Below are 144,179 nucleotides of genomic sequence, written 5' to 3' on the forward strand. Positions count from 1 at the left end.
GGCTCCCACAGCAGAGAACTGTGAAGAAGGGTTCTGGCATCTCCCCTCGGCTACCACGTCTCCCCTCCATGGGGAATGGCTCTGTCAGGTGGGCAGTAGCTGGGAATTCCTTGCTGTAGTTAAAGGCTGTGGCAACAGGGAGCAGCTGAAACTTTCTCCTGCTGTCTCCTCACTGCTAGGGTGTGTCTAGACTACATGGCTCCGTCGATGGAGGCATGTAGATTAGACAGATCGGCAAAGGGAAATGAAGCCGCGATTTAAATAATCGCGGCTTCATTTAAATTGACATGGCTGCCGTGCTGAGCCGACAAACAGCTGATCAGCTGTTTGTCGGCTCAGCGCGGCAGCCATGTCAATTTAAATGAAGCCGCGATTATTTAAATCGCGGCTTCATTTCCCTTTGCCAAAAAAACAAATCCACATGGCTCTGTCGACGGAGCCATGTAGTTGAGACGTACCCCTAGAGCCTTTCATGGACCAATGTAGCTACACAGCAGTGAATGCAGCAGGCTTTTCACCGCAGTGTGTGTACATGTACCTATATACAGACATCAGCAGAGTGTAGTGTATAGGTAGCCAGTGACCAATGTTCCCTCTAATCTTTTCCAGCCATGTGTGTATTTTTTCCAGCCATGTGTGAAATAAATTATGTGCACTGAGGTACGTGTGAATGTGCACCACCAGTAGAATTTAAAAAAACCTAGCTGTGGGTGCTCTGCAAAACATCTGGGCAGCACTGAAATCTCCCCTGGGCATCCACACAAGCACACAGCTTACAGGGACCACTGCCACTGATTCTCCACTACAGACCCAACACTCAGTAGGCATCCTACCCTTTAAGTCTAAAGCCCAGTCCTGGGAGAAGGTGGGTCGTAAAGCCCACAGCTGAGGCTGATATTGCCCATTAGGGCCCAACTATGGGTTATATAAATAAGGGCTTGGGGGAAGCAAACAGACACACTCTTGCTTTAATTAAGGAGTAGGAGGGACCCGGCTGTCAGGGAAGCTGGAGGCTTCCTGAGACTGAGCAGTGCTGGGAAAAGGCAGGCAGAGCTGGGGAGCCCTGGCCTGACTTCACTGCCAGGCTGCAGAGCCTGAGACAATGCCTGAGTATACTGGGCTGCAGGGAGACAGCCAGGCTAGAAAGAGGCAGCAGGTCCATACCCCCTTGCTAATGATGAGTGGCCATTTCAGACTGCAGTTTGCCTCCGTGGCAGGAGCTAGGTGAAGACTAGCAGTGGGTCACTGAGGCAAGGAGGGTATGGGGCACTGGGGGTTCCCTGGGATGCAGAAACTGATATCGCCCTTTCCTGGAAGGGGGCCGAGATAAACCCAAGCAGTGGGTGGCAAAGCGTCCTTCACCTCCTGAAGTACACGCCGGGGCGTATGTAGGGTGAAGAGCCCCGTGCACTGAGTGAGGGCACGAGGATGCACCCAGTCTCCCCGGTCGTAGTCCAGGAGCTATCCGATCCTTGTGACTTCTGCCAGGACCAGACTCTGGCACACCGATGGGGACTCTGCCGCCTGCACACGTTCCAAAACAGACCCCTGCGGAACCCCACTTGTTATGCCTTTCCAGCAGGATTGTGAACCATTAATAACTACTCTCTGAGTACGGTTATCTAGCCAGTTATGCACCCACCTCATGGTAGCCCCATCTAAGTTGTATTTGCCTAGTTTATTGATAAGAATATCATGCAAGAACGTATCAAACGCCTTACTAAAGTCTAGGTATACCACATCCACCGCTTCTCCCTTATCCACAAGACTCATTATCCTATTAAATAGTGATAGAAATGTAGCCGTGTTAGTCTGGTGTAGCAGTAACAAAAAACAGAACTATGTAGCACTTTAAAGACTAACAAGATGGTTTATTAGGTGATGAGCTTTCTGGCTATCAGATAGGTTTGACATGATTTTTTTCTTTACAAATCCATGCTAGCTATTCCCTATCACCTTGCCACTTTCCAAGTGTTTACAGATGATTTCCTTAATTACTTGCTCCATTATCTTCCCTGGCACAGAAGTTAAACTAACTGGTCTGTAGTTTCCTGGGTTGTTCTTATTTCCTTTTTTATAGATGGGAACTATATTTGCCCTTTTCCAGTCCTCTGGAATCTCTCCTGTCTCCCATGATTTTCCAAAGAAGATAGCTAGAGACTCAGATACCTCCTCTATCAGCTCCTTGAGAATTCTAGGATGCATTTTATCAGGCCCTGATGACTTGCAGGCATCTAACTTTTCTAGGTGATTTTTAACTTGTTCTTTTTTTATTTTACCTTCTAAAACTACCCCCTTCCCACTAGCATTCACTATGTTAGGCATTCCTTCAGACTTCTTGGTGAAGACCGAAACAAAGAAGTCATTGAGTATCGCTGCCATTTCCAAGTTTCCTGTTACTGTTTCTCCCTCCTCACTGACCAGTGGGCCAACCCTGTCCTTGGTCTTCCTCTTGCTTCTAATGTATTTATAAAACGTCTTCTTGTTTCCCTTTATTCCCATAGCTAGTGTTACACCTTGGTTCGGTGATGTGGTGGGAGCCTCAAGGGTTAAAGCCGACTACCCAGTGAAAACTATTGGATGATGGTGAAACACATAATTTTTTATTAAATGGAATGATTCTTTTATCAAAACCAAATAACTTGCAAATGATTTTAAAAAACAAGCAATTACCTAATGCTTATACAGGGTAGAAAAACCTAAACTTAGCTATACTTAACTAATTACAAACTTCTTTGATTACAATTCAACTATACCAAATGACGGTTTCTAATTCTCTTAAGGAAGCGCAGCATGCAAGCAAAAAATACAAAAACAAAGCCAATATAATGATAATAAAAACTTCGTTCACAGCCAGCCCCTCTATGGTTATTTTAGGCAGCTGGTGGAGTTAGTTATTAATCTACCTCTACAAATTAACAACTCATGGGTTACTATTTCTAACACTTATACTTAGCCTAAATACAACACTAGTACACAACACTAGATTATGCAATTTACACAGTGTGGTTAATAGAACTCAGTTACACTTTACAAAATTACACAGTGAAATTAGCACGATTCAACTGTTAACTAAACCAATAACTAAGGGTATGTCTACACTACCACCCTAGTTCGAACTAGGGTGGCTAATGTAGGCATTTGAACTTGCAAATGAAGCCCGGGATTTAAATATCCCAGGCTTCATTTGCATGTTCCTGGGTGCCGCCATTTTTAAATGCCCCGTAGTTCGAACTACCTGCCCGTGGCTACATGCGTCACGGACTAGGTAGTTCAAATTAAAGCTCCTAATTCGAACTACCGCTAAACCTAACGGTAGTTTGAATTAGGAGCTTTAATTCAAACTACCTAGTCCGTACCTCATGTAGCCGCGGGCAGGTAGTTCGAACTACGGGGCATTTAAAAATGGCGGTGCCCGGAAACATGCAAATGAAGCCCGGGATATTTAAATCCCGGGCTTCATTTGCAAATTCGAATGCCTACATTAGCCACCCTAGTTCGAATTAGGGTGGCAGTGTAGACGTACCCTAATATATTTAAGCAATACTTACAAATCCAGAAACCATAACAACATGAAGACACACAAAAACTTGGAGCATGGTCAGGATTCGTACGCCCCTATCTTTGACTCGAAGGGTGGGGAGGCAGCCTCAGAGTGATCAATCCTTCAGCCGGGCAAAAAAAAGACATGTGCCCTCAACACTCGGTACCTCGCTGAACAAAGGGGTCGAGGGTCTTTTATAACATAACCTGATATCCGATACCTTATTAGGATTTGTTCCCTGGCTGGGCCTGATAGGCTGGTGTGAGGGGGTTCACTCACCACCGTGACCCCCCTGCCGTCTGTCCTCAGGAATTGGCTCCCTCGGCGGGTAGGGTGCCTTCTCTGGGGTGGTGTCTCCCCTCTTTACTCCCGGCTGCGGCGTCCTCTTCGCCACACTGCCCTCCGGCAGTGCCCAAGTCTGTCTCTGAGCCCCCCTTCCGGGGGTTGATGTTCCTCCAGCGGGCCTTCTTTCAAGCCCTGCAGTCTGGGGATTTGCGGGCCAGAGCTCCCCTAGCCCTGCCTGGCCTCCCCAGCCCTGCCCTAGCTCCAGGGAGCCTCCTCCTCCCTCAGCAGCCAGGTTCTCACTGCTTCCCTCCACAGCAGCAGCCCATCCTCTATTATAGCGCCCAGCTAGGCCCTAATGGGCTAGTACAGCCTCAGCCGGGCTAAATTCCCCGGCCCTGGTTCAGGCCGGGGTCTGCCCTTAAAGGGCCAGTGCAGGGCGAGCGCCCTGTCACAGCTGGTAATGAGGTAATGTGAAATATTGCCCTATAGGATTTTTCATGATGCCCGCCTGACGGCCCCGTGGACAGTGACGGGTGTGAGCATGGTCAGTGTGCATGGCAGTTGTGTCTTATCTCCCTATGCCTACCTCCCTTCCTTCAAGGACAGGTCAAGAGAGTCTTATTTATCTCTTGCAGCTGTGTTCTATCTTTTCATGCTCACCTCCCTATTTTTCAGAGCCTGTAAGTCCCAGGATGCCTGTAAGGGTAAATTCAGTTTACAGAAAGCTGCATTGTGCTTCCCATGCTCCTCTGAGTATTTCACGGTCTGGTTTCATTGAGGGGCCAAGTGTGGCAGGATGGGCTATACGCGAAGGCCATGGTCAGTAAAAGCCTGCTTTACAACAGCTAGTTTGAGCTCATTCTGTGCCTTTGCCTTTCTAATCTTGCCCCTGCATTCCTATGCTGTTTGCCTATATTCATTCTTTGTAATTCGTCCTACTTTCCATTTTTTATATGACTCCTTTTTTATTTTTAGATCATGCAAGATCTTGTGGTTAAGCCAAGGTGGTCTTTTGCCATATTTTCTATCTTTCCGACACATCGGAATAGTTTGCTTTTGGACCCTTAACAATGTCCCTTTGAAAAACTGCCAACTCTTCTCAGTTGTTTTTCCCCTCAGTCTCAATTCCCATGGAACCTTACCTATCAGCTCTCTGAGCTTACCAAAAATCTGCTTTCCTGAAATCCATTGTCTCTATTTTGCTGTTCTCCCTTCTACTCTTCCTCAGAATTGTGAACTCTGTGATTTCATGATCACTTTCACCCATGCTGCCTTCCACTTTCAAATTCTCAACCAGTTCCTCCCTATTTGTTAGGATCAAATCTAGAACAGCTTCCCCCCTGGTAGCTTTTTCAGCCTTCTGAAATAAAAAGTTGTCTCCAATGCAGTCCAAGAACTTATTGGATAGTCTGTGCTCTGCAGTGTTATTTTCCCAACATATATTTGGATAGTTGAAGTCCCCCATCACCACCAAATCTTGGGCTTTGGATGATTTTGTTAGTTGTTTAAAAAAAGCCTCATCCACTTCTTCCACCTGGGTAGGTGGCCTGTAGTAGACTCCTAGCATGACATCACCTTTGTTTTTAATCCCTTTTAACCTAACCCAGAGACTCTCAACACTTCCGTCTCCTATGTCCATCTCTACCTCACTCCAAGTGTGTTCATTTTTAATGTATAAAGCAACACCTCCTCTCTTTTTCCCTGTCTATCCGCTGTACCCTTCTATACAAACATTCTAATCATGTGTATTATCCCACCAAGTCTCTGTGATGCCAGCAATGTCATAATTGTACTTATTTATTAGCACTTCCAGTTCTTCCTGCTTATTTCCCATATTTGTCGCATTTGTATATAGGCATCAAAGATCCTGATTTGACCTTGCCTCCCAGTTTTGCCCTGACCTTCCTTTCTCTCTGCCATTGTAGCCCACGCTCCCTCCCATTTGCAACCCATTTCCCAGGTCCCCATGTTCTCCATTTACCTGTAGGCTTTGCTCTCCTGTCCCCGTTGAACCTAGTTTAAAGCCCTCCTCACTAGGTTAGCCATTCTCTGTCCAAATAGGGTCTTCCCCCTCCTCAAAAGGTGGATGCCATCCCTGCATAGCAGTCCTTCCTTGAATAGCATCCCATGGTCAAGGAAGCCAAAACCTCCTGGAGACACCATCTTCGCAGCCAGGCATTCACCTCCAGGATTCACCTGTCTCTGCCTGGGCCCCTACCTTCGACAGGAAGGATCGAAGAGAATACCACCTGCGCTCCAAACTCCTTTACCCATACTCCCAGATCCCTGCAGTCACTCTTGATCTGCTCAGTGTCACACCTTGCAGTATCATTAGTGCCCACATGAGTAGTATGGGGTAGTAGTCAGAGGGCCGGATAATCCTCGACAATGCCTCTGTAACATCTCGGATACGGGCCCCCAGCAGACAGCATACCTCCTGAGATGAAATATCAGGGCAACATATGGGTGCCTCCATCCCCCTCAGAAGACAGTCTCTGACCACCATTGCCCTACTTTTCCTATTCACAGTGGTGGCAACAGCCCCCCCCCCCCCCCAGCCTTGAGGGCACAGGGCTTCTCCTCCTCCAGTGTAGGGGGTGATTGCTTATCTCCTGGATAAAGAAGAGCATAACGTTTTCCTAGTACCACGGCGGGAGGGTTCGGAGCAGGGGTGGAGCAGTGCCTGCTGCCAGAAGTAACCAGCTGCCACTGTCCACCCTGAGCCATCTCCTCCTCCACCAGTGGTGTGTCCACAGTCCTGTGTACCGGGACAGCTACCTCAGCTGTCTCCTCATGATCACTGTCCAGGAATTTCTCATGGATGTGGGTGCTCCTCAACCTGGCCACCTCCTCCTGTAGCTCTGCCACTTGCTGCCTGAGAGATTCCACCAGCAGGCACCTTTTGCATTGGATGATCTCCCCAGCCTGGATATCAATAAGTGGGAATTGCAATCCACAGTCCCAGCAAAACCACACCAGGATCTGGGTAGAGGCATCCATGCTCAGGTGCTCTGTCTGGCTACAGGCGCCGGTGGAGAAGACAGAAGCAGTGCTGGCACAGGTGTTGCGGGTCTTCCTGACCATCGTAGGCCTCCCTCTGCCAAACTCCCTCTCAAACTCCTCTGTCTGCAGCTCCTGTCCGCTGAATGTGTGAGTTATAGTCATCCAATGAGGTGTCAACAGAAGTGAACTTAAAATTCACTTTCTATGAAGATTCTGCAATATTTAATATTTGCTTCAAAACTCCTTCTGTTGTGAATATTCCTGCCAGTAAACTCATTCACAGTGAATACGAAAGATGGGAGAGGTATCTCCAGCCATGGGTCTGTGTGGACACCAGGTAGCTTCAAACTCTGCTACCATGAGTTTTTCAGGTGCATAGGGTGCAAATAAATATCACTTGAAAAAGTTGATTGGTGTAGGATAAATGAACATGGGTCTGTAGCTAGTGAAATAGCATCTCTGGAGGCTTCCTTGATTCTCCGCTGCATGCATCTCATCATTCTCATGGCAAAGGAGGTCAGGATTGAACAACAAACTTCTCAGTTTGGCTGAGAAGGCCAAGAGGATGGTTGGATGCATGAAGTCATGTAGCACAGTGATCAGCAAGCATGCTGGGAATTTGGCATATGTAAGCGGGGGAATGGTCCCGCTATTGTGGGGAACTTTCCTGGTTTCTATACTACCCTGGTGAAATGGACCAGTGAAAGGATCTGAGTCCCTGCTCCCATTTCTTTTACCCAAAGGCCTCCCTGACTCTGAGGGCTCCCTGTCCACCCTCCTGAGTAGCAGAGACCTCAAAATCCCAACAAGGCTGGGCCCAGGTTTTCTGGGGCTTAATCCCCGACCTTGTAGTCACTTAGGAAAGGGGCTAGGGTGTCCCCACCCTGGGGTGCTCTCTTCAAATCACGTGCTTTCTTGACCCAGTGATCATTTCATACAGTTCAAAGTGAATACAATTTATTAAACAGCAACTGATTAAAAAGAAAAGAATAAGGAAAAATGAGAAAGGTTAAATGAAAACACGGGGACATCACAAACAGCAGTTTGCAGAGTGTGAGGACAGTTCACAGTCTGTTCCTTATGGGTCCCAGGGCTCTCTCTCAGGCCCTGTCTGTGCTACAGGGGGGCTGCAGGTTGGACATGCTTGCTCTGGCAGTGACCACACGACTTCAGGCTTTAGGTGGCAGGAACCCTCTCCCAGTTGAGTTACAATCCCTCTCCAAGTCTGGCCTGCAGGGCCTCTTGGCTGGTGGTGTGTCCCTACCCAGAGCCTCTCCCTGCACTTTGCTGGTCCCAGCTGCTCACCACACCCAGCTGCAGACTGTGCTGCTTTGCCAGCCTCCAACTCCTTGCATTGCTTTTCTGACCCCTTTGGCTCTCTGGTCACTACAGGTCTGCTGCTCACCACAGGTTCTGTGCTACTTGGGCTGTGTGTGCCTGGCTCCGTTGCTGCAGGACTGCCCTTCAGCACAGCTTGCACTCCTTGAGCTGTGTGTGTCTGGCTCTGACACTGCAGGTCTGCTTCTTAGCACAGGGTCTGCTCTCTGTGGGCTGTATGGGCCTTTGGCTCTGTCACTGCAGGACTGCCCCTCAGTACAGCTTGCTTTTCTTAGCTCTCTCCCCTTTTCTCAGAGAGACCCAGAAAATCCTAGCTCAGGATTGGGACCTGGCCTCCTAATTTCCTCATTTGCCTGTCCAATCTGTCAATCAGGCTGAGCTGGTGTGTTGGCCTCTTTCCATTGTCCCTGGGGTCTGTCAGTCTCAGGGCCCTGGTTTCTCATGGATCCTTCTCCTTTTGGTACTGGGAGATGGCCAGACAAAAACTCCCACTGAGTTTTAGTAAGGGGCTAACAGTCCCCTTACACATAGTTGTGTCCTGCAAGGGACTTGTGCACATTAGAACTTGAAACTGTGACTGAAAGTTTTCAAACAAATTTACAGTCAAACACAATTGTAAGATAGTTTGAGTCCCCTGCACGGCAGTTAGTGAAATGCTTAAACAGTGTTAAAAATTCTTGCAACGTACAATTAATATAGCAAATTGGATATAGGAGGTGGGATCCACAAAGGGATGTAGATATTGCAGTGATAACAACCCTCATGAACTCTCTCCCTAGTGCAAGATTGCCTTAAAGAAATGCTCTTTCCCAGCACGTGTTTCAGGTTCTAACCTTTTATATCTGTGAGCCTGAAGTGGCCATTTTGTAACTGGTTGCTGCTTACTGAATTCTTTCTCCCTGCTAGCAAGTCTGATACATTCAATCTCTTTGTACCTTTAATGACTGCAAGGCAAGAGACCCCAGGGCTTAAAACAATTCTCTCCAGCAGAACTGCCAACAGCCCTAGTTTGGTTCTGACCGTGTCAGTTTTTGAAAAGTCACATCATAAACTGCTATGCTAGTCAAGTTCCTGGGACAGACAGGCAACCCAGCTGTTCAGCATCCCACTCCTCTTGTCCTGTCATCCTGCTTTCTTACCTTTAGGCAGCTGGCTCCATCTCAAGTCTACCTCTCTACCAGACTCAGCAAGATGCTTCCATGGAATCTGAAAGCAGAGGTCAGTCTTTTAGGGGAAACCATAAGTAGGAGTAGATGGGCCATCAGAGGCACGTCTACACTAGGAAATTCAAAATAAGTGAAATTGAAATAACATTGAGATAGCACATCCAGACTGATTGGATCCAGACTGCCTCAGACTTTCAGCCCCCAGAAGCACTCTATAGAGGGCACGAGGAGGGCAGATACTTCCTGTGGCCAGGGACGGATATAGAGCGGGGCAGCCGCCCTGGGCCCCGTGCTTCAAGAAGCCCCACGCATGCGCGGTGGCAAAGGGGGGCCCTGCGAAATTGTGCTGCCCTGGGCCCCGCAAAATGTTCATCTGCCCCTGCCGGTGGCTGTTTGGTCAGGCAAGCTGAGACATGCTTTTAGGGCTTCCTCTCCATGGGCATGTCTCACACATCACTTCTCCACTGCCTCCCCCTCGCAGGGTTCCACACTGATGCAATGTGCTCTAGTTGCCCTTGTGGATGCCACAGCACTAACATCATGGAGCAGGAGCAGCTGCAAAGTAGTGCCATGCTCATGGGCCTTGTGCCATGAGAGTAGTGCCATGCTCATGGGCCTCGTGGTACAGTTCATCCACACTGCCCACATGCTGCTCCAGCAGCCCGAACCAGAGGATCCTTCACTCAGGCCCTGGTGCTCCTACTGCTGGAGATTTCCCTAAACCCACTGGAATCCATGTAATGCCGCTTCTGTCAGAGTGAGACCAGTTCCAACTGCTGGCAGTGCATCATTCTGCAGTGATGGGATGACTAGCAGTGTCTCCAGAACTTCTGCATGTGGAAGGCCATCTTGCTAGAGCTCTGTGAATGGATCATCCTTGCCCTCAGGTGACAGGACACCCAACTGGACCTGTCATGCCTCTGCAGAAGCATGTTGCCATCACCCTGTGGCAGCTCACCACACCGGCCAGCTACTTCTCCATCAGGAGCCAGTATGGCATGGAGAAATCCACAGTCAGGACTGTACTCCTACAAGTAGCCAAGGCCATCAACAATGTGCTGCTACAGAGGGTTGTCACTCTGGGGAATGTCAACGCCATTGTGGGTGGCTTTACTGCCATGGGCTTTTCCAACTGTGTGTAGAGGGGGCATTGTTGGCATGCACATCTTCATCCTGGTCCCTGACCACCATGCCTTGGACTATATAAATGGGAAGGGGAACTTCTCGATGGTGCTGCAGGCCTGGTGGACCACAAGGGCCAGTTCATGGACATCAAACTTGGGTGGTGGGGGAACTCACATGATGCCTGCATCTTCCAGAACTCCTGCCTGTTCCAGAAGATGCACGCTGACACTTTTTCCCCCAATCACACCATCAGGGTCAGGGGTGTGGACATGCCCATCTGCATGCTGAGTGATGCAGCCTAGCCCTTGCTCTCCTGGCTGATGAAACCCTACCTGGGAAGCCGATACTCACCAGGGAAAATTTCAATGCCAGGTGAGCCACGTAGTGGTGGAGCATTCATTTGGCTACTTGAAGGGGAGGTTTAGGAGTCTCCTCACCTGCCTGGACCTCAGCGAACACAACATCCCCTTTGTGGTGGTGGCCTGCTGTGTGCTCCACAACCTTTGCAAGAGCAAGGGGAAGACTTTTCTGCCAGGCTGGGAGGTAGGTGGTGATGGTGGTGGTGGGTAGGCAGAGGCTAACCAGGGCTTATAAGCAGCTGGATACCATTGCAATTCAATGAGCACATCAAAGAGCCTTGCTCATCTGGAAGGCCTTGAGGGAGAGTTTCGGTGCCTTTCCTCCATTCCCCTGCCCTGCCTTCCTAGCTCCCCCTCCTCCCGCAGAACAAATAAAAAAGCCTTTTAAAAAACAAACAAGCCTCTTTATTTGGGGGATATAAAGCAGGGGCGGGACTGGGGAAAGAACCTTGAAGGGGGAGACTCCAGGATGAGGCTGAGACTGGACCCTGCCTCAGTCAGCTCTGAAGGCTTTGGCTGCCCTTGAGGTCCCACCGCCCCATGTTTGGGGGCTCCGGTGGCCCCTGGGGGTATGTCTACACTACCACCCTAGTTCAAACTAGGGTGGTAATGTAGGCAACCGGAGTTGCAAATGAAGCCCGGGATTTGAATTTCATGAGGAGTAACGGTAGTTTGGAATAGGAAGCCTAGTCTGAACTACCTAGTCCGTGCCGCGTGTAGCCGCGCGGCACGGAGTCCACACTAGTGGACATTTAAAAATGGCGGCGCCTGGCAAGATGCAAATGAAGCCCGGGAAATTCAAATCCCGGGCTTCATTTGCAACTCCGGTTGCCTACATTACCACCCTAGTTTGAACTAGGGTGGTAGTGTAGACATACCCTGGTAGGGCTAGGAGGGGAAGCCACTGGGTGGGAGTGGACAGGTGACTGATGGCCCACTCTATGCACAAGTCCATGAACTCCATCTCTGAGATGATGGAGGAGCAGGTGGCCTCATGCTGGCTCTCCAGCTAATCCCAGGCTGTCTTCTGCTGCTCCCAGTCAACCTGGCGCTCCTCCTGGTCAGTGGTCTGCTCCTGGCACTTGTCATCAAGTCCCTGGATGAGGGACTGGAGGGAGGCCATCTACTCCTGCAGCAGGTCTTCCAGGGTTTGTTTTCTCTGGTGGATCCCGCAAAGTTGGGATGATGGCATAGGACAGTGGTCTCCAACCTTTTTACACCCAAGATCACTTTTTAAATGACAGACCAAGCCAAGATCTACCGCCCCGCCCCTTTTGTGAAGCCCCGCCCCTTCCTTGAAGCCCCGCCCTCTCTATTCTCCTCCTCTCCATCACTTGCTATCCCCAATCCTTATACTGCTGCTTATTTTTTTTTATTATTATTATTCTGTAGGAAGAGGTTTTTCCAACATTTGGCCTGTCTACACTGGACCAAATGTCAGAAAAAAACCCTTCTTTTGGAAGCCACCTTATTCCTTGTGGAAAGAGGAATATAGGGGTGACCAAAAGAGCCTGTTTGCTCTTCCACTAAAAAAGCGGAAGAACAAACGCAACCCTGGATGCAGAAGAGTTTTTCTGGGATATCTCCAGAATCCTGAAAAACTCCTGCAGTCTAGCTGGACCCTTGCTGTGTTGAGACAGGATGTGTAGGCTCTGGGGTGGGAATGAGGGATTTGGGTGTGGGAAGGGGTGAGAGATGCAAGCTCTGGAAGGAAATCTGGATGCAGGAGGAGGTGGAGAAGGGGACACTGGCTCGGGGAGGAGGCTCCAGGCTGCGCAGTGTTGGGATACTAAGCAAGCCACAGTCTTGCGGATGTGAGGGTGCAGGAATTTGGGTTGGGGTATGTGAGGGGCTGAGGGCATGAGGTTTCAGTGTTTGATAGGCTCAGATCTAGGGTCTGGGGAAGGGGGAGTGCAGGAGTGGTTGTGGCCAGATGGAGGCTTGGCCCCAATTGGGGGTTTGTTGGCCAGGCTTCATTTTTAAATAAAATACTATATTAAACACAAAAAGTTTCTGCATTGTCTTTATTTATGAGAATGGCAGGGAACCTGCCTTGAGTCAGGGGTCACTGACCCATAGAAAAGTCATTTGGGAGCAGGGGACACAGTACTGGGGATGGGTCCTAGTGGGTTCTGGAGCAGGGAACAGGATGCCAGTGGAGGCAGGAGAGAGAGGGCAGGGTGCCAGGACAGGTTTCTGCAGCAGGGGACAGGGTGCTGGGGGGGGGGGGAGACAGGTTTCTGCAGAGGGAAGCAGGGGGACAGGTTTCTGTAGTAGGAGACAGGGTGCCAGAAGGAACTGGTTTCTGCAGGGGGGGCAGGGTGCCGGGGGACAAGTTTCTGCAGGGGGGGGCAGGTTTCTGCAGCGGGGTCGGGGGGGCAAGGGAAAGGGAACAGGGAGCCAGGAGGGCGGGGGACAAGTTTGGGGCAGAGGAGAGGGAACAAGGTTGGGGGCAGGGAGTTCCCTACACCAGCCACGGAGGGAAGCCTCCAACCTGTGCTCCCTCCGGATTGACTGCAGGGCAGCCGGGCTGGAGTGAAGAAAAGTGGCTGCCCAGCCAGCTGGCCATGGTGCTCAGCCAGGGTGCACCAAGCTCCACGTGGGCAGGCACAGAGGGGAAGCCGCCCGATCAGCTGGAGCTGAGTGCCATGGCCAGCTGCCCAGGCAGCTGCTTCTCTTTCCTCCAGCCCGGCTGCCCTGCGCTCAGCCCAGGGAGGCTGCGCCTAGCTCCAGCTGTGAAAGCCACAGTCAGCTGGCTGGGGTGTTTCAGCCCTCCCGACCTCCCAGCTCCCACCATTCCTCGCAGCTACTCACCTGTGTTGTTGCTCGGTGAGTAGCTGCTCCTCAAATGAGGAAATCTATGTAAATGTACTGCGCAGACGCGCAGTTCAGAGAGGGCTCAAGAGCTACTCTTAGAGCCCCTGAGATCTACCGGTAGCTCACGATCTACTGGTTGGTGACCACGGGCATAGGAGGTAGTGGAAGCGCCATGCTCACAGCTGGCCCAGCTGTGAAGCAAAGTTACAAGGGGAGACATCCCAGGAGACTCTGTGCATGAAGCCTAGTTCTACTCTCTGAGCCAACCCCAAAGGTCTTGATTCAGAGGATGGTGATGTGCTTCAAGCAAGGCCATTTGTTGCCTAGACAGGGGGCACTTTCCTGAAGGGGCACAGACATCCCAGGGGTGCATTGCTACCCTCATGGCCTGGGGACAAATAGGCATGGGAAGGTTCCAGCCAGGCCAGGAACCTCAGGCAAGAGGAGAAGACAGGGTGGCTTGGCCTCCCTCTGTATCCCGCGCATGATGGGTCTGGCATTGGTGGCAGAAGAAGAACTTCTATCCCTGCCCACTGGAGAAGGAGGGGTGTGTTGGGATAGGTGTGAGCGGCACAGCTCACTTGCCAGAGAAAGTGCTACTGGGGTCCCCTCCTTTTCTTCCCCCTGGCAAGTTCCCATGCAGGGTATTAGTCTCCTCTGTATCTCTGTGTTTGACTGGGAGTGGATGGTGCCTGAGTGCAGGCATGAGTCTGGGCCATGTGTGGCACTGTGTGTGGTTCCATGACCCCAGCCTCCTTCGTTGTGGCTTGTCATGGGAAGGAGTTCTACCGCGGAGTCTGGAGTAAGGCAGGCATCTTCAGGAACCTTGTGAGAAGGATTGAGCGGCTCCTATGTGAGAGCCGCATAGAGCTGAGTGCTCCGGAGTGGCACTCCATGTGCACCCAAGTGCACAGGCTGTTGTGTGACCTCCAAGCCAAATAGGACTTGACAATGATGGGGGTGGGGGGAAGGTGACCAGTCATCCTTCCAGGGTGGCCTCAAGCTAGTCATAGTACCGGCACATGTGCAGTGCTGCCCTAGAGTGTCCACTCTGCTCCCTGGCCTTATTGTACTCCTGTTGGAGTTCCTTTATCTTCATGCGGATCTGGTCAAGGGTCTGCATGTATCCCTTCTCGGCCAGGCTGGTGGCCATCCACCATAGACATCAGCATTGCGCCTTCTGATGCAGAGGTTCTGGAGGTTGGCCTCCTTGCCCCGGAGCTCAATGAGATCCAGGATCTTCACACCAGTCCAGGCTGGTGCTCTCTTGAATCCCTGGCCACTTGCAGCTGAGGGTGCTGTGGGAGTGCTGGCCATGGCGTGGAGCTAAGAGGGAGCACTGGGGCTGGCCATGGCCACTGTGCTTGTGGTGTGGCACAGGACTGGCAAGGCTGCCCTCATGCCACAAGCCCTTCTCCTGCAGCCTGCTGCTTTAAAGCTCCATAGGAGAAGGACAGTAGTGGAGCTGGCAGGTGTGGCCAGCCTCAAGTGCAGCTGAGAGAAGCCTCTGGAGGCCAATTATTTCAATATAGGAGCAGCTGAGCATCCACACTAATGCTATTTTGAAATAAGCATTATTCCTTGTAGAAAGCAGGAGTACAGGTTTCGAAATAACTACCCAGTTTTTTCGAAATAATGGTCTTGGTAGTGTGGATGCTCCACTTGGTATTTTGAAATAAGGGGAGTTATTTTGAAAGAACTCCCTAGTATAGTTCATGGCTATGGGAGGAGGAAGGAGGAAATGGAGAGGGGAAAGAGAGGAACTAGGAGTCATGGGGGAGCTGTGAGGAAACAGCAGCAAAATGCTTTCAAGGGACAACTTTTCAAATAAACCAGATGTCTGGGGACTGCTGAAGGCTTCACTTCCACTCTAGTGAATTTGTGATTTCTCTCTTCTCCCCTTCTTGCCCAAAATAACTGGAAAGACAGCAGAATGTGGCAAAAAATGAAGGGCCAAATCCTACAAACATTACTCCTGCTTAAATTTACTGACATGGGTAGCCCCATTGAAATTAATTGAACTGCTTGTGCTTAAAGTTGAGCACTTGTAAATTTGAAGGACTGGGGCCAGAGTGACTCCCCAGCCCATTCAATCATTTTTAAAAGGGGAAAAGTTGTATTTTGCCAATCATACCTTTATTTTTACAAGAAGCATTTTGTTTGTGGCCAGCACGTTATTTTTATTTGAGAATTTTAATAACAATAAAATCTGCCTTTTGTTCTGTTAAAAGGTTCTGTATATCTCAAAGGACTTTATGAAGAAGGTCAATATTATTATTCCCATTTTATAGATAAGGAAACAGGTACAGGGAGGTAAAGTGATTTTGCCCAGAAGGAAGTAGTAGAGTCAGAAATAAAATCAGGTGTCCTGAAACCCACTCCAATGCACTATTTTCCAGGTCATGCTAACTCCCTCGTTGCTTCTTTTCTGATTGCTTTGTGGTTTAGTCACAATTTTATTTATGCTATTAAAAAAAGGAAATATTTATAACTAGCCTGTTTTTTCAAGTATAAATTGAAAGCTTGTTTAGTGTAATTGGTACTTGTTTGATTTTACTTTTAAAAGGAAAAACCATAGCATGGCAGAATAATTTATCATTTTAAAAATGAAATGTTTTCCCCATGAACATGGATTTTCAATAGAAAACCGAGAAAAACAATTGGTTCAAACTAAGTTGGCTTTTTTTTTAAAGGGGGAATTTTATAGTCTGACAGCATGGAATTACTGGTTGTTATTATTTGTGTGAAGCATTAGGTCGCTTTCGTAAATACGCAGCTATCGTGAATAGTATTTTACATGACAATTAAATATTTGTTATATCTGTTGCATATCCCTCTTATGCAAAATCCAGACCCTCTGCTGCACTCACATCTATACAATACAGGATGTTGCTTATAGAGTGATACTCCTGACTGGAGCTGAGTGAAATGGAGGAAAAGTAATTCACATACAGTCTTGTGAATTCTGAATTACTTTTTAACATAAGCCTGTTTTATAGCCTCTTTTACTTACTGTTTCACAAACATTGCAACAAACAGAGAAATAGCTAATCTTCTCGTGAATTACCTATATTCACATCTAACCAAGACCATTTATATGTGAATATGGGGATTCTCTATTTGCTGTTTATTTGTAAAGTTTCAATTTGGAAGCTGAAGTATATTCCCTGTGATTTAGGTCACTGGGTTTTCAAACTATGGGCTGCGACCCCATACTGGGTTGCGGAATGTCAGGCACTGGGTCTCCTTGCTGCAGGGAGGGTCCCAGGGCTGGCCTTACCATGAGGTGAACTGAGGTGGCTGCCTCAGGTGCCAGACTGTGAGGGCGGGCGGGCGGGCGGGCGCCACTAGGACCCAGTGTGTAGAAAATTGTGTTTGCTGCTGGGGCATATGTATTCTCTCTGGTCTAGATGCACAGAGATGGTGGAGTGCCATGAGAGGAGGAGAACAGGAAGAAGGCAGAATTGAGACCTTTCAAAGTTTTGGCCCAGGCGAGGGGGCATGGAGGCATCATTTGAGCTCCCCGCCTCAGGTGTTAAAATGTTGTGGGCTGGCTCTGGGGGGTCAGGTGACCAGTAGGGGTGTGAAGGCAGATTACCTGCCTGTCCTGGCACCTAGATTGTGTGGGGGCCCAGAAGCACTTGGGAGAAGGCACTGCCCCTGCCTTGAGCACTAGTTCCACACGCCCATCTGCAGGGAGCCTGCTGCTGGATGCTTGTGGGGCACAGCATGGTCTGCAGTGCTAGGAGAGGCAGGAAGCCTGCATTAGCACCCCCTGCATTATCATCCCCCGCTGCACCTCTGACTGGGAGCTGCTCAAGGTAAACCCTCCTGCCTCAGCCCTGACTGCCCTCAAAGCTGGAGCCCCCTCCTACAGCCCAAAGCTCTGATCCTCAGCCTCACCTGGGGCCTATACTTTAGTCCAGTGGTCTCCAACCTTTTTAAGCACAAGATCACTTTTTGAATTTAAGTGCAACCCAGGATCTACCTAAGACCCAACTGCCCCACCTCCTTTGTGCCTCTTCTCCAAGGTCCTGCCCCTGCTCACTCCATCCTCCCTCCCTCCCTCCCCCATCCTCACTCAGTTTCACCAGGCAGGGGCAGCAGGTCGGGGTGCAGGCTCTGGTCTTGGATTAAGGGATATGGAGTGCGAGAGGGGCTCTGAGAGGAGCCTGGGGCAGGCAGTTGGGGTGTCAGAGGGGGTTCTAGGTGCAGGCTCTGGGAAGGCGTTTGGATGCAGGGGTGCTCGGGGCTGCGGCAGGGGTTTGGGGTGCAGGAGGGGGTTCATGACTGGGATAGGAGTTTGGGATGTGGGCTCCAGCTGGGCACTGCTTACCTCAGGTGGCTCCTGGGTGGTGGTGCAGTGGGGCTAAGGCAGGCTCACCCCTGCCCAGGCCCTGCACCACTCCCAAAAGTAGCCAGCAAACTCCATCCCAAGTCCTGCTGTGCCCCCTCTCTGTTCTGTGGAGACAGGACAGAGGGTGGGAGAGGGGGCACCTTGGCATGAGCACCCATTACCCCCTTGCCCTGCACAGAAAGCTGGAGACTCCTGAGGGGACAGCTCCAAGGCAAAGGGCAGGAGATGCGCAGCAATGGGGGAAGGGGCAGCTGAAGTGCTGTGCTTGGTAGCCTCTTGGCCAAACCAGTCAGGTTCAACTGTCAGAGGCTCCAAGATCTACCAGTAGATCCCAATCTACTGGTTGGTGACCACTGCTCTAGTCAAATTATGTTGTGTCACAGGTGTCAACAATTTTCAACTGGGTCATGAGAAAAAGTTAGAAAACCATAGATTTAGGTGACCAGTTCCCCCCCCAAGAATAACAAACGGCTGCACTATAAAGAATGGTGTTAATATATTGTGGTAGGCAATGTAATGAGACAGTTCAGTCCAGTATAAGTGGTGGTCATGTGACTACTGATCAGTTTGAGACCATCTCTTAGGCTGGGATGTATTTTGCATAAAGTATTCATCAGCCAATTACAAATATCTCATGCAGCTAGAAGGAACAGATATTACCTTTGGAGAATTGCAACCAGACATATGATTACAGGGAGCCCTCACCATTCATGAGGGATACATTCTTGAGATCACTATGATTGGTGAAACATATGAATAATGAGGAACGCAGGTGGGGGGTGTTTCCAAGACAAAACCACACTTTTTCACCTACTTCTAATTTCTGTCAGTAACCACATACAATAGTGGTGAGCTGTGATTCTCGTGATATTTATATCTAGGATTATGTGTCACAGTATCATATTCCCAGTGAAATTTCCTGGTATTCTATGGCTCTGTTAAACACACTGAAAAAGTGTCATTGTGCTGCGTCATGTGCTTGGGCTGGTGCGGTGCAGAGCACTGCAAATATGCAAAACTGCGAATGGCAAAACTGCAAATGGCAAGGGTTTCCTGTAAATTAATCACGTAACTCAACCCTACCTCCCACCCTGACAGTGATTTTGAGAATTCACTGGGCAGTTCAAAGAAGTGGTTGATCAGATTCCTGGAAAAGACATTGACCATTTATGATTTGGATCCATGGTGCAAAAGATGTGTGTCCTGTTGTTGTAATTGCCCACAATTCTTTTATTGATTCCTAGTTCAGTAGTTGTGCTAGACACTGAAAAATCCAGCAGGGGAAAGGAGTAGCTTCCACGAACCCAGCCTTACTTTTCTTAGCACATCAGCAGATTCTTCATGTACCTCTGTCTACATAGGGAGCCATGAGAGAGTCTCCTTGCATGGGCTCCTCAAATCTTGACTACCTACTGAGCAGTGAAACTGCACTATTTTTGCAGCCACAGAGGAGAGGGTCAAACTTGTCCCTTACAGAACACACTTATCTGTTTCCCGTGTGGTTTTCAAAGATGGATGATTTGCAGTGTCTACAGCTCAATCCAAGTTAAAACTGAAGGAGCCAGTTTTTGATTCTCAGCGGGAGTTACTGTCTAACCAAAAACTTTGGCAGATTTCTGTGCAATGTTTTCTGATTCCCATTTCTCTGTCTGTGAGGAATTTGGGAGGTTAATGTTGAATTTGCAGATTCTCTTTGATAAACATTAAAATATTGTTAAAAAAAAGTTGTATTATCAGAAAAACATAGTGGGACTGAAATCCTGCCTCACTTCTGTGGTTGTGCAGACTGTTTTGCCTGTTTTTCTCGTACATACTTTGGATTGCTCAGTTCTGTGTTTGCAGCTTTGCCAGCTTTATTCACCCAGAATGCAGCACTAAGGATGATTCTGGTGGTATCTATAGGAATAAGCATTTTTTTTCATGTCACACTTTGTCATCCCTGCAAGCTATGATCTGGTTCTCCTTATGACTTCTGTGCCTTCTGGGCATAGGATCTAGGTTCCAGACTGTGGGGCTCAAAGCTTCAATCTTTTAGTTTATAATCTGTGTTTTCCCCTCCCTCTCACACTCTAAGTATCTAAGGGTATGTCTACACAGAACACTTATTTCAAAATAAGCTATTTCGGAATTGTTTTTCCAAAATAGCTTATTTCAAAATAGCATGTCTACACTACAGGGAAGCCTCAAAATTAGTCTGAGGCAGGTTTCCCTAATATGAATGTGCTGCTTCGAATTAGAGCCCGAAGAGGGCTTCTGTGTAGACATGCCCTAATAATGTTGCCTGTAAGAACCGCTGGCTGCAACAGGGCACACCACAATTGTCAGCCACATATTGTCCATGTGTCATTGGTCAGTAATAGTGCAAAAACATATCTGTTCTTTTCAAAATAGCTACGGATGGAGATTTAAAACAACAACTAGCACTTGTGCAGGCCAGACCTATCTTGTTCAGCAAAATTTTTCATTTGAGGAGTGAAACAGGAGGGTATTTTTAAAGCAACGTATTTAGCCAACAACATAATTTGAGTCACTACACTTATATTGCAAAGCTTGACATAAATATCCTGAAACAAAAACTATCACAATCCAGATATGCACTGGAAGAAACTCTTGTAGAAGATCATGACTTTTTAGATCTTGTCTATAGCAGTTTCTTTGCTTTTAATATTGATTGATATTAATGTAAAAAACAAATTGGACAGATATCAAACAAGTGATTGCTAGAATTTAAAGTTACACATCTTTCTTCTTTTTAACAGAGAGTCTTTTTGAACCCTACAAGCAAACACTTTAAGCAAGCAGGGCCACTGCAGCATGAAACTGGCATGTTTCAGAAGAAATATTTACTGTGTAATGCAGAAATCAGGCTTCAATCATAAGTCACTAAGATCAAGCAAAGCAAATGTTTTCTGCTGGTCCTATTCTATTTGGTTTTACATTTATCTGAGAATCCAAGTTAAACTATTTTCATCTTACTGAAGTTTTGGTTAAAGCTAGTGAAACAATCGTTGAAGTGTTGCCTCTAAATAGATGGGTTCTTTGTCGCAAAGGGAGGATTATTTGTACAATGGTCATTTTACAGTTAGGATGTGACTAATATTAATCATTTTTAATCTGGAATAAGATTTGTATTGATCTGCAATGTTTGAGATAAGAAATATGCTACCATAGGCTGCCTATACACCTGGGTTACAGAATAAAGCAGCTGTGTTTTTTATTAAAGTAATTTGGTTTCAGACTGTGTAGTCTTATTCTGAAAATTCAGTCATGAAAAGGATTAATTAAAAATAATTGCTTGCTACAATTTTAACATTAATCCACTTTCCAGAACCATTCATTTCATTGCAGGCCTTCATGTGACCACCCTAAACAGATTAAATAAGGTAATCCTAGACATAGGCTGAAAGTATGTTGTTGTAATCAGTTTCCAGAAACACAGTGAGCATATAGTATATAAAGTTATCATACAACCATAACAAAGAAGGTTGAGATTTTCTGTTTTTTTTTTTTTAACAAAGGGGGGGGGGGGGGGGAAGCTGGAGATGGCTATTGAAAAACTAAATACTCAAAACATGAAAACTAAAATCCCAAAACTTTTGCTGAAAATGTTGAACAAAAATAAAGAGGAGTCTTGTGAAACCTTAAAAACTAACAGATTTCTTTGGGCATAAGCTTTCATGGGCAAAGACCCACTTCATCAGATGCATAGCATAGAAACATTAGCTCACTACAGAAGCAATTTTTCCTCTCTTGGTATTCACACCTCATCAACTGTTAGGAGTCGGCCACATCCCCTTTGACTTAATTAGCTTAGTTAGTACTGGTCCTCCACTTGGTAAGGTTCCCATTTTTCTCATGTGCTGGTATATTTGTCTGCTTCTATAATTTCCACTCCATGCATCTGACTAAATGGGTCTTTATCCATGAAAGCTTATGCATGAAGAAATCTGTTACGGTTCATCTAAACTACGCACTATTTTCGAAAGAGGATATGCAAATTCTGTGGGAATTTGAATATCTTCTTCCAATCTCACTTTTGAAAGCTCCACTTTCAAAAGTGAAAGTAGTCTGGATGTGTTTTTTTCAGGAAAAACCCAGTTTTCGAAAAAACCGCGTAAACCTCATTTTTTAAGGAAGAGCATTTTTTTCGAAAAAGGTTTTTTTAAAAAAAAAAAAAAAACCCGCGACCAGACTACTTTCACTTTCGAAAGCTCTGCTTTCAAAAGTGAGATCGGAAGAAGAACATGGAATTTGCATATCCGTTTTCGAAAATAGAGCGTAGACTAGACATAGCCTTAGTCTCTGGTCTTGGATTAAGGGATTAAGATTAGGTCTAAACTACATCCCTCTTTTGAAAGAGGGATGTAAATTAGACAAATCGAAATTGCAAATGAAGCCAGGATTTGAATTTCCCATGCTTTATTTGCATAATGGTGGCCACGCGTTCTTTCGAAATCAGGTATTTCGAATGTGAAACCTCCGTCTAGACACAGTTCTTTAAAAAAAAAACCTTTTTCGAAAGATTCTGTAAACCTCATTTTTTGAGGAGTACAGGATCTTTTAGAAAAGAGGGCTTTTTTCGAAAGAACCGCATATAGATGGCGGTTTCACTTTTGAAATACTCGTTTTCAAAAGATCATGTGACTGCCTTTATGCAAATGAAGTGCAGGAAATTCAAATCCTGGCTTCATTTGCAATTTTGATCTGTCTAATTTACATCCCTCTTTTGAAAGAGGGATGTAGCTTAGACATGCCCTAAAGTTTCACAAGATTTCTCTTTATTTTTCATCAACATTTTCAGCAAAAGTTTTGGGATTTAGTTTTCAGGTTTTGGGTGTTCAGTTTTTCAGTAGCCATCCCTAGCTCCAAATATGAAAAAAAGCAACAACCCAGTTTGCAGGTAAATTTTTGAACAGCTCTATGCAATGGGTTCTGGTGGTTTAAAACTTTTTCTAACAATAGAGAGGATAAAATTTGCCCTTTATTTGGTGAGGCCTGTTTGAAAATATGTGTGGGATGATGGAATTGGTTTGCTTCAATCAAAACTGTATCCAGTCCTTTTTTCTCATTGAGTTCTGTTGTATACTTCTCCCTCCACCGTAGTTAATGGTGTAATATTTCAGGAGCAGTGTTTGTGGACTGAATGAGCTATTCTTATTGTGCATTCAGTGAAGAGACTTGTTGTAGCTGGTCCCCTGTTTCTAACAGTTTTATTTCATAGCTCTGCTCAAAAGACCAGGTCCAGTTCAGGTTCACGTTGGCTTTTGCCAGAAGAAACCCAGTCTCAACGCTGCCAGGGTCAAAAGTGCATCCAGGGACATTGTGTTGGAAGAAAGTGGCCATAACCTTCCCATTCATTGGAGAGACTGATAGAGGGCCTTTGAAGACAGAAAATTGAGTGAAGCTGGGCAATAAAGGAGAATGAGCAACACTGGTAAAAGGATGCCTTGTATCATTTAGTTTCTTCAGTAGGCTCAGCTAGCAAAACCTACTTTTTTCTGAGGCCTATGCTCATTAATTCCTCCCTTGCTTTGCTATTATTTGTCATTTAACTCTGCAGTTATGTTATTTATAGCAGGGCCATGTTTTAAGGAACAGTATGTATGAAAAACATTATACAAATTAAAATATAGTATGGTAACATTAAATGAACATAAGCATTCAGAACAGGGGTCCAGCTAGCCCACTCTCCTTCCGGTAGTGGCCTGTGCCAGATGCTGCAGAGGGAATGGAAAGAATAGGGCACTTTATTGAGTGATCCATCTTGTGTCATCCTATCCCAGCTTCTGGAAGTTAGAGAATTAGGGACACCCTTGGTATGGGGCGCATCCCTGACTATCTTGGCTAATATCTGATGGATCTGTCCTCTAGGAACTCATTTAATTCTTTTTGAACTCAGTCCCACAAAGCTTTTGCCCACCATAACATCCTCAGGAAATGAGTTCCACAGGTTGACTATGAACTATACGAAGAAGTACTTCCTTATGTTTATTTTAAACCTGCTGCCTATTAATTTAATTGGGTGATGCCTGGTTCTTGTGTTATGTGAAGAAGGTGATAACACTTGCCTATTCATTTTCCCCACACTGGTCATGATTTTATAAAACTCTGTTACATCCCCCCTAGTCATCTCTTTTCTAGGCTGAACAGTCCCAGTCTTTTTAATCTCTTCATATGGAAGCTGTTTGATACCTTTAATCATTTTAGTTGCCCTTATGTATATTTTTTCCAGTATTAATACATCTTTGTTGATAAAGAATGACCAGAATTGTACACATAATTGTACACATTATTCAAAGTGTGAGCATTCTATTTATCTATCTCTCTTAGAGAGTTTGTGCATCCTTCTGCCTGTCCATGAGTTTGTCATTCCATCTGTCCGTCCATGAGTCCATTTATTCAAGAACTCCTCCTACACACTAAGAGCTAGGACCATCAAATTTGGTATGCAGCTTCCTCTTATCCTTAATTAAAGCAAGGTCAGGGTTTGGTTGTGCCAGGAAAATGGGATGTGTATGGAATGGGATTGTTTTCCATAACACAGAAAGGGAGGGGGATGATAGGAGGGACAGTTATACTGCAGAGTGACCACTGGGGAATGGCTACACCAGGAAAAGAGTGGCCAGTGGGGACCAGGGCATATTATCATGGCCCAGGTAAGTGCCCCCCCCGCCCAACCCCTTCCCTCAACCTTTGACCACAGTGCCGGATTGTAGGGGTGGGAGAGTCCTGGCATCCAGCAGCCCTGCCAGGCAGCAACCCCAGAACTGCAGACTGGGGCCAGGCAATGGAGTCCTGTCCTCCACTCCCACCAAGAAGCTACAGACCAGGACCAGGCAGTGGATTCCCATCCCCCCAGACAAGCTGGAGTCCAGGGCCAACTTATGCAGCCCCTCACCCTGTAGGAGCATCACTGAGGCTGGGGCCAGCCTGCGCAGCCCCCCAATACCTGGAGGGATGGGACTAGGGCTGCTGCTGGACCAGGTGGGGCAGCTCAGCCCCCTCTGTAGGAGCCAGCCACTGGGGCTGGGGCCAGGACTCATAGCGCTGGTCCCCTTCCCTAGGAGCTGCTGGACAGAACTATGCACCACAGCTCCATCTCCTCCCCTGCAGGAGCCAATGGCCAGGACCAGGCATTGCAGCACCAGCTCCACAACAGGAAGAGTTGTGGAGGGTGACAGCTGCAATGCTGTCCTCACCACTATGGATGGCCCTGATGAGCCCCTTCTAGCTCCTTGCCCCAAGTCCCTAGCCCTCTGCCCTGAATCCTACCCTCCTCCTTTCCTGAGCTCCAGACACCTTCCTGCTTCTGAGATACTTAAAAAAAACCTGTGGAGTTAGCTTTTGTGTCTTTAGTTGGCTGCTCTTCAGATTCTTTCTTGTAAAATTAATTATAATTTTACATTTGATTTGCCAGAATTTATACCCCTTTCTATTTGATTTCCAATTTCTAAAGGATGCTATTTTGCCTCTAACCACCTCTTCTAGTTTGCTGTTCCCAATAAATCTAAATTCTTCATGCAAACACCATCATCTCCTCCATGCACTAAGACTGGAATTCTGCATGTGCAACTGGAAGCATTTCAAAAAATGCTATCATGGAGGTCTTTAATCTCTTACCTACCAGCCCAAATTTGGCCTCCAGGATCTCTCTCCTATCCCGTGTTCTCCTGGTCATCACAAACCCACTTATCTAATAACTGAACCCCTCATTAATATTACCTGTCTCTTAATAATAATAATACAGGTCCCTTCATCTGGAGGGGGATCCTCAATGTGAGAGGATATCACATCATCATCTAGAAGGAGAGTCCTAATTATGGGATTGTTTCCCTCCTCTCCAGCTTGATGTTGTCCTTCTCTGAGACTAACCTCCTCCTCCTCTATAGTACAGACTCTGTCAAAATCTTGTCTATTTACCCTCTCCGTCTCCCTTAGCTTTTCCAGGTCAGCCGCTCCTGTCTCAAGAGCTCATATTCAGTCTCTGAGGGCCATGAGCTGTTTGCATTGAATGCACATATGAGGCAGGTAATCATTCAGTGCATAAACTGCATAGTCCCCATTCTGCTTCTGGACTTCTGCCTGCATTATTTTTTTTACTTTTGTTGTTATGTAGTTTTTTTGGGGGGAGTGTTTTTGGCTTAAGTTTAGAGACTATTTACTAGGGGTCACTGTTTATTACTTGTTCCCTCTTCAAAATCCCTCGCAAAACTCCCTCATTTGCTGCTCCTTTTTGCTAGCTCCTCTGCTTGCTTACAAGCTGAAGTTTAAAATCCTTGGTCTCCCCAAGTTAAGCCTAACACTTTGTGAATGGATCCTTAAGCAATTAGGAATCAAAGGATGGCAGGTTGAAGGACCTCATTAGGAAGCTGTCTGCCTTGATTAGCATGTTGCAAAGCTCAGCACACAGCCACCCAAACAGCCCACCCAAACTTCAATCCAGCAAACACACTGCAAGCAAACAAATGCACACACTGGGCCAAATTCTGATTTAGCGTAAACTCTTTGAGCTTACTGGAGTTACAGAAGGGGTGAACATGGCCTTTTGTGACTATATGATACAACATTTTTCTGGCAGGTGAGACCAGCCACTATTTGGAACTTACTGCTATTCCCAGATTTATTATTTGTATGTAGGCTATTTGTACGTAGTCATTTGTGAAGAGACTACAGTGTAGTAAATGTTGACTAAATAATGACTATCAAACATAAAGTGTAATTAACATAGATGGGTTTTTATTGCCAACAATGGCATGAAACAATTTTATTCCTCTATTTGCTGCTAACTCTGATGTGTTAAGGAGCCTCATATCATATTAGAACATTGTTGGTGCATGGGGAGTTCAGTGCATGCCTCTAGGCTTTGAAAACAATTTAGGCCAGTTGTATTTTTAGTGGCTGGCAGGATTTGTGTCAGTATCAGAGTTCCCTTAATTTTTTTGTGATTGAGGTAACCTGGTGTCCATACATTCAGATACTGCCCATGTTACTGTAGAACACAGGAGAGCATTTTATTATGGGAAACTAGTGGTGATCAGTAATTTTATTTCATAATTGAAAAAGTTATACCTGACAGGATACTCATAATATGAATTTTGCATTTATGTGTTTGCGATCCTTCTGCAAGGCTGAGCTGGCAGTACCTAGATGCTCCACTTAACAGTGCAAAACAGAACCGGCTCAAGCCTCCATTCAGTAATCTGGGAAAATGTAACACCGCCCCCGGTACTTCTGGGAGGCAATCCTCCCCAATTGTGAGTGTTAAGTCTGTGTATAACAAAAGATAATTTCTATTAATAGGGAAAGGGAACCATGCATTGGGGAAAACACCACAACCACATTCAAATATATGCAACCATTAGTAAAACCCACCCCCTAGGCAGTGTTCTTTGCCTCAGTTTCCCACCTTGAGGTTTGAAAGTCTAACAAATATATGTCCCTTTGACACACCATTCCCTTTTTTCTCTGCTGCATCCCACTTGCAGTTGTCTGTCCTGGGTTAGCAAAGAGCCCAAGTTCAAATGTGTGTTCAAGGGGTCCCCTGCCTACCCCAGAAAGTAGGAGCATAGAGCAATGTTTCTGTGGCTGCTGTGTAACTCTTTAACGGCTCTTTGATGCTGCCTCTGGTTGATTGTTGCAGTGGGCCAAAGGCTGCCACTGCTGGACACTCAATGCCACTTCAGCAATGCCATGTCCTGAGGTTCCATTGCTCAACTAAGATCACTAGTGATTTCAGTGGGTAGCAGGGAACCTCACTGTCTGTACACCCTCTGCACTGTCTTTCCCCTCACCACTCTCCCTGCACCAGGTCTAAGGTGTACCCCTCCACCTGCTTATTTGTGATTTAGTTTTGAATTGAATCCTGGGCTCCTGACTTGTTCCCTCAACACTGGATCATCCTTTCCTACCACAGAAGACAGGTTTCGGAGTAGCCATGTTAATCTGTTTCAGCAAAAACAAGAAGGAATCTGGTAGCATCCTAAAGACGACAATTTTATTATGGCCTAAGATTTATCACAGAAGAAACAGCTTTTAAACACTGCAACTGCCTTGGGCTCTGTTGGACACGTGTATTAATACATAAGGTCCCTTCATGACTGCTTCTCCCATCTTCTGCAGCCACTAATCCTCCTCCTAAGCATGGAGAGTGCTCCATAAAAAAGTTAAATAAAGCTTTATGCTAAATTCACTTTCTCATAGAATATTTCTTACAGGGATGATGCACTGACATCTATACCTCTCCCCATGCATGACACCTGGAGGAATGGAGGTCCTCTCTGTGTCTAGGGGCTGAACATCTGTGGAAGGTCCCTGTCAAGCATGGGTTTATGAGGTTCAGCCTAGCCAAACAACAAATGCATGGGTCTAATTCAGTTAATCTTTTCTATGAGCAGGGGGTGTATTTGCATATTTTTTTCAGAAGGGCATAGTGAGCAGAGAAAAAAATAAGCATTAGGGAGAAAATCCTGTTCAGCTAAAATTACATGTTTGGAAGTAAGTAATGGATGAGCCGCTGCACTTTAGGATATTTAAGCAATCCACACTATCACTAATATCATAGGGAAATCAAACATGTTTTTTTAAGGCGTCTGTTAGCTTGACACAGAGAATATTGCAAGAGAGATCTTTTCTTCTTCCTTTGTGCCTTTGGTGCTATATTTCAGCGTCAGATATTTGTGGTGATGGGTGTAAGGTCATGCTGAGTTTTTCTAATGATTTTAAGAGAGTCTATGTATTTCTGGGCTCTCCTAGTTTCCAATGTATTTTGTACAGCATCAGTTTCAAAATTAGTACATGCATTTTGATGGTTAGAGCCTGTGCTCTTCAATAATTAAGCTACTATCATAAAACAGCTACACATTGGTAACTTAAAAGAACCAGAGTGAATTAACCACTTTTCAGAACCTGCATGACAATATTGAAAATTAAACTCAGTTAATAGAAAAAAATGCTAAATCAATGGCCATAAAATTTAATGGGTTTATAGCAGTCTTAACACAGTAGGACTGAATTATCATGTTAATTTAATTTCCATTTCTAAATGAACCAGAAGGCACAATAAAGGTCAATTAACCAACTACCTTCCCTGTCTTCTTTTCTTTTACTGCCAGTTTTAAATCACAGTCAGCCCCAAAGCATTCAGACCTCTTCTGGAAACTCATTAGTTTCTCTTAGAGATGCAACCAAAACAAAAAACAAACTAACAAGCAGCCATGTGCTGCAAACAAGTACTGTGTGGTTGCTTCACATATGTTATATCTATGGATGTAGCTATAGAAAGGTAAATAAATGTTATGAAGAGATTTGTATTCTGATATTAACTGTGACATTCTTATTTCTTAAGGTAATTTCCCAATCAGTGTTCTTGATATAATTTAAGTAGTCTTCAAACATATCCCTCATTTAGTTTTTAAAATTCCCATGCTGCTCCTCACACTTTCTAGCAGCTCCCCATCAACATATACAAAATGAACTAATTATTCTCCTCCAAATCCCTTTGCAAAACTCTCCTTTGTCATGATGCCTACAAAAAACTTGACATCAATTAGACAGCTGGTGCAATGATACCACTGCCTATCATTTTGACCGATGTTTCATTGGTTTTTTTTTGTAATCCCCTATGGGTCTGTATGTATCCATCTTTTTTTTTAATGTGTGTGCGTGGTTCATATATGTAGATAGTAAGTTTTGGGGCAGGATTGTCTTTTCATCTTGTATTTCCACAGCACCTAGCACAATCAGGTCCTGGATGATGGTTAGAGAGCCTAAGTACTCTAATATTAATAATAAATATTTATTATTATTTCAAATAAATACTTATCCAGATCCATAAAGAAGTTAACCTCCTACATTAGAGATATGCAAAATCTCTATCTTGCTAAGACAATGTGAATTCTGCCAGTCATTTTAAAGTGGCATGGCAGATAAATAAGGCTACATGTTACTTTAATGGGCAGTCTCATAAGATACATCATTTTTTGCCTGAAAGTTCAAAAGGATGTGAAATTCTTTCTTACCTTGAAAAACATTTTGAAAAATATTATAATCCCTAATGGCATTCTTAAAAGCAAGTTCCTAGTAATTACTATGCTGGAATGAAATGAGAATGGAAAAAATGATGAATGAATGCTTGAGTGTATCTTTTTAATTTTGGATTTCACATGGAGAAATATCTCTTTGAAAATGTTGTAAGGCTCTGATGGGGGTGAAACTAACAATATTCTATAGAAATTAGTTTAAAACCAAGTAAAATGGAATAGGGAATTAAATCATTCATATAGTTCTGATCTGGGTGAATTAAAACAAAAACAAAACAAAAAACCCCAAACTATAAATAAGCATGTGTTTTCCTAAAAACCTGAAAGTTTCCATGTACAGTGAAAGCTTTGTAATCTGGCAATTTGTTAACCAGAAAACTTTGTTAACCAGCATTGATCCCAGCCACAATACTGCTGCATCTTCAGGCATGCATGCCTGACTCCCTTCTGTCCAGCCAGCCATTGAGGGCTTTCCAACGTCATCAGCAGGTGCCTCCTTCTCCATTGGCCTGTCTTGAGCTGTCAGGAGCCAGATCTGCTGATAGGGAGCAGGGCCAGAGCAATAAACTTTGTTATCTGGTACATTTATTTAACCGCAACTCCCCTTCCCCATGAGTACTGGATAACAAAGCTTTTGCTGTATATTCATGTATTTTTTTGTCTAAAATCCAGACATACTTATCTGAATATTTGTTTGTGAGAAGACTTATGTTGGAAAGCTCTTGATGGCCATCTTGATGTCTCTTTGATTTCTGTTTGTGAAAGTTTGTCAACCATCTCAAAACAATATACTTGTGATCTATCTGATTAGTCACACTTCAACTCTAATAAAGAATGGTCAAAAAAGTCAAAGTGAATATTTTGTGCATACCCCAACCCAGAGGCAGAAAAGTATGTGTAACATTTTCATAATTCATTTCATTGAACAACTGCGACTTAACAAATTTATAAATTTCAAAATCTGTTCAAGGAAGCTTCATGTACAGAAAAAATACGTGTGCTGAATAAACACTATTTGCAATGGATAGTTTGCCCAGCAATACTGTTTGGCTGTGTCTAGACTGGCAAGTTTTTCCGCAAAAGCAGCTGCCCGTTCGGGCAAAAGTCCGTGTAGATGGTATCATGAGCTTTCGTGGGCACAGCCCACTTTTTCAGATGACCAGAGTGTTGGAAATCCAGAACCAAGAATAAATAAGGGAAGGGGGAGGGAGGGAGAAGGAAAAAAATTGGAAGGGGGGGGAGAAAGACTGCGAGTGGATAAGTTTTAAAGGGATAGCTGAGCCAGTCTGTAACAGGAAAAACTTAAAAAACAACCAATAATCTATTAGCATCTTAAAGACTAAATAATTAAAAGAGGCTGATAAGAACCATTAGTATGCACTAGGAAAGGAAGAGTACTAACACCAGATTCTACACAGACATGAAGAACCATTGGCACCTTCATTGTTAGATTGGTTGATAATGTGTGAGCCATCCAATATCGTGATTTAGACCATTAGCATGAGAATTAAACTTGTGAATGAAGTGGAGTTCCAATCCTTCGCTGTGTATTTGGCTTGTGGAATTGGTCTGAAACAAAACAGCAACTTGGAGATCTATTAATGAGTGTCAGGGAAGATTAAAATGTTCCTCAACAGGTTTTTGTGTGTTGCCTTTGCGGATATCTGGTTTGTGTCCATTAATTCTTTCCTGTAGGGACTGTCCAGTTTGTCCAATTTATATTGCAGTGGGGCCTTGGTGGCATTTGATGGCATAGATCACATTACTGGATGTGCAGCTAAATGAGCCTCTGATTTGGTGGCTGATGTGGTTGGGTCCAGCGATGAAATAGCTTGTATAGATTTGTGGGCAGAGTTGGCACCGGGGTTGATTTCAGGGGTGAGTTCCTGGTACCTGTTGGAGAACAATCGTGTTCTTTTGAAAGAAAATCAAAAGAATGCAGGGGTTTTCCTGACATTGGTAAACCCCTTTTGGAAAAAGGCATGTGTGGATGGGGAAGAGGGAGTTTTTTTGAAAGAAGAGGAAAGAGGAAAAAGCACAGGTGCCCTGGTGGCCATTCCACCCATAGTAATCACAGCTTACATGTGAGAGAGCATCCAATAAGTATTGATGCTCTCTTTTGAAAAAGCTGATCGCTTTTTCAATCTGCTTTTTAAGTATGGACGCTCTTTTTTGGAAGAAGTTTTTTTGGAAGAAAGAGCTTCTTTCTAAAGAACTTTCAGTCTAGATGTACGCTACATGTTTTGTTAGTCTTTAAAGTGCTACTAAACTATTTGTTGTTTTTTAAGTTTTTCATTTAAATAATCTTCTATTTTCCATTATATTTTTGTAGAAGTTTCTTATTTTGTACTTAGCCCCCTTTATAAATAAACATTTTAAATAAAAATTCTATTGATGTGAAAGTTCCCCATATTCAGAACCTTGTAAAACTTCAGCTTTCATTTGTTCATTCTTACGTCTATAATTTTGTATGACTTTATAAGAGCAACTTAATTTTTATTACAGAAACTAACAGTATAAAATGTTGTTTTATGTTCCTCAAAATTGGCAGTAGCTTATGATTTTTTTCCAGGTGTATTGTAGTCTTTGAGCCAACTAGAGGAGGGCCATGTATATTAGCAGTTGTGAGAAAATAATTTTCTCTGACCATTTTCAGTATTTTAAAAAAGAAGATTCCAGAAATAATATTATTTGAGATGAGTGTAATGCATATGAGTATGTGTTTATTTTCAGTCAAATCTGTCAGAAAAATTACTTGTTATCCATTCAGAAACCTCTGTCTATTTTTAAAGTAGTTTTTTCAAGACATAATATTAAATATTACACATACACATCCTGAAAAGGTTACAAGGGAAGCAAAACCATTATAAATAGTTCTGGGAGTATGCTCCGACTATGTAGACAAAAGTGAACTGGGATATGTAGTGAAGGAACACATCAAAACTGTCTATATGAGAGGGGGTTCTGAACCTGGGGTTACAAACAGGTCTCAGGGGGTTCTAATTACCCTTCCTTTCCCAGAGAAGGTTCCATAGATGAAAACAGTATCATGGAAGGGAAAAGGGGGTTTCAGGATGGAAGAGGATGATGACCGCTAGTATATGTTAATTTTTCTATGGCCCAATTCTACAATAAGATCCATATGGAAGGCACTCAAAGGGGTCCACTTACAGCATCAGAGCCCAAAAAGCACTCAGATGCTTCAGCGATGGGGCTATCGCAAGACCTCAGACATAGACATAAAACATACTGATGATTCTTTACCATTATTCTGTTATAATTTCAGTTAATTTAGAACTATTCTTCTCTGCTCATTTAGCCATGAATATTAAAAGAAAATACTGATTCAGTGTCCATGTTATAATCATACTCTGCAAAGACAATGTGTAGGCACTGAGGGGTAAGAAAGCGTAGTATTGACTGAAAAACAGATGGTATGATAACATAATATGCTTTTGTGCAGGGAGGTGAGCCAGTTCATTGCTTTTTTTCCTTGCCTCACATCCCCTGCACAGACATATAGAAGAGGGACACAGATGACATCTCTGGGCCTAATGGCCCTTTTTCTATTTTTATTTCTCAGCCGGGGGTTGACTGCTTACATTTTTATAGTCACTTGTCCTCTTCAACTCAGAGAAGGGCTTCTTAAAAAATAAAAATCAGCTAACCGTCTTCCTTGAAAAAGCTTTCTGTCTTCTGAAGGTCTTTAATGGATTTGGATACATTGTTTCTCTGTTCTTCATAGGCCTGCATTTATTAGTATCCCAAGTATTGGGATTTATCTAGAGGAGATGTTTATTAGACACAGACACACATACTCAAAAATAGACTTTATGCAATAATTTTTACCATAGCATCCCACAATCCACAAGGGTACAATTCAATATAAAAATGATGGCTGGTTTATGAGCTCTGGAAGCCCACACGCGTTACTCAACCCAAAGCTCCATTCTCCTGAGATTCCCCACAGCTTGTGCAGGTTTCCACAGTGTCTGCATCAGATGTATTTCTCTTCTGAAAATCAAGCCTTAAAAAAGTAAAAGTATTTAAAATTATCCATCTTAAAAAGGTGTGATATTTCATGTTGGTTTGGTTGAAGCTATTAAAACAATAAGAGGGGAAATATTTCTTAGTGTCTTAATTTTTGTTGATGGCACTGAAGTGCTTACATGATGGGCATGCAATTAATTACTATAATAATAATGCACCAGTGTATTTATTTGATTAAAAACATACAGTTCTTCTTGGAATCAGTATTTCAAACAGAATTACTATAGTCTTAAATAAAGCTCTACTGTAGTACAATCGTGAAATATGAGAGCCATATAAATTAATTGAAGTCTTAAATTAGCTAGAGGTTTGCAAAATAGTCAGTCTGCATAAAATGGTGGCCTATTTACTTTAAATAGAATATTATTCTTTGTATATATTTATTTTAATAACCTTACTACTTGAATCCATTAGGCATCTGTCACAACTTGATCTTTATTCAGAGCCATTTATTTTCTAAGTATGTAAAGTTACAATTGTGCAACATTTCTGAAAACTTCCTTCCCTCTCTCTCATTGTGTGTGTGTATGAGATAAGAATGATACCTACATGCCAGTACTATGGCAAGGGATACAATGCATAAAATATGGAATATGGCTTTACTTTTAACTGATTGCTATAGAAGCTTGCTGAGCACTTCTCACTATGGTATCTGGGGACTATTCACATAATTAAAACCACATATTTGTTACACATCCAAATCCAACAAGCCACTTTGCTCCTAATTCTCTTACCCTGCAAACAGAGACAGCCAACAAAAGTGCACCATCAAGGAAAGGATAAAGACAAGAGATGTTTGCAGGGTTGTTGCAGCTGTGTTGGTCCCAGGATAGTAATGAAGCAAGGTGGGTGAGGTCATATCTTTTAATTAACCAACTTCTATTGGTGTGGGAGAAAAGAGTTTCAAGATACACAGCGTGTTCTTCGGATCTGCGAAAGTTACTAAGGGCTAAGTCTACATTGGCACTTCATAGCGCTGTAATTTTCTGGGTCAGGGATGTGAACCCTTCCCCGAGTACAGTAAGGTACAGCACTGTAAAGTGCCAGTGTGAACCAGGGTACAGCACCGGGAGCTGCACTCCCAGCAGTGTTAGCTACTCCCCTCAGGGTATGTCCAGGGTATGTCTACACTGCCACCCTAATTCGAACTAGTTCGGCTAATGTAGGCATTTGAACTTGCAAATGAAGCCTGGGATTTAAATATCCCGGGCTTTATTTGCATGTTCCCGGGCGCCGCCATTTTTAAATCCCCCGTAGTTTGAACTCCCTGCCCGCAGCTACACGCAACACGGACTAGGTAGTTCGAATTAAAGCTCCTAATTAGAACTACCATTACTCCTACGTCAGCCAGGCTGCCGCAGCTCTGCCCCCTCTGCCAGGCCAGAACACCGACCCAATCAGGTTGCTGCAGCACAGCCCTGCTGCTGGACCTGCATGCGTAACCACCACCAAGGCAGATTTGAACCTGGGAGCTGTCTCTAGGGTGCCTCTACCCTCTAAAAGGCAGCTGGCTCCCAGCCCATGCTGTAGAGGTCTCTTGATCTTAACTGTTGCAGTGGTCTAGGTGACACTTGCAGTACTCAGTAACCACACTAGGTGTGTGGGTTACACATGCATGGACTGCCCTAGTCCCAGCAGAATTGCCAGGCTGCCCTTGCTCTGCTACCATGGCCCTGCTACCATCCCGGGCTGCTGAGGCCCTGGCCCTGATACCACCAGCCTCGCTGTGCACAGGCTCTTAGCTGCTGGCCTGGATGTTGCTGGACGAGAGAGTTCCAGTTTTGGGAGGTGCACTCTGCATATAGTTGGAAGTTTTTTTCTCCCCTGAAATAGGTTCTTTTAGGGTATTTAGACAGCATATTCCTTGAAAGCAGGAATAAGAAATCCTCCGGAAAAGGGCTTATTTTCCGGAGAATCGCGTCTAGACTGGCGCTTTTCTCTGGCAAAAACCCCGAGCCGGAAAAAAGCGACAGCCATGTAAATGCAAATGCCACGGGGGATATTTAAATCCCTCGTGGATTTGCAATTCCGAAGTGTCTCATCAGCATCCCTTTTCCGGAAAAGGATGCCAATGTAGACACAGCCGGTGTGTTTGGGATGGTTACAGGATCTGTGAAGGCAAGTGTGGGAATCCATGAGTATTTTGAATGTAGCTATCTGTAGAGTTATATTGCTGAAGCTGATCGTGGTGTGTAGGAAGTTGATGTGGGGATGGGAATTCACTGGGCTATTTACTCAGCACTAGCCTAGGAAGTAAACCAGTTAATAAGGCTGAAAAGGTTATTAATTAATTACCTTTTACCAATTAATCAGGTAGACCTAAACCTGAGGGGAATTAGGTGGCTTAAGTAACCTGAACTCATGATGGAGCCCAGCAGAGAAGGAACAGGTAGGGCTAGTATAAAGTCAGGAAGATGGCAGCAGAAAAAGGCATTAGTGAGGGAGCATGTGGCTTCTTTCTGGAAGTTAGAGGGAAGGCAGGAAATAGAGAGATAGGGTAGAAACCCCGGGGATTCAGATCCTGAAGGAAGGGCTTAGCCAGAAGTGTTGAGACAGAGTGGGAAAAGGCTCAGGGGAATGGCAGCGGGGTGGAACACAGTAGACATTGGTTGCTGATCAAAGGGCTCCTAGGCTGGAGAGTAGACTTGGGGTCCCTTACCAGCCACTGGGGAAGAGGCATGGTCTGGGCAGTGAATGCGGTGACTGTCTCAGTTTATGTGGTGAGACACTGATACTCTATAAGGGGAAAAACGCACAGTGACCTGGCTAGAGGGCTATGTAAAAAAAATGGAGCATCCAAGTCACGAAGAGAGAGCACCCTGATTCAGACAGATAGCCAGGCATATAAACAAGTGACAGAAGGGGCCATCAGACCTGGAAGGAGCTAATCCGCAGGTCAGCCAGGAGGAGACATTCCAATGGTGAGTGAACCCTATGACAGAAAGAGAGTGTGGTGGATGGATGGTGATTGAGGAAGTTGTGGTGGAAATCTGTGAAGGTTAGGTCATCTGCCAAAGGATGAAAATATTAATTTATCTTTGTCTCTCTAAAATCATGAGCAAGACAAAGCTGGTTATTACAGTGATTGGTGGCCTAGAAATATCTAAAATAGATAAAGAAAAGTGGAATCTGAGATAGCTATGTCATAGCCCTTTTCGTAATCATGACCTCAGATTTCTTCAGGGAATTTTATCCAGAAATATCTGAAAATGCTTTATAAAATACTTACTCTCTAGGAATCCATTTCACCTGGTACTAAATTGTATCTGTCTCTGGGATGAAATATGGCAACTATTCCCTTTGATTACTTTCCCAGTCTGAAGCTCTACTTGTCTGATTCTGAAAAGTGTCTTTGAACATCCTGCCTGCCAGGGTATGTGCCTGCTTACATTTTAGCATGAAAGCTGTCTTTTGTTTATTGCTAGAGAGGCTAATGGTGTAGGGACACAGAAATGAGCTTACCTTGCATTCTGCAGAGCTGTCTGCATGGAGTATTCTCTCCCTTCACTTCAGAAGGCGATTATTGTTTATGCAGTCCTGCAGTGAAATTGCTCTAGGAGAACTGATGGTGTACAGAATAATGTCTTGTAATCCTGTGTATGGCTTATTTAATACAGGATGGTGTCTGGCTCAAGGTGTAACAGGGTTATCAAGAATTGGCCATAAAAATCCAGGAGAAACTTTAGAGAATCAACAAGAAGAAAGAAGTTTGAAAGTAAATTAGTCTCATTTACAGTGCTGGCCACCTCCAGAGGGTTCAGCGGAGCGAAAGAGAGTACAGAGATGAGCTGGGCCTGACTGTGAAGAGAGAGAAAAACAACAAATGCTCTGGTAGCACTTTATAGACTAACAAAACATGTAGATACCATGGTATCTACATGTTTTGTTAGTCTATAAAGTGCTACCAGAGCATTTGTTGTTTTTTTCTGTAACAGACTAACTCGGCTACCCCCTGAAGCTCCTGTGAAGAGAGAGAGTGTGCATTCTCTCTCTCTTATTCTCACTGTCTTTACATAGGAGTAGCTTTAAAAAAATAAAGGAAGATCAAGCTGGCAGGCATCGGAGATTGGGGCATATATGAGTATTTTTAATGCAATGGGATAAACTGGCTTCTGGAGGAAAATAGATATATCTTCTTGGATAGAATGGTAGTGTAACCCTCATACCTGCTGGGTGTGGTGCACTGTCCCATCTAGTGGCACTAAGACTACCTACAGAGAGAAAGAACCAGTGTTCTTTACAGCCTTAGCTGAGTGCCAGCTGACTTTATAGCTCAAGCTGTATAGGCTCATGTGCTAAGCTTCAAAGGTCCCAGGACAGGTTCTGCCTGTTGGTGTTACAGTAGCATGTAAGGGAATTCCTAGAACCATGTCTGCAGAAACTCATTGGCTGTGTCTAGACTGCATCCCTTTTACGGAAAAGGGATGCAGATTAGACACATCGCAATTGCAAATGAAGCGGGGATTTAAATCCCCCCGCTTCATTTGCATAAACATGGCTGCCGCTTTTTTCCGGCTCGGGGCTTTGCCGGAAAAAAGCGCCAGTCTAGATGGGGATCTTTCAGAAAATAAAGCCTTTTCCAAAAGATCCCTTATTCCTTGGAATTCCCTTATTCCTTGGAAAATGCTTTATTTTCTGAAAGATCCCCATCTAGACTGGCGCTTTTTTCCAGCAAAGCCGAGCCGGAAAAAAGCAACAGCTATGTTTATGCAAATGAAGCGGGGGGGATTTAAATCCCTGCTTCATTTGCAATTGCGATGTGTCTAATTTGCATCCCTTTTAGGGAAAAGGGATGCAGTCTAGACACAGCCATTGTGTTTGTGTATCTTTATTTAGGAAGGATTCATACATGGAACATGGTGAATTTTATATAATTCAAAACTAGACAAAATGGCCAGATCCTGGGCATCAATCTGGTTTTTTAGGCCTGCTCTGTGGAGCAAAGGAGATGGGAAGCTGATATTATACGGCAGCTTAATGTTCACTTTTGGGGGAGAATTTCTGGGTGATAAAAGTTGGCATAGATGACATGGTGCCACCAGTTCCTGCTCCCCCTTAAATACTGTGTGGCAGAGGAGGCAGTCTTGATAAGGCATGTTGTCCCCTAGAAATTTGGGACCAGAACAACTTCAGGTGGCCAGTTACTGCCAGCTCAAACTAGAGAATCTTCGGGGCCCCTATAGCTGAATCAATTCAGTATAAGAAGAATAGAAAGACAGGAAAAAAAAAAGCTAAGTGTGCCTTTAATTCTTCTTCAGATGCACTGAACACTGGTCAGCATACCTGATGACTGAATCCATGGTATAAAAATAATGGGGATTACTTAAAATTAGCATGTTTTGGTCTTCCCAACTGACAATAATATTTTAAAATGAAGGTTCCAGAAACTGTTATTGCTCATGTAATCAGTGGATGCACTTTGCATGTTCAGCAGCGGGAAATACCTTCTTTTTCATGTACAAAGCTTAATAACAATGTGCTTTGGGTCTGAATGACTTGTTTCAGATTAGGAAAAAACACTGAACAAGAGATCAAAATCAAGCCTTCTTTGAAGGTAGTATAGTGTATTTCTCCCAGCAGACTTTGAGTTTTGGATGGAAGTCTAACAGGCCCTCTATTCAGTGTAGCCATTTATGGCAAAGTTTGTGAGTATGTCACAGAGCTCGCAGAAGTCATGGATTCTATTATATTAGGGCCTCCAGCAGTCTAGTCACCGTGGCAGCAAGTGGCCTTCTGCAGCTCCCCACTCCCCTGACTGTTCAGGGATCCCCAGCAGCTTCCCAGCTCCCATTGGTGGTGGAAACCCAGCTCCCAGTCCTATAGGTCAGTAGGAGACCTAGGGTTGCCAGACATTCAGTTTTTGACCAGAATACCAAGTCAAAAAGGGTCCTTGGCGGCTCCAGTCAGCACTGCTGACATGGATGCTATATGTCTAGTTGGCAGCACAGTGGGGCTCCCTGCCTGCCTTGGATCCACACAGCTCCTAGAAGTAGTGTCATGTTTTGTGGCTCCTAGGCACAGGGGTAGTCAGACTCCCATTGATTGGGAACCATGACCAATGGGAGATGCAGGGATGGTGCCTGTGGATAGGGGCAGAGTGCAGAGCCATCTGGTCATGCTGAGAACTAGAAGCTGTTCACAGGGACATGATCCTGCTTCAAGGAACTGCCTGTAGTAAATGCCTTCCAGAGGCCATGCAATGGACAGGGAGAGTGCTGATCTTCGCACCCCGCAACTAAGGGATTAAACTCAGGTAGCTAGCTGTGTGGCATTATGCCAGCTTTCAAGGGCCGCTCCTCATTCAGCATGATATAATTTTAATATTTGATTTATATAATTTAATTTCTTCTGCAGACATTGCTTGAGTGAAGTAAGAAATATATATTATGACTTAAAGACCCAAGCTACCTCGGGAGTGCTGTGTGGGGTGAGATCCCCACAGGGAGCTTTGGGAATCACTGTCCTTCAGACATTCAACTTGCCTTCCAGGGCTTTTCAGAGCATATGGAGTGTTCTTACTGCATCAGCCTGTAGGAAGGTGCAGCATACATTGTGCCCTCCAAAGCTGATCAGGTTCAGATTTTGACACCTGCCCCACAAACTCTAGGATAGTTCAGAACTGAGGTTTTAGTTTAGGCCCAAGTCTGGATTATAAAAAAAAATTGAAGTTAATAGTATTTTGGAAACTGACTCACAATCTCAACACTGGGCTCTTATGTTACCATGTGTGTTTTTTTTTTTTTTTTTGCCAGTTAAATGGTTACTCCAATGCTGGGTATTGAATTGCCGATTAGAATTCAAAACTTGAACAGATTATTTATTATCATGGATGTAGTGCCTAGTTGCCCCAGCCCCACTGTGTTAGGCACTGGAAAAACACATAACAAAAAGTCAATCCCTTACCATTGTGACCATTTCTTTGTCCTCTCTCAAGTTAAACAGTGCTTTAAGCTCAAGTTAGTTAGCCAGCTGATGGAGAAGGGTTAAAGCTGGAGTGATGCTGATGATTGTGCTAATCATGTTGTGGGGATGCAATAACCTGAGTTATAACCACTCCACATCAGATAATCCAATCACTGTGCTAATCCAGTCACTTGGTGTTGCGAATCAAATCACTCTGTAACTGCTGTGTTGTTCTGCAGTATGTTTGCTCTTAGTCAAGGTAGACTAACCTGTCTGCTAGAGAGAAAAGGACCCAAGAAGTAAGAATAGCTGGAAAACACTTTTTCCTCTCTTATAAGAGGGTGTTTTAAGATAAGGGCAGGAGAAAAGCAATTAAAGCATAAATTAAAAATAAATAAACCATTCTGAAACCACTGCCTTTCCCAGAGTTGATGGGATCTTGTAAACATTTTGACTGTTCTGTCACCTCTTTCCATATCATATCTTCAGGATTGAAAAGGTAATCTGAGGGTTTTGGCTTGACACTGTAGTTATTGGTGAAAAACATGCTTTCTGTCTCAGTAATGCAGGAAGTTGCTGTGTTACCGGCAGATTGCATCACAAAACAACTAATGTCAAACATTACATCTGGCTATTGTCTTGATAAATTACATGACTCAGTGGTTACTGACCCACATTTTATAATGTGATTTTTATAAGACCTGTCTGACATCCCTAATGGAGACACACTGCTGTTCTAAATATAGTAGTGAGGGATCGTGTATTTGAACTAAATTACACACATTGGTTTTTCATCTTTTATTGTCTATTATTTCTATGGCACAGGAGTTTTGCATGGCGCTTTAAAATAAAACAGGGTAACAGGTCCTTGACTCATCAATATTACATTACAATTTTTACCCACTCAAGGACAATGAACAAAGTGGGGGACAAAGATGACAGCTACAGAAATCAGATCAAGGTTATGGAATCTTAAAGAATAAGGTTATAAGGTCCAAATTGTGTAATTTTGCACATTATATGTAGTATCAGTATGCTATCTCAAAATGTTTGACATTAAAAGGTTTAATGAAAAATAGCCTCTTGCTTATAGGAATGTGATTTGGAATATATTAGTAGGAGGAGAAAAGTAAAGGAATGAAAATTGGGTTGAAATCAGGTGATATAAGAAGTTTGCTTTTGGGGGGGGAACACAGAACTGAAAACTCCATTTGGGACACATTGATCATTACAAAGCTCAGGGATGTAACCTGACATCTGAGCAAGTGATTGAAAGAGTCCCTTTTAACACAGCTCCTCCAAGTCAGCAGCCCTCATTCACCAGCTTCTACTACCTGGAATTGTACAGAGGCAGATTAGCTAATCTGTGGAGCTGGCCCATGAAGATGTCCCAAGATTTAATGTAAGATCCAGTAAAGCATTTGAAAAGTTTGGTGAGCTGGGGAAAATTGTATAGCCAGAGCTGCAAGGATGATAGTTTTTTTGTCTTGGTCCATAGCAGTTCACATCACATAGCTAAGGTAGATAGCTGCCTGTATGTAACCTCCAGTGCTAGAGAAATCCTGGACTGAGTCACCACTATAACTGAAATGGTAAATCATGTGTTAGTTCTCGCTGAAGAAACCACCCAGATCAGAGAGAGGCAGAGTAATGTAGGAATGCGCACATGGAGGTTGGCTTAACATACCTGACTTGTGCACCAGCAAACAAGAGAATGTCAGTCTTCAGCCCTGCAACCTAATGAACAGAGCCACAACCACGGGTTGAGGGGAAGGAGGCAGTTGCTCCAGGTCCAGTGATTTTAAAAGGGCCCAGAGCTCCAGGCCTTTTAAATCACCTCTGGAGCCCTGTGCAGCATGATCAGGGTGGTGCTGAAGGCTGGGTGGGAGAGGCATGGCTGCCCCTAGCTCCACTCCTTCTGCCTGAGGCCCCACCCCTTCCAAGAGGCCAAAGCTGAACCTCTTCCTTCCAATTGCCCAGGGCCTAGTGACAATACCTGGAAAGCTACTGGAACAAAGGATTAAACAATCAATTTGAAAGCCTTAGAAGATAAGTAATTGCCAACGTGGATTTTTCAAGAAGAAACTGTGGCAAATCAACTTAATTTCTTTCTCTGACTGGAAGATGAGCCTACTGTGAGGTGGGTGCCTGCAGATTTGTTATATCTTGGTGTTTTTTTTTTTAAAAGAAAGGCATTTGAGACAGTCCCACCTTCTCATAAACAAACTAGGAAAATGTGGTCTAGGTGAAAGTACTGTAAAATAGGTGGAAAAACTGGTTGAAATACCATACTTAAAGAGTAGTTACCAATGATTCACTGTCAAAACAGGAGGACAAAACAGTTCTGGTCCGGTATTATTCAATATGTTCATTAATGACTTGAAAAATGAAGTGGTGAGTATGCTTATAAAATCTGCAGATGAAACCAAGCTGGGAGGGATTGCTAGCACTTTGGCAGTTAAAATTAGAATTCCTAATGACCTTGACAAATTGAAGAATCTGTCAGAAATTAACAAGATTAAATTTAATAAAGACAAATAAAAATATTGCACTTAGGAAGGAAAAATCAAACGTGCATCTACAAAATGGGGAATAATTGGCTAGGCACTGAAAGATCTGGGGCTTATAGTGGCTCACAAATAGAATATGAGTCAACTGTGTAATGTGGTTGCAAAAAAGGCTAATATTCAGGAGCACATTAACCAGAGTATTGTGTGCAAAACACAGGGGATTACTGTCTTGTTCTGGTTGGCACTGTGGACAAATTGGAGAGAGTTGAGAGAGCAGCAAAAATGACAATAAGTTTAGTTAACCTGTTCCAGGAGGAAAGAGTTTTTAAAAAACCAGGGCATATGCATACTTCAGAAAAGAAGGCTGAGGAGGAAACTTCACATTTCTTAAGGGCTGTTATAAAGAAGACAACAATTAATTGTTCTCTGTGTGCTCTGAAGTTATAATAAATAGTGGGTTTAATCTGTAGCAAGGGCTATTTAAGTTAGATATTAGGAAAACCTTTCTGACAATAAGGGTTGCTAAGCACTCGAATAGGCTTCTATGAAGAGTTGTGGAATCCTCATTATTAGAGGTTTTTAAGAACAGGTTTGACAAACACAAGTCGGAGATGACCTTTGTATATTTGGTTCCACCTTAGCACAGGAGGCTGGTCTAGATGACCTCTTGAGGTTCCATTGGACCCTATATTTCTATGATTCTAGATTTAAAAACTCTCCTTACATAATCAAAGCTTGGTTCTGTTGCCCAGGTGTACGTGTGAACATTTTTGCAGGCATATTAGATACTGTACACAAAGTGGACAAATCTATTAAGGATAAAATTAGAGGCAACTTGAAAAAGAATCTTAAATCCTGAACCTAAAATTTTCTTTGCGGGTCCAGTTTTCTGTTGCCTCATACTTGCAATATGGATTTAAATACTACCGATTTAGCAGACCTATAAAAGCACTCAGATATCATGGTGGTGAGAATGATATAAGAGACTAGATCAATTTTTTTTTTTATCCTAGCAGTATCTTTTCAGGAATGATTACTATTTACAGTGTTAAATTTTAATTCAAATCTTTAAATTTTCTGATAAACTTAATGTTGAATTTTAAGAATCCCTAAACCTTTCTTAAACAAATGAACATTTTGCATCCTATATCATTGTGTAGGAGCTTTGTGTTTATAATTTCTGATGAGCAGGGAAGTGAGATTTTGACTTGGTATCTGTCCAGACATTTGTGATTCCTAATTCAGTGTAAATGAAGTTGGCACCTGCTTACTTATAGCAGCTCTATATTATCTGTAAGATGGGTTTTCACTACTAATACCACCAAACTTCTTAAATGACTTTTAATTTGAGTTTCAATCTGTTTAGGTCAGGTACAGTTACTGTATCTTTACATGCATCCAGCACTATAGTATCTTTAAAGAAAATATTACCCTTTTCACTTATTGCGAGCCTTCCAAAGATCATACAAAGGAGCTAGGCTTCACAGCAGCATTGTGATATAGGGCTTACAATATTGCCCTGTCTTACATCTGACGAAACAGGTGAGCAAAGATTAATAGAGGTCTATGGAAGAGTCAGTATTTAACAGGGTTCAGCTCTCCTGACAGCTAGTACCAGTTGGACACAGCCACAATGCTACAGGTTGAACCTCTCTAGTCTGACGCTCTTTGGTCCGGCAACATCCATGGTCCAGCATGATTTTAGTTAGCTAGATGTCCTCTTACCATGGATATGGCCAACTTTTATGTGTTATGTAGCTCTGATTTACCCCTAAATGTCTTCTAAGAGCCCAGAAAGCAGAGAAAATGTTGGTAATGCTGCTAGACCAGGGGTAGTCAATTTTCATGGAGGGGCAACTTAATGAATTTTGGTATGTGGTCACAGGCTGGCTCCAATCCCTGAGGGGGCAGGACCTAAGGCAGAAGGGGTGGGGCTGGAGGATAGCCTCCCCTCAGAGTTGTCTGGGGCTAGGGGCTTTGAATTAAAAACACAGCAAAGGGCTCCCTGCCTTGCTGCTACTGTGTTGCCTGGAAGCCACCCAGAGTTGCTGTGACTATTTAAAGGGTCATGGCTCTGGCTCCTGCCAGAAGTGTCACAAGTAGGAGCTGTGAGCCATTTAAATAGGATTCTGCTGCCTGAGCCACTGCCTGGAAATTCATTGGTATGGGCAGCAGGATATTAATAGAAAGCGGCCATATACAATCCTCAGGCGGGATCAAAGTGTTAGGTTGGCTGGATCGGGCCCCTGGGCCGCATCTTGCCCAGCTCCATACTAGACAATATTGACCTCCTGTGGTTTGGCAAATTCTCTGGTTCAGCACCAGTCAGGTCCTGCGGGTGCCAGACTAGAGAGGTTCAGCCTGTGGTCTCCTTGGACTGAAAGGGATATTAACACTTTCTAACTGGTAACAATGGTACAGAGAAAGCATTTGTTTGGCTAACACTTTTGTCACGTCACGATGAAAGAGTAAATGGAACTGGGTACATTTCCAGCAGGAACTGACATTGCTGTAATTCTCTCTTTGTAATATTGCTCTGTCAGTGATGTACAGGCTGATTTGGCAATGGGCATGTGGCTGTATGCCCCTTTCAATTTTAAATGGAACGGTGCTAAATATGGCTAAACTTAGTAGATGTGGCTCTTATCTGAGCGCACTCTCCAGCACTGTGGAAGATGAAGAATATAATGGTGTGAATCGAAAGCAGAATCTCTGGTGCATTATCAAAACAGAGCACGCTCAGTAGTCTCAATATTGCTTTGACATTCACCTTCAAGTTAGAGTTAAAAGCAGCATCTGCATCACTTTTTTGAAAACTCTTCAGAAGACTTTAAACTCTATCAGACCTGGTCTGATTGCAATCACTTCTCTGCAGTTCCCCAATCATTCACCAAGCCAATTAGCTTTGGCCTTCAGTCTTTCTTCCCAGCTGTGAGCTGAGTGAGGGAGCAGGAGTCCATTTTGAGCTCTGAGACACCACCTGAGTCCTGCAACCAGGTTATAGAAGTGTTCCAAGGGCAAACACATCACAATATCCTTCCATTCATTTCACAATCCCTTTTTCCCCTTGAAAACAACTGATCTGTGGGCAGGAAAATCATTTACTCAAGAATAAAGAGTAAAATGTTTTTTCCCCTTCGATAATGTTCCTAGTTCTTTCAATAGGTATTATGTTCTATAATGTGCTGTGTGCACCCATTTTGTCATCGCTTTGGGTCATCCTTGCTCACAATTGGTTATTTACTCAGGGGCTTTTGAAATTATTGAGTTGACACATCTGTCAGACGGCAAAAGCAGAAATGCTAAAAGGTCACTTGGAGAGAAACCAGCTGCTTCAGACAAACCTTTCTGCCTTCAAATAGCACAATCATTACAGCCTAACAGATGGGGCCTCAGCTTTCATTTCTGTTTTTTCTCCTTCTCTTCAGGTATTTAGATACACTACCTCATTGCCAGGTCAACATAGGCCTTCTTGTAATTACCTGCACAATAGGCATCTCACTGCTTAAGAAAAAAACAGCTCCGTTTTCTCTAAACGGGGAATCCATTTCCCCACAGAAATGAATTACAGGATGCTTGCCACAAACTTTCCTATTAACAGATTAGTTTTGACAGAAATGAGTACATTTTTATTACTTCTCTTCCAGTCATTACACTATGAAGCATGCGTTTAGTGCTGATCTAGTAGCTCTGAGTGCCATTGAAGGCTTTTGGCAAAGATGGTGATAGGTAGAGGTGAGCAAATAACTCTTAAACAATTTGTTCAATAGATTTGGCTTCTCTTTCTGTTCACTGAACATCTAGGAGACAACTGCTATTTCCTCAGACTTATTCTCTAACCAAATTTCTGGTATATTGTGATTTAACTGAGTATTCAGAATTTGAGTTGTAGTAATTTGTTGTGATAGGTCATAAATCACATGATCCTAAATCAGAGGTTGAAAGTAACGTAAAATTACCTACAGGTACTATCCTATTGCAACTCAGGTCCCTGCCAGCTCTTTAAATAGTTACCTGCAGGCTTTTGCTGCAACTCAGACAGTTCTTGCCTGATCTGCATACCAGGGTGCATCTGCTTACTTTCACCTCTGCCCTAAATTACATTGTTTCTGTACATTGACTTGGTGAGCAAATAAGCACTTTTGGCACAAATAATTGTCCTTGGAGTTTGAAGTTCTAAACTGGAAAATATTTGTGCTAATAAATTTGGTTGCTCAGATGTTTGAAAACGAATAGAGAAAAAATGCAAATCATGGAATACTAGAACTGGAAGGAACCTAGAGAGGTCAAGTACAGTCCCCTATGCCAAAAGTGCCAAAGTAAATTAATTTAAAAGTTCAAATTAATTAAAAACACGTAACCAAATTTATGAGAGGTACTTCCTCAAACTCCACTCCCCTTGCCTCTTTAAAAAATTCATGGTGAAGAATATGGCTGGTGATTTTTAACATGATATTTACAGAGAGGGCTTAGATTGCAAAATACCTTTCAAAGGGCATGACTTAATCTGGAGCCAAATACATGGCCAGCATGAAAGGTGTATATATTTCTGAAGGGATGTGATAAGTGGAATACACCAAAATTATGGTTAAACCCCTTGATTTCGGCCAAGCATGCTTGAAATATCTGGCAATTTTTATGCTGTAGTGAGACGAAAACCCTGCTAGAACTCTAGTTCATTGGCTATTTGAGAGTCTGTGTGAATACAGAGTCAAACAATGAATACCCTATAAACAGAGATAAGAAAAATCTTTTCAATGGAAATGTATACAATTTTGTCAATGCAAGCTGCTGTAAGAAGTTTAATGCACACTTCAGAAGGGGACTGATTACATGCACGATGGGGAAGAAATGCCAGGAATTCAAAAGTTAGCATGGACACTCTGGCCTTTGTAGCCATTTCTTGTGACCTGAATGCAGTGCGAGACACATTGCATCACTGTTATTTTTATACTAACTGAGCATAATAGGCTGAGTTTAGGATGTGAATCTTAGTTTTGAATTTCTTCATTCGTCATTTTGTGTCTCTACTATTAGTAACTGCTGAAGCCTGATCAGGTCATGACTATCCCATTAAAATGCAGCTGGGCAAGATCCTAGCTTTTTTTCTTCAGGTGCTCAATGAAGTAACAGGCATAGAGAACTAGTAGGCTTGTGCAGGGGGAACTAGTAGGCTTGTGCAGGGGGCAAACAATTTATGCTCTGTGAATGTGAGAGGAGAGCTTTAGTGCACTAAATACTCTTGGTGAAATTCTGATGCCACTGAATGAAGTCAATGGGAGTTTTGTCATAGACTTAGATGGGACCAGAATTTCAGCCTTAAGTGGAAGTGTTGGGGATATGTGGTCTTGTTGAGTTTCAGTTAGTATCGCTCCTGAAAGGTAGGGAGGTGCTGGGGCAGTTTAATGCTGCACTCTGCACATTGGACTCTTGTACTTCCTGGCTGTTGAAGGCCAGTTGGAGGCAGAGAGTTCATTTCTGGTCAAGATAGTCAGTGTTTCCCTTTGAGGCAGAGCTCTAGTAGATTTTTAAGAACTTTTTGAGACTCATGCTCAGAAAACCATCTCTTGATGTTGGTAATTTGTAGGTTGTGGCACAGCAACTCTGACAGTTTCTTAATTCTCCAGATTTCCTTGGTATGATTATAGACCTAGGCACAGGGTAGAAACTGCATTGGTAGCACTAATAGATAAAGTGTCCATGCTGACTCTTTGAGGTCACACATCTGCTGTTGTATTTTGTTGGGTCACTTCTGGCTCCAGCAGGAGTAGCACAGAACTGCTTTTGAATCCCTGTTTATATCTTTTTGAGAACTGGTATCTGTACATCATGGTTCCTCTGTCCCAAGTGGTGTTGGGGTGAGAACCACATAGGTTGATAGTGTTGCCTCTCTTATTCAGTGGCGCTATTTCAGATTTTATTCAGGAGAGGGCAACTTAGGCTCAGGGGCCACTTAGACTGTAAGGAGAGTAGTTTCCTGCTCTTCCACAGTCATCCAAGGGCATAGTTCCTATAGGACTCCATTTAGTTTCTCACTGTATAGTGTGGAATTGTTTCCAGTGGTAAGGGTCCTGACAAATGACGTGGGTTTCTGGTTTCCATGTGACATAGGGGTAGACTGGTGATGACAATGGTGAGAGGCTCAGATTATGGGACAGAAAAACCTGTTACCACACAGTGAAGCTGCCTCAGGGTCTTTTGGGGTCCTGTCCCCTTTACTATTGACCTCCCTTTTCAGGAGGCTACAGGATCTGGCCTCTGTCTCCAGTGTTCATGAGCTCCTGTCTCCCCCACTCCTGCTTCTTCTTCTCCTGCCTTCGGTCATTCAATGTTAGTTTCCCTCTGCCAAGGTTGGGGCTGAGCTCTCGCACGGTAGTAGTGAGACGCACATATCAGTCCTAAAATTAACACATGGCGTGATGCACAGGGATGGGAAAGGATCCAGCTGACATCCCTAAATGGTGCCCATGCACATGTTCAATGTTTTCACGAAACTGCTAGAAGGGCTATGGAAGACAAGGGCTGCAGAGTTTTCAATATGCTGGTGACACACGATTCCACGTCTCCAGCATGTGTGACTGTAACAGTGGCATGATTAACCTGTCTTTCATGATCTTGGGGCCTGCATGAGCAATAGTTGGCTGAGATTCATTCCACAGAAGACTAAGATAATATTGGTAGGGCTAGGGGAAGCAGATGGACGAATTGACAGATGTGCCTTTTAAAGGGGTGTCACAGCTGTTCTTGTGCATGCTTCCTTAAAACTTATGCATGCACTGAATTGCACAGCCACCAACAGACTTGTAACGAGTTTCACCCAGATAGTGCTCATTTAGGCATTGGGTAATTCTGAGTTATTGGCCTGAATCAGGCACAGGTCTATACAACTGACTGGAAGATGTTATCAGCCAAAGATTCTTCTATGACCTGTGAGAAACAAGTTTGTGGTGCTTATTGTCAGCTGGGATGCAATTCCATTTTTACATATTGAACATATTCTCAAGACATCTTTAGTGAACACAAGTCAAGAACTTCATGTTATATTTCCTGTGTACAGTGTTCCACAGATCAGTGTCCCCTTAACAATTTGCTGGGCATTGGTTAGATATTACTGATTCACAGGGGTAAAGAGTACCACCAAATCACTTCCTTTCATAGGAGACCTTGTTAGTAAGTTTTGGCCAAGCTCAGTACTGTGTTAGCTATAAGTTCTGATAAAATCACAAGGCAGTGTGAGATGATTACAAATTGGAACTTAAAACCATTAGGAAACCTGACAATCAGGCGATCACATGAGGGAGAAAAATGTAGGATGAAAAATACTGTATTCAACAAGTAGTCTTGTGGCATCTTCTGCTAGCCTCAGCTGGCTTCCTTTTTTATAACATCTAAAATAAAAAAGATAAATATATAAAATTTGTCACCTACCTTGAATCCTAAATGATTATGAAGTGAAGAAGTAACATTATTAGCATCCATCGTTAAATCCACTGTCAGACTTGTCACCTTGACACTTTAATGATTCTTAAGTTGTCCTTGTAAAAGCTTGATGCCATGGCAACGAGTCAAACATAGGGCCTTGGTACTGCTGAACTTCTCCTAAATCAGGCATAATTGACATCTCTGTATTTTAATAAATTAAAAGTTATTCAACTGGAATGATTTTATATTGTACAATATTAAGTCATTAAATTTGCTGTTCTGTTACTTTTGTGATACAATTCCTGAGTGTGTTTATTAACACAGAAAATTTTATTTGGTTCTCTTGTGTTTAAAGTAGGATCTATATAGGGGCTGGAAGGTGCAGTGAATTAATGCATAGACTGTTGCCCTCTGACACACAGATTCAGTTTCTAGTTAGGCTAGTCAAATGCATTATAGGCAAGGAGTGAGCTAATTAAATTAAACTGATAAAGTTATCCAAACATGTACAGAAGCGGGGATCTTATTTATGTGACGTCTTCCCTAGCCTACCTTTTATTGATTCTCTCCCTTCCTCTGATTCATATTTTACATTCTAAATTGTAAGGTCATTGGGGAGTGACTTCATCTGTTTGCTGCTGAGGTATCAAATACATCTTTGGGTATCACTGTATTCTATCAAGTGTGGGTGAAAAGAAAAGTTAGCACGTGATGCACAGTGGAAGTACCCCTGGCCAGCATTGAAAGTAGTTCCTGAGAAGTGCAAGAAACTTTCTGAAATAACAACTTATATGCTGCTTAGCATGAGCTGAAGACCAGATTTGTGAGTGCTATAGATGCTTCTTAAGCATCTATAAGGGAGCTGTGCTTAGCCTTCATCATTCTGAGGGCAGTCAGGTGGGTACATCAAGGGTCACTGAGTAGCTGTTCAGCCTCTCTGCAAGGTAGATCCACAGACCCTGTTATGCATCCCCATCCCTAGCATCTCCTCCACACAGAAATCTCAGTGGCTAATGCAACACATGTAGAAGCACTTATGGTAGGAGGGGTGGGGAGTCAGAGGACACGGAGTGAGTAGGATCATTCTATAGGGCTGCTGCCCCTTTGGAATCCTGAGGGTTGAACAGCTGGCTTGCTTTCTGAGTGGGCCTCAATCCGCACAGGTGAGCCTCATTTCCTAATCAGTCATCCCAGCCCTTCCACCCCTGGCAGGCTACGCTGGGAAATCAAAGCAGGGGCACTACACCGAATGAGCATGAGGTGGCCTGGCGAGGAGCTTGGGATGTGTAAGAATCACTTGAGATCAGGGATGGAGCCTCGGTAGCAGGGAGAGCAATGAGTAAAGACACTTCCTTTCCAAAGGCTGAAGGTCAGCACAATCTGGGAGAGGGCTGCTCCCTCATGCAAGATGCAGATTTAGAACGGGACACTTCTTTTATTGTGAAACCAGAGACTGAGCAGCAGCCAGTGCTCTGTGACAACAGTCTGTTCTGGCATCATCTAGCAACAATGCAAAGCATTTTTGTATCAGGGTTGAAAATGGGCACTGCAGATGCCCTTCTTGTTCAGTCCTCCTAAAATATACAGCACTGTAAAATCATGAGAGAAACCTCTGTGTGTAAATAAATAAAGCTAAAAAAAACCCTGCCACGAGGGCAGGGGACTGGACTTGATGATCTCTTGAGGTCCCTTCCAGTTCTAGTGTTCTATGATTCAGAGACCCTGATAAATAGGCAAGTGTGGATGGTAAGGACTGCAGGGGGCTATGTTACCTCTCTTGCTCTCCAGCTGTGTGGAAGTCTTTGGCCTGACAGGCTTCCATCATTCTCTTCCCTTCCAGCTCCATTCCATTATGTGAGTTCAAAGTCACGCATTGGAAAAGGCCTAGTAACTAATTATAAAACATGGCAAGTAGGACCCAGATTACCATTTGGAAACAGTGAGCAATATAAATGCAAAGACAATTGCTGTGTATCCAAACTAATCCCATCTATTTTGTCCTCTGTGGTGAGCAACACCAGCTGCAGCAAACAGGCTTTGACTTCATTGCCTTTACACTGTAAAAGGTTTATCACACTATCTGTATAGTATTTTCTGACAATGGACTGCCTGAACTGAATACCAAATGTTGGGTAGGCAACTTAATAAGCATACGAAAAATTGTGCCTGGGAATGCTATCCATAATAGTTTGAACAGGACAATTTCTACACTCCTTTCCCGTTTCTGTTTGTTTGTTTTTCTTTAAGGATTTATTTTTAAATTTTACTGAACTTTCAAGGTGGATCTTGCCTGTCATTGAGTTAAAATGCAGTTGAGCGGGACTTTGTTCCATCACTGGGACTCAAAAGTGGGGAGGCTAGCAATAAGATTTAATTAATTTATTAATGTTTTTGATAGGATTTGCTTAAAATGTGTTTTTTTTTTTTTTTTTTTTTTTTTTGCTTGGAAAGACAGTATACAAGTGACAAAAGAGGGTTTTATATTTTGTCTTTCTCTTTCCATATATTTGTTCTGTAGCTTCCAATTGGGTTGCATAGAGATCGCCAAAGGCAGGGCTGGACTTGCAGGATGTTTTTTACTGCTGATGATACACAGGGTAGAAATAACACAGCTTGACTGAGTACAGGTTGAATTTGAAGAGCTGTCAGTTAGAAACACAACATATGTATAAACTAAACACATTTTACAAGGAATTACATATGTAAAGCACAATGTACGTGGAGAGCCAAGGGTTTCATTTTGATTAAATTACATTTTAAGATAGAACTGCATTTTAAGTAAATATGGACAGATTGTGACCCATGCCTCCATCTCTTTTGTGCCACTTTGGCAGTGCAAAAGGGATAGAGAGCTGTCCTAGCATGGCAGCTGGAGTTCCCTGTTGATGAGGAATCTCCAGTTGTCCTGCTGGGAGCTGAACCAGTATCCAGCTGAGTCCAGAATTGGAGAGGAGAAAGGAGGCACCATACTTGAGGATAAGGCCATTAGAATTCATTCACCACCACACCACCTGACTCACCATTCTGCCTTGTAGAGAAAGCATATAAGATTCATTAGCCTGCTCTTATTAAATCAAGTGGAAGCTTTGCCAGGGAGTTCAACTGGAGCAGAATCAGCCTAAAAGCTTGCTCCATTGTCAGAAGTGCTAGGGGACTATTGTCAGAGTCCATAGAATGCCACGGTTCCCCAAGTCCAAGTTCTGTGACTGGAAATGCTGATTCCTTTGGCACAATTTTTGTTTTCCATGGTGCTACAGTGATTGTGATATTCTAGGAAAAGTTTGTATTAAGGTGTACAGCAAGTGGCATTTTTATAAAAGACCAATTTTTAAATCTGTTTAACAGTAAACAGATTTTATGAAGAATATGTATATGGGGGTCATGTCCCTTCAAATTCAATAATAAATGTCAGCTTAATATACTCCGGGATGTGTAGGTGCTCAGTGTACCCAAGGAAGGCCATTTAAGTACCTACTTAGGTTTAACTATGTGTTTCAAAGCTATTAGGGTCTAAGGCCTAATAATGAAAAAATGATGGTAGTAAAGTTAAGCATGCACATAAGTATTTGCAGGACCAGGGCCCAACTGCATAATCTGTTTGTAACCATTCTTCTCCATTTCTTTCCCTTGTTTGTAACTCTCATGGTTTGCCTTCTATTAGGTAGTAACCTGTTCAGAAGCTTCACAATTGTGAAATATTATCATTATTAATATTCCAGTCCCTGATGTTCTCTTCTCTCCACTCCCCAGAAGCCCAGTTACATAAACTAATATATTAAACTATTACATGAAATAAATTGAAAACTATTTAAAAATCCTAAAGAATTTTATGCTTGTATTTTAATTAGAGCTAGTCAACATTTTTGGTGTGTGTGTGTGTGTGTGTGTGTGTGTGTGTGTGTGTGTGTGTGTGTGTGTGTGTGTGTGTGTGTGTGTGTGTGATGATAAGCTTTTTCAAAAATGTAACTTTCCAGGAAAATTGTGGACTATTATTTGAAATCTTCAATTTTTTACTAAATTTTGTATTTTTGTTAATGAATTTTTTGCTTATCATTTTTGGAATAATTGTTTTTTTTTATTTAACGAAAAATGTTATTTCATACTGAAAATCAGATTTTAGTAAATACAAACATTTTTGAAGTGCTGTCAGGAAAAATATCACAAAAAGTCATACAAAATAGAAACTCTGAGAAATGGAAACGTTTCAATTCTTTGAAATATTTCATTAAATCATACATATTTTGAATTCAATGTGGCACCTTAGTCACGTGGCACCTTAGAGTCAAACAAATATATATAAGTATCCTGAGCTTTTGTGGGCAAAACCCACTTCTTTGGATGAACTTGTGTGGAGAAAAAAGGGGGGACCCTCACAATTTATAACAGAAAAAGAAGGGAGAGGGGGGAAAAAAAGTAACTGTCATTCGTAGTGCTAGTGCTAATGAGGCTAGTTGAATGAACTGGAAGGCTCCCATATTTAGATTTTGATGTAAATGGGGCTGTTGAATGTATGGAAAGCTGGTTTTATAATGGGCCATCTAGTTCAAGTCTTTGTTCAAGCCCTAAGAAACAGCGTCAAATTTGCATATGAAGGTCAATTCTGAACATGAAGAATGTAGTTGGCTTGTGAAATTCCTTTTTAGAAGAATGGCTACTCTTAAATCCACTGAGTGCCTAGGCAAGTTAAAATGAAGGGGAACATCAAAATTATGTGATGTCTTTAAACTGTTCATTGGAGAGAGGCAGTATATTTTTTTCATACACTTCAGTAAGGACCTGCCTGGTGGTGATCTTTGTACCTTTTGTATAATTGCAAAAATGCAATATATATCTATACAATTAAAAAATATGTATACACGTTAGGGATATTAAATTTTGATTAATTAACTAATCGAATAGTTGATGGGATTTACACTATTTGTTTAGTTGATAAGGACTAGTGCCTTTGAAATGAACAAGAGTCCCAGTAGGGGCACTTGTGCATTTCAAAGATTGAAATGCTGTGTGGAGCCCAGGGCCAATGGGGAATCCCCCGCTGGCCCCAGGCTCCATGCCGTGCTTCCTCTTTGAAATGTACAAGTGCCCCAGCCCTGCTGGATATCTTGTACATTTCAAAGTGGAAGTGTCAACGTGGACCCTGGAGTTAGCAGGGGACTCCCTGCTGGCCCCAGGCTTCACACAGCATTTCATGTTGAAATTATGGCGAGCTGGAGAACTTCTTACTCTGACTCCTGTAACCCTCATTTTACAAGGAGTAAGGGAAGTCAGAGGAAGAGTGTTCTACCTCGGACCACCTGCTGTGTAGACAGCGCCAAAAGCCAAAATAAGCTATTTCGACTTAAGCTACACGAGTGATGTAGCTCAAGTTGTGTAGCTTATTTTGGCTCAAGCCCTGCTGTATAGACATGCCCTAAGAGTGCCCCAATGGATATGTAAAGTGTTTTATTCATATGAGTTATATTTACCTATTTCGCATTGTGCTGACAGAAGGACTTGTTAGGACAGCTGAAACCATTCAAGTTTTTACAAGTAGCAGAGCTCAAAGCATTACTTTTAAAAGAAACACTTTAAAAAAGAGATCAATTCTTCCCTTGAAAAGTGACCACAGAACCCCTTGCCCTTTTTAGTCAAGGTCTTGGAGGATATTCACATAAAATTTTAATTTTTCCCTAATGAAAGAGTAGTGATGTAAAGAATTCGTTATGTAAGAATAACCTATTTCACTAGGAGGATGATGAAGGACTGGAATGGGGTAGTGAAGGAGGTAGTGGAATTTCCATCCTTAGAGGTTTTTAAGACCAGGCTTGACAGAAAGCCCTGTCTGGGATGGTTTAATTGGGGTTGGTCCTGCTTTGAGCTGGGAGTTGGACTAGATGACTTCCTGAGGTCTCTTCCAACCCTAATCTTGTATGATTCTTTTTCTGTAATAAAAGACATGGTGAGGAAGTGATAGTTTTGGAAATTTTTATTTGCTTTGCAACCAAATTGGGTCTCTTCCAGAAGGGTGCTTGGGGTGGAGCTGGGGCAGCTGGCCCTCAGCACTATGTAGACTACACTTCCCTGGGTATGGCTAGACTGTGGGGTTTTTTCAGGATACCAGAGGTATCCCAAAAATACTCTGCTGTGTCCAGGGAACGCATTTGCTCTTCTGCTTTTTTTTTTTTCTTCTGGAAAAGCAAACACGGTCTTTTGGAAGCCCTTGTATTCCTCGTTCCACAAGGAAGAAGGGGCTTTCAAAAGAGGGCTTTTTCCAAAATTTGTCCCAGTCTAGATGGGCCAATTTTCGGAAAAGCCTCTTCCAACAAAAATATCGGAAAAAGAAAAGCAAAATGCAAAGCACATTTTGCATATCTTTTTCCGATAGATTCTCGCAGTCTAGCTTTACCCCCTCCCCATTTGCCTAGTGCTGTCCAGAGTGCACTGCCTGGGGTTGTACAGAGCTCCCATGAGGCTCCAGTGGCAATTTAAAGAGATGACAGCTCTGGCCATCATTGCTGCCACAGCAGTTGCCCTCTTAGCTCCCCACTCATCTACGGGCCTGGTTTTGTGTCACCAGGTCTGTGACCTGACATTTTTTTTGAGGCTGCCATCTCGTACTCCAGACCCTTCCATTGACCTTTATTTATTTACGTTCAGTCTTTAGCTGTTATAGTTGCAGAGAGAACCTTAACAATGTGAAATGAGTAACCCGGTGCCGGGGTGTTGGAAATGTTAGCTCAGAGAGACACAAACTGCTCCATTCCCTAGGTATCTCAGATGCCAGTACATGCCTACACTGTTTACTATTTTACTGCTCATGAAAGTAAAGAGGGGAGGACGCAGATCTGCATAGTCTATTGTAAGTGGTGTTTCATTTTGATGCCATGACTGGTTGGGTAATAGAAAGGGGAACCATCATTTTGTTTCTGTCTGAGCTTTGGACATCCCACCCCCAAATAGTGAAGGTGGGGGGGAGCTCTAGGACAGGGGTTCTCAACCTTTTCCTTTCTGAACCCTCTTACCCCCCCCCCCCCCCCGCAAATGCTGTAAAAAAAAAAAAAAACCACAGGACAACTGTGCCACAACAGTGTTTTTTCTGTATGTAAAATCTCAGGCCATCACAAGGGGGTAGCAAGCAAAGCAGTCACCTGGAGCCATATTCCACAGAATTCCTCACAAATCAACATTGCTCAGGTTTTTGCCCCAGCCCCTGATGTGGGGCTTCAGATTTCTGGGTCCCAGTTAACCTGTTTGTGCCCCCATGGGGGCCCTGGATCCCTGGTTCTAGGGTACATTTAAGTCCTTGCAATGAGGGATTCAAAGCTCCTGACTGGCTAGTCCCACTGCAATAGCAGCAGAAACCAGGCATGTGCTGTGTGAGAGGACTGGCAGCTTCATCCCCACCTCTGAAGTCTGCTGCTCCTTCCTCTGCTGGATGCTGTGTGCTGGCTTGACAGAAGCAGACATCACTTCATTGGTTACACTGGGTTCATATTTTCAAGCATTTCTTCGCAGGGGAACCAACTGCCTCCACGGTCCCCTGGGCAAAGTGGGCGGGGCCTACCTCTGCTTTCCCAGAAGGGATGGTGTTAGAGGAGAAACAGGCAACCCAGGAGCAGATGGGGTAAAAGGAACTGCTTTATTGCCCACACACGTTTACCTTGGACATTCAACACAATGTCCGAGTGGCAACAACCTGGTGCCGATTACATCCTTTTATGTGTTTTAGTATGTTAATTCACATGTCTATTACTACTTTTCCTAAAGCCTTATTTAGTAATGTTAACTCCCATAAAATGAATATTAATAAGCAATTAATGAATACAATGATACCCGCCCCGAATTACTATTTACAGAATTTCTAATTAAATCAACACACTCCTGTGCTACAAACTAACAGGTTACAGAGATTACAAGGAATTTGACCTTGAAGATATCTTGATTGGCTCTGGATAACATAAGCAAGAGACATAACGAAATAGAGCAACTCCATACTTACCTGGTTTCCTAGGCTACAGAACAGAGAGCGAGCATGTTTATACATCAAAGGATAATACTGGTCTCAACTGGACCCTTAATCTACCTTCCCAAACTACAAAACAAAAGGAAAAAGCATGTTTACAGGGTAATGCTGTGGCTGACCTCTGAACAACTAATGTAGAGCCATTTCAGACCTATTAATTTTTACATATCCCAACAGATGGGGGCAAGCAGCAGCTAGTCCTCCACTCTGCCTGGAGTGTTGTGCCCCCTCTCACAGATCCACCAGGAGCACAATCTAAAGAGCCACCGCTGTTGCCACTGTAGCAGCAGTGGTGGTGGGGAGCCCTTGGTCCCTTTGAATCACTGGGCCCTACAGCAACTGGTCCTTCCCCTCCCCGCCCCATCAGCAAGCCTGTTATTTTGTAACCATGAGGGCTAGACTAGGGGTCACCAAATGAAATCAACAAGCAGCAGGTTAAAAACAAACAAAAGGAAGTTTTTCTTCACTTAGCGCACAGTGAACCTTTGGAACTCCTTGCTAGAGGATGCAATGAAGGCTGGGACTTTAACAGGGTTCAAAAAAGAGCTAGATAGATTCATCGAGATTAGGTCTATCAATGGTGCTTAGCCATCATGGGTAGGAATGGTGTCCCTAGCCTCCGTTTGTCTGTAAATGGGTGACAGGAGAGGGATCACGTGAGGATTACCTGTTGTGTTCCCGTCCACTAGAGCATTTGGTATTGGCCACAATCGGCAGACAGGATACTGGGCTAGATGCACCATTGGTCTGACCCAGTATGGACCTTCTTATGTTCTAGACACAATTTCTAAAAAAGGAGCATAGAGATTCTGATGTCAGACCCTGGAAGCCATTGGCTTGGTAACATAGCTGCTGTTGTGCCCTATGCCTTAACCTCACCGAGAACCGAAGCATTAACCAAATCTCACTGAGAAGGAAGGAATGGACCACTAGGAGCTGTGACTGGTCAATGTGCATTGTGTTGTACCATGTGCCTGAGTCATAGATGATGGAAGTCTGTTACACTAAAGAGCATTATTAGCACACACACAATAGAATTCTCTGGTGCATGTAGCTTGTGGCTGTTATGATTTAGTTTTGCTGTACTGCACTCAGGCAAAGTGGCTAGCTCTTTAGCTCAAACTGTAGAAACCTACCCCTTTAGTAGTGGAAATCCTGGCTCAATCCTTGATGTTGGTCAGTGTGGGGTCTGTTGCCAACCGAGTGCCTAACTTTCTGGGGAAGATTTCCACAGTCTGCTACAAGTGAAACCAACATGTGGGGTATGGTTTATGGGCCATCCTTGGATGAGTGTCACCACTGCTTTTTCCAGTTAGTCGTGACTTGTGATCTGGTGGCACATCTCTTGGCTACGTCTAGACTTGCATGATTTTCTGGAAATGCTTTTAATGGAAAAGTTTTCTGTTAAAAGCATTTTCGGAAAAGAGCTTCTAGATTGGCACGGACGCTTTTCCGCAAAAGCACTTTTTGTGGAAAAGTGTCCGTGGCCAATCTAGACGCGCTTTTGCACAAAAAGCCCTGATTGCCATTTTTGCGATTGGGGCTTTTTTGCGCAAAACAAATCTGAGCGCTCTACACTGGCCCTTTTGTGCAAAAGTTTTGCATAAAAGGGACTTTTGCCTGAACAGGAGCAGCATAGTATTTCAGCATAGTATTTCCACTGATTTCTTACAGTAGGAAGTCAGTGCTTTTGCGGAAATTCAAGCGGCCAGTGTAGACAGCTGGCAAGTTTTTCCGGAAAAGCGGCTGATTTTCCGGAAAAACTGGCCAGTCTAGACACAGCCCGTGTGTATTGTAAGGATAATAAAGTAGCCGCACTGAATATATTTTACACCGAACAGCACTTTATGATGCATATACCTGGTGTTTAATTTGTCGGTGTATGGCATTCTTAAAATAGAGAGATTGATGTATTATGCACAGAGAAAACATGCACAGAGAAAACATACACATACATACACCGCTACCTCCTTCAGAGGAATTATCTATGCTTTCTTGCCATATTCCATAATCTAGGCTAAAAGTATTTAATTTTTTGGGGTGCTTTTTTGTATGGAAACTCAACACCTACAACTATCTACAGACCAGTTAGAATTACTAGTTGATGGTCTGTCCAGGAAAAGATAACAGGCAGGTTGATCGGTAGGAAAATAACAAAAGATGGACCAAATGTTTTGCGTTAAAAATACATTATAAAACAAATTGCTACAGAAGCTATTTTAGACATGACTATATTTATTCATCACAAGTTTGAGTTATGATGAGAAAAATGTCTGACTTGCTACTTTTACAACAATACCACTGATAGATATGTAGATCACCCTGTCTCTGAGCCACTATCACTTTTATTCTAAAAGAATTATGTTACTCTCTATATGAAAAATGCATTCTTGAACCAGTTTGAATTAGTATTTAATGTACTGTGACCTCAAAGTGCCCCAGGATATTAATGCTAAATGATTACTTCTGAATGCTTTTTGAATAGCTGCATAGAGCAATTAAACGTGTCATACATCACACATGACACAGTTAAATGCCTCTTCTGGTCAAGGAACCTAAACACTTCTTTCAAATGACAGTAATTTCATATTACTGAAGATTAAAAAAGTCACTTGTTACTATTAAAATAAGCATAAGCTAGAGTAGGTGATAACCTTTGCCTGAGGTTGATCAAATTGAAATGAATTTTTATGGCTATCTAGAAGATGATTTTTGATCACTACAAAACCAATGTCCCATCACACTACATTGTCTCTCTAGACAAAAGGGAAATAATAATAAATCCCTTGTTGAATGACAAGTTGCAAAAAAATCGTGTGAAATAAAAGAACAAAGAATATGGTTCATAAAATTGGTATAAAATGTAGATCCTGCTGTTATGTATGTTATTTATTTTAGAGTGTGAAAACCCCATAAATCTAATCCATTATAAAACTCTTATCAAGGTAGTAGAGCTCCAAAAATGCGAGCACTAGGTCTTGGATGACACAGGCAATCCAAGCTTCACTTTTAGGTACCTGGTTTGAATCTCATCCAGTTTTGTTGTGGGTAAAAGCTTTTTCTATTTGGTAAATTTTGTGTATTACTTAATTATTTTGTTGATTTTGGTCCAGTTTATAGTCAGTACCCTCACCCTTTATAATGCTCAAAGGACACAGAATTAACTTAAATATTTTGGGGTATGTCTACACTGCCACCCTAGTTCGAACTAGGGTGGCTAATGTAGGCATTCAAAGTTGCAAATGAAGCCTGGGATTTAAATATCCTGGGCTTCATTTGCATCTTGCCAGGCGCCTCCATTTTTAAATCCCCGTTAGTGCGGACTCTGTTCCCGCGGCTACATGCGGCACGGAGTAGGTAGCTTGAATTAGGCTCTCTAATTCAAACTACCAGTATACCTCGTTCCACATTAGCCACCCTAGTTCGAACTAGGGTGGCAGTGTAGACCAGTGGTCCCCAACCTGAAGAGGCTCCCGGGCGCCTGGGAGCGGGGCCACTCATGCGCTGGGCGCCCGGGGGCGGGGCCGCGTATCCTGGGGCACGCCAGGGGTGGGGATGCCCTTGCACCCGGCGCCGGCATGTGCGCTGGGGCCGAGGCCACCCGAGCGCCTAGTGCCGTGGGCCCAGGGCCGGCGCCGCCGCCCGAGCCGCGCGCCTGGGGCCAGCACTGGCGCAGTGCGCCCGAATGTACCCTGGCACTGGGGCCGCCCGAGCGCCACGCACCAGGCACCGGTGCGTGTCGCACGCCTGGGGCTGGCGCCTCCAGTGCGCCGCGCGCCGGGGGCAGGGCCGGCCCAGGTTGTCGGCGGGCGCGCACAAATGCCCCGGCGGGCGCCATGGCGCCCGCGGGCACCGCGTTGGGGACCACTGGTGTAGACATACCCTTGGTTTGCTACCATTAAAAATTGACTAATTACATTTCTTTCTGTATTCAGATGCTTAAGCCATACTGGATCACCACCAAAGCATCTGAGTGCCATTGGTAGTAAAATATTAGAAACGGCTATTGAGCTAGTGCCATTACTATGTGGAAAACAAAACTATCCAGGTGTCTAAATCACGAGAACAGGAGTGACAAAAATATGAGCCTCAGTAACAACTTCTAAACATATCCTCTAAGAATGGTACTTGATCGAGCTCTGGAAAAAAAATGAGTACAAACTCTGTGTAGTTTTGATCCAGATTTCCAGCTTCTGTTCATTGCCTTGTTTGTGCTCAGGAGTGGGACAGTCTGATGTGACATCCACTAGGTGAAAATTTGTTTAGAAAATGGGCATACAAAGATAAAGTAAGCTTAAATCAATTCAGAGTTTGAAATAGTTGGGTTTAACTGCCAGTAGATAGTCTTGGGCTTTAACCAGGTATGGGAAGGCCATGGCTAGTAACAAAAAACAAAAAGGCTGTGTCTAAACTGCATTCCTTTTTTGTAAAAGGGATGCAAATTAGACACATTGCAATTGCAAATGAAGTGGGGATTTAAATCCCCCCCCACTTCATTAGCATAAAAATGGCTGCCTCTTTTTTCCGGCTCAGAGCTTTGCCGGAGAAAAGCGCCAGTCTAGACGCGGATCTTTCGGGAAATAAAGCCTTTTCCGAAAGATCCCTTATTCCTCTTAAAATGAGGGGTAAAGGAGCTTTCAGAAAAGGCTTTATTTTCCGAAAGATCCGCGCCTAGACTGGCGCTTTTTTCCAGCAAAGCTCCGAGCTGGAAAAAAGCGGCAGCCATTTTTATGCTAATGAAGCGGGGGGGATTTAAATCCCTGCTTCGTTTACAATTGCGATATGTCTAATTTGCATCCCTTTTACGAAAAAGGGATGCAGTCTAGACACAGCCAGAAAGGCAAAAAGAAACTTCATAAAGTCAGACTGGAGAGCTGTAAAGAGAGGGTCATTTTGGGTTCCAGGGAAGTGGGTGGGCACAAGCCTATGGGGAGGATCCATTGAGCCTGATACACACAAGTTAAGTATGTGGGACAGCAGGAAAAAATAACAAGTGAGAGAGTTACCCCTTTCCCCAGGAACTGAAAAGAGGTTGTTGCAGTTCAGGTCAATTAGGGACACCTAAGTCCAATTGAAGGCTGCCTGTGATCTTTAAAAACCCCTCTTCTGGTGAGAGAGAGAGATGGGGTGACAAGCTGCAGCAGGCTACTAATAGCAAAGAGAAAAGGCTTCTAGCTGGAAGGGAGCTTTCCTCCCTTTGGGGGGGAAAGCAACCAAGCCAATTGACTTTATAAGTGCTAGAATTAGAGGGGTGTGTGTGTGTGTGTAATGCCCTAGCCAGGAGGCAAGAAGAGGAATGTTCTTTGTGTGTTGTGTTTCTTTGGTTTGTTTGAAGAGGGCTATTGTAGCCCACCTTGTAAAATACTGGGAAAAATATCCCTCAAATGAGGAATAAGAATTGTGGAATGGGACTCATTCACACCAGGCCCCCACATGGCTAAAGGACAAAACAGTGAGGCTATGTCTACACTCATGGCTTCTTGTGCCAGAAATATGCAAATGAGACTAAGCATGAAATATTGCTGAGCCTCCTTTGCATACCTAATGAGCCACCATTTTTCTGGTGCAAGAACCTCTTCTGCAAAAATGGTGGCTCATTAGGTATGCAAATGAGGCTCAGCAATATTCCATGCTTAGCCTCATTTGCATATTTCTGGCACAAGAAGCCATGAATGTAGACATAGCCTGAGAGTGCATCTAGACAGCAGGGCTTAGCTCAATTTGCATAGCTTATTTCAAAATTGGAAGCTTCTACATAGCACTTATTTTGCAACAGAGCATTCTTCCTTTGACTTCCCTTATTCCTCATATAATGAGGGTTACAGGAGTTGGAGTACGAAGTCCTCTAGCTTGACAGTATTTCAACATTATTTTGAAATAACTGCCTGCTCTGTAGATGTGGACTAAGTTATTTCAAAATGATATTGCTGTGTGGACATACCATGAGCTTGGTGCCTTGCTAGAGAAGTCATGCTACAGGTGAGTCAGGGTAGCCCTTTACTGAAGCAATTCTGCAATGTTGCAAGGAGCTCATAGTGACTTTCATCATCTCTCAGTGCAGTCTTTGGAGGGGTCTGTGTTTGTCCTGACTGACCCTCCTTAATTTTTCTCAGTTAGGACAGCTCCTGGATTTTCCTCTCCAATTCAGTCTACCAGTCCTCAATTTTAGGGCTTGCTATCTCCTGGCTCTTTTCTTGAAAGCAGTGTGGTGCAGGGCTGTCACCCTCTGGTATCCTAGACCTTTCTGCTGCTCCTTCCTTCTCTGTACTCTTCCCTTTGTAGCAGGCTATATTTTTCTATTGGTTGCAGCTGTGGATGCCTGTTTCCATGATTGGCATCTCTGGCAGCTGTGTGGGGGTGCAATCAAGTGGCTTGATTGTAAACAGGAAATATTTCCCTCTCCCCCCTCCTTCCCTCTGTACATACACTTTAACTTTACGCCACCTGGCACAGGAGATTGCCAACACTCCTGGAAGCACACAGTGAAGGGAGTGGTGAATGAGAACCAGAGTAGTGTTTGAATTGGCTTGCTCAGCCTGCTATAACTTTCACCAAGCTGCTATAGGTTTTTCAGTGAGCAAAAAGATGCTCTGCTGTATGGGTAGATAAGATGAATGAAGAAAATCTGCACATGGTTTACAAATGTGAAGAAAGTCAAAGGAAATAGTTCTTCTAATGTGGTGAAAGGGTTCAGAGCTATGTCAGATTCCATTCTCTAAAATCTGTATTTATACAATAGAACTATGCTATCCTTGTCCTGTATAATCCAGTAGTGATACAAAAGAAACTCTTTGGAAAGTTGGAAACATAAGGTAGACATGCCCAAAGCAAATAAATCTTGCATGGTTGGTACTTGCATGGCAAGTAAACCAGGCTGATACTGACCATGCCAGCATCACAGGATGATATTTTCACTAGCATGAACTGTCTTCAAACAATTTCTCAACAGTCTTAGACACTTTTTCAGAATCATGAATGTGCAATTTCTTGTTCCATCTAGCGTAGGCTGTGGAAAAAATTATTGTACTCTGTGCAGGACCAAACCCTTCTCTTGTTCTTTGACTTCCCTTGCACCCCAAAGACAAGCTCATGTCCTAGATTTGTGTTGCTCCGTTTACTCTACCCCTTCATGCCTGGGGGTAGATTGAGATTTATTCTTACAAGAAGGTATAGGTGGCATGGGACACAAGAAATCTTCCCCAACTTGTTCCAGGCCCAATGCCCTCTGAGCAAAAACACTTGGCAGGCGAATTGTCCAGAAGGGAGTTACAGAGGAGATGGTAGCATGGCCTTGCTCTTCTCTGGTGCATTCTAGGAGGGGATAATGTGTGACTCCCAAACGATTGCACAGAGTGCGCATTGCATATTGCGAGCAGCCTCAGGAAAGGCGACGCCTTTTGAGAAACCATCGGCCACAGAGCTCTCTTTCTATTTAAATATTTAAACTGTGCTAAAACTGAGGTTCACTTTATAGTTTTAGGCTTTCCTTCTAGAAACCCATTCTGATGCTAAATCATCTGCTTTGTTTCAATGTGCAAGAAAAACTGCAAAATACAAACCCACGTTTATCTTATTTTTTTTCTTAAACAATGAAACTGTTAAGAATGACGCAACCCCAGCATTCCAAGCAAACTTAGAAAGTGGAATGTTTTATCAAGGCACTAGAGAATTACAGGCAACTGAGGAAGCAGAGAATAGAAGTTTCTTTTTTGGGTGAGGGGGACCAATGGTTGAATGATGATCATCATTCGCTTCAGGCTGGAGGCATGGCTGTCTGCTGCCAGACTGGCTCCCCTTAACTGATGAATTCCAGAAGATTCTAAGTGTTATGGCAGAGTCAGTCAACCTTCTTTAAAGACAATATATAAATAAGCCATTCCTTTTGTACCTCCATTAGGGTGCTATGGAGCATACAGAGACATTGGGAAGACATTGGGATCTAATTGCTTGTGCTTGTGGGCTTCAGTAAGTCTTGAATTCTAATCCTATATTTTTTCTGTGGCCTCTGCCAAATAAATCACTTCATCTCTTTTTTACAGCTAGAAAAACTGAGCAATAGCACTCTACTCATATAGGTGTACAAGGAATACTGAGTTAAGAACTAATTTTGTTTTTGTTTACACTAGTATAAGTGAGGTGTGAAACCAATTGATGTTAATGGCGTTATGCTGGTATTAAACTGCTGAGGTTCGAATAAATGCCTGTGCTTGTAAATGGCAAAATAAATGCTGTCTAATGAGTGGCCCAGATTTAGCTATCCATTTCATTCCATGAACATTCAGTTTGACCGAGTAGAGTTACTCCTACGTACTTGAGCACAATAAAAATCAGAATTCTGCCCATATTATTGTAGCCACCACAGAAACACAGCCACTTCTAGGATGGATTCATTAGACATGTAACAGTGTGTAATATTATAGGATTGTTCAGGGCAAAGTGACGATATTGTGGATATGTCTACACTTGCACCCTCTTTCGAGAGAGGGATTCAAATGAAGACATTCGAAATTGCAAATGAAGCTGGGATTTAAATATCCCATGCTTCATTTACATATTCGCATTATAGCGTTATTTTGAAATAGTGCTATTTCAAAATAAGACATTGTTATGATGCGGTTATTTCGAAAGAAAATCCTTCTCTCGAAATAACCCTTATTCCTCATACAATGAGGTTTACCAGTTATTTCGAGAGAAGGGTTTTCTCTCAAAATAACAGCGTCTGTTATTTTGAAATAGCGCCATAATGTGAATATGCAAATGAAGTGTGGGATATTTAAATCCCGGCTTCATTTGCAATTTCGAATGTCTTCATTTGCATCCCTCTCTCAAAAGAGGGTGCAAGTGTAGACAAAGCCTGTGATTTCAGTTTCTCAGGGTAAGTTTAGGAATTATAGAAAGGATACAAATGCACAGCTATATTTTGCCATAATGAGATGGTAAAAATGGTAGGCCAAATTCTTTTCAGTTGTATCAGTGTACCTACAGGGTTTGTCTACATAGCAGGGCTCAAGTTGAATTAAACTACACAACTTCAGCCTCGTCAATTGCGTAGCTTAAGTCAATATAGTTTATTCGGCTTTTGGTGCGATATACACAGCAGGAAGTTAAAGGAAGAACACACTTCCTTCAACTTCCCTTGCTCCTCATGAAATGAGGGTTACTATGAGTCAGAGTAAGAAGTCCTCCAGCTTGAAGTTATTTTGAAATAAAGGCTTGTAGTGTAGACGTGCACTGTTATTTCGAATAACGCCAGTTTCTCCAAAATAACGCTGCTGTGTAGATGTACCCACAGAGTAATTCCACAGAATGACTTTGGCTTTAAACAGGTGTATATGAGTGGAGAATGTGTCCCAGTGGTTCAACAATAACTCTGAATTGTCTATTTTTATTTTTTTTTGTGGGGTGGAGGTGTTAAATTACAGTCTTTACATTAAAACACAAATAACTAAGGCTACTTTAAAGTTAATGTAATTCAAGTAAATGCCCTCTTAAATCTCTTTTTTTCAAGGCCACAGAGATTTCATTTTTTAACACTGCTTAAAATTGCAAGCTTATATTTTTAGTGGTGGTATTGGCCTCAAGCTTATATTTTTAGTACTGGTGTTGACCTCAATGTCCCTTTCTGTATAATTTTAATTTTTTTAACTATTTTAAATTTATTATTAAGATAACAATACTGTGGTGACCTGAGCTGAACATACACTTCTAAATTCCCTGCCAGAGTCTTTTATTATATAAGAACAATGGGTGAATGTTGTTAATTTTAAATGCAAAATTATAAATCAATTACAGCAATGGCAAAAGCCCTTCATGACATGCTACAATTTACTTTCAAAGACATTTAAACCTATCACACATGCTCAACAATCTGTAATAAATTATGATTTTTTTCTCATGAAATGAAGCTATAATTATGACAGTTGAATTCTTGTTCTGGGAAATAAGGTGGCATTTAATTCCTTGAGAACAAATGACATTCACAAAGGAACAGTTAATTATTCTCAGCTGCAAAAAAAAAAAAAAAAAAAAAGGTGGGGGGGATATGAAAGAGAACATGGTAGCACTTTATGTAAAGTGTCTATTAATGAGTCCATAACTAAGGCTGAACTACAGTTGAACTTTGCTTGGTGTCCATGTGAACAAATGACATCATTTATGAATCTAGGCCTTCCTGTTAACTCCAAAACATGCTGATGATGGGAGTATAATGAAGGAACGTGTGTTCATAAAACCTTTATATGCTTGAAATGGCAGTGAAAGCTGTCTGTGACCATCATTCAATAGAAAAATAAAGCAGCCTGACACTAATAAGATAGGCCAGAACAAGTATCTGAATTAGTCCGGCATTTTCAGAATTGTATTAGAATGGATTTAGTCCTAATAGTTCTTAACTGTTTGGTTGCCATTGCAATACAATGAATTGTTTTGAACCATTTTAGTATTCTTTTGAAAACAAAGGGGGACTGAGTAGTCAGGCCCCGATCCTGCAAGCACATGTGGATGCATTTAACATTAATATCATGAGTAATCCCAATTGTGCTCCAAGGAACTCTCACAATAAAGTACAAGCATTAATGTTTACTAGACTGGCAGATTACTGCACTAACAGTGTATGTCTGGTATGAAGATCCCATTTTCTTCTTTTATTTTGACATATTTAATCTGTGACTGACCAGTGTGCAATTGACTCTGTTGGTAGACGCTCTGTTGAACCTCACTGCTAAATCTTCACAGTTTTTTCAGGTGTCATTTTATCAGTCTCTTATTAAAGAACCGCCCTTGATGACATGCCATTCTTTCTTTGGAGAAACAGATGCTATAGAGAAGGAGAAATAGGATTCCCTATTTTAATTCCAATTTCGGGTTTTAGTTTGATTTGGGACCTCTCTGATATATGATAGGATCAACAAAATTGCATGTAAAACAAAGCATAATCTACTGGGTTAAATTAACACTAATTCAGAAATGATTGGATTAATTACAGTTACATTTTATCTTCAGTACACATGTGCTATTGGCAGAAGTTCAAAGCCTTTTAAAAATTAAATTAGAACTACATGGAAATAGTACAAGTGCAAGTTATTTTTGCAGCACGCCTTTCTAGAATATAATCTATACAGTCAATCAGTAGGATGGCATGATGTATTTTCTTTCACTTTGTTGGTGTTTCCTAAAAATATGAGCAGGAAATAATGTCTATAAACATGCACAGTATATGAATGATTGACAGCTATAATAAACAATGAAAGCTAATAATTCTATGAGATTTCCACCACAACAAGGAAAAACCGCCTTATAACAGGAAAGGGGTTGTGTGAACAATACCCTTTAAAATAAAATATATATGCATACATTTTTCATTTTGTCATCTTTATATAGTTCATTCCCTTGATAGAATGACATAATGGAATAGTTCTAGACTCATGTGGAAAATCATAGAATTGGGTAATTCATTTTATTTGTCCACTCAGCTCAGATAGTGAGCAGAAGATTTATTAATTTAATGTACAACATTAGGTGGCAGGTAAAAGTAATCCTGTTAATGAACATGATTAGAACAGCAGCTGGAATAAAGAAAATGCAGTGTTTGCAACATCCATGGAATTAATTGACCTTAAAATATTCAGAGAATAAATTAAAATATATCTTCAAGATTTAAAGGTGAGTGTACATGTGTTTAACTTGAAAGAGAGTAATAGGAAATTAAAGTACAAACCCTCTTCAATAAGGAAACTGGAAGTTCAAAATGTTTATATGGTCCAATGCCAGATGCAGCCAAAAGTTCTTGCTTAGCACAGAAATCAAATATTTCCTCTCGCTTTTTAACTGGCAAGGCCATGATACACAACTATAGCTAGACCTTTACACATTTCTGAAGTTCATATTCCTTTTTTGCCCTTTCTTAGTATATGCTCCTATTACCTAATGAGTGAGGGACAAGTGCGTACTCTCTATAGTCATACAATTAGTAGCTTTTACTTGTGAGCCTAATCCTGCTCTCACTGAAGTCAGTTGCTGTTTTGATATTTATTTCAGTTGGGGCAGAAACGGGAATCCTTTATTGGAGATTATTCAGATTCAAAGTTTTGATTTTGAAACCTTTATCTCCCTTGAGGTGTGGGTATTCAGATTTGAATCCCTGGATATAAACTTCTCTCTGTGGACTTGGTTAAGAAAGGACCTGTTTTTCAATTTTGCCTTGAATATGGCCAGCACGCTCTCAGATCAGTAGATCTTGCAAAATTCCCACCAGACTCAAGAAGTCATGGAAATAGCTTGTACAATTTTGGTTTTATTATAACCACACCTAAACTCTGACCAAAACTGGATAGGATTCCAATCATATTGCCTCATTTGGTTTCCAATTGTATTACCTGATCAGGTCCCAGAAAGGTTTGGGATGTTGAAACCAACCTGATTAGTGTAATGCTTGCAAGTCTTTGGGAGGCATTAATATAGCAACAATAAACCTAAGTAAACTTACACAGTTAACTATCAAGTCCTCATGGAAATAGGGTTAGAACTTTTTCCACACTCTTCTTCCTCACCCCTAAAAATATATATATTTACATTTGCTTTTCAGAGCTTGCAAGCTTTGCTTAGGCTGTAATGAACTCACTGTACTATAGATATTATTGCAATGCCTAGGAAGCTGTTCTTTTTAGAACCAGAAGGATGAGAAAGTTTTGATGCCTTGGCTGGCTGAATATGTTCTTGTGCTGTTATGGTAATTCCAAATGAGTTATATTTTTGGGGTGGCCCTAATGTTTCCCTTTATTATCCAGGTGGTGATGCCCATAGCTGTATTACATTTTCCCAGCCAGCTGAAAATATAGTTTCTGACTAGATATCATGGCAGAGATATTTACTCTGATTTCAATGCAACTGTCTCTGCTCAGTGCATATTAATAGGGAGCAACATTCCTTGGTAACAAGAAACTGATCTACACTGTTATTTAATTACTTCCATTCAAATACTGAAAGTAATTTTTGGGGTTTTTTTGGGCTGATCTAGTTCTAAATACAATCTAGTTAAGCCTGTGCATGACTCTCTTAAAAGTGAATATAGTGCTTTCAAAAGGAGTAATTCTGGAAGCTGAAATCCTGTTTAGTGATACAGATGTCTGACACGGACAGACATGTTTAAGTGTCCCCATATCAACCTATTTATATGCTCTAGTCCTGACACAAAGGTATCTCCTGGGCGAGAATCCAGGGATTCTCCTCACTTATTCTGCTATAGATCATGGAATATTACCTCCTCTTGAGATGAGCTAGAATTTCTTTTAAAACTTGAACAGAACTTTGTTTTATGCCCATGACAGGGAAAACTGCTGTGGATTTAGAGTGATTATGTTCCATGTCAATATTTGCTATGATCTTTTTATTTACTGAATTTTGTATTCATGGTTTTATACACATAATATAGACTTCATAAATAAAACCAGACAAAAGTTAGTGTACTTACAAGTCTCCTGAGCAGGTCATTCTGTGGAGGAATATAATACAAAGTATCAAAAGAAGAATATATGTCATAATAAGAAATGTAATATTTAGTTAGGGTAAGTTCTTCTATTACCAAAATAAATGATAATTCAGATGACTAATAGTTACTCTATTGGTTTTCAAATCCACTAAATGCTAAATCCATACACATAACCATTACTGCATGTGTGAAGATATGGCTCCTTCCTTTTTGAGGTGAGGTTGATATTCAAGTAGAAAGTAAATCTGGGAGTCTTTCACTATTGTCTTTGAAAAATCATGGAAGTTGGGAGAGGCTCCAGAAGACTGCAAAATAGAAAATATAGTGCCTATCTATAAAAAGGGAAATAAAAACAACATAGGAAACTACTGACCAGTCAGTTTAAGTGCTGTGCCAGGAAGGAAAATGGAATAGGTAATTAAGGAATCCACCTGCAAACATCTGGAAGAAAATAAGGTGATAGGTAGCAGCCAGCATGGATTTGTAAAAACAAATCATGTCAAACCGATTTGATAGCTTTCTTTGATAGACTAACAAGTCTTGTGGATAAAGGAGAAGTGGTGGCTGATGGTATATCTAGACTTTATTAAGGCATTTGATACTGTCTTGCATGACCTTCCTATTAATAAACTAGTTTATGTCTACACTACAAAGTTAGTTCGAACTAACGGACGTTAGTTCGAACTAACTTTCATAGGCGCTACACTAGCGCTCCGTTAGTTCGAACTTAATTCGAACTAACGGAGCGCTTAGTTCGAACTAGGTAAACCTCATTTTACGAAGATTAAGCCTAGTTCGAACTAGCTAGTTCGAACTAAGGGCTGTGTAGCCCTTTAGTTCGAACTAGTGGGAGGCTAGCCCTTCCCAGGTTCCCCCTGGTGGCCTCTCTGGGCACAACCAGGAAAACTCTTCTCCTCTCCCCCAGCCCCGGGCCCTTAAAGGGGTAGACTCTGGCCAGACGGCACTAGAGGCAGCCAGCCCTGCCAGCAGTCTCTGCCCCTGAGCCAGTGGCTGCATGATGAGCCAGTCAGCCAGTGGCAGCGAGACGTCCCCTGCCCAGTCCCTAAGCACCCAGGGGCCAGCCAGGGGCCGTAGACGGCGCGCAGCCTCCTGGTCTAGTGCGGAGGTCATGGACCTCATTGAGGTTTGGGGGCAGGCCCCCAACATCCATGATCTCCGCACTAGGAGGAGGAATGCGGCCGTCTATGGCCGCATAGCAGCCGCCATGGCCAGCAGGGGACACAGGCGCACCCAGGAGCAGGTGCGCATTAAGGTGAATCAGCTGCGGCAGGGGTACGCCAGGGCCACAAGGGGCGGTGCCGCTGCAGGGGCTGCCACCTGCCCCTACTTCGCTGCCCTCCACCAACTATTGGGGGGCAGGGCGGTCCATGCCAGCCCAGGGGACATCGAGCCGGGACCAGAGGGCCCTGACCTGGGCGCACCAGAAGGGCCACTGCCAGCAGGGTCGTCCAGGGAGACCGTACCGGGTAAGTAGTTTGAATTAAGTAGTTCGGGGGGGAGGTGGGAGGGAGACCAGAGACCGCGCGCGTGGGCCATGCCTTCCACGGATCACGCAGACACCTGTGCACGTGCGAGCACATGCCATGCCACCCTTGGGCAGGTGGCTCCAGCTGCGTGACACCCAGGGGCCATTGCCCAATAGGCACATGCTTGTGCAAAGAGACATGACATGCTCCTGACCCCGGGGCAGGACCCAGCAGGATGATTTCCCTTCACATGTCCCCTCTACATGGAGGCAGGGGACATCTCCCCTTCCCCCCCCACCGCCCCGGCCACACTATACATGGCACAGGGACATGGGTGCGGTCTTGGGGCAGCTCCCAGTCCCGGGGAGAGCCAGACATCCTGACCATGGCCTCTGTACAAGCACAGCGGCTGTGACGGTGCAGGACATGGTCACCCTCACGTTGCGGAGTTGGGGAGGAGGCTGGGCATCATCCTCTGCGTCCCCAGGGAGAACTGACCACTTCTCTTCTTTCTCTACAGCTGCACCAGCTGCTCGTGCAGGGCGCACCACCCCGCCCGGGACATGCTCCCGCACCCGCGGCCTGCTCCGGACCGCCAGCACGGAGCAGGAGTACCGGGACCAGCACCTGGGGGCCCTGCGAGCCGTGCACTGCACACTACAGGCCTGGATGAGGGAAGACCTGCAGGTCCGCCACGAGCTGCTGGCTGAGCTCCGAGGGCTGAGCACCAACCTGCAGCTCCTGCTGCAGAGCATGGTGCCCCGTGCTGGTCCTGCACCTGCTGCCCCCCCAACTGCTGTCCCTCTTCCCACTCCTGCTCCCCCTCCCACCTCTCCCTCCTCAACCTCCACAACCTCTTCCTCAATGTCCACACCCTCCACCCCATCCCCCCGGGGACGCCGAGGCCCCTTCCCTCGCCGTGCTGGGAGGCGGTTGGCCCGGCGAGACCCCCACCCCTGATCCTTCAGTTTCCCCACCCCCTCCTTTCCTTTGCTTCCCCCTTTCAGCTCCCTCCTCCCAGTTTTCCCCCTCCCCTCTCCCACCCTCTCTCTTCCCCTCTCCCACCTCCTTTTCCCAGTTTCCCTGAGTTTTGTTAAATAAACAGAGTTTCTGTTTTTGAACACACGTGTCCTTTATTTTGTACATCAAGAAGAGGGGCTAGGGAAGGGTAAGTGGAAGGAGGTGAGGGAGGACTGGGGCACGAGCCCCCGATGGGGAGGACTGGGCTGGCTCTGCGGGCTTCTGGGGGTGGAAGCTCTCCTGCAGCCCCCCAATTACCTCCTCTCCCCAGATGGCAGCCTGCGGCACGTGCATCCGGGCTGATGGCCGAGTGGTGTGATGTGCCCAGTGTGGGTATCTCCACGCTCTAAGTCCTCCTCTGATGCCCTGCCGGCACTGCTTCCGGCCATCCTTAAGCCCAGTTCAGGGTCCACTATGTGTGGACATGCTAGTTCGAATTAGCAAAACGCTAATTCGAACTAGTTTTTTAGTCTAGATCCGTTAGTTCAAATTAGCTTAGTTCGAATTAACTAATTCGAACTAAGTTAGTTCGAATTAACGTTGTAGTGTTGATGTACCCCTAGGGAAATACAATTTAGATGGAGCTACTATAAGGTGTGTGCATAACTGGCTGGAGGGTAGGGTCATAATTCAAAATGATCTGGACAAACTGGAGAAATGGTCTAAGGTAAATAGGATGAAGTTTAATAAGGACAAACTACTTGTACTCCACTTAGGAAGGAACAATCAGTTTCACACATACAGAATGGGAAGTGACTGTCTAGGAAGGAGTATGGCAGAAAGAGCTCTAGGGGTCATAGTGGACCACAAGCTAAATATGATCTAACTGTTCCAAAAAAGGAAACATGATTCTGGGATGAATTAACAAGAATGTTGTGAGCAAGACACGAGAAGTAATTCTTCTGCTCTACTCTGCACTGATTAGGTCTCAGTTGGAATAGCGTGTCCAATTCTGGGCACCACATTTCAAGAAAGATGTGGAGAAATTGGAGACGGTCCAGAAATGAGCAACAAAAGTGATTAAAGGCCTAGAAAACATGAGCTATGAGGGAAGACTGAAGGAACTGGGCTTGTTTAGTTTGGAAAGAAAAAGACTGAGAGGGGACATGATAGAGGTTTCAAGTATCTAAAAGGAGTCACAAGGAGGAGGGAGAAAAATTGTTCTCCTTGGCCTCTGAGGATAGGACAAGAAGCAATGGGCTTAAACTGTAGCAAGGGAGGTTTAGGTTGGACATTAGGAAAAACGTCCTAATGGTCAGGGTGGTTAAACACTGGAATAAATTGCCTAGGGAGGCTGTGAAATCTCCATCACCGGAGATATTTAAGGGCAGGTTAGACAAACCTCTATCAGGGATGATCTTGATGGTGCTTGGTACTGCCATGAGGACCCCCTGGAGGAGACTGGACTTGATCTCTCAAGGTCCCTTCCAGTTTTAGTATTTTATGATTCAAGTATAACTGAGTCTTCATCAAATGACAATCCTTACAGGAGCTCCAAGAAAAAGTCAGTATTCAGGAATCATGCCCTGTGTCACATACGGGTAGTATTTGTCTGTCTAGGGACTTTTTTTAGAATTCCTGAAAGATGAGCTATAGAATGTTTCAAATAATAAGGGTTATTCCAGCTATAATAAAAACACACAGAGCTGCAGGTAATTTTGAGGTTTACATATAATTCAAAGAAAATGCTTTATCGCCATAAAAAGAAGCCATCTTGTATTATGTTTTAATAATACATTACAAGTAGTTGGTATAACCAGCATATAACATCTACCTTCTATCAAACTTAATGTGTAATTAAAAAAAAAAAGCCAAAGTCATTTATAAGTAAATGTGTCATTACTATTTTGAGCATGACTTGCTGCAAAGGATCTAGTGCACTCAAATAGCTAGCTTAATAGAATCTAAAATCTACAGCTACTGTGCCAATGACACTCTTCTAGTGATATTGCTGTTGTGTTGCCTTTTTGTGAAAGAAACTTCTGGGATCTAGATCAGCTGCATACTTTTAACTCCATGAAAACTTGACATGATAATTTCTTCTCATAGCACTTGAATTCCCCAAGTGGGTGGGAGGAGCCACAGCCATAGTCCACCCCCAGGCTCAGAAGTGGCTCTTGGGGAGGGAAGCAGATACTAAAGTGATGTGAACAATATAAGAATCTATACAGAGTGCAGGTTATTCCCCATTGAATGTATTGCAGTGGCAGTGATCCAGTTGCACTTTAGGAAGCACTATGGCTACCTAAGGCATGATGCCTTCAGGAATTCCTTTACAGACACATTGTTGAAACTTAATTCTCAGTCTGTAAATACATTATATATTTTTGTGGTGCACATGAATCATCATTTCTTTCAGAAGATTCTACTCTTATCAGAAAACATTGAGACTTACGAAGGTGTGAGGATACATCGTCAGGCTGGGAACTGGGAATTTTGCCTTTTGCTCTTAACTCTGTTCTCTTCACTATCCACTTCTAATCCAAGTGCAGGAACTTAAAAGTGCATAACTTGATTTGCATCTACAATCCATATTTTCCAAAGAAGATAAAGATGTGCTACACAATTGGGTGTCCGAGCCTGGCTGGGTTGTGGTAGTTTTTGATTAACCTGGTTCATGATCTTCTCATGCATCAAAATAATTTCATGGATTCTTTAATGCCTTGCCTGTGCTAGGATAATGTGGTATGTTAACCAGTGTCTGGAACAGGGATGTAATCGTGTAGTCAATTAACGGAATAATCATTATGCAAAAGCTTATAGGTTAATGCCATAGAAGCATTTCTCCCCCACCCTTGCCAATAAATTTTTTAGCTGGCTGGTCAGCAGCCTGGCTTAGTCCTGGTTCTCACTGGATCTGGAAACTACCCCTGCTGCAGCTCTGCATTTAAAGTGTATTAAGAACCAGGCGAGCAGGCAGCCCAGCTCAGCTCCGTCTTGCACTGGGTCTAGGAGCTCAGTCGTCCTTCACCCGGACAGGGCTGCTGTATCAGAGGCAGCAGCACGGGGCAACAGGCATCTAGTCTGTGAGGGGAGCTGGTTTTTAAACTGGCTCCCCTTGCAGACCAGCTCCTGCCTGGCACTCTGAGCTGCTGCCTCTGTATCAATAGTTGAGTAACTGAGGGTATGTCTACACTACCCCGCTAGTTCGAACTAGCGGGGTAATGTAGGCATACCGCACTTGCAAATGAAGCCCGGGATTTGAATTTCCCGGGCTTCATTTGCATAAGCGGGGAGCCGCCATTTTTAAATCCCCGCTTGTTCGAACCCCGTGTAGCGCGGCTACACGGGGCTCGAACTAGGTAGTTCGGACTAGGATTCCTATTCCGAACTACCGGTACACCTCGTTCCAGGAACCTAGTCCGAACTACCTAGTTCGAGCCCCGTGTAGCCGCGCTACACGGGGTTCGAACAAGCGGGGATTTAAAAATGGCGGCTCCCCGCTTATGCAAATGAAGCCCGGGAAATTCAAATCCCGGGCTTCATTTGCAAGTGCGGTATGCCTACATTACCCCACTAGTTCGAACTAGCAGGGTAGTGTAGACATACCCTGATATTAATTCATGAGATTAATTGACTTTTCAGTTAACCGATATTTAACATCCCTGGTCTGTAAGTCTAGCTTGCTTGTAACATGCCTGGCATCCTGGTGGGCCAGCTATACCCTGAAGTTGGAGGAAAAATAGTTGTTTTTAAAAAATGAAATGGCTTTTAGAGCAAAGATATGAAGTTAGTAAATGTTTGTTAACTATGATGATAACATTCTTGGCATCTGTGTGGCAATTTGGTGTAATCAGATTTCTCTTTTAGTTCATGTTCTGTTAATTTATTGGTTTATAGGTTTGAAAATGCTCAGCTCCCACTCTGTTCAGCTCCAAGGCTCTGTCTTACTGTTTTAAAAACTGTATTGTGCTGTATGCTAATCATGTCTTTTTAATGTAGGTTTTAACAATTGTAGTTTAGTTACTTGGGGGATGAATATGAGCAGAACACCTGTTTTCATGCAATTAAAGCCCTACAGCATTAAATGGGTAAAATACAGCTTGAAAACTCTGCTCTGTGGAGTTAAAAGTGATTGCAGGACCAAAGGGGCTGTAAGTAGTTAGTCCCTGGGAAACATATTGGTATTGGTGGAAACAGATTGATTTGAACTAACTATTGCCCAGGTGCAATGTAAGGTGTACAATCACAGCCTCTGAAGAAGCATAAGAGGAATTGTAGAGACAGGTGTTGCTTGTGTTGAAACTTGTCTGTTATCTGTACATTAAGTCACAATGATGTAAAGCTGCTGGTGCACTTCAGTGGCTCTAAAACTGTGGCAATTACGTGATGTTATTTGTATAACTGATATAAATGTCACAGTTCTTCTCTCTTTCCTTGTACTGGGGTCCCTTAGTAGCTTTCTGGGTGAACGTTACTAATTTGATAGAAATCAAATGCAACACAACTCTGCCTAAAGGAAACAAAGCTTGCCATTTATTTTAATCAACCATGACCCACACATCTCAAACCCGGGCTCATAACGTTCATCGGAACAGCTGTACTAACCCTCCACATGGCAACATACTGACAATAACTTACTTGGGACCAGAAAGTGCAGCCCCAGCGCGAGGCACCACTCAAGAAGTCCAATGGGTAGAGTCCCTGATTGACCTGCTGGCCCTACTTAAGCAGGAGCAGGAACCTCTTTGACAATTGGGCTTCACCCTGCTTTGAATCAAGGGCAGGGCTGGCAGCAGACTTCACCGGACTCTGGGCAAGGTGAAGGGGAGCTTGGCTCTGGCCCACCCTGTAAGGATAGCAGGACTAGCCTCCCCCACTGAACCCCCAGCAATGCCTAGACTGTGCCTTGGGGGGCTCCAGGGCAGTGGTTTAAAGATTCTGGGGCTCTGGCCACTGCTGCAGAGGTGGTGGTGGCAGCCTGGAGCCCTGGGCCCTTTGGAATTGCTAGGCCCCGAGAGAGCTGCCCATTTGCCCCCTTCTCGCTCCCCCTGTCTGGGATTCTGATTATGGGCCTTGTGCTACCTGCTCCCCCAGTTTTATTTCCTGGAATCTCAACATGGCTTGACTCTTGGCATCTGCATTTTGGTTCCTGAGCTCCTTCCTTCAGACCTTCCAGGATTCTGACATGAGGAAAACGAAGTAAGAAAGGATATAGCTGGGGGTAGGAGAATGAACATGAGGAAGGGTAGGGTGGATACTAGTCTAATAGGTCATATTGGAGGTACAACGTCCGTGCCAAATTTGGGTAAAGAATGTGAATGAGGCCAAACAGCAAAAATTAAGATGTTTGTACAACAATGTGAGGAGCCCAGGTAACAAAAAGGAGGAACTAGAGCTATTGGTCCAGGAAGTGAAACCAGATATTATAGGAATAACAGAAACATGGTGGAATACTAGGCATGACTGGAGTACAGGTATTGAAGGGTATGTGCGGTTTAGGAAAGACAGAAATAAGGGTAAAGGTGGTGGAGTCGCATTGTATATCAAAGATGAGGTAGATTGTAAAGAAATAAAAAGTGATGGAATGGAGAAGACAGAGTCTGTTTGGGCAAAAATCACATTGGGAAAGAAAACTATCAGATCCTCCCCTGGGATAGTACTTGGGGTATGTTATAGACCACCAGGATCCAATTTGGATATGGATAGAGACCTCTTTAATGTTTTTAATGAAGTAAATACTCATGGAAACTGCATAATCATGGGAGATTTCAACTTTCCAGATAGACTGGAGAACAAGTTCTAGTAATAATAATAGGGCCCAGATTTTCCTAGATGTGATAACTGATGAATTTCTTCATCGAGTAGTTGCTGAACCAACAAGGGAGGATGTTATTTTAGATTTGGTTTTGGTGAGTAGCGAGGACCTCATAGATGAAATGGTTGTAGGGGACAACCTTGGCTCGAGTGATCATGAGCTAATTCAGTTCAAATTAAATGGAAGGATAAACAAAAATAAATCTGAGACTAGGGTTTTTGATTTCAAAAGGGCTAACTTTAATAAATAAAGGAAATTAGTTAGGGAAGTTGACTGGACTAAAGAAATTATGGATCTTGAGGTGGCGGAGGCATGGGATTATTTTAAGTTAAAGTTGCGGAAGCTGTCAGAAGCCTGTATCCCAAGAAAAGGGAAAAAATATATAGGCAGGTATGTTAGACCAAGCTGGATGAGGAAGCATCTTAGGGTATGTCTACACTACCCCACTAGTTCGAACTAGCGGGGGTAATGTAGTCATCCGCAGTTGCAAATGAAGCACGGGATTTGAATTTCCCGGGCTTCATTTGCATGAAGCTGGCGCCATTTTTAAATGCTGGCTAGTTAGGATTAGGCTTCTAATCCAAACTAGCTGTACACCTCGTTCCACGTACAGCTAGTTCGGATTAGAAGCCTAATCCGAACTAGCTAGTCCGTGCCGCGTGTAGCCGCGCAGCACGGGGTCCGATCTAGCCAGCATTTAAAAATGGCGCCGGCCGGCTTCATGCAAATGAAGCCCGGGAAATTCAAATTCCGGGCTTCATTTGCAACTGCGGATGACTACATTACCCCCGCTAGTTCGAACTAGCAGGGTAGTGTAGACATACCCTATGAGAGGTGATTAAGAAAAAGCAGAAAGCATATAAGAAGTGGAAAATGGGAGGGATCAGTAAAGAAAGCTACCTTATTGAGGTTAGAGCAAGTTGGGACAAAGTGAGAGAGGCTAAAAGTCAGGTAGAGTTGGACCTTGCGAAGGGAATTAAAACCAATAATAAATGGTTTTATAGCCATATAAGTAGGACCGCTAATTACTAAGGATGGAGAAGAGGTTAAGGATAATCTAGGAATGGCCCAATATCTAAACAAATACTTTGCTTCAGTCTTTAATGAGGCTAATGAAGAGCTCAGGGATAATGGTAGCATAACAAATGGGACTAAGGATATGGAGACAGATATTACCATATCCGAGGTAAAAGCCAAACTTGAACAGCTTAATGGGAGTAAATCAGGGGGCCCAGATAATCTTCATCCAAGAATATTAAAGGAACTGGCACATGAACTTGCAAGTCCATTAGCAAAATTTTTTAATAAATCTCTAAACTCAGGGGTTGTACCATTTGACTAGAGAATTGCTAATATAGTCCCTATTTTTAAGAAAGGGGGAAAAAAAGCGACCCGGGTAACTATAGGCCTGTTAGTTTGACATCTGTAGTATGTAAGATCTTGGAAAAAATGTTGAAGGAGAAAGTAGTTAGAGACATTGAGGCTAATGGCAATTGGGACAAATTACAACATGGTTTTACAAAAGGTAGATCGTGCCAAACCAACCTGATCTCCTTTGTTGAGAAAGTAACAGATTTTTTAGATAAAGGAAATGCAGCGGATCTAATCTACCTCGACTTTAGTAAGGCATTTGATACAGTACCACATGGGGAATTATTGGTTAAATTGGAAAAGATAGGGATTAATATGAAAGTTGAGAGGTGGATAAGCAACTGGTTAAAGGGGAGACTACAGCGGGTCATACTGAAAGGTGAACTGTCAGGTTGGAGGAAGGTTACTAGCGTAGTTCCTCAGGGATCAGTTTTGGGGCCAATTTTATTTAATCTTTTTATTGCTGACCTTGGCACCAAAAGTGGAAGTGTCCTGATAAAATTTGCGGATGACACAAAGTTGGGAGCTATTGCCAATTCAGAAAAGGATCGGGATATCATACAGGAAGATCTGGATGATCTTGTAAATTGGAGTGATAGCAATAGGATGAAATTTAATAGTGAGAAGTGTAAGGTTATGCATTTAGGGATTAATAACAAGAATTTTAGTTATAAGCTGGGGACACATCAGTTGGAAGTAACGTAGGAGAAGAAGGACCTTTGAGTCCTGGTTGATTATAGAATGACTATGAGCCGCCATTGTGACATGGCCGTGAAAAAGGCTAATACGGTCTTGGGATGTATTAGGCGAGATATTTCCAGTAGGGATAAGGAGGTGTTAGTGCCATTATACAAGGCATTGGTGAGACCTCATTTGGAATACTGTGTGCAGTTCTGGTCTCCCATGTTTAAGAAGGATGAATTCAAACTGGAACAGGTACAAAGAAGGGCCACTAGGATGATCCGAGGAATGGAAAACCTGTCTTACGAAAGGAGACTCAAGGAACTTGGCTTGTTTACCTTAACCAAAAGAAGGCTGAGGGGGGACATGATCGCACTCTTTAAATATATTAGAGGGATAAATATCAGGGAGGGAGAGGAATTATTTAAGCTTAATACCAATGTGGACACAAGAACAAATGGATATAAGCTGGCTAGAAGGAAGTTTAGACTTGAGATTAGACGAAGGTTTCTAACCATTAGAGGAGTGAGGTTCTGGAATGGCCTTCCAAGGGAAGTAGTGGGGGTAAAAGATCTATCTGGCTTCAAGATTAAACTAGATGGCTACGTCTATACTGGCCCCTTTTCCGGAAGGGGCATGTTAATTTCAGAAGCCGTAATAGGGAAATCCACGGGGGATTTAAATATCCCCCGCGGCATTTAAATAAAAATGTCCGCCGCTTTTTCCGGCTTTTTTAAAAGCCGGAAAAGAGCGTCTACACTGGCCCCGATCCTCCGGAAAAAGCGCCCTTTTCCGGAGGATCTTATTCAAAGTAGGCGCTTTTTCCGGAGGATCGGGGCCAGTGTAGACGCTCTTTTCCGGCTTTTAAAAAAGCCGGAAAAAAGCTGCGGACATTTTTATTTAAATGCCGCGGGGATATTTAAATCCCCCGCGGATTTCCCTCTTAGGGCTTCTGAAATTAACATGCCCCTTCCGGAAAAGGGGCCAGTGTAGACGTAGCTGATGGGTTTATGAAGGGGATGGTTTGATGAGATAACATGATCTTGGTAACTAATTGACCATTCATTATCAGTGGGAAATACGTCAGTGGAAGGATGATAGGAGTTACTATAGAGAACTTTCTGGGTGTCTGGCTGATGACTCTTCCCCCCCCCCCTCCTTGCTCAGGGTTTAGCTGATCACCATATTTGGGGTCGGGAAGGAATTTTCCTCCAGGGTAGATTGGCAGAGGCCCTGGAGGTTTTTCGCCTTCCTCTGTAGCATGGGGTACAGATCACAGCTGGAGGATTCTCTGCATCTTGGGGCCTTCAAAGTATTTGAAGGCTTCAATATCTGAGATATAGGTGAGAGGATTATTCTAGGAGGGGGTGGGTGAGATTCTGTGGCCTGCACCGTGCAGGGGGTCAGACTAGATGATCATAATGGTCTCTTCTGACCTTAAAGTCTATGAGTCGATGAGTCTATGGCTGGCTTGTGCCTTGTGACTGCAGACTCTGGCTCTGACTGCTAGGTCTGGCTGCCTACAGGTGCACTGTGGCAAGGTCTGTGTTCTCTTCTGGCAAGGAACTAAGTTCCACAATCTATACAGCCCACATTTGTGTTTTTCCTACAAAAACAATCTCCTTTCAGCATGTGTAAAGAATCAATTGTAGAATGCAGAGTGAGACTCAGTCCTGTGCATGGTTTATGCTTTAAATCTGATGGCATGATGGGAAAGGGTTGTCAACTATCTAATCACACTAACCCACCCACTCTTGCCCCACCCGTTCCCCAAAGCCCCACCTCACTCACTCCATCCCCCACCTCTCTGTTGCTTCCTCTCTCCCATCTTGACTCACTTTCACCAGGCTGGGGCAAGGGATTAGGGTGCATGTGGGAGGAGATGACCGGTGTGAGTCTGGCTGGGCAGTGCTTGTGTCGGGAGATTCCTGGCCAACTGTGCAGCAGGGCTAAGGCAGCCTCCCTGCCTGCCCTGGCCCCATGGCGCTTTCACAAGCAGCCAGCATGTGGCTCTGTGTGCAGCCCCTCCCTGCAAGCAGTGCCCCCACAGCTCCCATTAGCTGTAGTTCCCTGTTCCTGGCAAATGGAAGCCATGGAATTGGCGCTTGGGAAAGTGGCAGCATGTGCAGCCTCCCTCCCCCCCCCCCCCCGCCTGGGGTTGCAGGGACATGCCAGCCGCTTCCAGGAATGATGTGGGGCCAGGGCAGACAGGCCCTTTGCCCAGCAGAGTTGCTGCACTTTTAGCAGCCAAAAATCTCTCCGATTTGGCTGCAGTAGCCTCCAGGAGACTCCTTGTGAAACCAGCAGGTTTGGCAATCCTATGATGGCATCACTGTCATGCCTCCACTGAATTGTGTTGTACTCAGATTGTTCTGCAGCTTCCTGTAGCACAGATTTGATTGCTATAGTACAAAAGCATAATAGTCACAATGCTGAGACGACTGTACCCTGATAGCAGGTATTGTACAAAACACAAAGCAAAGAGATAGTCTCTGCCCTCAAAGTACCTACAACCTATAAGTCATGAGACAGTAGGCGGCTAAAACAGATGGAGGACCACAAGGCATGTAAGATGATATGGCTCAGCAGAGCGGTCACAGCAGAGCAGTTAATTGTTGCTGAACCTTTTTTGTTTGTTTTTTGTAGTGATCAGCGCAAAGGAGTGTTTTATGGAGGTGTTCTGAGGACATGGCAGCAACTCTGTTACCACTGTGCATTTATTATAGTGTACTGTATGTCTGGGACTGCTCTCTGTGGAAGCGTTAAGGAGGGGGAAGAGAGAACTAACAAGATTTTGAGAGATCTATGATATTTCCTGACTGAACGGATTAAGAAATCTATATTTGACATGCTGGTCATATGTAATTTTGCTACTTTTGCCATTATTTCCCCTCTATGGTGGCGGTCCCTCCTCACTTGTGCTGACCAAATCACCCCTCATGATTGTTGGTGCCAATACAGAACCCACATGCCTGCTGGGTTTTCAAAGAATGTGCATAGAAGTACTCACTCTGAGTAGTTCTGTCTAATGGGGGCCGCCCAGGAGCCTCTTGTTACCATTCTCCTACTGCCTTGAAACTAGTGTTGGGATAATTTCCTTGCTCTCAGGGCAGTTCATCCCTTAGATGGATGCTGCCTCCAGATTACTTGTCCCTGGGACTTACATCTCTACTGATGTTCTGCTGTTTGAACCAACCACATTGCATCACACAGCAAGAGGCTTCAGGCATTTCCCAGGGGAGGACCTCCTAAATTCTCCACAAGGTTTCCACTCCATTTCTTGTGATGCAAACTGTGATCCCTGTGCTACATTCTCAGTCTCAGAAAACAAGTACAAACATTGCCTTTAAATGCACTTGGATGTGTGTGTTTGTCAAGTGCTGCTTCTCCTTTTGATTGTGATAAACAGAAAGCTCTCTGATCAAATGGAAAAACAATTGTTCAGAGTTTTTCATCACCGAAAGACATTATTTTAGGAACCACTTATTTAGTTAATATGAAAATGAGTTTAAGAGCTTTGCTAAACCTCTAATGCCAACAAGTTCGCCATTTCTTAGTATTTGCAGAAAGTGTCAACATCAGAAATGTGGGTTGGAGTTTTGGTTAATATGTGTAATAAATATTTTAATACCCCCTACTTACATGTAATTGGCTCCCAAAGTGCATGAAATGGTATTCCAGGCTTTGTATTAAATCCAGTGAGAGCAAACAGTCTTTTGAATAAGGTAATAGCACAGAAGAATGCAACACAAGAACAGACTGAGCATTAGCAGATCAGTTTATTTCAGCTCTCATACTGATTCCCTTGCTCTGACCTTGGCTGTTCACTTGGCTTTCTTAAGCTTCAGCTACCATAGCATTGAGTAGAAACATAATTAAGACATTGTCTCTCAAATTATAAAGATCACAGATAGAAAAAGTGTAACAAAGTCTCTGTTAAGTGGGGTGGAAGGGTCACTAGCTAGATTAAAACACAGTAAGCTAAATATAGCTCTGTTGACTCTGGTGGAGTCATACCTGGGATGAATCAGCTTTGCTGCGTGTTGCTCCACAAGAAGATAGACCTGTCAGGATTTAATCCAGTTACTGGGAGCACTGTATAAAGTAGTAGCAGCAGAAGTAGATAGGACAGAAGGAATGCACCACGAGACAGAGAGGCTTCATTTTATACAGAAGAAGCTGATGGCAAACATGTCAAACAGTTTCTTCCTAAATGTTTAATAAAATATAATATCTTAATCAACCTCTGGTCTTTATTTGTGTCTGGCTTCTGAACCAGGAGTTATTTGGACATAACCAGTCCCTTATTTCTAAATAAAGGGTTTGATAGTGTGTATGTTCCGCTTGAAATAAGAGGAATGTAGACATGCCTTGAGTGGTGGAATGCCTGCAGTTGGATCCATCAGAACAATTCAGGATGGATCATTAAGGTTGGGATGATGATGATACTGACTTCCTTTGTAAAGCCCTTTAAATTCAAAAGGTTAAAAGTCTAGTGCTGGGTAGTAATGCTTACTGGGGTTTTATATTTTAAATAATCTCGGATAAGGGTCACTAATAGTTGAGGTTTGTAATTGAAAGTAACTACTGTCTACTACATTTGCATCTAATTTTAAACGTTTAGTTTTTTTTTTTTTTTTTTTTTTTTAAATCAATGCCATGAGGAAATAAATTAGCCAATTTAAAGGCAAGGTAACATTGGTCTGTTTACTAGTAGTGTAAATTGGCATGACTATCTTCAACTCAAAAGCACTGCATCATCTTGCACCGGCACATAATTTGGCTGTACAGATAGTCATTTCAGAATTTCAATGGTGAAAATTGAACATGCATAAATTCAGCTAGTTTGGTTTTAATGATAAACACACAAAATAATTTGCAGCGTTTAGTTCAGCTTTTAATTCTGATTATCTTCTGATATATTTGCTTGAGCTGCTAACTTCTTGATTAATAGTTTTTATATCAGAGATAGCCATTTAGACAGATGTGGGTGTCCTAATGAGTGTGCGAGCAGTAGGAGGCTTCAATGAACAGCCTGAGAACTGAAAGAAGGATCTGTCCAATTTTGTAAGGCTTTGGTGCTGTGAGTAAGGAGATATTTATCATGATAAATTAATGAAGGTCCAAGAGCCATCTTGTCTACAGACTGTTATGCAATCCCTCCCAAAAAAGGGCCTGTGGACACAGAAGAGGGAGTTCTGTTGGGGGAAAAAAAGACCCTTACCCCAGGAAATAACACAGGTGCCGTGCTGGCCACTCTGTCTGTACTCATCACTACTCTATAGTTCCTGGCTCTCCTGGAGGTATGGGGCGAAGAGGAGACCCTCCAGGATCCCCACTCCAGATGGCAAAGCAGACATCTACGGCTGGATGGCTGAGAGCCTGGCCATGAGGGGCCAGCACCACACTCTGGAGCACATGCAGCACCAGTCTGCTCCATTCAGCCCCAGGAAGCAGCCCTGGACCACCCCTCGGCTCCTGCTCACAGGCTCTGGGGAGACCAGATACACTTATGAACCCTGGGAGATGGGGGAATGCCCTCCCACCACCAGCCACTGCTGGAAGGAAACTGGGGACAAGGGCACTCGCATGCCCACACACAGACTCTGGAGTGCGGCACACGGCACACAGGCATGCCTGCTCGAGACACCACCCGCTTCCGGGGACTGCGTTGCCAGGCACAGGTATGTGTGCAGCCCTGATATAAGTCCAGGCTGCTCGAGGTCCCTCTCCCACGCATGGGATACCAGTGGGGCTGGACACTTCCCTTGCCTGCTTGTATGTGGGATAGGGAGTGGGGGTGGCGGGAAGCATAGTCCCCTGGACACCTCTGGGCCCCTGTGAGGCAGGGCCTGCTTTCCAGACCACACATGGCCTTGTTCCTGGGACATCACCATTCTCTGTCCTGAGGACTGTTGCTCACTGATGAGGGCCAGGCCTCAGGAACAGGTCTCCGGGGATGATTGACCACCTCTCTTTATTCTCCCCAGCCAGACCTGCCATGACTGTGGGGCAATTGCCACCAGGGGAGCCAGATGCCAGACCCCAGGGGAGCCGCAGACGCCAGAGGGACCTAATGAGGGAGCACGTGTCCATCCTCTGGGACATGAAGCAGACGCTGGCCCAGAAGGTCCGGGACAATGCACAATGGCAGGCCCAGATGGGACCAAGCTGCTCCAGCAGGGCTGCAACATCTCTGCCACCATCCAGGAGATGATGGCATGCCCGCCTCCTGTCCCTGCCATGCCAGCCCCTCACCACTGCCATACCTGACTCTGCTCCAGCCTCCCTCCTGCCTATCCCCCTGTTTTCCCAGGACCCCCCACTCCCAAGGTCACAAAGGTCCCCGGACATAAGGTAGAAGTACCACCCAAACTACGCACCAGTCTCAGCCCCAGCTCTGAGCATCTCCTCCCGCCCTCCAAGACCCCCCTCCACCTCCTATCCAGGTTTTCAGCCTCCCTAACTCCTTCCCAGTTACTTTTATCCCAAATAAAAAAGCAAACAGTTATTTTTTTTAAACCAAATGGTTGTTTTTATTTTGTCTGCAGGTAAGGGAATTTGTTTGGGGGGAGGGGGGCGAGGAGGAGGGGTTGTTGTGAGAGGCAGAGAGGGACAAGGCACAGGCCCCTAGTGGGGAGGCCCTGGGGAAAGTTACTGAGGTCCTTCAGAGAAACTCTCCCTCAGGGTCTCCTGGATGCGCCTCCCTAGTTGATGGGCCTGGTGGATGGCAGCTGTGCACAACTGCTCAAAGGCCCATCCTTCCCGGCTGGCCTTTGCCCCCTACCCTGGAAGAAAGGCCCTTACACAATGTTGTAGAGAACACAACAGGCTGACACTACGTGGGGGATATTGTATTCCCCACATGTCGAGGTAGGTCAGGAGGCACCTGCACTATGCCTTCAAGTGGCTGAAGGTGCATTTGGCCTGGCTGCAGGCTCTGCCCAGGCGGGTATTGAAATGGTCCCTGCTTCGGTCCAGGTGGGCAGTGTATGGCTTCATAAGCCATAGCATGAGGGGTAGGCCACACCCCCCACAATGCACAGTGGCATCTCTATGTCCCTGGCCCTGACATTGCACTCAAGGAAGAAAGTGCCAACCTCCAGCTTCTGGTAGAGGCTGGAGTTGTGGAAGATGCGGGCATTGTGTGCCCTCCCCGGCCAGCCGCTGAAAATGTCACTGAACTGTCCACAGTGGTTGACCAGGGCTTGCAGGACCATGGAAAAATATACCTTACGGTTTATGCACTGGGCAGCACAGTGTTCCAGGACCCAGATAGGGATGTGGGTTCCATTAATCACCCCCCTGCAGTTGGGGAAGCCCAAGGCAGCAAATCTGGTCATGATCATGGCCAGGTCTCCCAAGCAGATGACCCTGTGCAGCAGGATGGTGTTTATGGCCCTCACCACCTGCAGAAGGAGACAAACAAACAAACAAAACAGAGAATCAAAGGGGATACCTGAGCCCTTGGGAGGTCCTTGAATCTCCCCAACCCCAAACACCCCAGGAGCCACCCCCCTCAAGCCCACACCCCTCTGCGTGACTGTGTGAGGGTGGGACTGCAGAACCCCCAAAGATGGGGCTTCCCCCCCACTCCTTGCATCCCAATGCCGCATTTCCCCAGGGTCCCCCTTTCCAGTACTTCTTCCTTCCTGCAGGGACTGCAGCCCGAGAGTGCCTTACTTCCATGAGGAGGGCCATGACGGTGGACTTTCCCATGCCAAACTGGTTGCCCATAGACCAGTAACTGTCTGTCATGCCGAACTTCCAGACAGTGATGATGACCTGCTTTTCCAGGGGGTGGCAGGTCACATCTGGGTGTCACGTCGATGGAGGGTGGGGGCGAGCCAGGCACACAGCTTCATGAATGTCTTCTTCCTCATCCTGAAGTTGTGGAACCACTGCTGGTCATCCCACCACTCCATCACCAGCCAGTTCCACCAGTCGGAATTGATGTCCAGCCTCCAGAAACATCTCTCTACTGTGGGGTGCAGTTGCAAAGGACTTGCTCCCACGCACAGGCAGAGGTTCTCAATGATGAGCTCTGAGTTGAGCTCATGGAGGACCATGAAGGCAGCCAGTGGCCGATATAGGGCAGGGTGAGCGGGGCGGCTGCCCTGGGCCCCGCGCTTCAAGAGGCCCCGCACATGCACCATGGTGTCACGGCACATGCGCCATGTCAAAGGGGGGCCCCGCGAAATTGTGCTGCCCTGAGCCCCACAAAACCCTCATCCATCCCTGAAGGCAGCCTATAGAAACGGCTGCAGAAATTGCAGCATGGCAGTGTGGGGCCATTACATGCCAAGAGGCAGCTCCAGCTCCATGGCTGGAGTACGCTGCGGTGTCCTGAAGCAGGGCAACCAGAGCACACACTGCAAATGCTTTGCCATCCTTTGGACAGATAGGCAAGCAAGCAGAAGAAGCTGAGAAATGGTTGTCCAGGGGGTCCCTTTAAGCACGTATCTCAGCCTTAGGCAACAGCATGCGGAAGCAACTGCTGACCTAGGCTACGTCTAGACTGCAAGCCTCTTTTGAAAGGGGCTTTTTCAAAAGATACTTTCAAAAAAGCCTCTTTCAAAAAAGAGCGTCTAGACTACAACCTGTACTTTCGAAAAAGCAAGCCGCTTTTTTGAAAGAGAGCACCCAGGCATTCTGGATGCTCTCTTTTGAAAAAGCACAGTTTGCATTACGTAACGCCTTTTTTCAAAGAGCACTTTCAAGAAAAGACGTTATTCCTCAAAATGAGGTTTTCCGCTGTCAAAAAAACTGCCGCATTCTTTTGATTTACTTTAGAAAGAAAGTGACAGCAGTCTAGATGCAGGGGAAGTTTTTTCAAAAAAAGGCCACTTTTTTTCAAAAAACCCTGTAGTTTAGATACACCTCTAATGCCCTGACTGAAGTGGTTCTAGATGGCCTTAAATGCGGGATAGTGTCCAATCAGTGTTAACGTTATTTTTCAAAATAGCAAATCGCTATTTCATTGTGCTTTTGGCATGTGGTTGCTCTCTTTCAAAATAAGCTTTTCCAGAAGATTTCTTCTGGAAAGCTTATTCTGAAAGAAGCTTGCAGTCTAAATGTAGTCATTATGGATAGTTCTCTGAAAACATCCGCTCAGTGTGCAGCGGCAGTCAAAAAAACAAATAGAATGTTAGGAATCATTTAAAAAGGGATAGACAGTAAGACAGAGAATATCTTATTGTCTCTCTATAAAATCATGGTACGCCCACATCTTGATACTGTGTACAGATGTGCTTGCCTCATCTCATAAAAGATATATTGAAATTGGAGAAAGTTTAGGAAAGGGTGACAAAAATAATTGGAGGGTTGGAAAAAGTCCCATATGAAGAGGGTTTAAAAAGACTTGGACTTTTCAGCTTAGAAAAGAAGAGACTGAAGGGGGAATATAATAGAGGTCTATTAAAATCATGACTGGTGTGAAAAAAGTGAATAAGGAAAAATTCCCATAATAATTGTTCCCATAATAGGAGAACTAGGGGTCACCAAATGAAATTAATAGACAGCGGCTACGTCTACACTGGCATGATTTCCAGAAATGCTTTTAATGGAAAAGTTTTCCGTTAAAAGCATTTTCGGAAAAGCGCGTCTAGATTGGCAGGACGCTTTTCCACAAAAAAGCCCCGATTGCCATTTTCTCAGTTGGGGCTTTTTTGCGGAAAACAGTACTGTGCTGTCTACACTGGCCCTTTTGTGCAAAAGTTTTTCGGAAAAAGACTTTTGCCCTAAAGGGAGCAGCATACTATTTCCAGAAAAGCACTGATGATCTTACATGAGATCGTGAGCGCTTTTTTGGAAATTCAAGCGGCCAGTGTAGACAGCTGGCAAGCTTTTCCGGAAAAGCGGCTGATTTTCCAGAAAAACTTGCCAGTCTAGACACAGCCAGCAGGTTTAAAACAAACAAAAGGAAGTTTTTCTTCACACAGTGCACAGTCAATCTGTGGCACTCCTTGCCAGAGAATGAGGTGAAGACTAGGACTTTAACAAGGTTCAAAAAAGAGCTAGATAAATTCATGGAGGTTAGGTCCATCAATGGCTATTAGCTAGTATTAGTAGGAATGGTGTTACTAGCCTCTGTTTGTCTGGAAATGGGTGATAATAGAAGGATCTTGTGAAGATTACTTGTTGAGTTCACTCTCTCTAGGGCATCTGGCATTGGCTACTGGCAGGAGATAGGATACTGGGCTAGATGGACCTTTGGTCTGACCCAGTATGGCCATTCTTATGAAAGTTCTCACCATTGCATTTTGTCCATTTGAACTACTTCATCATCATCATCACCTTCACAAGGTACTTTTGTCTAACCCAATACGTCAGGAGTAAAAAGCCAAATCTAAAGATTCTTTTAGGAAACTTCAATAACAGGAATCAAATTTATGGCATGTGCTGTCATATATGCTGCTGACAAATAGTGAGCTATCAGTTATGTGGCTGCAAGAACTAAAATGTGAACACAACATCAAATGTCCTTTACAAAAGAGCTGGCTAATTCACAACAGACATGCTGTGCAAAGACAATAAAGCAGAAGCCAGATTTTGTAAGAGTTCTGGAAATGATCTGAGTTGCTGACTACGGTCCTAATCTCTCCCACTGAAGTCCAAGTTTTTATAGATACATATTCAGATTAGCCTGTAATTTAGGGTTATCAACTTCACATAGTGGAGACATCTAAATTTCATTTATAATGATATTCAGTGGCTGGAGGTATAAAGGAGGACTTCTTATAGCCCTTGAGTTACAGAAGAATTCCCATTGATTTGTATACAGAAGATTTTTTCACAAAGGATAGAATGTCTTCTATATAGTAGTTAAACGTTGTGTAATTATTTGTGCAGTACCTTATCACACTCAGCATCACTCAGCTTCTGTTTGTCCATTTTCTTTCTTCCCCATCACTCCTTTTCCATGCATTTGTGTATCTCCTGTATTCTGCACTTTACATTTGTTTCCATACCGTTATGCCAATTCTTACCTTTCTGTGTCTGTCACACTAGCCCCCTTCCCCTTTCTATCCACTAAAGTGATCAACAATGTAGGAGTTAATGCCAATGGCAAAGGGGTCATCACTTGACTCAAAAATTAACACATCAATGAGATTAAAAGTGGGCAGGTGAGTTTCCTGCCTCTGAGTTACTGTTCTAGACTAGCAGTAGAATTGACAACACTGTATTAATTTTACATTAGATTCACAAATATGAGGGTCAGAAACTTACTTCTTTAAAAATGGATGCTTAGATAATGCACAATCCCAATGCCATTTAGACCAGATGTATCACTATATGCAGCCCAGAGACAAGGTATTTGGTAGCACCAATTAATGTTACTTGTGAAAACAACAGGGAGTTGTAGGACAATTTAAAATGATCTGTACAAAAATCTGTTTTGTGTATTTAGTGCCCATTGTGTCATTAAAACTGCATTATGAAGAGATGCCTAAACATAATATGGTCCATTACTTCTTGTTTGTTCTCTTCCCTCCAAACTTCTGTCTGTTCCTTTTTTTAGAATGTGTTGTCATGGCAGAGCATGCATTTTGTATGTATATATGGGCTATCACTGTACTGAACACAGGAAGGGGTAGTTCTGAAATCCATTATTTGAAAATACTTTGCTACAATGTATACATTTACTACAATGTGTACAATGTACCCCTAACTTTCCAAGTTAGGCTGCTTCTCTGTTTCACAGTATAGGCACTCCATGAGTGACAAATGTCTGACTTATGAACATCCATGTGTACAAACAAAAGCTCCCTTGGAGCCTCTGGCAGGCATGTTCTTAGGATTTATGGTGTCCTACACAGTACTATGAAACTGGTGCCCTTATGCCCAATGGCAGCCTGGGGGTGAGGGGGAACGATTTTTTAGATATATGAACTTATATTATTCAGCAACATACTAATGAACTATTTTAAAGCAAATTTTAAACTAAGGTCTGGTAGACTAACAGTAAATTCAAAAACTGACAGTTGGCAAATGTCTGTTAAATGGCTTCCATTACCACTTGAATAGCTCTTTCACAATGAGCAGGGCTGCATGCAGCCCATATGGGGGTGGGGACAGCTGGGGACTGGAGCTGGCCACAGGAGCCAGTGCAGAGCTTGTGTGGTGGTCAGGGCAACCAGGGGATATCCAGAAGTCCCCTTCAGAATCTCCACCTACCTCCTCGATATCCTCTAATTAAACCTGCCTTTCCTCAAGCACCAGCATTCAGGGTTAAATTAAAAAACTATTTCTACTATTTTTCATTGCAAATATACAGTATCAGCTACATTGTGGGTTAAATGGGTTTTTGTGGGCTAGCCTGGGAACCTAATTACCATGTATAACATAGATTCTATGGGAAAATGCATTCCAAGTTCTAAACAACTGACTTACAATCTTCTCAAACATGACCCATTTGTAAGTGTATGTCTGTTTGAAAGTAATCCTCTAACCTATAAATGGTGGGCTGAGGAGGAGAGGATGGTTGTGGAGGCATTTAAAGAGTGCAACATATGAACCCTCCCCCAGAAGGACAACCCTGGGGAAATCCAAAGATTGAGACACAGAGAATGGCTGGGTGATGAAGGAAAACAGGGATGTGGGATAAAATGGGGAGGGTGATAGGATACTGAGGGAGTACAGGAAGAGGGCAGCATGGATAAGGAAGTGTAGTCTAATAAAAGGGATTAGAAAAAAATTCTGTACATAATGGGGAACATGCTTGTTGACAAGAGGAGCCTAATTTACTTAGTGATCTTTCTAAGATCAGTAATAGGATCATTATGGGCATAGATTGACTTCCGTAGGGCTCTGCATGTTATGTCATTGCAGGAAGTGGAGTATAACCGCACAACTTTATTTTCCTGAAACCCATTTTTACCCTTCCCTCTATTGTTCCCTCCTCCCCACTGTTGGTAGCACTCATTTATTGCATTATGTGTGCCATGAGACTGCATGCTTTCTGGGCAGGGGATCCCTGTAAGGCATGTAGGCAAGCTTCTAAAAAAATAATAATTTAAAGTGTTCCCTGTATGACATTAGGTAAGAAGCCTCATGTAATGTAAGAGGCACTACTCACAACATGACATCTATGCAGTATATTCATAGCAGCTTTCCAATAACCACATTTTTCTTCTCACCAAAGCAACTGAAAACAACACAGAGAATAAATCTCCTTTGGCAAGAGCAGTTACCAGCCCTTAATGCAGCCTCTCAGTCAAAGAAGATGACAACAGAGCCAATCATCTTCTGAAGTCTACAAATCAAAAGTGGCTGATTCCTTGCAGTCAGCTACAATATTGTTTCCTTTGCCCTCCTTACCAGCAAGTGGTCGTAGCAAAAATTACTACTGATGGCATGTGACAGGCCTACATCACATTTTGACATTAGCTTTTAGCTACTGTTTTTTTTATAGCTGCCAGTGTATTCAGTCAAATACCTGTCTGTCATAACAATCAGACAGGCCTTAATGTCTCTGCATTATGAAAGAGGACCTTGGCGTCTTTCCAGTGTTTTATTATAGTCCCAGTATAGCATTTTATCACACATTCCTTACACATAGCCATTCCTGCACCACCATAGAAATCTTCCAAGTTGGCAGCTCTAGTGTCTACTGCCATTAATCTTTCCTAGGCTGCAAAGAGTGGGTTGGTGGATGATTTATTTCAATTACCTGTTCTAGTATAGCAGAGCTCAGGTGAGTTGAACTTAGCTGTAGTTACTGGGATGGATTTCATCCCCAAACAGCCAGGGAGGATAAAATGTATCTCTGCACATCAGCAGTCACTTACCCTCTCAAATATTATTCAGTTAAATGGGAAAAAATACATATTTAAATAACAGAGTTGATGACACTGATAAAAGACTTGAAATTTAGAATTACTGGCAAGGCTGACTCAAAGTCAGAATTAAAGGCTGAAATCCCATTTCTTTTGTTTATATTAGAAAAGCACTATGTTCCAAGGAGGCTATAAAATGCACATTCTTTACCTGAGACTTCCCAAGCTGGATATTATTTTGATTTTAACTTTTATTTTTGGGTCTTACTGATGATTTCTTCTTATTTGGGCTGACAGGGGCCTGAAGTGATGTGGGGGAAGCATAAGTTGTGCCAATTGATACTTCAGGCCAATTAAGGAGTGATGTTAATGGGTTCTCAGGGAATCTTGTTAAGCCTTCCACTTCTAGAACTCTGATGCCAGCAACACAAGGCTGAGGGGGACATTTAAAACACAGAGAAATGAAGAAATCTTCAAATATCACTTAAGAGGTTTCTTCTCTGGTGGGGGTGGAGAGATTGTGTATTATATTGGATATGTATCTAAATAAGTAATTTCTTTTCTTCTGATAAGTGATTTAAAAAAGCATCTAAATAGGATATTGTCTCTGATGCTTTATTTATTTGTTTAATTGTGGTAGTAAAATGAGGGTTTGACACATCTGTAAATAGCCCTAGCATTAGGTCATCTAGAGTCAGGTCACAAAGGAAACAGCAGTATCAACAATTATTAGGTACTGTTTGGCCACTAACCATGCTAGTAAAGGCCCCAGCTGACCAACACTGAGACAACATGTGGGCAAACCTGTAGTTACCATCTCCTACTTTTTCACTTGGACTTTGTTAATGAGCAGCCTTGACCCTGTTTCAGGACATCTTGTATTTGCAGCACAAGTCTCATCATAGCCAGTATGAGCAGTTGCTCTTAGAGCACAATGGATGGAGCCTTTGCTATACTGCTATATTGGTCCCAATAATTTATCCCAGCGATTGATTCCTGTTTGAGGATTCATGCATGTATCCCATCAGGCTATGCCTCCTCAAATCACCCAGTGACCATGATAGTGGAGAGAGGGTAGGGGGATTCCCCCATCTTCTCCCGACCACCTCGGACCTAGAGACCAAGTCTGTCCTTTGAGGGGTCCCACCATTTCTGGGTGGCAGTGTTCCTAGAGGCAAGATGCTCATGTTAACTTTTAAAATGTTTTAACTTTTAGCTACGATTGGCTCACACCCAAGCCATAGTTCTGTCAGAGTGGAGGGTTCCATTCTGGGACCCTGGTTACAAAATTCTCTTTCTCTCTCTGCTTCATGCTAGGAAACAGAAATGGCAGCTATGTATGCACTAAAGTCCAAGGAAATACCACTACCTGGGCCGGTTCCACCCGTTCCCTCTGTCTCACTTGTGGCAGTGATCCTACAAAAGTTTGCACTATTTCCAGTGAGAGAAGTGGCCCCTGAAGCACCTCTGATAGGTGAGAGAGAATTTTCATTTTTATTTCAGCTGAAGAAAATCCATTGATCAAAGCACCTTCAGGCTTTCAGGTGTTTGAGATCTTGATGTGAATTTTGCAGTTTGAGCCCATGTCTAGTTCCTCTGAGTGATTTCCAAAAGCTGGAATATTTTATTGTTTGCTAGACAGTCTAGTGAAAATGCTTCAGCTTGTATGTGCTTTAGTTAGAAATGTTAGTGAATTGGTAGGGCCCCTTCTCTGATGAACTGAAGAGGTGTTCTGCAACAGTATTAAAAAGGCCACACACAAGAGCTTCTCAAATTCGCATATCAATGCTTAGCCTATTAGAAGCTAGTAGAGTGAGGGTCTCATAGTGTCACTGCTTGATGCTCAGGCTTGCTATGACATCCTTTATTTAGTTTCTGCACCAGTGAATATAATGTTGTGGTGTGTCGAGTGTACATCTGAACATTTAAAAGCCCAAATTTATCTTCAGTCTGTAGAGCTCACAGCTGCTCCACTTTTTCTGATAATACCAGGAAGCAAAATATGTTAACATAATAAAGACTCAGGGTTCATTTATTAAATACCTCAGTATGTGAAAGTGAATAGCGTCAGGGATACAAAAGATTGTTTTAAAAAAGGCTTGTAATAATATGTTCACCGTATACCTCCTGTTTCACTCAAATGTTATATTAAACTTTAACATAAATTGAAAGTTTTGTTGAAATTATTGTATACATGGTTAAAAATCAGGAATGAAACTTAGGATCTTCTGTCAGTAAGATCAGCATGATCTCCCTTCAGATAGAAAGTAATACATATTTTATTAAGAAAATCTGGCATGTTTAACTTATTCAATAATATTATTGATTATTTTCACAATGCAAATAATTCTGAAGGTGCTTTGCAAACAAAGAAAGGGTATGTCTAAACTACATCCCTTTTTCAATAAAGGGATGTAAATTAGACATATCAAAATTGTAAATGAAGCCAGGATTTGAATTTCCCATGCTTCATTTGCATAATGGCGGCCGCGGCTTTTTTCAAAAAGCAGCTTTTCGAAAAAAACACGTGGTCAAATTGGGGATCTTTCGACAGAAATGCCCTGTTTTTGAGGGTTACAGGATCTTTCAAAATGGGGCATTTCTGTCAAAAGATCCCTGTCTTGACCATGTTTTTTTTCTGAAAAGCAGCTTTTCCAAAAAAAAGCCATGGCTGCCATTATGCAAATGAAGCATGGGAAATTCAAATCCTGGCTTCATTTACAATTTCGATATGTCTAATTTACATCCTTTTACTGAAAAGGGATGTACTTTAGACAAACCCTAAGACAAGTCATCCACATAATTTGGGTTTATAGCCCAACTTATATAATGAAAGACAAAAAAAACTGGACAATTTGGGAAAGGGAAATGTCTGTATAGATCATGAGCATCTACAGCCTTGGCTCAAAGACCATTATTTTAGCCAAGGCTGTATCAGACTCATCGGTCACTACCAGCCTTAGCCACCACTAGGGAGAAACAGAATGCCACTCCAGGCAGGGGTTGCAAAGGCAACAGTAAACAAGGTGGATTGGGAGCACTGTAGAGAGCAAGAGCGGTGGAAAGATAAAGTGAAAGGAGGGAAGTTGGTAAGAGGGTAAAGTTGTATAGAAAATAACTTGAGGATGAAGACAATGAACTTGGACTTAGTGTGGTAAAAGGCCAGGAGCCAATAATTCAGGCAAGAAGTTGACATGGTTGGAGCAGTGGGTAAAGGACCTCAGTATGGATTATTTTGGATAGACTGGAGGTATAGAGGTGAAAGACTGGGAAGGTCAGAGAGGAGAAAGATCTGACAATAAAGGCCCTTTGCAGTTCAGTGCAGCATGTGGAGCAGTCACCACTGTACTTAGTCGGCTGAAAGCATAATGGAAATGGTCTTCTTCCAGTTTCCAAAGGGCCATGCAAAGGCTAGCTCTTTGTGAGCCTGGCTATATAGTGGAATGATTCAGCAAACAGAAAGGTGAATATGGATAGATGCAATCCTATGACCTAGTCACATTCCCATGGCAAAATTCATATTGACTTTAATGGGAGGGAGTGGCCTAGGCGTGCCTATAGGGTGGTGAGAGGGGACAGCTGCCTCAGGGCCTGATGATTCAAAAGGGCCTGGGGCTCCCATTCACTATGGTCACTACTGCAGCAGTGATGGCACCCAGAGCCTCAGGCCCTTTAAATCACCACTGGAGTGCTGTGTTGTATATTCCAGGCAGCACTGTGGGGAGGGAGGAGACATGCTACGGTCTGGTCCGGGCAACGCTAAGGGCTGGTTTTCTCCAACCCTGCTCCTTCTGCCTGAGGCCTCCCCCCTTCTGGGAGCATGGAGCTGTCCCTCCTTGTCTTGCCCAGGCACCCAGTGAGGCTGTTGGCTCACTTGGAGTGGTCCTGTGTTGTGATATGGACAATCAGTATAGAGAAGCCATAACATTTTTACATGGAAGGAAGTTTCCAATATAAATCACACACCTTAAACTTAACAGAAAAAGGGTTACTTGTATTTATTATTAAATTGCAGTAGCACTTACAAACCTCAAGCAGGTGCAAGGTCAAGGTGCTGTTGTGCAAGGCATTTTAAAGAGTTCTAATAAAAGACAGCCCCTGTCTTAAACAACTTGCATCGAAGGTTATGTGTACATAGCCCCGAAGTTCAGACTACAGTGGCTTGCATGCTGCACCATAACTCCCCTATGTGGACACTGAAGGCATGAATTAAAAGGTGCTCGTTTGTATTAACATATTCTGTTTAACGAGGTTAAGGTACCTTTTAAGTTTGCACCTGTAATGTCCACATAACAGAGTTACAGCACCGCATGGTAATATGTACTGTGGTTTGTACATCCATAATCTAAACTGCAGGGACTTGAAGATGAGCCCTAAGAGAACAGTTTATGGCTACAGTGATCTGTAAAAACGAGAATAATATGAAAACAAATCAGATTTACAGAGTGTAAATTCATATTTTTCTCTAATTTTTTGCTATGTGGAATTCAATTATCAATATTTAATTGTGGCTTGGGCATAACTGTAAACAGCCTTCCCAGTTCAGCAAAATTAACTTAACTGCTAATATAATGAATGTTAATTCTTTAGTGCAATAAAGCTAAATATCAGTGTATTTTTGAGCATCATAAGCACAACACAGCAAACAATTCCTAGCAAATAATTTGACAAATGTAATCTATTTTTTTCTGATTTCAAAGGTGTCCGTGCAGTTTACAATTTTCTTAAATATAGTCTTATTCAAAATGTTGTACCAATTTTTACAAGTAATTCTTGTTCTGTTCACCAGTAATTCTCCAAGAGCAGAAGTGGACAATAATTTTTTATGGGGGCCACTCCAAGAATTTAAGTGGTCACGGGTTGCACTCTTCCAAATTATGAATGGAGGAGGTACAGGGTCTGGGATGGAGTTGGGTGCAGAAGGGCACTTGGGGTAAGGGACTAGAAGGAGGAGTGGGATCTTGGAAGGAGTTTGGGTAAGGAAGGAGTTATGACCTGGGTAGGAGATTGGGCTGCAGGCTCTGAGAGGGGGCATGTGTGCAGGAGCAGGGGTGCAGAGTGTTTGGGTTACATGGGATAGAGGTGCAGGAAGGGGACAGAGTTGGGGAGAACGTTAGGTTGGGGTGCCAGAGGCAGGCTCTGCCCAGGAGACATTTACCTGGGTTGACTCCTGGCCAGCAGCCGAGAAGATTCCTCAGCCAGGCTTCCTGCCTTCCATGCCACTACAGGCTTCTCAGAACAGTCAGCTGTAGGGGACACATGTGCTTCTCTGAACACTGTGAGCCTGGGGGGCAGGAGGGGTACTTTGCGTGAAGCCTGTCCTTCAAACAAGCAGCTCCTATTGGCCGGAAACTGGCCAGTGGGAGCTACGAGAGTGTATTGTGGGTGGGGACAGTGTGAGAAGCATCTTCTTCCCCTTCCCCTGGGCTCGCAGTGTTCAGAGATGCACATATCCCTGCAGCTGGCTTTTCTGAGTGGTGCAGGGGCAGAACAGGCAAGGACCCTCTCTGAGGTTCCTGCTGGGCTTGGCAGGCTGGATTCAGTCTGCAGGCCATATTTTGCCTGTCCCCACCGAAGAGTATTCAATATCTGAAAAATGAGGTGTTGCTTTGTTTTGATTGAACAAATAAGTTTGTTTTTTCTACCTTTCGTGGGTGAGTGGAAATTTTTGACTAAGATTGCCAATGTGATTAGGAATTAAAAATGAGTTTTTAGCATGTATTCACCAACTATAACTTAAAACTCATCATTGTGATGAAAATTCCTGCTAAAAAATGTATGTTTTATAATACTGGTTGAAATAGACCTCAAGAGATGTGATAAAAGCTGAAACAAATGGAAGGTTTTTTTAATGAATATTTACAGATAATTTTAACACATTCAACTAGTCCTAATTATAGAAACATGAGGGATTATCATACTGGCTCAGATCAGAGATTTGTCTAGTACAGTGGCTTGTACTGGAGATTTCAGAGGTACAAGAAATCCTGCATTGTAATTTTGTAATAAACTAGCCATAGGGAAAATTTCATCCTATACTCCTGCAGTTAGGGGTTGCCTTGTGCCATGAACATGAGGTTTATGTCTCTTAAATATTTTATCCTATCTAATGTAACTATGGATATTTTCATTTTCTATAGAAATGTTTAATCCTCTCTTTTGAATACTGCCAAGCTGTTGGCCTTAGTGATAAGAACATTTTTAAGTATCCTACACTATATCCTCCCCTTTTTTCTCTGTAGAGCATTGCTAATAGATTTAGTCACTAGTAGTGGTTTCTACATAAGTGATTTCCTTGAGGACAGTCAACGTTTAACATGTTATACATTAAAATAATAAAATAAAATGATAAACTCATGGCTATAATATAGATCTTAAACATTTGTGTCTATAATGTTTGTTACAATCCTGTTCCAAAGCTCATTCAAGTCAATGGAAAGACTCTCTTGGACTACAGTGGACTTTAGATCAGGTCATAGAAGAATAATAATCAATCTTTAGCTAAAATATAGTTTAATTCAACAATGCATTCACCACTTGCATCCAAATCTCTATTTGTGACTGATAGTCACAGGATATACAATCTAGTAATGATAACTACCTGATCAATATGTATTGCAACACTTTTTAGTAACAGCTGTAGCATTTTCTGGCATATGGCATGCCTCTCAGGAATGTGAAAGGCATGGGGGAGAAGGACAAGATCTGGGATACCAGGGAGGGTTTTGTCTACATTTTCTCCTTATATGGTCAAATGTCTCACTTTCTGTTTTCATTCAGTTATAAACTGGCCAGCATCACTTCCTTTTCCTCCTTATTTACAATTTTGTCTCATTTGGGACTTTGATAGGAACAATGGCCATTCAGGAAAGGCCTTAATGGGGCACAGCTTGACTTTGAGGATTGGTAATAAGGCTCCCTGAGGATTAATTATGAAAATCATCATCAGAACTGACTGGCTTTTTGGCAGTTTTAGCAGAAAAGCTCTGGATTGTTTGGCTGGGGAGAAAGCCCTGTGGGTGTTGAGGTGGGTTGGTGTGGGAAGCTTGCATTGACTCTACCAGAGGATTGCTGCATGTTCTCTCATTTACTGTTTTCTGTGTTTTTACTAGTCCAGTGGAGGTTTTTGAGTTAGAACCACATTTTATACACACCAATAACAGTTTTTGTCTTGTACATGTACACACAGCTGTTCACAAAATATTGGTGAATGGATACAGTCCAGTGGATATACTGATTATTCACTTATCCAGCGGGATTATACTGTACAGAGCAGCATTTAGACCTCAATTTTGTATGCAGCCAACCAAAGTATGCAATTAGCGTTATGCAACAAACCAGAACAGCAGCACATGCAATCAAAAGGTGCCGGATAACAATGACATGATTCTTATGTACTTAATAAGATAAATGCATATAATTGAATTGCATAATGTGGACTGAACCTATCATCATGTATTCTTATAGTTCTGTGGAAGAGCTCTGAATAGCACAAAAGTTTGTCTCTTTCACCTACAGAAATTGGCCCAATAAGATTATTACCTCACCCATCTTGTGTCTCTATAGTTCTGGTTGCATTATAGGTTGGTCTATTCGTAATGCCTATGAAATATTGAATGTCTATTGAAAGGTGCCTAATCGTTTCCCTTGTATGCAGTAGTGCAAGTAGAATTCATTTCTTGCTGGTACACTGCCCTCATAGGAGGGACACAAAGGGGAAGACACTAGCTAAGGGGGAGGGCTCATGACCCACCATGCCTCTCACTCTCCACGTCCTCTTCCCATGATCCATCCCTTACTTTACCTGGAGGTGGGGTTGCTTTGTCCTCCTCCCACTGAGGGGAAAGGAGGAGAATGTGGGGCCACTGGGTGACCCCACACTCGCAGCTGTACCACCCCCAGCCCAGTCCTCCAATGCAGCTGCTATACAGATCCCTGACAGGACTCGGCAGACACAACTGCATGGAGGGGCTGAGGGTGGTGAAGTCATGTCGCAGGAGTTACTGATCTTTAAAAATGATTTAGAGATCCCCAGAACGTGGAGAGGGATAAATATATTTTGCCAGTGTTAAGAATTTTTAACTGTTTCTTTGGGATATTCATCTCCTCCATACTTTGGACCAGGGCCTTGGAATTAGGCAGAGGGATCGCAGTGGTGGTGCTAGCACTTTGGGGGCCTTAAGCAGGAATGTTTTGGCGGCTCTCCCCACTCAATACTAAAGAAGGCAAGTTCCTATGAAATTAATAATAATAATAATAATAATAATAATAAAAAGCAAATGGAGGCCCCACTTTAGCTGCTTGAGGGCCCTGAGCAATTGTTTTGTCGGCTTATGCCTAGTGCCAGCTCTGTCCTGGAGACAGTGTTTTTACAGCCCCTGTGAAAAGCCACACAGATTTGGCATCACAAAAATGGCAATCGGGGCTTTTTTGCAGAAAAGCACATCTAGATTGGCATGGATGCTTTTCCGCAAAAAGTGCTTTTGCGGAAAAGCGTCCGTGCCAATCTAGACGCTCTGTTCCGAAAATGCTTTTAACAGAAAACTTTTCCGTTAAAAACATTTCCGGAAAATCATGCCACGTGTGTCTAGTGTAACTGATAATATTTAACCAGGATGGCGTGAACTTTTAAAAAATAATGCAAACATCTGACACACAATTTTCACGGCCATTTTAACCATGAAAAAAATAGTGCAATATTTTTTTTGAACAACTTAAGAATTTTCTACAATTGACTCTTGTTTCAAAAATTCAAAATTGACAAAGCTTTCAATGAAAAAAAATTGTTTTGGAAATAGTTTGCCCAATATACTTTTTAATTTGAAATACAAATCCACCTGATCTCCCAGAACAGCAAGATACCTATACCTTTTTCTAGCCTGTTCTGGATACAGTATTATTTATTTCCCTTTTACTAGACATTTGCATCTTCTAGTTATTTCCTCCTTATACACATGCGCACACACACACACACACACAGAGAGAGACTGACTATCTGGTAGGCTATTAAGTAGGCACATCAAAATTTGTTTATTTCATTCAAACCATGACTTTAATAGCTTTAGCTATCACAGCACTGTATTGGTTCACATCACAAAAATATATGAAATGAGACATAGCACACCAAGGTCATATCAAGGGCTCTCAGTGAGTGAAAAGGGATGCTAATATTTTCAGATTTAACATGGATAAACTAGTCAGAATCAATAGTTTGGTTCTGGATTCTAAAATGCCCTCAGTGAAAGTAATGCAACATGGATGGTCAGTGAGATGGAATTATTAAAAGATAGGGTGGAGCCAAGCTTAGCCATATGGTAAATGCCATAACCGGGGCAGACCTGTCATGGCCAGGCAAGCTGGGAAAGCAGGCGAAAAGAAATTGTCCTGAAAGAACAACATGCATCCCGCCATGAAGAAATGAGGACATAGGGCTGTGGGCAATGCAGTGTCCAGTGACTGACACTTGCACTGATGAGACACAACATTGGAAGTTGAGCTATGGCTATGCAAAGTTGATTAGGGTGGATGGGACTCTTCATCATGCCTGAAAAAATGATCACAGTGCAAAACACTCACTTCCAATATGCCTAATAAAACTATATGTTATTCATGCAAGTTAGATGCGTAATATCTATCAGCAAAATGGCTGCATCACCAGCCACATCAGACACAGGAGCTCACAATATGCTAAAACCAAGTCCTTCCTACCAATAAAAGATGTTATAATATTCAGATGGCTACAAGTATAACAGAGCATTGAGTCTTAATATAGATATTATTAATCTTTTTGGTTGGTTCTTCACTAAGAAAATTGTCCTCAATATTTAGTAACTTTTAAAAACATAATAATAAAATGATTTCTATTTACAGCCTTGATAAAGACTATGTCCAACAATTTTGTTCACCTGAAATTTCATCAGCTAACAGAACTAGGCCTCAATACAGCAAAAAAAGTGCTTGGTGACTTTGTTGGGATTATTCATATGGGTAGTTGCAGCACCAGGCTCTCAATCAGCAAAATTAATCAGTTATAACCAATTTTAACCCTCTTAAACATTTTCCATTTCACTTTGTGGTATTATATTACAATGCTGCATGGTAATTTAGTTGCTTCATTTTCTTTATTAATAGGCAATAATATTCTTGAATTTTTGAAAGCACAGAGACATACATAAAATGAGTACGGTAGACTCAGTCTAGTTCCTAGGGAACAGATGTCCATGTCAAAAGACAAACAAATAAAACTGGCAGTTTTGGCACCACTGATGTCTGTCTCAGCGGAGAGGCCAAGAATTGAATGTTATATCTCTGAAAATTATTGTAAATCAAATATGCCTTCATAATGAACTTCAGTGACTTTAATTGGATCAGAATAATAACAAGAAAGAAACCACAAAAAATTAAGCAAATTAGCTCAGGGAGAAAAGTCTCATGTTGAAAAGCGATGTCCAAAACTACATCCAACACTTTCATACCCAGTTTCCTGCCCAGCTCCAGCCACAACTGCTTGCAGGCAGAGGACAAGTCTTTTTGTAGATCAGTGAGCTCAAGATGGTCAAAATCTTAAAGGTGCCGTGGTCCCACACAGCTTCCATCATTCTTAAAACTTGTAAACCCCACAAACGTATTGCAGGGAGTGAATCTCTTTTTATATGGTCCCTCTAGAAGCAAGTGGAAAAGCTTGTACTTTCACAGACCATGTACTTTGTATAAAGAGTTTCAAAGATATCAATTATATATATAAAAATCATGCTTCCTGTCAATTTTTCAGAGAATATAAATTTAACTATTCATTACATATCATTTGATCCGTTTGGTATTTTTTTGGTTCAGAATCTCACATGAAAATGTTCACTATTTAATTTTCTATGCTTTTTGGCTGCTCTTTTTTACCTTAATCTGTAATTTTGGTTAAATGGTTATTTTGTGCATGAAAAATATTCAAGGCAAATGCCTGTATTTTATTTTGAAAGTCTTGTTCACTCAAAAACAGACCATCTATCATCTATTTTTGTTAGCAAACTGGAAAATTAAACCAGGTTTGATCAAAACACTTTCATTTCTTTATTGAAGTTTCAGCAAAAATGGGTTAGTTTTTGGGTCCATAATGAAATGTGTAAAACAGTGAATTTCCAGGGAGACAAGCGGGGTGAGCTAATATCTTTAATTGGACTAATTTCTGTTAAGGGAAGAGACAGACTTCACAGAGTTTGTTTTCAGGGCTGACAGACTTGTCTCTTCCATCAAAAGGAGTTGGTAAAATTAAAGATAATATCTAAACTACTTCACCTTTCTCATATCCTGTGACCAACGTGGCTACAACAACACTGCAAGCAACAATTGAATTTTCGGTCATTTTTCATTTCATTACATTTTGCATAAGGAATATTTTACCCACCTCAACGCTTCAAAAAAAATGAGGGTAACCCTAAAAATAACTCTGTGTGTGTGTGTGTGTGTGTGTGTGTGTGTGTGTGTAAAATAATAAGCTACAATAAGCTACAACTCAAACAACCTTAGAGAATGAAGAGATTTTCTAGGAAGTGAGAAACAATGCCATGGCAATAAAAACTTGTGCTGTGAACACCAGTAAATTGTAAGGTTTCCTTTTCCATTATGTACACCCAGAAAAAAACAAAACTATTCTTTGCTGCTTTCTTTTTCTCCATCATTTGTATGTACTTCTAAAATAAAAATAAAACTTTCCTGAATCCTCTATTCTGCTTTGAAGTTTAGGAATAACTTTCTTTGAAATGCCATTTTCATGAGTGAAATTCTTCTCCTATGTCTCTCACTTATCCATATGGATTATGCTGTGCAAGAACCAGCTGAGGGAAAGAGCCTCTATATAAATCTACCCCTAAAAACAGACAATCATTCTGACCACAGGCACCGGGACTGAAGCCGCAGCTGCGGGGGGGTCCCGCGCCTCTGAGGCTTTGCGCGGGGAACCGCCACTGCTGCCGCTTCAGTCCCGGTGACTGTGGTCTGCTGGGGACGGTCCCCAGCAGACCACAGGCACCGGGACTGAAGCGGCAGCAGCGGCGGTTCCCCACGCTTCTGAGCCTTTGCTCTGGCAAAGCCTCAGAAGCGCGGGAACCCGCCCGGTGCCCCTGGTCTGCTGGAGATGGTCTCCAGCAGACCAGGGGCACCGGAGCAGCTTACGAACGGGGCTTTCTCGCCCCGGAGCTCGCAGGTAGCAATCCGCCACCTCGATCTCCGGGGCGAGAAAGTCCCGTTCGTAAGTGCGGATCCGACGTAAGTCGGATCTGCGTAAGTCGGGGACTGCCTGTAAATGACAACATTCTCATCATCCATTACAATTCTGTTTGGCCAGCTTTCTGATGCAATTGACAAGGCAGAATCTAGAAATAACGCAAGTAAAGCCTATAATGCACTACTTCTGTAACACAAATTCCTTACCTCATGATGATTTTTACACTCCCTTCTCCCACTCAGATAGACACAGAATGGAAAATATTAAGAAAAACTTAATATTTTACTCTTGCTCAGAAATCGTTTATATCTGCATGGAACTCTGAGGCAGCAAAGAAGTTGCCTTGTTGACTCAATTCACAGCTGTTGTGAGATAACCATCTCTTTGTGTACATAGGGTATAAGTATGATATTACTCCTGAACATATTTACAGTAGGAGAGAAATTATTTTCCAGTGCTTCTGGGTTAATTAGTTTCTACTTAATTACACTTTAACATAATAATGCATATGTTCTAGTTTTTCTTTTTGCCAGTTAACACTTAGTAGCCAGTGTAATCAGGAGGTCTAAATGCTCATATTTTTATTATCTCTTAATGATCATTATTAATAACAGCAATAAACCTAGAATCATGAATTTTCTCTCCTTGTCCATAAAATGACTTTGCTACATGTAAACAAACAAATCCAGTTTGCCTTGAGCATCATTTTGCTATTCTTTCTGTTTCCTACCCAGACTCCACTACTTTGTCTAAGGAGACTTGGAGTTGCAAATAATAACAATGTATGTGTATAGGGGTTGGAGGGTGGTCATAATTTTGGAAGGACAAATCAAGGCTTTGTGACTCAGATGTGCTGTTCAGCATAGGATGAATAGATGTCCTGATTTTATAGGGATAGTCCCACTATTTGGATCTTTGGATCTTAAATTGGTACTTATTCCCCCCTGACCCCAGTTCTGATTTTTCACACTAGCTCTCTGATCACCCCAGGTTAGGAATGGGGAAATACATAGAGAAATCTGAGCACGTTGCCTGGGATGCTTGGCCTATCCTTAAACAAAACTATTTTGGTGTGTCTTTGGTAGAGATACTGTAAACTGAATTAAGAAAAGCCGGGGAAATTTCACAAGCATAGTTGGAAGGTTTATGTTTCTTATTTCTTGTTAACAGTAATGCAGTTTAGGTTATTAAGGCAGGGGAAATCCTCTCATGCTAGGATTGTCAACTCTGACTGAAGTTATTCTGGAAGACTTCCCCCCTCACATGACATAATGTTATTTTCTTAAAATATCCTATTCAATCTCCAGGATTGTTTCAATAGTCACTAGGAGATTGGTGCTGATTCTGGGAGACTCCAGGCCAGTCCTGGAGGTTTGGCAACCCTATCTCATGCAGAGTTTTAAGTTTCTTAAAATAGGTTGAAATTATGAAACTGGTGAGTGATACATTTGTGAAATATTTTACCATTGAATATAGTATTTTCATTTTTTTGAAACTATCCTCCCCCTTATTTTAAACAGTGTTTTCTTTGTAAAATATGCCAAATGTTGGGAAGCATATGCATATGTATAGTGCATGTAATGGCCAATTTCTGTCCTATGATATGTAGATACAGTGGGCAAGCTGGGGTACAAAGACATACCTTTCCTGACCTGTAGGCTGGTGATGCTAGTAACAAGCCTGTTGCTGCCTTAAGAAGGTTGGGTTGTATTTTTGTGTGGTTATTTTCTTTTCTCTTTCTGGATGTACGTTGTCATCAATGGCTGGTGCATGATGTTCTTTTTTTTTTAAAAGATAGGGAAGATCTTGCAAAAGTATGTACTGCTCTTTCTCTGCACTGGCATTTTTCTGCCATCTAATGGATATAGGGATGCCCCCATTTTGTACTGGTGCCAAGAAGTGGATGGATGGCAAACGGATGCAAACTGTTTGAAAGGCTGATGGTGCACTGCTCAAAGTCTGCTTGACTTTGCACTGGATACACACAACCCAGCTTGATTTGAGATAATCTTTCACTGGGAATGGCATACTTTCACAGAAGTGGCAATGATGTCAAAACCTACAAAATACACAGTTTTGCTTTTTAATATTGGATAGTCCACGATGTGCATATATAATCTTCTACACATCATTAGAAAATAGATTGTCAGATCTAACATCTTATTCTCAAGCAAACCAAGTCTCATGAGGCCACATGTCTGACTAACGGATCTAAAGCTACATCATGTAGGCATATTTTTAATGGAGCCAGGGAGGTTGCAAACTAACAATGAAGTGCTTAGTGCAAGATTTCAGTTCTCAACTTTATAGCTATAACATTTTCATCTGATGCAGACCAAAGATTCTGCTGATCCTAAGGCCTGGTCTACACTAGGAGTTTACACTGAATTTAACTGCATATGGTCAATTTTCTAAATGACGAGTCCACACTACAAAGCCTGTCTCTGACCTTAAGAGACACTGAAATCAATGTTGGTTACTCCTGATTTCATGGGGAATAATACTATTCCTGACCTTGCCTGGTTGAGTTTATGATAGTGTAGATGCAGTGTTGGTGAAAGTCAAGGCTATAGACTTCCAGGAGGCATCCAACAATCCCCCAGTCTGACTACTCTGGTCAAAATTTGTGCCTCTACTGCTCTATAGGTTAATAGGAAAAGCCCCAAGAAAGTCTGAATTTCATTTCCTCTGTGGCCAGTGTTGCAAACACATTTCAGAGTGAGCAGCATACCACACTGCAGCACACGTGGCCATGATTTCTAATACTTCAATAATTTCAAATACTTCAAGACCCATGGGCTCCAGTTTGTAAAAGAGCACCACTGTGGAGTGTCTGGGAGATCTGGGACCTCACTGAGGCATTGGGAGAGGAATCCATTCTCTCTGAGCGCCAAACCAGAAAACAAAATGAGTCATTTATGCGAAGATCATAAATTGCCTGCTGGCCAAAGGATATTCCAGGGACTCCCATCAGTGCAGAGTCAAAATAAAGAAGCTGAGGCAGCCCTACCACAAGGCAAGGGAGGAGAATGGAAGGTCTGGTGCAGCACCACACACATGCCAGTTCTGCCAACAGCTGGATGTGATTGTGGGGAAGGGTGATGACCAGCTTCCCAAGCCTGACCACAGAGTCTGTCCAAGACACTCCTGGCATCAGTGTGGAGGGCAGTGTGGTGGGGAAGCAGGGGGAGGAGAAGGAGAATGACCAGTCAGTGATCTGTGAGAGCCAAGAACTATTTATTATACTGGAACCATTCCCCTCCTCCCAGGATGTCTCCCAGTTGAGCACCGACCCCAGGGAGGGCACTTCTGGTGAGTTCACAGATTTTTTTCTTGCTACATGTGGGTTAAGGCAGTTGGGTATGATATGTGGTATGCTCTGTGCCCACACTACATGGGGCTCTCACATAGGAACTCTTTTATCCTTCTCACAAGGTTTTGAGGGAGGCAGCCTTATTCTGTCCTCCACAGTAGGACACCTGCCCACTCCAAGCCACCAGTAAGTGACCTGACATCATTGAATCACAAAGCAGTGCAGCACAAGGCCCAGGTTTCTGACAACATTCAGTCAGTATCCACTCCTGATAGTTCTGTGTGATTCAGAGAAGATTGATATCTCTCGTGGCAACCTGGATGAAAGAGGAGAGGAAACTATTAGCACTCTCCCTGAGAAGCTGAATGTGCTAGACACAGATCCCTTCCCAGACACCTCCTCTCAGTGCTAGGAAAGAAGCACTGTCTTGGGAAGTTGTATGTGCTGGATATCACCCTGTCTCTCTGGCATGGCCGGACCTGTCCTCCACTCCTGCCTGCAGGCTCCTGCCCTTGCAAGCCCTTTACCATGCCTGCGGGCTTCCAAACTGCATGAGTCCAGATAATTCCCTGAGAACCCTGTGTACCTTCTGGTACAGTGGCCGCTTTAAAGCAAACATTTGGCTTACACAGAACACATCTCTATCATCTTTACAGAGACCTTCACTATAACAGATTTGGGGTAGGTTTAATACAATGTATCTCCTGTAATATGTGCCCTTGTAACTTTTCATTACAGCAGGAACAGCAGCCAGGTTGCTGTGCACTTCCATGGCTCCAACATCTATCCACCTGGCACAGATCCGCAGGTAAAAATGGACAAGGGAGGATATTTTCAAGGATCAAATGGATGGCATGAATGAGGAGGAGGAGATGCGGGGCACAGCATCGGGACAGGATCACAGAATGCCAGGAGAGAAGAGCTTGCAGGGAGCTGCAGGCGAGGCAACAGGACAGCATCTTTGTCTCCCTGATGACAGTGATGGAGTACCTGGCTGCATGGCTGGAGAAGGACTCCTCCCAGAACCCCATCCACCCCAAGCAAAATAACTTTCCTTTTCCCCCAGCTCTGTAGGATCCACCCCCAGGGTTCCCTGGATCCACCAGGGCTCCAGGACATGGGGCGAGGAGACTCAACCTTAATCTCCAGGACCTCAGGAGGAAAAAGGCTGTCCTTCATGTGTTTCTGACCCCTTTCCCCCTTTGGGTTTCCTGTTATTTTCCCTAAATAAAAGTGCATAATCTCTGAACAACAGGCTCTGTATTGTTGTACTGCAGGGGTAGGGTGGAGGATTAAAGTTAACACAGGGGATGCTGGAGCATCGTGTTGAGAGCAACGTGCATGAGTCTCAAAACTGGCCATTAATAAAACTGTCCTTCAAAGCCTCTCTGCTTTGTGCTGCCCCTGCCTGTGTTCTACTTATCATCCTGGTGCCTGGCTGCTCAAAGTCTCTAGCTAGGCGTTCTGCCTCAGCTTCCCACCCTGCCAGATAACTTCCCCTCATACTCTCACAAAAATTATGGCGCACACAACAGGCTGACACCACAAAGGGAAAGTTACATTCACTGAGGTTCAACCTAGTCATGAGAGTCCTGAATCTATCCTTCAAATGTCCAAAAGCATATTCAACCACCATTCTACACTTGCTCAGCCTGCAGTTGAGACACTCCTTACTGGGGTCCAGGCGGCTGGTGTACAGCTTCTTGAGCCATGGAATCAAGGAGCAGACTGGATCATAAAGGATTATAAATGGCATTTCTGAAGATGTGCGTGTCACCTTTCCTGACCATCTCATGTTGATGTCAGTGAAACGTCCCTTGTGTTCCTCCAGCACCTGCAGCACCATGGAGAATTACCTCTTGCAGTTTATGTACTCATTGGCAAGGTGGTCTGGGGCCAAGATGGGAACGTGCGCTCCATCTAGCGCTCTACCACAGTTAGGAAAGTCCATCATGGCAAAGCCATCTACTATAGTTTCCACATTTTCCAGAGTCACAATCCTCCATAACAGAATGGTATTGATTACCATGGCTACTTGTATAACAGCCTGCACTGTAGATTTCCCCACTCTGAATTGATTCCCAACTGACCAGTAGCTGTCTGGCATTGCAAGCTTCCAGAGAGCTATTGCTTCTCCATGGTCAGAGCAGGTCTCATTCGGATGTCCTTGTCCTTCAGGGTGAGGGAAAACCATTCGCAAAGTTCCAAGAAAGTGGCCTTGTGCATTTGGGAGTTTGGCAGCCACAGCTGACCATCCTATCTCTATATCACAATGTGGTGCCACCAGTCTGTGTTTGTCTCATGGCACCAGAAGCAGCATTTTTCTGTGTCCACAGGGTTGGCTGGTGGCCGCATTTGCATCAGCACCAGAGCTTGCATGAGCAGTGACTCAATGTCAAGCAGAGATTCATCCTCGTCCTCTTCCTGGCAGAGCAACATGCATACACTCTCAAAGTACTTAGGTACACTGAGGAAGACATCAATATCACAATGGTTTGCTGCAAAATGGGATCCATGCTTGTGTTGCTATAGCATCGGTGTGGGCAACCAGAGCAGAGATGGGGGTGTGAAAAGACTCCTTCGCGTTGATCTCAAACAAGGGGTGAAGGACTAGACAACTGTATTATGGGATGCTGATGACATGAACCCATAACTACCTGCTGCACAGTTTTGGTCCTAGCGGACACTAGAAACATAGCCTAGAATGCAAAGCTACTCACTGTGCATCTCTCTCTGGGTTGATGAAAGGCTCCCTAATGGGCAGGGCTCACTGAACTGCAGCGAGCCCCGCTTGCCAGCAGCGCTGTCCGGTGATCTGCGCATGCGCAAATCGTTCTGCACATGCGAAGATCGCCCGAACCCAGCTCTTGCAGGTTATAATCTACTCGCCACGAGCGAGTAGATTGTATTATTTGTCGAGCCCTGCTAATGGGGATGCCCTGTTTTGAGCTATATTGGATTCTTCCCCACAGTGAAGACATGCAAAATCAGGTGATCAGATATTGACCTTAAAAGTTCAATCTTATCTCATAGTGTGGACATGGCCTAAGCTAATGAATGCTGAAAAATAAATGGCTTGTTTCTTTCCCCTTTTAAAAAGCAGGTGGTGGTTGTTTAAAATTATTAGGGATCTAAAGCTGGCCATGATCCAACATATGCCATGTAGCCTAGGTCTTCAGCTCCATAGTGAGAAGCCAGACACCCAAATATTTGATCAGAGCATACATAAATCTTCCAGCTTTTCTGGCATAGGCTGAATTGGGGATGACAATATAGATTACAATGTTCTTTCAAAATCAAAGGTATTTTATTTCTGGAAGAAGAAAAACCTGTCAAACCTGTCTCTGGCAAGGAAAATTCCACAAGGATCCAAATTAAGAATAAAACAAAGAAAAGGGCAATTCACAGCAGTGCAGAGACACTGTCTCTTGTACAGTTTTACTGTTGTGTATTCGATTGTCTATGTGAGTCTTGTATATTGTCTGTTATTGTTCATCAAAGGCCAGATAACAATGGGGAATATTAGAGGAGAGGAAGAAGAGAGAAGAAGAAAGGGGGTGTGTATGTGGCAAAAGAGAGACTAAGGAATATTGCTATTTAAGGTACACTTGGTACCATTTTTAATTATTATAGTCCTTAAGTAGGATGGTGATGGTGCCATAATTAGAATTTTAAGAACATTGACTTCAGGGGAACTATATTGATTTGCACCAGCGAAGGATCTGAGTATTCTAAAAATACCATTTCCAGGGGATTTTCTTTCAATGTAATTTCCATTTAATAACGTTCCTGTAGGAGGAAAAAAGCTTCCTGTATAACAGGAAGAATTTTAAAGGGCCAAGATTTTGTGGAGGGGATTTTTTTTGTTGATTCTTTGTCAAATTCAGCTGAGGGTGTTAATGCAGAATGTAGGTCATCTTTACTCTTGTTTAATGTGGCAACTGGAGTATCTATTCTTTACTATTTGATTTTCAGATTACCACTCTTAAACAAGTGTTGGTTCATGATGGGGTAAAACCACACACAGTGATTTTTGTGAACTCAAATTATGAGATGGGCCCAGTTTGCAAAATTAGGGCTTAGCTTTTTACTGATCCCAAAGCTGTGAGTATATGCAGAAGCGGAGTTTTCATGGGCGACCAACTACCTGAAATAAGTGATTATATGTTTTAATAATACATCTTGTACTCCAACATTAAATACAAATTCACAAGTTAATAACATTGGTAACAACAAAGTATGTACAAACTGTTTTATCTTAGTCAGACTATCAGTGTTTTTATTATTGATAGTCAGTAATGCAAAGCTAGGGGTCAGCCCCAAGACATTTTAAAAACCAGTTTTAATGGATTTAAAATATAGTGCCTACATGTTAAAGTTATGTAATTTTTTAAAAAAATCTTTAGTTATGGGTTGGTGTGTAATATTTTTAGGAATGTGGATGAATCAGAAGAGGGGATTATTATTATGGTTTTGAGGAAAGAAAAAGGAGCCAAGACCATATTTTAGCTTCCCAACCCATTGATGCACTAGGGTGATACACAGGAACACACTCTGTGAGGGGTTTTTTTTTCTGAAGAAGGCTCAATGGTTGGAAAAACACAAAAGGTGTGGACCTGTGGTAGGTTGCACAATGCATTCCCTCTTCTCTTGCACTGAGACATAGGTCCCTTCTGCCCCCAGCGGTATGTCTCCCACCTGCATCTCCCAAGAGGATAGAGCACTGAAGTAATGTGAAGCTCATATAAGCATCAGAGTGTTCAGAGCTCTATCTAAAGTGGTCTATAATGAAATGCAAGACTGAGTTAAATTGAAACTAAAATGGAAAAAACAATCTTGTATCCCTTTTTATTCCTCTGTTAAGTGTTGGTAGTTGTCTCTTATTTACTGTCATCTTTCATGCTGTCCTGTCTGGGCTATGGGTAAAATGACACTGGTTTCTAGACAGAAGAGATACTTGTTAATCTCTGGTACTTTGCATGTTCCATTATAATGCATGGTATAGTAATTATTTTTATAACATGTAAAAGCAGTGCTGAAAGATGAGACTCTAAACAGGTAAAGGTATAATGTAGTATGTGAGCATTTTAATGCAGTGGTTTTCAAACTAGGGATCGCAACCCAGTACTGGGTCCTGGAATGTCAATCACTGGGTCTTGTTGCTGCATGGTGACCAGTGGGGGCGCCAAAGCAGGATTCCAGCCCATCCTGGCACGACAGACTGCACTGTGTTCCAAAAGCGACCAGCAGCAAGCCTGGCTCTTGGGGGAGGAGGGAAAGAATGCGCAGGGCTCTGTGCACTGCCCCTGCCCTGAGCAATAACCACTGCACTCCCATTGGCTAGGAATCTGCTGCTGGCTGCTTCTGTGGTGCAGCATAGTCTGTGGTGCCAGGGCAGGCAGGAAGTCTACCTTAGCTCGCCCACTCTATCCAGAGCCAGCCAAAGCTACGGGCTGACCGGGCTACCGCCCAGGGTGCCCCATTTAGGGGGTGCTGTGTGGGGCTGCCAGGCTGAGTGGGGGTGGCACTGCGCATGCTTTGCATGCCCGGGGCGGGGCCACGCATGCGCCGCGTGCCTGGGGGTGGGGCCACACATGTGTTGCACTTCCAGGAGTGGCGCCGCGCTCCCAGGGCCCGGGGTGCACGAATGACTTGGGCCGGCCCTGACTCTATCACTGGCCAAGAGCCACTCGAGGTAAGCCCCTCCTGATCCAGCCCTGACCCCCCACCAATGCCTAAGTCCTCTCCTACAGCCCAAAATTCATCCTCAGCCCCATCATGGAGCCCACACTCTAGTCAAACTATGTTGGGTCACGGACATCCAAAATTTTCTTCAACTGAGTCATGAGAGAAAAGTTTGAAAACCCCTGTTTTAATGTATCAATTTCTATATCCGAGAGACAGGAGAGTAAATATTCAATGAGCATGAACAAAAAGCGGGGAGGAGGGGTGGATTTACATTCAAATTAAAATACCTGAAGATTCTGTGAACACGTTATTGAAGACCAGTTGAAAATTAGCCTATGTTGTGTAATATCAACCAGTCACCAGTGATCTAATAACCTTAATATAACTGTAGCACTGACCTGAAACCCTTACTATAGGGTGAGTTAATCAAAAAGAAAGTAGCTCTAAGAGTAACTCACTTTAATTGTATGCACCTGTCAGAACCCTAACATTGTTCAAGATATTGATATATGTCACTTTTCTTGATTTTTTTTATTACAATAAATACAATGTTTTAAAAGAAAAAAAGTGTTAATATTATATTGAATCAAACTGTGTCAATAAGGAATAAGAGTGTGCCACAAAATTCACCCCCTTATCATGCCAGTTTCTGCAGAGACACTTACAATTTTTTCTGGAAGAATGATAGCAATTCTATTCATTGTCTGGTTTAATACACAGCATGTAACAAAAGTGTTATAGAAATTAGCTAGTGCACACACTACAGCTCCTTTCCCAATGTAAATAACTCAGCCATTTAAATTACACACATACACCCAAACCAAAAAAGATCTAATATCCCATAAGCAGTATTTTGATTAGAAGAGTGCTAACAAGCCTCTAAAACCAGCCAATTCTGTAGTTTGGTTTTAACTCAGAAATTCTAGGCTTTTATGAATTCATGTCAGACCCGTAGGGGTACATTTTCAAAGCATTGCACAGGATTTTAGCCATGCAAATCCCATTAAAATCAGTGGGAGATGTGGTTAAAACCCACGCAAATGCTTTGGAAGTGACATACCCCTTAATGTTATCTAAACACAGTTTTGGCTTGTGAATTTCCTTGCGTTCAGTTTTTACAACCGTATTCAAAAGGAAACAAATTGTGCCATGGAAATGTGGGAATCTCAACAGCACAGAGACTGTTATGGTTCCAAAGGAGCAGTTCTGGTCTATCATATGTTAGTGTGAGCTAAATGTGTATTCATAGTCTTTTTAAAAGGCTTAATATTTTTTCACCAGATCACAAGAACTCTGAATTGTAATCTAGGCTACATGTTTAGATGTGCAAACCCATTTTGAAAATGTTTGCTACAGTTCTCCAGCATTTTTTAATGTCTCAGATCTAGTCATTACAATGGCTTTTGAGAGGAATGGACCCTAAAGATTCATTAGAGTCATGACTAAAGCCCTACTTGAATTGTGAGATGAGTATCAAAAAATTGTGGCTGAGCTGCAGACAAGCTGAAGAAAATTGTGGGAAAGTAACATTGAGCCTTATTTGCAGAAATAAATCCATTATTACTTTTCCATGGTTTTCCACTGTCAGGCACCTGGGACTGAGAGTGGCAGCTCCTGCTGTCAGCCACCCGGGTCTCCTACTATCAGCCATGCGCTCAGTGGGGGCTTCTGCTGTCAAAATTGTCGTGCAAGCCAGATATTGTGAAATTTCCAATCTTGCAAGTAGGGCTGTAGACATGTAGGGTTTTTCATATCAATCCAGTGCTTCCCTGGCTGTTATGCTGCCCTCTGCCATGCAGTGTGGAAGAAACCAAATATACCACATTTGAGTAAGAGCAGCTGTTAGTCAGCAAGGATTTTATCCATGTATATCCTCCTTGGCCATCAGACTACATTGTAGGAAGTCCACAAAATCATGAGAGACTCTGTTCTGCAGGCTTATAGCAAAGGCACAGATAGGGAGCACAGAGCACCTGTTCTCCATCAATACTCACTGCTCATAAACAGGACTCAACAATCTACTCTCAGACTATGGCAACAAGAGGTGATTAGTTCATCAGTGGAGGATATTTCTTAAGAATGTACAGTATTCATGGGAATTCTAGAAAATATTTTGTAAGGTGTTTTTTAAAGAGTTACTCAAACTAGTGGTTAGCATGTCTGGTTCTTTGTTTACACTGATTGTGCAGTCAATCAGACCTACACTTTTGGTTCGGAAGACAATGCAGTACTAAAGCTAACATGGGAGATGTAAATCTGCTAGCTCTGTATTTGGGCTCCTGTAAAATTTAGGACACAAAACCACAGATAAATAGTACTGTGAATGTGTCTGCCTATATATTAGCCTTTATAGAAAGATAAGTCTAAACCTACATCCTAAATCATATCACCACCAAACGTTCAAACTGTATGTTTGAAATGTGAATCTGAGTACCTCTTCAAATATGATGATTATACTTATTTCTATAAGGGTTGAGCTAGCACCCTTTCTTCATATTCAACGGAGCCTTGGGAGTGTAAAAAATCTGGACCCAAATCTGCACACACATTTAATGTTTCTAAACACACTCTCTCTAATTTGTCTCCATATCTCTGTAATTCATTTCCCCTTGATACTATCGTTACTCTTACTTGAAATCACACAGGCCGTGTCCAGACTCAGGGGTTCTTTCAAAAAAAGTAGCCTTTTTTCGAAAGAACTTCCCCTGCGTCCAGACTCAAGCCGCGTTCTTTCGAAATTATTTCGAAAGAACGCGGCTTTTCTTTCGATGGCGGTAAACCTCGTTTCACGAGAAAGAACGCCTTCTTTTGAAAGTTCCTCTTTCGAAAGAAGGCGTTCTTCAATGTAAATAGGGCTTCTTCAAAAGAGAGCATCCAGACTCGCTGGGTGCTCTCTTTCGAAAAAGCGGATTGCTCTTTCGAAGATCCGCCTGCAGTCTAGACGCGATCTTTCGAAAGAGGCTCTTTCGAAAGATGCTTTCGAAAGAGCCTTTTTCGAAAGAAGCCTGCAGTCTAGACATAGCCACACACATTGCACAGTCTTATAAGAGCCAAGAAGCCTGTTAAAGAGTTTGTGTCTGTCTCCTTTGAACATACTACATTTATACTTTAAAACAGGGGCCCATGAATTCAATCATTTCAACATCCAGATTGGATTTAGACAAGGGCCTGAGTTTAGAACAGGGCTAAGGTTCTGGTTCAAATTTCATGATGTTGAAATCTCACAAGTTGTTCATATGTGATTTTGGCCCCAAACTGAGGAAGACTCACCAGATCAACAACTAGTCTAAGCCTTGAGTTTAAATGAAACCAGAAATGGAAATAGTCGCCTTATGGCTAAGGATCCTGACACTATATAGGGAGGACTTAGAATCGGGGATTCAAAATCAGATATACCCTCCCTTCTCAAATTTCATTTTGAGAGAAGATTTTGACTCGTCTCTAATTATAGTCCAACATAAAATACCAAATTCTTATGTGACAAGAGCATTATTAACTCTGAATATTGCTTAAGGTGACCAAAATTAAATTTTATAAACAATGCGTAACATACTGGGACATCCTGTGGATGATCTCTCAGAAAAAAAAGGGAAGCTTATTATTGACAGGTTTCACTGTATTCTAAGGAATGAGGATTCATCATAGTATGTTTATATCTTCACTAGGTGGAGCTCTAGGATGGCTATTCAAAGCATCATATTCAGTCTTTCACCATTGTCTGATGGAGACAAAATTTCTTTGTTTGAAAATTTACAAAACATCAATGAAAATGCTACTTGTAAAAGTTTAAGGAATTAGCAAAGGGTTGGCACAATAACTCTGTTTTCAGACTGGTGACTCTGTGGGCATGCAAATTTTCCATTTTTAGTGCTACCAATTACTTTCCTACTTACTAATAATTTGATTATTTGTGAGTTAAATGATGCCCTCCTTCCAATCATGTAGCAGCTACAAGACTTGGCTGTGTTAAACTGCAAATCATTCCTTCTACAATTGTCTTAATCAAGGGTTGTTTTCAATATTGAATCTTTCACTTTTGCTGATGTATTAACATCCTTTGCTTGTGGGGTTTTTGTTGTGGTTTTGGAATTGATTATAAATAAATATATTAATTATACAACCTAAAACTATAATCTTGATATTAAGTCTTAGAGATATTCAAAAATATAATTGTGCTGCCGTATAATTTGCTGTGCAGTTGTTGAGAAGTGTCTCAGGAACTGAGAAATGTTAAGCACATTGTTTATTTTCTGATTTACTTAATTCTCACAAGTTGTTCATAGGAAGGTGCATTTCTCCAAATCATCAGGCAACTTCCTCTCACTGATTTTTGATTTTCAATCTTTTCCCAGTTTTGTCTTACTAAATCAGTGGGGGGAAAGAATAAATAAAATAAGTGCTTGGTCCCCCTCCCCCCAGTATGCTCCTTTACTTTTTTCTACACTCTAATGACATTTGGCAGGCTCAACTGTGTAATGCTTGACTGGTTTTATTGTTGTCTGCTCCCAGTGGGGAATAGTTGACACTGCTCTCTGTTTTCAATTGATATCCATTTTCAACAATATTGCTTTCTATTAGATTCCTGCACAGTTTCTGCCAGCCAAACCGAATATTTATTATGTTGACCTCAAAGACTCAAATCAACAAACATTGGAATAAGCAAAATATGCATTTACTATCTGATGTTTTCAAATGTCCTTTTTAAATTATTATTTTTTATTATTTTTACAATGGATGAATTGCATATGAAAGAATGTGTTGTTCCTTCTTATGGCAATCCTCATTTATTTTGCAAGCCATAAAGATAGCTGCACTAGGTGTTGCTGTATCTGTGTTTCAGTAGCTTCCTATTTACCTGACCGCTTTTCAGAAATATATGTATGTTCATAAAGTTTGTGAATCTCATATCCTTATATTGTTGTACCTAACTCTTCAAGTAGAACGATTAGTTTCAGATGGATTGCTCATGAATAATGTACTTTGGTTTGATCATTGTAATCCCCATTTTGAGTCACACCGGTGGCTTCTCATCTAACAGTGTTTCATATTTTAGTTTCTAGTCAACACTTTCAAAGTTCTAAATAAATGTGCCCCTCCCACTCTTCACTCTCAAGCTTTGTGTTGCCCTGAAATGGAGGGGCCATGTGTTCAGTCAGCAGGCCTAGTGATCAGAACCTACAGCTCATACTATCTTTCAGTTCAATGTGTTCTGAACCAACTGCATGGGGTTCATTTGGGCTGGTTTCCTTGACTATAATCACTTGTCTTGCCTATCCCAGGGCAAGACATAAGGAATCTGGGGAGGGCTGGCGGACCTGCCTTCTTGCAACTCTAGGTCTCAGCCTAGGGCCCTAGAACTGTGATAGCGTTTGGCCAACCTCCTGCTCACTGGCCCAGGGGCCACTTACGGGGATTCAATGACAATGTGTTATATGCCCTTTGCTTTAAACTCCAGAGTCCCAGGGCTGCTGCAGGCATACAATTCTTCCTGACTTTTAGGTAATGTCTTAAGAAAGAACAGGTGGTTGGGAAGAGTCAGGTAGGCCTGGTTGGTAAGGGCTTCTTCTCCTATTGTTGCAGGGCAGGGCAGGGCAGGGCAGGGCAAGGCAGGGCAGGGAATGGTTTCTTTCCTCCTCCCTTGCCTGAGCTGCTGGAAGTATCTTTATATTGATCCCTTGCCCACAAGCATACTTGTCAGTGCCTGAGGGATGGAGTTTTTTTGTACCAGTACTACTTCTTGCTGTGTGTGTGCGCGCGTGTGGGGGGTGGAGGTGGAGGGTTGGGGGTGGCAAGGTTAATTCCCATCACACAGAATTATAGAAATGTAGGACTAGAGGGAACCTCAGTGGGTTTTCTAGTCCAGTCCCTTGCACTAAGACAGATATTATCTAGACAGTCCCTGATAAGTGTTTTTCCAACTTATTCTTAAAAACTTGTAATGATGGAGATTGCACATCTTCCCTAAGTTATTTTTCCCACTACTTAGCTACCCTGACAGTTAGAGATTAGGAAAAACTTGCTAACCTAAATCTCCCTTGCTGCAATTTAAGACCATTATTTCTTGTCCTATCTTCATTGGTGAAGAACAGTTTATCCTCCTCTTTATAACTTTTTACATACTTGAAGTCTGTAACCGTATCTCTCCTCTCCTCATTTTAAACATATCCATTTTTTCAATCTTTCCTCATAGGTCAGATTTTCTAGCATCTAGATCTTTAATAATTTTTGTTCTCCTCTGGGCTTTCTCCATTTTGTCCATTTTGAAGTGAGGTGCCCAGAACTAGACACAGTACTCCAGTAAAGGTCTTGTCTTATTGCTGAGTTAAGTGGAAGAATTACTTCTTGTGTCTTGGCTATAACATTCCTGCATATACATGAAGAATGATGTTCACTTTTTTTGCAACCAAATTACATTATTTACTAATATTTAATTTGTATGCATTATAACCCCCAGCTCCTTTTCTGCAGTATTCTGTCCTTGGCAGACATTTCCCATTTTGTATTTGTGCAGCTGATTATTCTGTCCTAAGCATAATACTTCAGATTTGTCCACATATTGAAGGAGCTTGCTCCCATTTTTTCTCTAGGGGCCAGAGAGGGAAAAGAGAGAACTGGGTTCCCCTTAAAACTCCTGAAACCATCACACAGCAATGAGAGCCCATTACCTGGCTGAGATAGGTGACGTGCCCAGAGCCGAATACAATACTTCAGTTGAGGTCTTATCAGTACTGCGTCCAGTGGAAGAGTGATAGAAATGTAGCCGTGTTAGTCTGGGGTAGTTGAAGCAAAATGCAGGACAATGTAGCACTTTAAAGACTAACAAGATGGTTTATTAGATGATGAGCTTTCGTGGGCCAGACCCACTTCCTCAGATCAAATAGTCTATTTGATCTGAGGAAGTGGGTCTGGCCCACGAAAGCTCATCATCTAATAAACCATCTTGTTAGTCTTTAAAGTGCTACATTGTCCTGCATTTTGCTCCAGTGGAAGAATTACTTCTCATGCCTTGCTTACAAATCTCCTGCTTATACATCTGAGAATGATGTCTGCTTTTTTGATGGTACCAGGTGATGTAGCCAGTCTTGCAAGCTGTGCCACCGTACTGAAAGTTCAGGGTTCAGATTTCAACACAGATGCATGAAAGGTGGGTTACTATACACTTAACAGAATTTATTTTACCCTTCTTTCTTTAGAAAAAGAAATGCCCCTAAGAAATTACATGGGAAAAAAAAGCCCTATTGTAAAAGAGTAGGAATAAGGGATCTTGCGGAAAAGGGCTTATTTTCCTCAAGATCCCGTCTAGACTGGCGCTTTTCTCCGGCAAAACCCCGAGCCGGAAAAAAGCGGCAGCCATGTTCATGTAAATGCCGCGGGGGATATTTAAATCCCCTGCGGAATTTGCAATTCTGAAGTGTCTCATTAGCATCCCTTTTTCAGAAAGGGGTGCCAATGTAGACACAGCCCTGAAGGGTATGTTTATGTCTAAGTAGTGTGGTGGAAGAAATACTAAAGGCAGTTATGGGAGAAAAGCAGACTAATAGGTGGTCAAGGCTGGTGTTGTAGGTGTAGCATAGGAGACAACACAATGAGAAAAGGACATACGTAGGGAGGATCAAAGTTGTGAAGCACCTTGAATATGAAAACCAGAAGTTGAATGTGGTGGAAAAGAAAAAGCCCATGGAAGAATTCAAAGGGAGAGAGTGGCATAACCACAGAAGTGGATAACGAATGTGGTGTTAGAGGACTCCAGATTGGAGAAATCTGAAGTAGTCAAAATAGGAGATCAACAGGGCCTAAAATATCTCTCTCGCTCTCTTTCTTGCATTCTTTTATAAAAGTTACTGGGGGAGAGGGAGAACTCCCTCCCCTCCCCCCAGTCATCATGTTGACTCTTTTGGGAAATAATACAGTATTTATAAATGCAATTCATCCCATTTTGACATTTTCAGAATTAAATGTCTCAAAGTTTCATTTTGAGATGTTTTGTTTTGAATGTATTTATTTTTCATTATATTATTAATATACACATGTCAAAATCAAATACAACATTTCTGCATTGTCATTACAAAATGTTTCAATTAATCCAAAATAATTATTGGGCGGAGGGAGGACGGGGATTTTCCTTTGTAGAGAATTTCAAAATTTGGAGGGTTTTCATTGCCATTCAAAATAAAATGAAATGTCAAAATACAGTACTTAATGAAAGGGAATTTTCCTCCACCAGCCAGCAGTGGTATTCATCACTGGGGATGAAATTCATCACAGAGAGAAGGGACCAGGAAAAGGCCTATGTATCTCCTAAGTTACTACAATGAGAAGTCCTGTGGCACTTTATAGACTAACAGATTTATTGGAGCATAAGCTTTCGTGGGCAAAGATGCATGTCTGACGAAGTGGGTCTTTGCCCACAAAAGCTTATGCTCCAATAAATCTGTTAGTCTATAAGGTGCCACAGGACTTCTAGTTGTTTTTGCAGATTCAGACTAACACGACTACCCCTCTGATACTTGTCTTAAGTTACTGTATTTTCTTGTCGTATGTGGGAGAAGGTGCACCAGAATTGAAGTGGGCATTGACATAGAGATGTTTTCACCATAAAACCTTTCAAAAGGAAATGATTTATTGGAGCAGCCATAACATTCCAAGGAGCCCTCCCCCACCTGTGAAATACAGAACACCTCAGAAAAGAAAAAGACACAAACGCATATTACAAGGATAAGCTACTGTTGCCTGGGAGATGGTCATAATTGGCGAGATACTATTATGGGATATTGATTGCCCAGAAGATAATTATGTGTGAAAGAATATTTTGTTGTATTTATTTTGAAAGACAGCCCAAAATAATGGAGATATGTTTTTTGTTTTTTCTAGATTAGGCTGATTATGTTCACTTACCAAAGCAGAAAGAACTAACTATAAAATAACTCCACTAAAATAAATACATTAAATATCATACAAGTATGTATGAAACTAGCTATAAGGGGAGAGTCTTAATTGGCAAGGTAGATTTCATTATATTAGTAGAGAAGAAAATAAAGTTGGAAGCATGTTTGTGGACCTGGTGCAAGATTGCTTTTTAGTTTTCTTAACTAAATATATGCATCAGTTGACAGAAAGCAGAACATAGTAGATTAGACAAAGTATGATTGAAGACATGTAGGCAGGGGGTAACTTGGGAAGCATTGATCACAATCTCATTAGGTCTGAGATTGCTGCAAAAATGAATGTTAAATGAGGAGAAAAAGAAGAAAAAAGATATTTGAGTCAGAATGGTGTTTCTCCTGAGAATGTGACATATGAAATGTAAAAATCAACTGGAGTAAGGAGCTGGGAGTGAGGTAGGAGAAAGTGCAAAGAACTGACCCCTAGAGAGAAAAAAAGGAGTGTGCGTAGACGTCTTTTCTCTTGAGGTGAAAATTGCATAGCTTATTTTGAGCTAATTTTGAAATAGCTTATTTTGTAATTTGGCGCTGTCTACACAACACTCATTTCAAAATAAATCACAATTCCAAAACGTTCCTTACTCCTCGTGGAATGAGGTTTACAGGGATGTCAGAATAGCGAGCCTGTTACATTTTGAAATAACAGGTGTGCTCAAAAGACACAGAATAGCTATTTTGGGATACCTCTGGTATCCCCAAATAGTGCTTCATTGTAGACATAGCCTTGGTGAGCAGTGTGCTAGGAAAAGAAAAGGCTTCTACAGTTATATGCATAAATAAGAATTTTCACAAAATAGCTAAATAAAATCATGGGCAAGTAAAATATGAGAAAAGGAAGAAAAATCATATGATACAAATAGCTACAAGTAAAAATGAAAGGAGAGAGAACAATACTAAGATAACAAGTTAAATAAAAATAACTAGGGAAATCAAAGTGGCTATGGATGAGCAAACAAGCTAGTACAGGCAGTCCCCGAGTTACGCGGATCCGACTGGAGACCAGCAGACCAGGGAGATGGGGAGCAAAGCCGCGGAGCACGCGGGCAGCAGGACAGCCGTGGCGCGTCTGGGCTGTCCCGCTGCCCCCGTGCTCCGCGGCTTTGCTCTGGACGCCTGTGGTACAGCAGCTGGGGCGCTGCTGGTTGGTCCCATAGCGCCACTCTGGGCGCTACTGGACCAAGCCGGCAGCACCCCAGCTGCTCTGCCCCAGGTGTCCTGATTCAGCCACTGCTGGTCAGTTTCAGCGCTGACTACAGGAAGCCCGAGGCAGAGTTGCTGGAATCAGCGGCTGATCAGTTTCAGCAGCAGCTGACTTGGGGACACCTGGGGTTCTTAAGTTGAATCTGTATGTAAGAACTGGTGTCCAGATTCAGCCTGTTGAAACTGATCAACGGCTGATTCCAGGAAGCCCGGGGCAGAGCAACTCTGCCTCGGGCTTCCTGTAGTCAGCCGCTGGTCAGTTTCAGCAGCGGCTGAATCAGGATGCCAGTTCCAACTTACATACAGATCCAACTTAGGGACTGTAGGTTTGTTCTTATCTTGTACGTAACCCGGGGACTGCCTGTAGTACGGACAGTGAAAAGCTAGTAAATATGTGGAGAGGAGAATGGCAGATAAGGTGAGTTCTTCACAATAGTATTTATTTAACCAGATGAAGGTAGTAACATCCTAAAAAATGGGACATTTTTCCAGATGGGGAAAGTGAAATGTCATTAGGCTTTATGGCTATGCCGCAGCAGATAGTAGAACTCTTGCAATCCTGACAAATCACCACACCTTGATGATTTAGGAGGTCTCAATTCTGAAAGAGCAAATGGAACAGGACAAGCCAGTGGAAGAGATTTAGGCAGGCATGAAAGTAATGTACATTTCCTACAGATACTGTCCTATCACAGTCCCCTTTCGGGGGAGTAGGCAAGGTTGGGGGGAAGTTTGTGATAGGACAGTACCTGCAAGAAATTTAAATGTGGGATGGAGTGTGGAGGGCTCAAGGTAGGCTGTTTGGGTATGTGTGGGGAGCTGAGAGCAGGGAGCTCTGGGGTGTGGTGGAGGTAAGAACAACCCAGGAAATTATAGACCGGTCAGTTTAACGTCTGTCCCAGGGAAGATAATGGAGCAGGTAATTAAGGAAATCGTATGCAAACACTTGGAAAGTAATAAAGTGATAGGGAATAGCCAGCATGGGTTTGTGAAGAACAAGTCATGCCAAACTAATCTGATAGCTTTCTTTGATAAGATAACGAGCCTTGTGGATAAGGGAGAAGCGGTGGATGTCATATACCTAGACTTTAGTAAGGCATTTGATACGGTCTCGCATGATATTCTTATTGATAAACTAGGCAAATATAACTTAGATAGGGCCACGATAAGGTGGGTGCATAATTGGCTGGATAACCGTAGTCAGAGAGTTGTTGTTAACGGTTCTAAATCCTGCTGGAAAGGGATAACAAGTGGAGTTCCTCAAGGGTCTGTTTTGGGACCCGTACTATTCAATATCTTCATCAATGATGTAGATATTGGGATAGAGAGTACTCTTATTAAGTTTGCAGATGATACCAAACTGGGTGGGGTTGCGACTTCTTTGGAGGATAGGGACATAATTCAAAATGACCTTAGCAAGTTAGAGAAATGGTCAGAGGTAAACAGGATGAGGTTTAATAAAGAGAAATGCAAAGTGCTCCACTTAGGAAGGAACAATCAGTTCCATACATACAAGATGGGAAGCGACTGTCTAGGAAGGAGCATGGCGGAAAGGGATCTAGGGGTCATAGTGGACCACAAGTTGAATATGAGTCAACAGTGTGATGCTGTTGCAAAAAAAGCAAATATGATTCTAGGTTGTATCAACAGGTGTGTTGTAAGCAAAACTCGTGAAGTCATTCTGCCGCTCTACTCTGCACTAGTTAGGCCTCAGCTGGAGTACTGTGTCCAGTTCTGGGCGCCACATTTCAAGAAAGATGTGGAGAAATTGGAAAGGGTACAGAGAAGAGCGACAAGAATGATTAAAGGTCTAGAGAACATGACCTATGAAGCCAGGCTTCATGAACTGGGCTTGTTTAGTTTGGAAAAAAGAAGATTAAGGGGGGACATGATAGCGGTTTTCAAATATCTAAAAGGGTGTCACAAGGAGGAAGGCGAAAATTTGTTCCTCTTGGTTTCTGAGGACAGGACAAGGAGTAATGGGCTTAAAGTGCAGCAGGGGAGGTTTAGATTGGACATTAGGAAAAAATTCCTAACTGTCAGGGTGGTCAAATATTGGAATAAATTGCCAAGGGAGGTGGTGGAATCTCCCTCTCTGGAGATATTTAAGAACAGGTTAGATAGACATCTGTCAGGGATGGTGTAGGTGGAGCTTGGTCCTGCCTTGAGGGCGGGGGGCTGGACTCGATGACCTCTCGAGGTCCCTTCCAGTCCTATGATTCTATGATTCTATGATTCTAAGGGCTGAGAGGAGTGGGGGTGCAGGACTCAGGGCATGGGGTTGGGTTTCAGGGGGTGCAGGAGTCAAGGCAAGGAATTGGAACGAGTGTGTGGGGCCCAGAGCAAGGGGTGGGGGTTGCAGGAGTCAAGGAAGGTGTGAGGGGGGTAAGGGTAGAGTTGGGGGACAGGACTCAGCATGTTCAGGGCTGGTAGTGTGGTAACCAGTCTGCCTGGGTGCCCAAATCCCCAGGGTGCCAGGGATGGTGGTGCTCGGCTCCCCTAGCACTGGGGCTGGAGCCTGTGTGTGCTGTGGCCATGTATCCTAGGGCCCAGCAGCATCCAAAGCCCTTCCCCAGTCAGTCAGTCCCTTACTGGTGCACCACACCAGGGCTCACCAGCTTACTCATACCTTCTGGACTTAGGAATTCTACTGAGAAGCATGACATTCTCTTAAGTAGGGATGTCAACGAGTAGTGGACTAGACAATTAACCGATAAGCCTAAGCTTATTGGTTAATCTAGTCAACTACTAGCATTTCCCCCCCTACCCTCCACTGCCTCTGTATGAGAGGCAGCAAGGTGAGGGGAGAAGGAGCTGGGGCCCGTCTTAAAAGCCAGTTCCCCCCCAGCACCAGCTCTGTAGTGCCGCATGCTGCATGCCTCCCCCATGCTGTTGCCTCACCATGGGAAGAGGCTGCTTTGCAGCTGCAGCCCATGCCTGTAGAGGGCCCTGGCTCGCCATGGGCAGAGGCTGTTCCACATCCCACAGAGCTTGGACCCGCCATGAACAGGAGCTGCTGCTGGAGCAGCCTCTGGTTTTTAAATTGGCTCCCCTTGTGAACCAGCTCCTGCCCGGCACTCCACGCTGCTGCCTCTGGGGCCGAATTGCACTGGCTGCCTTCCCTGCCCCCAGGAACTATAGAATAATCGGCTAACGGCCAAGAATTCATGTGGTTAGGTGACTATTCTATTACCAGCTATCTAACATCTCTACTCATAAGTGTATCCTTCACCCCCAGCAGAGCCGGCAGCCTCCACAGGCCCCTTGGCAAGATGTGTGTGTGGGGGGGGGGAAGGAGGTGGTTCCATGCACCCAGAAGGGGCAGGGCCTTGGTGGGGCCAGGGCAGCCAGCCCTCAACGTCACTGACAGTATGACACTCCTCCTCCCCTCCAGGCCTCTGAGCCGCATAGAGCACACTGTGTGGTGCTCCAGTGGTGATTTTAAAGAGCCCAGGGCTCCAGCTGCTGCCACTGATGCAGTAGCAGCGATGGTGGCCCAGAGCCTCAGGCCCCTTCGAATTGCTGGGCCCCGTAGCAATTGCCCCTACTGTCCTCCCTTTGGTGGGCCTTGTTCATCCCTACTGCACCAACTATGAAATTTTAAATTTTCTACAGAAAAGGCTAGTGGATGGAAGAAAAGAAGTGAGTATACTAATCCTACACTACCTGAATGCTACATTGACTGGTCCTATTAAAGTTCCAATCCAGCAAAACACATAAGGGCCTTTATTTTACTTTAAGCATGTGAGTAGTTCCAATGAGGTCAATGTGGCTACTCATGTTAAGCAGTGACACAAGGACTATGCTGGATCAGGGTCTAACTGCCAAGGCAGCAGTAAATAATAACTTGGAATTCTTTGCTCAGTCAGCATGCTCTGTGTGACTGAACAGTAGCTGAAATCTAGCTGGGGAAGCTCTCGTCAGAGGAAGTGCCCCTTTGCGTCTAGCTGTCTTTATTTTGTTCACTTTTACAACTCCACAAACTATAACATAATGCTGTTCAATGGAGTTGTGAGACGACACAATCAGAAGCTATGACAGTAGGCAGAATTCAATTTTTATTTTGTATAATTTCAACTGATATCAGTGTTTATTTTAAGCATTTTGGGCATTTGATTAATTTAAATTTTCATAAATGTGAGAAATTATGGAGGGGTTCAGGAAATGGGAAGGTCAGACAATAATTGTTTAATATATGTTGAAATTCAAAAAGTTAAAGCTCTACAGCTGTTAAATCACAATTGTCAAATTTGAACATGTCAAAAATATCCTTAAAATAAACTTTAATTCTGGGATTTTAAGCTCCCATCCCATAGGCCATCCCAGGCTGGAGCAGTTGAGTCCAGTCACCAGGGTCCGCCCACAGCATTTTGGCACCTAGGGCGGGGAGCTCAAATGACGCCCCCATGTCCCCTCACTTGGGCCAAAACTTTGAAAGGTCTCAATTCTGCCTTCTTGTTCTCCTCCTCTCATGGCACTCCACCATCTCTGTGCATCTTGGGCAGAGAGAATACATATGCCCCAGCAGCAGACACAATTTTCTATACTCTGGGTCCTAGTGGCGCCCCCCTTCCCCCACAGTCTGGCACCTGAGGCGGCCACCTCAGTTCACCTCATGGTAAGGCCAGCCCTGGGAGTCACCACTGGGAGGAGAGGTAGGGAAATTGTCCATTCCCATTTCCCAAGCTCTTCTCCTTCCCACTATCAGCCAGCCCTCTCCTCCCCATGGTACCCTGTCCCTGAGGATGTGACTTTGGGGATTCCCTGGGGTCTGGCATGGCGGAACAGCAGCAGTCAGGTCCCCTGCACATTCTGTGGTAGCAGGAGTCACAGGGAAGTGGAGCCGAGTGCCCTCCTGGCCCACCAGGATTCCCAGGCTGAATTGTGCAACTGTTCTGACCTAGCATGGCCCACAAGCTGGGAGTTTGAGACGGCTGTTCTAATTAGGTCTCAAGCCACGTTTTTCACACTTTTCCTATCTGTAAATTTCTATTATCCTTGATGACAATATTTTTTTCATACATTTGTGTGTGTACAGTAAAATTGATGTTTACTGACAGAAAAATAATTCTTCTAATCCAGGTTATAATATTTTAGAGCTGGTCAAAAAACTGGAACATTTCAGTCAGCTCTAGAGTCACAAGCAGCATTTTTTTTTTGCTTTCCTTGTCTGTAAATTTGTATCATCAATGGAAATATAATTTAGCTCTGTTTGTATGGCTACAGTAAAATCTCTGTTTTCCGACATTTACTGATTAACATCTAATTCAACCTTAAAAATATAAAACCCTGAAAAGAAAAGGTAGTACATAGTCATGATTCATCAGAGTTGTTGACTCGAGTCCCGCGACTTGAACTCGAGTCTGACTTAAGTTGCCTAGGTGACTCGACTTGAGACTTGACTCGGGTTCATTGTTTGTGACTTGAGACTCGACTTGAGACTTGCTAATTTTGTTAAATCAACTTGGAGAAAAAATTGTCTGAAAATGCCAATATTGATGGCTTGTACAAAAGTGACTTGACATTTTTTAAATTAAGACTTGAGACTCGAGTTGGGACTTGAACTGTAGTGACTTGAGACTCGACTTGGACTTGACAATGACGACTTGAAGACAACACTGTGATTCATACATAAAAACTCTGGATCTTTAGTTACACTGCTCGAGGAATTTCATAATCTTCTAAAGTACCCAACATCAGCTATTCTTAAAGGCTACATCTACACTACAACGCTATTTTGGGATACCAGAGTATCCCAAAATAGCTGTCCTGCACCTTCACAGCAAGCCCATTATTTTGGGCTCGCAATTTTGTCCTCTCTGTAAAACTCATTCTACAAGGAGGAAGGGACATTTTGAAATAGTCCTTTATTTTGAAATTTTGCTCTTTGTAGACAGCACCAAATGACAAAATAAGCTATCTTGAAATAGCATCGAAATAAGATATGCAATTTGCATATCTCAAATTGCATATCTTATTTCGAGTTACAATGCTGTGTAAATGCACCCAAAACCAGAAAATATTGGTTCCGTTATAGCAATTCCTATGTTTCTGTTTATGGATTAACTGACTCATTAAGATGACTTTAATAGTTGATATTGTTTTAATTGTACTTTCATGCCCTTTGCTGAGTTCTGTTATTCATCATTATAGATGTATAAGTGTGCATGTATATTATTTCGAATTCTGTAATTTACTACTGCCATCTCTCCAAAAACTCCTTGAAAGTGAAATCTGTGTCTCTAGGGTCTTTTTATAGTGAATACATACACATAAAGAAAATAAATGGACTGACGTTAACAGTGGGAACAATTCAGAAGTTTATAAAGAAATGTCTTTATTGGGAATATACTTGAAATATGGAAGTGTGACGGAGTGTATCAACCATGCACTGTAGCTGATGGAGTGACTTTGGCCCAGCTGGCTGAGAGGGCCCCACCCCCACAGCCCCGCTGGCCATGCTCCAACTGGAGACTGACTATAAAAGCCTCTAGAGCAACTCATTCAGGGCTGACTGCTGAAGGGGAAGGAGGTGCCGAAGAAGCTCCTGGGGAGGAAGTGCAGCCAGACCAAACAGCGGCAGCCACACCAAGAGGTACTACCCGAGGAGCTGCAGAACCAGAGTGAGACAAAACAAAAGACATCTGCCAGGTAGTGGTAGGTAGTAGCCCAGGGTGGGGAGTTGCTTTTAGAGTGCTCAGTGTGTTGCAGCACGATTTCCCACTGAGCAAGCAGTGGACTGAGCCACTGCCAACAGGACCCTGGGCTGGGACTCGGTGGAGTGGGAGGGCCCTATGCTCCCCCACTGTGCATACCACCGTGTGGGGGAGTTTTCCCTGTATATGAACTTAGGCCATTGCACCATATTACCCTGCGTATAAGGGACTTCCATATAGACTTGAACCATTGGGCTGTATTACCCTTGGTGGCAGAAACTTGCATATAGACTGGAATTATTGGGCCACAATACCTTGAGAAAGGGGCTGAGGGTACAAGCTGAGGCTGCCTAGCCACCCTATAAAGTGAGTGGTGATGGTCCACGCATCCCATCAAAGAAAAGGCTTGAGAGGTCTCCAAGGGTTGGTCATCCCTCAACAGGAACAAACTAACCACCCAGGCCAAAAGGCAAAAACAGTGAATAGAGTAATAGATTTCTAGAGCACAGAAAAATTCACTTCAGTTCTAGATGGTGAACATTAGACTGCAGTATATCTTGATCAGTTTTTCTTGAGCAGGGACAAACTTTATACCATAGCATGCACTTCTCTTAGGGTATGTCTACACAGCAAAGTTATTTTGAAATAACAGCCATTATTTCAAAATAACTTTACCAGCATCTACACAGCCAAACTGCTATTTCAAAATTAAAACAAAATAGCGGAGGGCTTATTTTGAAATTGGTAAACCTCATTCTATGAGGAATAGAGCCAATTTCGAAATTGCTATTTCAAAAGAAGCGCTGTATAGATGCTTATTTTGAAATAGGGGGCTCCAGCCCTTCCCAGGGTGCCCTGGTGGCCACTCGGGGCACAACCAAGAAAACTCCTCTCCCTCCCCAGAGCCCGTAAAGGCGTAGACTCTGGCCACAGTGCCTGTGCCAGTTCCAAGCCTGCCAACCCAGAGCCAGCAGTTGCTGCACCTGACCCAGTGGCCCCAGCATGAGCCAGGCAACCAGTGCCAGCCAGCCCTCTACTGCTACCAAGGACCAGTCTGCCAGCTCCCAGGAGCCTGCCAGGGGCTAGAAAAGGCGGGCGCCTGCCTAGTCCAGTGCAGAGATCAGGTACCTAATTCAGGTTTGGAGGGATGCCTCCAGCATCCATGATCTCCGCACTAAATGGAGAAATACAACCGTCTATGGCAGGATAGTTGCCAGCCTGGCCACCAAAGGCCACACGCGAACCCAGGAGCAGGTTCACATGAAAATAAAGGAGCTGTGGCAGGTATATGCCAGGGCCACAGGGGGCAGCTCCCAAACAGGGGCAGACCCAGATACCTGCCCCTATTTTGATACCATGGACCGTATCCTGGGGGGCAGGACGGTCTGTGTCCCCCCAGGGACAGAGCGTACTGCCTCCTGCTGCTCCAGCCCCTGCTGCCTCCCCAGCTACCGCTCCTCCTCCCCCTCCTGCTTCTTCCTCCACACCCTCTCCATACCCCCAGGGACGCAGAGGCCCCCACGGTGCTGGGAGACAGTTGGGCCGGCGAGATCCCCAACCCTGAGCCCTGATCTTCTCCTTTCCCTTCCTCCCCTTGCCTCCTCCTGCCAGTTCCCTCCTCCCAGGTTTCCCCTCTCCCACCCTCCCTCCTCCCCTCTCCCACCTTCTTTCCCCAGTCTCACCTCAGTTTCATTCCCCCTCACCCTAGTTTTGTTCAATAAAGAGACTTTGTTGTAATGAACACGTGTCTTTTAATGTACAGCAGGAAGGGGGGTAGGGAGGGGTAAGTGGAAGGACGTGAGGGAGGAATGAGGCACAAGCCCCCAGTGGGGCACACCAGGGAGACTGTTACTGCCTGCAGAACGTGCTGCCAGGCTCGCAGCAACACATCCAGGAGAAGTACCAGAGTGCCCAGGGGCAGCTCCAGCTCCATGCTGCAGAGTGCTGTGGTATCCTGAGTGAGGGCAACCAGAGCATACAGAGAAAAAAATGCTTTGCTGTCCCTCAGCAAGGTAGGCAAGCAAGCAGGGAAACCATAGAACCGGCTGACGGGGAGGGGTCCTTTTAAGCGCAGGTCTCAGATACCTTGTGTGGCTGCTGCCTGAGGCTAACTCCTGACCTGATGCCCTGCCAGATCCGGTTCCGGCCAGCCTTAAATGCGATTCAGCGTCCTATCAGTGTGGAAGCACTATTTCGAAATAGAAAAACGCTATTTCAAAATGCATTTTGTGCCTAGACGTGGAAATAAAATATTTCAAAATAACGCTATACAGGCAGTCCCCGGGTTACGTACAAGATAGGGACTGTAGGTTTGTTCTTAAGTTGAATCTGTATGTAAGTCGGAACTGGCATCCAGATTCAGCCGCTGCTGAAACTGACCGGTGGCTGACTACAGGAAGCCCGAGGCAGAGTTGCTCTGCCCCGGGCTTCCTGGAATCAGCCGCTGATCAGTTTTAACAGGCTGAATCTGGATGCCAGTTCTTACATACAGATTCAACTTAAGAACCCCAGGCGTCCCCAAGTCAGCTGCTGCCGAAACTGATCAGCCGCTGATTCCAGGAAGCCCGGAACAGAGCAACTCTGCCTCGGGCTTCCTGTAGTCAGCGCTGGTCAGTTTCAGCAGCGGCTGACTTGGGGACGCCTGGGGCAGAGCAGCTTGGGTGCTGCTGGGTTGGTCCAGTAGCACCGCTGCTCGGCGCTACTGGACCAACCCAGCAGCACCCAAGCTGCTCTGCCCCAGGCGTCCTGATTCAGCCGCTGCTGAAACTGACCAGCAGTGGCTGAATCAGGACACCTGGGGCAGAGCAGCTGGGGTGCTGCCGGCTTGGTCTAGTAGCGCCCAGAGTGGCGCTACGGGACCAACCAGTAGCGCCCCAGCTGCTGTACCACAGGCGTCCGGAGCAAAGCCGTGGAGCACGGGGGCAGCGGGACAGCCCAGACGCGACACGGCTTTCCTGCTGCCTGCGTGCTCCACGGCTTTGCTCCCCGTCACCCTGGTCTGCTGGTATCCAGCAGACCAGGGAGATGGGGAGCAAAGCCTCGGAGGACACCGGCAGCGGGACAGCCGCGGCGCGTCTGGGCTGTCCGCTGCCCGCATGCTCTGCGGCTTTGCTCCGCTTTGCTCCCCGTCTCCCTGGTCTGCTGGTCTCCAACAGACCAGGGAGACGGGGAACAAAGCTGCGGAACATGCCAGCAGTGGGACAGCTGCGGCGCGTCTGGGCCGTCCGTTGCCCGCGTGCTCCGCGGCTTTGCTCCCCATCTCCCTGGTCTGCTGGAGACCAGCAGATCAGGGAGACGGGGAGCAAAGCATCGGAGGACGCCGGCAGCGGGACAGCCGTGGCGCGTCTGGGCTGTCCACTGCCCGCGTGCGCCGCAGCTTTGCTCCGCTTTGCTCCCCGTCTCCCTAGTCTGCTGGTCTCCAGCAGACCAGGGAGACGGGGAACAAAGCCGTGGAACACGCTGGCAGCGGGACAGCTGCGGCGCGTCTGGGCCGTCCGTTGCCCGTGTGCTCCGCGGCTTTGCTCCCAGTCTCCCTGGTCTGGGGAGACGTGGAGCAAAGCCGCGGAGCACGCGGGCAGCGGACAGCCCAGACGCGCCATGGCTGTCCCGCTGCCAGCGTCCTCAGAGGCTTTGCTTCCCGTCTCCTTGGTCTGCTGGTCTCCAGCAGACCAGGGAGACGGGCAGCAAACCCTGTTCGTAACTGCATATCCGACATAATAATTGGTATCTCTATGCATAGGTTATTTCAGGAAACTGACATATGCAGAGCAAACTACAACATTTTGGACAGAACTCCTGTGTTTGAAGCAATTTGAAGTGTGTTGACACTCCCAATACTCTATCTGCTATACATCTATCATAAGAACCTTGAACATCTGCATAGTCCCTTAAACAACTACTTTGGCAGGCCTTATTCTTTTGGGGATTTGATCTCATAATCTGCTATCGTTAGGTCTCAAAAAGAGCAAGGCCAAAGTTTTGTGCTGGAAGGATGAATATTATGCTGACCTAAAAGACTGAAACCCTAAAACTTCCTGCATCCTCGAGTCTCATGATTTTCTGAGGCAGCTCCACACCGAGATCTGCTCTTCTTCTTAGTGCCGCTCTACTCTGCACTAGTTAGGCCTCAGCTGGAGTACTGTATCCAGTTCTGGGCGCCACATTTCAAGAAAGATGTGGAGAAATTGGAAAGGGTACAGAGAAGAGCGACAAGAATGATTAAAGGCCTAGAGAACTGGGCTTGTTTAGTTTGGAAAAAAGAAGATTAAGGGGGGACATGATAGTGGTTTTCAAATATCTAAAAGGGTGTCACAAGGAGGAAGGAGAAAATTTGTTCCTCTTGGTTTCTGAGGACAGGACAAGGAGTAATGGGCTTAAAGTGCAGCAGGGGAGGTTTAGATTGGACATTAGGAAAAAATTCCTAACTGTCAGGGTGGTCAAATATTGGAATAAATTGCCAAGGGAGGTGGTGGAATCTCCCTCTCTGGAGATATTTAAGAACAGGTTAGATAGACATCTGTCAGGGATGGTGTAGACGGAGCTTGGTCCTGCCTTGAGCGTGGGGGGTTGGACTCTATGACCTCTCGAGGTCCCTTCCAGTCCTATTATTCTATGATTCTATGATATGATCAGCCTTGGCCCATAGGATTTCTCCTCATGAATAGGAGACCATAAGCAAGGAACCCCATGACATCCAAAATGGGGTAACAGTGCATGTATATGTTCCTCTGGGCCTCCCAAGACTACCACCCTACAAGTATGTCATGCCTCCCCCCCCGCCTGCCCTAGCAGGATATTTTGGCCACTTTAAAATTCATTGCCTAGTCTCCTTAATTTACAGGCACCCAACTTGGGATATCAAAGGACCTGACTTTCAGAGAACAGATGCTCAGCACTTTGGGATTCTTCTTTTTAGAATTTCTCAAACTGGGTGCCAAATTCACGAGTCACAACTGGAAATGCAGGTCTACATCTATAAAAGTGAACAATGTGGGGTTTTTTGCTTATAGTAAATAAAGCCTCCCAAATAGTTTGTGTGTTAATAGATGAATGGTCATTTCTTAATCAATCTCCTGCCCAAAACTCCAAGGCTATGTCTATACTCGTGGCTTCTTGCACAAGTACAGCCGTTCTTGCGCAAGAATTTGCAGAGTATCCACACAGCCCGCCTGCTCTTGCACAAGTAAATTTACAGTACAGCGTGGTAAGAGACGGCTCCTTGCGCAAGAGCTATGCTCTTTGTTGACAGGTGTGAGCCCTCTTGCGCAAGAGTTCTTTCGCAAGAGGGCAGTGTGGATGCTCAGCAGGGATTTCTTGTGCAAGAAAGCCCTATGGCTAAAATGGCCACCAGAGCTTTTTTGCACAAGAAAGCATCCACACTGCCATGGGCGCTCTTGCGCAAAACCACAGCTCGCACATGGCAGTGTGGACATTTTCTTGCGCAAGAGTTCTTGCACAAGAACACTTGCACAAGATGTTCTTGCGCAAGAAGCTGCGAGTGTAGACACAACCCAAGTGTGCCTGTGCTTTTACAATCTAAAGTCACATAACCACTACTGCAAAGGAATTTTTGCATTGTAATTAAGCATATTAACACACACCAACTCTTGCACAAAACTTGCTAGAAAAATTTGTAGAACGTCTGCATCCTAATCTTTTCTTGAAACTTATTCTATTAAATTACAAAAGCCTACTACAGTATCCTTGAAATATGAGATTATTTTACTCTCTCTATATACACTGAAGTTGAACTTCTAAGATTATTTCATTTTTTATAATTAAATCTTTATTCCCTTTCACTACCTATTTAGTGCAGCAGCAGAGGAACAATATGGAGGAATTTGCACGATGGCAGTGGCATACTCAATAATGGGATATTTTTACTCGTCATTCTAGGCATGAAGTGTACAGACATGCAGTAGTGTTTTTTAAACACTGTTTTAGTTGGGAAGGCAAAGGGAACATGTATCCTTTAAATTGAAATAATTCCCTTTTCTGCAAGCTAGCTGCAGATCAGAAAACAACACTCTAACCTTCCCCCCTACTGTTGCTCCAATGCACACAAACCTGAACTGAAGAAATAACCCCTTCCTGCTGGTGTGAGATAATTCAGTCTCCATGATGTCTTAATCCTGGGTCTCTGTTAATCGACTTCTAACTGTGCTGAACTGTGACTGCTAGAGGTGGTGATGTGGATTACAATTTGCAAGGTAGTGGAATCATTTCACTTAGGTCTCCAAATTAGTCTCGAGTCATGTCTCAGAAATAAAAGGCTTTCTTCACTTGGCCGACATGGCTCCTCGCACAGATCTTTATTATGGTGTGACAGAGGAGTCTGTTATTTAAAAATGTACCTGGGGAGATGATGATGACTTCCTGAGTCATATTCTTCTGGTCTTGCTGTGTCTGTCTGCATAGTGCTTAGATGTAGTATGATCCTGCACTTTGGATCTTGGGACAGGGTGACTTTAGGCCTGCAGCAACGATCTCTGCCATGGATGCAGTAATTGTTCAGATCCACTCTCTGTGGACCTCTATGGTCATTTGCAAGCCCCTCATGCATGTTTTGCAGCTCCATGGCTTTCAGATCTAACAAGGGAGTGGAAACAAATACATTTCTTTTCTGGTCAACTGCTGAAAAGTGTCAGTTTATAGCAACTCCACCAGTGCAAAACTAGCAAAACTTATTTAAACTAGCTATAGAGGCAAGAAATAACAGAAATTAGAGATTGAAAAGGCCTTAGATCAAAACAGGAGTGCTTCCTATTGTTCTTTTTCTAGTATAAAACCCAGTTTATTTTTAAATCCCCAGAAGTAAAAACATTCTATGAAGCCAGTTAAAGTTACTGCCGAGCAGTTTACTCATCCAAAATCATAAAATGCGATCTTAAAGGAAGTGATTTCCCCACACCTTTTTATGCAAGCTTCATATTATCTGCTGTCAATGAGATACTCCTGCCCACTTGAGAGAAGTCAGTTTCACTGATAATAAAAAGGCTTGCGCTACATTACCCCTAAATTCACCTGACTGTACTGTAATGTAAAACCTCAGTCACAGTAGTACATCTGCATGGGCCATCTGGGGCCAGGTAGCTTCATAATGTGAAATATTAACGGAAAAAGTATAAAGTTGGAATTTTGTGTTATAGCAGGAGTAGAATGTATTTGGGGAGTGCATGTGTCTTTAGTTTCTCCTTTGGTTTCCCTTTTTCTATTTCCCCTCTCTCACCACAGCCTTTTATTTTCTGAGTTTGAAAAACATATCCTACACCTGTGTGCCTTTGCTTTAGCAGAAGTTGTCCTTCCAGAAATCCTGGGGTGCAGGAAGCTCTGACAATTGGATGTTTGTTTAGTAGGGGGGGGAAATGCAGAACTAGCCATCAATGAGTTTAAAATAAACATTAAGGAACCTGTTTTTGGGTTTAAGACACTGATTGTATTGTAGTTAGGTGAGGCCATGTGGCAGAGGGAGTGCATAGAGGCAAAAATGCAAGCCCCACTACACTCCAAGAAGTAGAGAATGTTCCACAATTCCTGGTGCAGAGGAGAGAAGGCTACGTCCCTGCTTTTACTCTCTTTCCTGCCCTGTTTTATCAGGCTACAGTTGCCAGCAGCACTCTCTTATCATGGTGCCTAAACTCCCCCATCATTTTTATTGCCAGACTCTGTATAAGAGGAGAAGGCCCCTGAGCCTTCTCACTCCCTTGCGCTCATGTACAGGACTGAGGACAATGTGGCTCTAACAAGGTGCCCAGTTCTTGGACCCTGCATAAAGATGACAGGCTTTTCTGGTGACTCCTTTTAAAGTCAGATCAGATGGGTTCTATGAGCTCCAGTCAAGTACGCTAAATAGCTTTGCGTGTCTCCCTCTAAGGTTGACAGAGCTAAGGGATGGACAGAAGGTTTCATCAGGGAAAAGCCTTGGAACAGCCAAGCTTGGGCTGTAGCATATTGCTTCTTTATTTAAGTTAATGATCAGAGAAAACCTCAGGAAGAAAGATGTCAGGGCTGGATTAGGAGTGGGGATGTGTGTGTACATAGTGACCTAAATTGCCCCCTCTTGTGTTACAAATTCAGTGAGGTAACTTGTGAAGAATGTTTGATAAAGCTTTTCTCTCAGTAGATCATTGAAAGGGCACAGAAAAAACAAAGAAAGGCTACTCACCAAGACAGAAGCTCAACTGGGTCTGGGCTTCGGCAACCCGCCTCTCCTTCCCAGTAGGTTGGTGTCAGTGGAGCAATGCTATCAGCGATGTCTCCTCTGGCTGTGATGCCTCCTCAGGTACCTATGGGGGATAAGCAGAAACATACGATGCAGCTTGGGGTTCTAACGTTTTACAGGAAGTTCAACTGGGTGAAAAGTATTCAGGTGTATCCAAACCACCACTTCCACAAATGAGGAGAAATCATCCACACGTGGCTCTCGTGGGACACAGCCTGACCCACTGATCAGAGCAGGGTGGGAATACCATCGGCTTACAGAGGCCTTACATTGTTGTGCTGTTTTCTGATTGTAATGAAACCATAGTACAACATACACCTGATGCATGCCTCCTTAGGTGCTCTCTGTGAAATGAACATAACAGAGGCGTAGCAAGGGTGTTATGTGCTTGGGGGCAAAGGCAAAATGTATACCCCGCCACCGCTGCACAGTGGGGCCCCAAAACTAGCGCATGGCTGAGCCCGACCCTGGGAGGAGGAGGGGGAGCTTGTACCACCTCTTCCCCTGCCCCCTCCAGTTTGGGGCCAGACCCCTGCATGCACTAACTGCCGGCAGAGATGGAGGAGTGTTTGGCTGGGGGCGGAGAGGCAGGGAGGAGACTCCAGATGGCGGCAGCAGGCTGAGGAGGAGCAGGCGAGCCAAGGGATGACTGGGGGAGTAGAGAGGAACTAAATTGTGCTCCCCCAGTATGGCGCCTGGGGGCAACTCCCCCACCCCCCGCAACCTTCCTCGCTACACCACTGGAACATGAGGTTTCAGTCAAATGGCTAATGGAAAGGTTCCCACATCAAATCACCACTACAATTGGCTTGCGAGCCTGGTTGGCAATCTCAGAAGACAGTCTAAGCAGAAAGGTCTGAATGATCTTGGCTCTTGACTCCAAGAAGCAGCCTTTCTAGGAAAGGTTTGAGGCACATTGATTAGGCAGTGTGGGTAGCTTGTGCTACTGCTGTCTGTGGTGTACTTGCGCATCTAGAACACTTGAGTCTCCTCGGGTGTTAATCCAGCACCTTTTACAAACACTAATTTCACTTTAAAATTATAAAAAAGAAATTAAACTCTAGCCCATTAAAGCTGTTTATTCTCTGCTTCAGATAATTTACCACATAGATTGTTTGCAGGAAGTGCTGCAAACTTCAGCACTGCTGTTGGCTAATTCATAATCACACTCTGCTGATTATGAATAGTTGCCTTTTGGCAGTAGCAGCATGCATGGTTATAATTTCTGCTTGTGGGAGGGTAACAGAGGAGCAGCCTGCAGGAAGCATGCAGAGGCCAGTGATGCCTCAAGACAATTTATGTCTGTTAGCAATGGAGAGACAATGGTACAAGATAACCTACCCAGCTCTGAGGCTGGTGGCATCTACCTTTCTGTCCCACAAAATTTTATCTGGGGAATACATGAGGGGAAATTAGATCAGCCAGATAGGACTCGATCATAG

The 144,179-nt window shown here is 43.6% G+C and overlaps 2 long non-coding RNA genes across 2 annotated transcripts; one reads left to right on the plus strand and one right to left on the minus strand.

Annotated features, from left to right (window-relative positions):
• Positions 1 to 33,823: 33,823 nt before the first annotated feature.
• LOC112545136 (uncharacterized) lies at positions 33,824 to 59,874 on the minus strand. The gene is made up of 4 exons (XR_003088566.3): positions 59,799 to 59,874; positions 58,896 to 58,988; positions 50,924 to 51,094; positions 33,824 to 34,059 (listed from the first exon to the last, which is right to left on the minus strand). It is a non-coding gene; the product is annotated as an uncharacterized LOC112545136 (long non-coding RNA).
• LOC112545137 (uncharacterized) lies at positions 42,726 to 113,276 on the plus strand. The gene is made up of 3 exons (XR_012900912.2): positions 42,726 to 43,125; positions 97,818 to 97,974; positions 112,769 to 113,276. It is a non-coding gene; the product is annotated as an uncharacterized LOC112545137 (long non-coding RNA).
• Positions 113,277 to 144,179: the final 30,903 nt, after the last annotated feature.

This window comes from Pelodiscus sinensis, chromosome 2 (genome assembly GCF_052426305.1).
Source record: "Pelodiscus sinensis isolate ZL-2025 chromosome 2, ASM5242630v1, whole genome shotgun sequence".
Classification (NCBI taxonomy): domain Eukaryota; kingdom Metazoa; phylum Chordata; order Testudines; family Trionychidae; genus Pelodiscus; species Pelodiscus sinensis.